The sequence below is a fragment of the Hirundo rustica genome, chromosome 5, assembly GCF_015227805.2.
Source record: "Hirundo rustica isolate bHirRus1 chromosome 5, bHirRus1.pri.v3, whole genome shotgun sequence".
In the NCBI taxonomy this organism is placed as follows: Eukaryota; Metazoa; Chordata; class Aves; order Passeriformes; family Hirundinidae; genus Hirundo; species Hirundo rustica.
Window position 1 is genome coordinate 71,516,694 of NC_053454.1, and position 101,638 is coordinate 71,618,331.

Below are 101,638 nucleotides of genomic sequence, written 5' to 3' on the forward strand. Positions count from 1 at the left end.
GCAAGGAGTTCTTATGAAACTGATGGTCTAGGACAAAATTAAGCCAAATGAGATGACATTGCATCTGAGAACCATTTACTGGTGACAAAAGGCGAGTTGCCCTACTGAACAAGAACAGAAAAGGAGGACAGAAGATGAAAATATCCCACTGCAGTCCATGGCTGAAGACCTTTTTCCATGTGACTGGTGAAACCTCTCTGGAGGATACAGCGTCCTTGGTGGTCTTCTGCTGACTGCCCATCCCATGACAGACATGAAATGGTTGCCAGGCAAAGTCTCCCCAGAGACAAGGCTTTCTCCCCTCTTCTTCTAGTTGCCTTCTGCAAGTGACACATGTGCAACCCCTCCCAAACCTGCCTCTGACAAAGAGTGTTGAGACAGATCAGAATTAAATCAGCTCCTCACACATATTCCAGAGGTTTTAAATTAAGGAAGAAGTGTTCAAGGTCACTCCAAGAAATTCATGGGAAGATATTTAAAATAACATAGCCATCCCTCCTGTGGAGAGCTGCCAAGAGGGGCACACACCAACAGCTGGGCAGCAGCCTTCTCACCCTCCTCAGCTCGGCAACACTTGGGGAAAGAGATAAAAGCCAACAACCTGGGTCTGCCCTGCCTTGCCAGTCAACTATGCAAACTGCGCAGAAATCTTAAAAAGGTTTTCATCTTGATCCAACACCCTTTCCACCAGCACCATGCAGGCAGACAAGCCAACCCAACCCATCTCCTGCATGCCTCTGCTAAGCCTTTGTTGTGCTTCCGACTGTGTTGCCTGTAGCCTCATGTTTTTACTTTGGAGACTTGCCTCTTAACCACCCTCTGACCAGTTTTAGGGCTTCATGAAAGGGTTTCTTCATCTTCAGTAGGTTCTTTTACAGACCCAAAATTGTATTTTTAAAAAACATATTCTGGGTTTTCAAACCAGCACAACGATGTGACGCCTCATCCTCGATACCTAGTGCAACTGAAGGACACAAAAGGTCTTCACACATTATCAGAGCACTATTCTCACTGCTTCTCTTTGTTTCTAAATCTATCTACTGCAAAAACCCTTATACTGTTACAATGTCAGCTGTTAAGTGATACGCCACCAAAAATCAAAGCCATGTTTGCCCCAAAATGTGGAAAATTTATATTCAGAAACATAAGGTCACATTGAGGAAAGCAAAGGCTCATGCATGGCAGGAGAAGCAGTAAAGGGCTGATCTCCGCGTTGGCAGTGAATTCTGCCCCGCTGTAGCGCCAGCCCAACCTTTCCCCTCCAGTCCCAGCTCCCACTCCCCATCCAAAATCTTGCAGTGTTTCTGCCTTTCCCAAGAGAAAGCCCCACAGCTAAGAGACTGCAGCCAGCTGCACCCCTCCTCACGCCTTGGCCACATACTTTGCCTCTCTTAAGTCTCCGCTGGGATTTGCTGATACACAAACTAGTGCAAAACCTTGGAAAACAGCCCCACCAAACGCAGACATTAATATCATAACTGAGTTTCCTGCGCTGTAAGAGACATCTATATCATACAGCTTCCTGTTCTGTAAAAGGCATCTTTGTAAAGGAAGTCTCCTTCTGAGCCTGAGCTGGTTTAGGCACTAGTAAATTCAGATGGAGAAATGGCACGGAGATGCAAAGGGAAATATTGGCAGCACTTTAGGATGCAGCAAAAGAAGCAAAACCTGACATTTTGAGCATGATTTGAGGAGGCTGCTATGGGGAGGAAAAATTTCTGTGTCTAAACTCTTTACATCCACGTTTGCCCAAGACTAAAGCAACCAACCCCAGGAACAAACCAGTGTGTTAATTCTAATCATCCCCTAACAGCCAACACAAGCACAAATGTGCTTATTCTTTTCCCCAAAGAGCCAGAGGTAGCTTCATCATGAAGGTCTAAGGACCCTGCTCAGACTGCCAGACACAGCATATCGCCACTCAGACCTTTCCCACCCATGTTACTTTTTTCCCCAAGGTACCTCATGTTATCCCAGACATGAAGCTGGGTGGAGAGCTTCATGCCAAAATCCTGTCCCCCTCCATCTCCAATTCTAGAGCAGTGCTAGAGGTGTCGTTTTGTCTTTGATCTGATACTCACATCTACTGCCTCACTGCAGCCCTGCAGCTGCCTCCTCTGAGATCCAGCACAAGGGAGATCCAACTTGCTGGTCCCCACATCTGCTAACTCAGCCTTACAGGATGAGCTGGAGTATAGTATTCAGAGAAGCACAGTTGTAAATACAAGCCATCAGTATGGCAAAAGGTTTGGGAGTCAAAAATACATACATCCTTTAGGTATGGCAAAACCATCTTTTTAATGAGAATGGAGTGTACTCTTCCCAAATATGAGGCAAAGAACCCACAAAAAGCAAGTTGCAAAGGGAAGCTTCTTCATGTGGGAGACAAGGCATATGTCACATTGGCTCCACAGTTTTTTCTTCCTGGCCAGCTTCCCAGGCATACACCCTAGGTCAAGAACCTCAAACTATAAAATTCCTTCTAGAACATACAAAACCCGAAGTCCCAAAAAGCCGGTATTTTGCAACCAAGGAGAATGCAGGAGCAGACTGTAGAGGGTCTGGGCCAATATAAAAGGATATTTTTGGCTTCCACCGAAAGAGGTAGAAGTCCCAATCGTGTACTTGAAAAACTAAAGCAGATATGGGCAACCTAAGCATACAGGTACTTTACCAGCAAGAAATTTCACTTCTGGTCACGGGAGATGCAGGGGGCATGAGAACAGAACACTCCCATAAGTAGAGGTCTGATGCCTTTCCTCAAAGTCACACTGGCACATTCGACCAAATTGCTTCAGTAAAAAGGGACATCAAGTCAGCAAAGTTATGCTGTAAGTAGGTTTGAGGCAAAATTATGCTCACTTCAAAAAGGAAAAAAAAAAAAAAAAAAAAAAAAAAAAAAAAAAAAAAAAAAAAAAAAAAAAAGTCAGACTATACTCCTGAAGCTATGTCACATAAAGGAACTAGATTTTATAGGCTTAGGATTTTCCACATCAAAGTAAGGCAGTTTTCAAAGATACAACTCAAATAAACAACTTTTTGATACGCAGGGCAATAGGAAGATACAGCAGTGAATGAAATTGCAGCAGCATTCTGTCACTCTGAACCACCCAAGAGATGAGAACAAGGACCTTCTGTGCAAAATGTGTCAGGACATAAACCAGTTCAAAGGAGACACATCCAGCAAATGCAAACACAGGAGGGTGCATTTTCTCATGTCCAGCACAGAAACCTATATCAACTAGTAAGCACTAGAGCAGATGAGAAAACATGGTCTCAGAGTGAGAGGTCTGATGTCCCAGAGACTCTCCACTCGTCCCGTGGCCTTCCAGGCTTCATTTAAACCATATATTTTACTAGAGCCCTGAGTGCTCAGTGGCCTGGAAAACTGCACAGTAAGTAAGATGTCTGCTGATGTCTACTTGTACAGAAACACTTCCTGTGGTGGCCAGAGGAATGAATAAAGCTTTCATTGGCTGCAGCGCTTCTATTTCCCTAATGCTGCTAAGGGTTGGTGGAAAGATCAGCCCTTGGTGAGATGTGAACAAGTACTTACAGGCCCACTTAGAAAAGCTTTTGTCCAGCTGCATTTCCTTTGTTTAAGCTCAGGGAGAACTGCAAGCCCCAAATCTGCCAATACACCTCTATTAATATTTGAAGAATCAGAAATTTTAAAATTGCTTTTTTATCAGCAAAAAAATACTGACAGTCAGAAAGAGATTTTCTGAGCTCAGAATAAAAATAGTTGAGAGCATTTATTCATCTGTAAGCCTATTTGCCTTGGATAGTTTTTCATTGATTTTACTGGGGCTCTTCCAGCTCTATCAGCTCAAAATCTTTGAACAAAGAAAGGTACTGCTTTGTCAGATGGGGTGCTTCCAAGGTTTAAAAGCAAGAAGCTCCCTTCAACTTTTGTGTCAAGCCAATAAACAAAAGGGATGATCAAGGAGGGCAGAATTCTACCCTTACCAGTCTAGATCTGTATAATCACACAGCCCCAGGGGGTGCAGGCTGCTCTTCTGTTGCCTTTTTGCCCACCTGGAAATGAAACTCGAGATAATTTCAGTAAGGAGGTAACATAAGAGTAGATCTTTATTTGAAGGCATTCAGGGGCAGTTATGGAAAGATGTCCACAAGAGCCCATCCCCTCCAGGGGTGAGTATATTTTTATAGGCTTTAGGAGATTAGCATAATTAATAAAAAACACCAATTAAGAGGACAAGTGGTGATGCAATTCCCCTCCAGGTCGAGCCCCTTCTCTTGAGCCCCCCTCAGCACTAGCTGTACTTTGTCCATGAAAATGTATCCGGAAAATCTATTCTCAGCCTCGGTTCCCAGGAGTAACCAAGATACACTGGGGCCTTGTACCCCTCCAGGGCTTGGAGCTCTGGAATATGTCTCTCTGCTTAAGGAAAGGCCGTGGAAAAGTACTGGGGAAACTAGCTACTCATACAATAGGCTATGGAGTTACAAACACACGTGCAAAGAATACAGAGAACACCTAAAAGAAAAAAAAGGCAGAAACCAAACGGCATCACTTCCTGTCACACCTGCAATGGCCAAACAAACACATGGAGAGCAGGACACAGGTCTGTGGCAGGTCTGCCACATACACACCAAACTGTGTCCTGGTCTCCCAGGCAAGCAGCACCACCCCAGATCAGCATAGGAAGGGACTTAGGAGATGGAAAATTACACAGATTTAGGCAGCATGCTGCTGGAACCTTACCCCCTTTTGCATTAGACCTTTTCTAAAGGGCTATACCAAAGCATTAATTTAATTTGTGCTGTAAAACATTCAAGAGGTCTTTTGGTTGATGGATTCCTAAGTAAAATGCAAATTCATCTGATGCAGCAGAAATCATAAATCAGTTGGCAGGAGAAGAGCTGGGGGAGATGGGTAAATGTGCTGAAAATCTCTCCTGAGCAGATACTTAGCAGATGGGAAATTCCACCCACAGAACAGCAGCACTGACCACTCTCAGCTATCAAAGGTCCTGCAGTGCCTTCTGGAGCGTTAAGACTGCTGTCTTAGGTAAATGCAGGTAGTCATACTTTCCTTTCCTCCGCTCCCTTTACAGTATCCATGACAGAAGTTATCCTCTTGCTTTTGCACCGTGCATGTTCCTGCTGGCAGCTGCTGAGTTCCCTCAGATGGGTCAGTAATCCACTGCAGGGGGAATCAGCCTTTATACACTGTATAGGCAATTCTTAGTGTCCTGGTTGGATCCTTTGGGGTATAGGGCATATCTTAGATGCCCCATGCACTCGTAAAAGTAGCTTAGCACAGAGTTTAATAAGCTCAAACCACTTTCAGAGCTTAAGAGACTACCTCTGCTCGTGATTTAATGCAGCTTGCTGTGTCTAATCACAAAATCTATGTCTCACAAGAGATCTTGTCATACTACACAAACAAAGGATTATCCAGTGAGTGTCAATGGAAATAAACTGGCTGCTTGAAGAAAATCTCTTTAAACACTCTTCTCTATTACCCATTTCCAAAACTAATTGGAGTGTACTGCATTACTCATATGAAGGATGTCACTGATTAAGGTCCCCATGGAGTCTTAACCTACTTCACCAAAAGTTTCAAGGCCAGAGTTCTGAACTATGACCACAAATATAAGTGCTGTCATTTCCAGGTAAGAACCTGAGGGCTTTCAAAGACAATTCCTTTTAAGAGTGTGCCAAATCTCTTGATTTTTGAGAATTGGTATTCAACGCCCAGCCTGTTGAAGTCAATGAAAAATATTTTGTTCCTTCTAGTCAGGGGACAATTTCACATGCCCACCTTCTAATTTTGTGACAGGAAGAGCAACTGAAAGCAGAATGAGCAGGCTGGATCTGGGGGAAAAAAAAAAACCAAAAACATCTAAATATAATTACTGGGTGCAGTTTGTTTCAATTTCATTCATAAAAAATTTAAGTGATCCTTTCAGAATGTATTCTGATCTCTCGTAATTGCCTTCTCTTCACCAAGTGTTGGATAAGGCATACAGGTTTCTCTAATGGTGTTTTATATAACCAAGTCTGTCTTGTGCTATCTCTAAATTAAATTCAGACTGACTTCTCAGTGACTATTATTAAAAGGGAAAGCACCTAAAAATGACTATCAAATATTATGTAATGCATACATAATATTCATTTGTCTTCACAGAGCAAGATAAAACATACATTAGTAATCATCAGCTGCAGTTTCACTTGTATTCCCAGTTTTTCATTTAAAATTTCATCTCATAGTACGGTCTTTTTATTTTCAGCTAGCCCTAATGTCTGTATTTCAGCATTTGGCTATGTGTCAGAAGCACGCTTTCAAAACAAGTTTCCCAGTTATCTTCCCTTTCATCAAAATTCAGATTTTGAAGAAGTGATAGTGTTTGTTTCTATTTTCTGCCTACTGCTTCACCTGTTCTTCCTTTGCCCCAGGGAATTCTCCCAGAAACATATCTTTTGCTGTTTGCATTGCAGCTGCTCAATGGATCCTCTTCATTTGGAGCCCTCATGCTCTGAAGAGCCATTCATCACTGCTATAATAATGCCTACCAAAACGTTTCCTGTCCGAAGATCCCACATGCAAAGGCTGCTCAAGCACAGAATGTGGACCACCCCTCTGTCATCTTAAGCATATCACAGGGACACAGAGCTCATCTCATTTCCTAAAATGAGATAAATTGAAAAGAAAAATTCTTCTTGAAGGGTTAGTTCTACCAAGGTACATAACCAGTGCATATAGTTTATAGGTGCAGGTTTTAGTACATTTGCAGTAACCTTATTCATCAAAGTTTCAAAAATATATAACCCCTTCTTACTTCTCTCTATTAGATTGAATTGGGTACTTTTAAAGTGTCTCAGAACTTACTGGAAAATGGTAATAGGCTTTTTCATTTTTTTGTTTATATGTATATGCACACATTTTTCATAAGTGTGCATGTTTAGAACCACACTGAGTTAGTTCAACCTCCAAGGAAAGCATAAAGCAAAAGCTCAATATAACCTTAAAGGAAGGGTGGGCTTTGATAGGTCCTGCTGTTGATTTCTGTCTATTTTAAACTTGTATCATAAACTAGGAGGGGAACATGCTTGTCACAGCCTAAAACAAAAATATACATTTTACCTTCTGTTTTTCCTAAGTTGTTTCTCTTATTGCTGTACACAATACATAACATTTATTACAGCTTTAAGCAGAAGCACATGGGCATTATTGGTCTCTGTGACTAATAAGCACATGAGGAGAAAGTGCGACTAAATTATTAGCTGATATAATTTTAACACTGCACTCATCTTTTGTTTTGATAGAACGGGTCAAACAGAGAGAAATCATTTAAAACAAGGATTTTGACTGACTGATAAGAGGGCTCAGCATACACATTTTCAGATCCCTTTAGTAGCTGTATTCTGCAATCAGAATAAACCGTACACTACAATATAATACATAATTTCTGATCAAAAGCAACGAGATTTATTGCTTATTGCAGGTAAATGTTTAAAACTGAAGCACAGAGCTAGAGTATCTGGTTCAGCCCCATCATCCAGTCTTGTAAGTCATGCTGAAAACAGCCAAAAGCAAAGCAAAGCTTGTCATCCAACAAATCCCTGAACTCGGCAAAGCCACAATGCACATCCTTGGAGGAACACTCCAGAAACTACCAGAAACTTGCTTCTTCACCATATTTTGGAAGACCTCATCCTCCATTTGACGGGCACAATTGCACCTCAACTCCAGGTTTATAATCACAAGCAATCAAAATCTAGATTTAGTAAAGATGATATGTAAATTTTCAGAGTTTAGAAGTTAATACATTGTGGTGGCTCTCCATCTCAGTGATGACCTGGGGGCAGAGCTCTGAGAGCATCCAGTGGGTTTAAGCACTTAACAGCTCCAGCAGCCTCACTCAAGAAAAATAACAACAATTATTTAAAAAAAAACTGAATGAAACAAACACCTAAACCTTTTCCTCACCAGGAAAACAAAGTGCTCCCAACTGAGTAATCTCTAGGTGATGGTGAGTTGGTGACGAAGTAGACCAGACTAAACCTTCTGATTCTCAACACATGGTGGGACAGGACTGACAGCCCTCTGAAACTGCAGACCTTTTACCTCCTGGTGCCAGCTTCTCTGCATCTCCTTACCAACAAGGCCATCCTTAAGAGAGGCTTTGACCACTCTGATCTACCTGGGACACCAAGTATGCTTTGAGCAAGAGGCTGGACAAGATAATTTCTAGAGATCTCTTCCAGTCTCTTCACCCCTCCCAGTCTCACAGGCTTTTCTTAGACTTTACAGAATAAGAGAGTCTCAACAACAGCTGTACTCACTTACCTTTTCACTACAGGCACCTGCAAAGCTAGAATTAAAAAAAATATATACTTTTTGCAGTCCTTAAATAGAGATAATGGTGTGAGTCCCCAGCCCAGCAAGCCTCAGGATTACATTTCAAAATACACTACCACTTTGAGAGGAACTGGATAGTGTACAAAAAGCAAGAATAAGAGCAAAAAGTGATGCTCAAGCAATTAAAGTCATTGTTTGGAGCAGAAAGAAATTAATGCCAGGTGAACGTTTCACTGAGGCAGGTCACAGATATTTCATATAGTGTGACAAAAAGGTACTGTGTAGATTTCTCAGCTACAAACAGTGTGTTTGAAGTGTTTTGTGAGACTAAAAAGAGTGCTAGACCTCATCTTGCTCCAATAATGCCATTGCAAACAACTGCGGGGCGAAAGCTCAAATGACCACTCTTTCTAGAGCAAAACTTATTTTCTCTCTCACTTTTTTCTTTTTTGATCAGAAGACATAGCTGAAGTCTTTCCAAACCACTCCATTCTACTGTTCACAGCTTCAATTTCATGCAATCAGTTGCAAAAAAGTGGAAAAAAAAAAAAAAGCCACCCTGCATGAAGCATTATTCTTAAATCTCTCCTCCATCTTATTTTCATCTGCCTCTTCAGAAAGGTTTCCACACTATCCACTAGGGTTTCATGACTTCTCTGATAATAAAACTGGCATATTCTGGGAAAGGGATCAGAGTTCTCCACCAGAGTATTAGTGTAAAGCTCTCTCAGTTGTTCCCTTTGAATTAGTTGTGATTCACCAACAAAATCATAAATCCCATCTCCATTCCCTCTTTCTTTTTGGAAGATTAGACCTTTAATCTGACACCTTCACAGATCTGGTACATCTCTCCATCCATCAAGTAAAGACAATATCATTCTGATGTAGGGCATTTGTGCCTAGGTTTAAACAGTTCATGATAAAGCCTGTCTTTCAGGGCCCCCTGTGTTTCATTTATTTTTTATTTTGAGTAGATGCAAACTAGCTGAAGGAAAAAGCTCATGCAACACTAGTGAGGGAGAGCCTTGTGTTACATTTGGTAGAAAGAAAACATAACCTAGCAACAAAAATATGACTGGAAACCCAGAGACTTGAATTATAAACTTAATTTCTCATCTGACTGGGCAAGCCACGTTAAAGCCTATGAGTTCCAAGGGAAAACATTTTCTCATTGCTCATCAGTGCTTACAGTCCTCCAAGTTTCCCATAAAAGACATTGTGCAAGCTACGAAGGTCACCCAGTCATATGTTTTTTTTTTTTCTTTTTCACTCTGCTGGCTTAACATGTGATAAATACTCACTGATTCTCCTATATGACATAACTGTGGGCAAAATAAACCTCCTGCACACTGCTGTGATGTGTTAACAGTTCTCCACACTCAACCTCTCACCTTCAAATTGGAGGTGAATTTACTTTTCCATTATACAACACACCAGGTATTTTCTGAGGCATACTTGGGATCAGTACTGCCTTGTTAAGCTTGCTCATTTCCTAAGTAGGCTCAATGCATACATCTTCTTGATTATGCAGCAGATTGAACCCAGACACAATGAAAGTCATGCAAAGGCAAGAGGAAGAGTCACGCACACAGCATGAGACACCCAGTGACTGACAATAAAATGCAGATCTCCATTCCCACTAACCCATGTTCTCCTAACTTCTCCAGCTGATGAAGAAAACCTGAGATGCTGGTGAGAGCCCTGGTGAAGGGTCTGGAGCACAAGTGCAGGTGGGATGCAGCTGAGAAAACAGAGGTTGTTTATTCTGGAAAAAGGAAACTCATAGGGGGACTAATGGCTCTCTACAGCTACTAAAGGAGGCTGTGGCCAGATGGAGGTCAGTCTCTTCTGCCAGATAACTAGCAATAGGACAAAAGGATGTTGCCACAAGTTGTGCCAGGGAAGGTTTAGATTGGCTATTAGGGAAAATTTCTTCACCAAAAGGTGTTCAAGCTGCTCACTGAAGCGGTGAAATCACATCATCCCCACAAGTGTCCAAAACACATGTGGATGTGGCATTTAGGGACATGGCTTAGAGATGGGCCTTGCAGTGCTGGGTTAATTGTTGCACTCAATGATCTTAGAGGTCTCTTCCTACATAAACGATTCTCCGACTCTGCTCAGCTATACATCGACAATATTTAAGATCTTCATTGATGACACAGACAAAGGACCAAGTGCACCCTCAGTGCATTTGCAGGTGACACCAAGCTGAGGGGTGCTGTTGACACACCTGAAGGACAGAACGTCATCCACAGGGAATTGGACAAGCTCCAAGAAATGGCTGCATGGGAATCTCGTGAGGTTTAACAAGATCAAGTGCTGATGCTGCACTTGGGTCATGGCAACCCCTGATGGCAATCCAGGCTGGGGATGAGCAGATGGAGAGCAGCCCTGTGAGAAGGACTCGGGGGTGCTGGTGGAGGAGAGACTGGGCATGCCCTGGCCATGTACCCTTGCAGCCCAAAAAGTCAAATGTGTCCTAGACTGCACCCAGAGCACCGTGGGCAGCTGGAAAAGGAGGGAGGGAGAGTATTCTGCCCCTCTGCTCTGCTGAGAGCCCACCTGCAGTGCTGCATCACCTCTGAGGTAGCAGCACAGGAGGGACGTGGAGCTGTCTTGGAGTGAGGCCACAGGAGGCCACCAAGTTGATTAGAGGGATGGAGCACCAATCCTTTGAGGAAAGGCTGAGAGAACTGTGTTTGTTCAGCCTGGGAAAAAAAAAAAAAAAAAAAAAAAAAGAAAAAGAAAGGACTAGTGTGGCCTGATTGCAGCCTTCAAGTACATGAAGGGAGCCTACAAGATGAAGAGAGACTGTTTACAATAACATGTAGTGACAGGACAAAGGGAATAGGCTTTAAACTGAAAGAGTAGCTTTAGGTTAGATAGTAGGTTTTTAATTTGATAAAGTTCTTTGCTGTGAGGGAGGTGAGGAACTGACACAGGTCACCCAGAGAAGCTGTGGATGCTCCATTCCTGGAAGTGTTCAAAGCCAGCTTGGATGGAGGTCTGAGTAAGCTGGTCTAGGGAAAGGTATCCCCCCCAACAGCAAGGAGTTGTGAGTAGATAATACCAAAGTAGTGACAAATTCTGTTTTCTGAAGACAAGAAAAAAGCAGGTGTTATAAATGTCTTCATTTTTTTCTCAGAAACCATTTCCCTTAATCTTCTCCAGTTTTTCTCAAACATTCATTTATGACTTGGTCAAACTCTGAGTGACTTTGCTAAGCTTTATGGATCTGATCACAATGAAAACCATGGACATTGAAAAATACCTCGGTATATATCTAAGCCCAGACAAACTTTAGGTCTAAATAAAAACATGCAACTACATTTCATCAAAACTATGTCCTTCATTCTTCTATAATGCTCATATTATGTTTTAGGGAGGAAAAAGTTGTCACAAGCTGCCATTTCCAGGGATGAAAAGGCAAACTGGTTTGAGTACATTCAATAATTAAGGACAGAGTCTCAAATAAAATGAAGAATTTGTACTTATTTGTACTTATCCCCACATATTACACCCTACCAGCTAGTTCTATTTTGTTCAGAAGAAAGAAAGCTACTTTTGGTACTACTTTAGAGCTTTAGAATTTAATTCTAATTAAAGTTTGAAAAATTAACTTCAATATATAGACTTGGAAGCTGATAAAGATAATTGGCACTTTATTCCCATGTGATCCCAATTCCAATCGCTTACAGCTGATTCATTCTCTTGATTTGCACTCTGCTTCACTAATCCTCTCAGCACGTCCTACCATGCATAGAAAAGACCAGCACGGGGTCCCAAGTTCTAAACTAAAATAAAAACTTAATAACAAACATTTAAATGCAACATATTAATATTTAAATCCCTTACCTTTAGGTCACTTATGTCCCTACAGATGGTTTCTTCACAGCCCTCTAAACTTTCATAATCCCCTCCCTTCACACATAAATCTTTCCACTCTGTTTGTCATGTAGACGCTCTAGGACAAAAGCTCTACAATTTTAGTTCATCTTTCTTCAGAACTGAGTGAACAAGGTTGGGCAATAAATGTCATATGAAAACAAAATGAGTTCTACAAAGTGACAGGATAACAGTCCTAGACTCACAGCCCACTTTGTGCAAGCCACAATCTTATTAAACCTTATTACTGCTGCTTGCTGGTCAAGGAATTTAAATAACATGTATTAACACAGCCTCAATCAGTTTCATCTTAGGCATGTAGGAACATATTTTAAATTCTGTGAATTGAAGCTGCAGACCATCCATCGCTTTATTCTTTGAAGAGCTGGCTGCATCATCAGAAAACAGTACAGTGCAGCAACAAAAGATGATGCTTTGCTTTGCGTGGCTCCAGAGCTACTGCAAACAACAAAAGGAGTTCATTTAACTCCTGATTGATCCTCCTCTGCTACCTGTAATTGTTCCATCTCCTTACAGCTTACTCCAGCGAAAATGCTTCTTATTTTATGCTTTTGAACACATTTTCAGGGGGGTAAGGAAAGGACAACATTGGGAAATTACAAGATCTTTGTTCTGCATGACAGAATTATGACAGCATGGATTTGCATATAGTTCACTTTTTTTCAGAGAAATTTAATTTCTGTGCAGAGGTTTATACGCCTTAGGAATTCAGAGACTGGATTTGTTTGGCTTCATGCAACACTCACCATCTGGCTTCTTGTGTCCCTTCCACAGGAAAGTTTACTTTCCTGTCAATTCTGTGTATTTGAGATGGTTTTAATCTTTCTTTTGAGATCCTAGAAATGGCTCCACAGAGTCTGGCTTGTAGCAGCATTTAGGGAACTTTGCTGAGTGAAAATTAGTCATTTATTGTGCTGTGTGCCAGCTGTACTTTTGCCTGTTGGGTCTGCTTTCCTCACTGCAGAGAGCCCGTTGAATTAAAGAACACAAGCATGAGAAAACCCTCTATTCACACAATCTGGGCTGTGTATGGACACCACCAGCATCTCCTTTTCTACTTTGTATTGAAAGGATGTCTTCAAAACACAGAGCTTCTAAGGTGCCATTGGCTTTTTGACCAGTATATCTACAAATACACCAAAAAAAACCCTCAAATTTGAAATACCTGCCTCCCTATGATGGCAACTACTTATCCAGCTTGGAGGCCATCCCATCATAGTGGGAAATACTTTTCCCCCATATGGCTGTTCACTCATTCCACATCAAAATCCAGAGTTTCCACCCAAAGGGGGGCATTTTCTGTTCTCTTTTTTTAAGCAAATCTCTCTTCCTACTTTTTCAATCTTTCTTGGAACACTCTTCCTCGCTGCCAATCTTACACTTTCTGCAAGTCCATGTGGAAATGGGAAATGTTCCTTTTACCTCAGGGCAAAAATAAAATAGGAAAAGGAAGAAGGAAGATAAAATATGAAAAAAAAAAAAAAAAAAAAGAAAAAGAAAAAAAAGAGAAGATTGTTAGAATTGCAACTATCTTAGGAGAGTCAAGATGTAGAGAAGTAAATGTCCTGAACCTACTCACAGGGGAAGGAAAGTGCAACACTGAGATGGGGCAGGTGTCCATATCTGTGTGGTACATTCAGCAGATGCAGGTCGCAGTTCTCCTCCACTGCCTTGCAAATTATGCTTTGTCTTCCACTGAAAAATTAAAGACATCTTGGCGGGGGAGGGGGATAAAATAAACACGAGCAAATAGACAAAACTGAATAGAAATAAGAAAAGGGGGCACAGAAATGCTGTAGAATGCTGACACTACCTACAATTTTTGGAGCATATTGCTCTGTAAATCAGAAGGAGTGTTACAATCACTTGCAGAGAGCTCTGCAGGCTCTCCGTTGCATAGGAGAGTGTAGCAGGAAAAGATGACAAAGTCCTGGCAGAGCCAAGTATCTTACAGAAATCTCTAAACAAGCTGTTTAACTGACCTGGCAAAGAATTTTCTGCTTAAACAGTTTTCTACTTTTCATTTAGATTTCAGACCTGAGTTTATATACCTTCTGTCTTAATAATACTTTGTCTTTATTAGACTGAGCGAAATCTGGCTCTGTACTTCTGTGGGTTCATTTCTTTGTTCCACTTCAGCGCTGTGAAAATGCATTGTCCCTGTGTTTGTCTGGAGAATCCAGGCAGTAAAACAATTCAAGTGCTGTACCCCTGAGTCAAAGACAACATGCTTGTGTGGACACTTCTATCCCTGCACCCCACATTAAACCCTTCTGGGGGCTGAGAAGGGTGTCTGTGGGCACCTGGACCTCAGACAACTCTTCTGTGTGTCAGATTTCTGCATTTAGTGGTGGACTTTGTAGTGTCAGGTTAATGGGCAGGCTTGATCTTTTCCAACCTGAATGAATCCGTGATTTTGCTCTGCTACTTAAACGACATCTTGGGAACAGCTTAATCTACTGACTAATGAGTTGTCTACTGAAATGGGAGGAAAAATACAAAATGTTTAAATAATCTTTTACATTTTTCAATCTAGTTTCCCAAGATTCTTAAGCTGGATTCACAAACACAGGAACAACTCCCCAGAGATGCACCAGTTTGCCCTTCTCAGTTCAGCCAGTCTCCCCACTGTTAATTCCAGCCCAGAATCTGACACCCAAAAGAGAAATGAGAAAAATTTATCCTTGCATCACCCATGCAGTTGGACTAGATGATTGTTGTATGCCCCTTCCAAATCAAACTATTCTACTCTATATCTGGATTTGCAGCTAAAATAGCAATATTTTCCTATACTACAGATCTTGGAAGAATAATAGTGTGAACTGTAATGGTCTGTGAGCACCTCAGCATACATTCCAGCTCAACATAGGCAGCAAATAACAATGAAATATTATTTAAAATCTTGGTTCTGGGTTCCCAAAAAAGAGCTTGATAATGTCTCTATCCAGGAACAGAGAACATGTATGCCAATGGCTGGGCATTCCAAATGTCTCCTTGTTTCTTTGAGCTGTGCATTTAAGGCAGAATAACATAGTTCTTTAATACTTTAACAGACCAGATTGAGGAGAGAAGGCAAAAGAGAGGTGAATTAGACTACAAGCACTTGAGTTAAACCTTGATATTTTAAACAACGTCTAATGTTAGACATTGTATGTATGTTTAATGTTATTAAATCTCCACACACATGTTTATTTTATGAGCAGAGAAAATATCTTTGATCTTTCTACACAGCCACAAAAGAAAAATAATAAAAAGGAACCATATCTGGTTTCCTCATTTCATATATATAAAACATAATGCAACATTATTAGTGTTTCAGTCTTGCAATATAAAACACATGAAAAACCCTAAGGAAAAAATATTTTAAATTATTAAAAAGCTTCCCCCCCCCCCCCTCCCCATGCTAAATGGCAATGTTCATTTCTATCATAAAATCTTCTTGAGGATTCCTAAGGAACTTTGAATATATCCTAATAGACAAGTTTGTACTAAAAAAACATGTAAGAAGCAGGAGAATATCATCTCAGTGTTCTCCAAAATACAGGATTTGCCCCAGGATGATGCTTAATGGAATGGACTCAAACTCCAGTATATAACTGGAGTTATATATATATATATATATATATATATATATATATATATATATATCAAACTCCAGCTATAACTACACAACCTAGTTAGGATACAGACCTATCTGTCAACTGCTCAAATTATCCTTGTAGTAAAGACTTTGTAATGATAAGGATAAATATAAGCATTCTTTGTAAATACATTGCATGTTTCACAGATGGGAAAAGAGCGTAACAAAACCATCAGAAGATACATAAATTCTTCCAGATACGAAGTCATCTCCATTTTTGCATTGCTCCTAATTCTACAGGATTCCACATTCAATAAATGGACTCTCAAAGCCAGCTGCAGTCGTACCACAAAGTTCTTCTTTAAAAGATATTAAAATTCTGCTATTAGTTCAAGGTTGGTAATAGCGGCTTACTATCCTTACATAAACATCCTCAGTTACTTCATTCCTTATTCAATGAGACACCAAAGAAGCCACCAGTGCAGTGAAGATGACTGTCAAATACAGCATAAAGGCATCTATAGTGCACAGAAGACATAAAACCCTGCTGCAGCTCTTCTGACACCCTCTGGAACAAGCCAGCAGATGAAAAGCGTAGAGGTCTCCTCCTTGCTGTGCCATTGCAAGTTCTCTAATCAGATTTTGTTCCCATTCTTTCTAGGACTGCTGAGTGGTGTCAGCAAGCGTTCAGAAAATGCTAAGATGCGGCATTCTGCAGTCAATTTGGTGTTCTCAATTTCACTACCTTTTGTAACCATGTAGCTTCTTCCAGAATGCACAAAAAAAGTCTTGAAAATAACCACTAACCTTGAAAATAAACTTGTTATGTTTCAAAAAACACCTAAGATTCCTTGAGGCTGGGAACAAGCATGCAATCTCTTAATTATTTGGGGCTTGCATATCTTTGAAGATGGACGTGGGTCAACATCTTGTTTATACGTTAAGGAACAACATATAAATGTAGATGTCTTTTAAACCAGGACACGTATAAAGAACATGCATCTGCCAAGGAAGGCAGGAACCTTCCTGGAATGGAAGGATGGCCCCCTCTATCCAAATTCCTATAACTTGGAAGGAAGGATGGAAGGAAGGTAATAGAAAAAAAGGGGGCAGAAAGAGTGACAGCAATTACGTAGAAACATATCACACTTCTGGGGATTCCAACATCTCGTTGTTCCCCTCCATCTGGTCGTCTTGGTGGTGAGGGTCCCCCACACCCAAAAGTGTACAATCCAGTGGATTAATATATTTGGTCAGGTGGGAATGCCCAGGTGCCTCCCTAATTGCTAGAGACATTTTACCTAGAAAGCTGCCCCTGCTGCTCCACATCACCGTGACAACAAATGTGAAGAAATTCCTTTGAGAAAACCTAACCTCCAACAATACATGAAAGTGGGGGAGAAAAATAAACACACAAGAGTACAGGGAAATTCCGGAAATTTTGATCTAAACATGACATGTAAAGCAAAACAAGAGAGGTAAAAAAGCCCTATGGGTTTCTCTTTCCAATTTGTGCTCTTTACAAACCCCATCTTCAGCCTTCTAAGATGGCAAACCATTAAAAGACAAAATAGAAAAAGTAGGAGAAAACCTATAGCAGCCAGTTTCCCATCCAACTGATGGTTGTTGCCTCATTAGGACATATAGAAATACATAAAATAACGCCTATTTTTTTATGAGAAAGTAGATTACATACTCTTTTAGAGAATTATAAATGTCAATGTCCCAATAATCCCCCACCTTACTTTTTTCTAAGGAATAGTTGCCCAGTCTCTGTCATTCTATTTTTCAGTTAACTAGTTAAGGGGAGCATCATTTCTCCTTTTATATTGCTTAGTCCTGAAAAAGTAAGAAAGGAAAAAAAATATTTTCCAGTGTATACTGCGAGAAAACACGTGTGAGAAACTGTCATTTTACATTTATGCTTTTCTTCCTCCCTTCTTGACATAGGAGGCTATTGATGTTGCATGTGGTTCACAACATCTGAAAGGTGCTAAAGGGTTTAAATGTTCTTATCAATATATGGGTTTGTCTCCAGCCCTTGGAGTTCTTACTACCTCCAGAATAATATTTTTAACAAGTAAACGCATGCATTATCATCTAAATCACAACAACATCAATGAACAAAAGGAAATGTCACTTCTGCCGTGAGGAAGAGCTAAAAACATTTCAGTAAAGTAAAAATCTCGTTTTACTCAAACTGAAAAAAACTTACAATAAATAAAGACAGGTTTCATTTACAAAAAAAAAAAAATCCTGGCACATAGCTTTCAAAAATCTCTTGAATACGTTGGTATAAACACAGAGAGTCTGTAGATTACTTTTCCCTGCTTTCTGCTGTTTTCTATAATGTTCAGACTGTGTGTGCTGAAACACAGACTTTTCAGCTGGCACCTCTATTTGGACATAATATGCAGCAGTGAGAATTCCCATACCATTCTCTCTTTTCCCCCCTCCTGACCTGGAACAGGCTTCTTACTCTCAAAATTATCATGAATATCTAGGATGGTTGATAATCTGCTGTCAAGCAACCTCTGGGAACTAGGTGATACTGGCAGGGAGGGGTAGATGTAAAGAACCGCTTGTCTTCCACACTCACTTTGATCCAGGCTGATTCCCCTCAGGAAATCACTGCTGCTGGACCATCTAATTGGAAAGTCTCTCCAAATATAAAATCGCATAATGCAATTTAATATACTGGTAGTGACTGGTGGCAAGTGAAATTAAGTGCTGCCCAAGTTGGCAGTCTGTGCCTGCCCCGTGAGCACCTCAATGCAGAGGAACACTTCTGGCTGCTTTGACAACGCCTGCCCCATGAGATGAGATTCAAGAGGTCTTGCACCGATTGAAAATGCCTGGACCTATAATCCAGGGCCCATTCCCAGCAGGGAGTAAGGAAAAGCAGTCCCAAAGAATAGGCAAGACATGTTAAAACACTTGGTGAAACCGAAGTCTTTTTGACTAGTCTACTGAAAGTAAAGAGCAAAACCAAATAACACTGAAATTAACCTATATTCATTGCAAAGCATAAAAGTAGCCTAATCTGTTTGGCATGAAGGTGGCATGGAAAAACTCCTCATCCATTCCTAGTAAAGGAATGGGTGATTTAAAATGATTCAAGGAAAATGAATAAAAAGTGTTGTAAAACCCTCACCAAGCCAATGCCATTGGTTAACTATGTCTCTACAGACGCTAGGAGATAAAATTATTCCAACATCAATCTCTTTTTCTACTTTCTTGCTGCAAAACACAGCAGTAAATTGCAGACAGTTCACTGCAAGGCTAAGATGTAATGCTGTAAAACCTTCAATAAAGCTTCAGGACCAAATTTAGTTCCTGTGATAGCCTGCATCACAAGGTCCTCCTGCAGTGGCAGAGATGGCTTTGCTGAACAGTAGCACCAAATCAATTAAAAGTTGCAGTAAATAGCACAGTCCTTGAAAGCTTTTGCAGTACAAGCATGGTAATGCTCAATGTTATATTTAGGAATGAGGTATAAATAAATTACAACTGCATTTACAATGCTTCAAACTTTGTTTAATGATATAACGTAACTATCTAGAAAGTTCCAGCACACTGCAATAGAAACCATTTTTTGTGTGTGTAGATCCATACAACACCAAGAGCAGAAGAGCCCCAAAACCAACTAGAGCCTTTGTGTACAGGTTATAGTAGACCTAAATACACACACACCCTTCTTAGGTGGCTTTTCTGTGACGGGAAATTAGGTTGTAGGCTCACCCATTTTAGATTAGCAGCTTCTCTTCAGGTCCTGTACGAACTACCAAGGATATTCTCCATGGCCCCCATGTTGAACATGATGTCACTTTAAAAGGATCTTAATGTGGAAGCTAATTTGTTATAATTGAGATCTCATACCTGGGTTTCTAAAACCCCTTCTCATCTAATGTCTATGTGTTAAAATTACGTTCTGGCCTCAACAAGCAGAAAATTAAAAATAGCAAAAATGGTAGAAAAGCAACATTGTGGTAGGATTGTAAACCATGAACTTTTTATTATTTTGCAAGAAACAGTTGTTACATTTTTGAATATTTTTCTGACCAAAACTCTACACAACAGTGACACACTGTTGTAAAGGCATCAGCTTTCTCATCCTAGGAAAGTATGTTAGACGTGCTCAACTCACATGACAATAGTTATGCCTGCCACTGTAAATTCCCCTGACACCCATACACATCCTCTTCCTCACAATGGTAGGAATTGTGCCTGTCGTTCCCTTCTTTGCTGCTCAGATTCACACTTGGCACCACTTCTCCAATAATAAAATAGAACCACCCCAACCTCCAGTTTCCCCTTCCCTTGTGAGCTTTGTCCCACAGGTTTTCAGAGCATCCAAAAGGCTCCCCCCCAAAGATCACAAATCACCCCTCACTTCAAGGCCAACAGAGGCCTCAAAATGAACCACAAGAAGAGGAAAATTACATCAGCACAAACAGCTCTCATGTCAGCCCCAAATGCCAAAATATTTTACAGCAAATAAAACTGTATCTGTCTTTAAATAAAGGCATTCCATAAACAGAAAAGGGCTGCATGCATTGCAGGTTGCTTTAAACTTCATTTCTTGTAGAAACAGACACCAAAGCCTTATAAAATACTAATTGAGCCAAAGTTATTAAATGTATCATCTGAGAACCTGAGTAGCCCTGTATTCTGTGTACACCCAAATTACATAAGACCCTATGCATTCATAGAATTTCTAAACATAATGATTAAATTCATCATGTTAATAGGTTATAATTCCCATGTTATCTAAACTATATCATGAAAGCACATTTCTATGCCTCAGTGCAAAATTATACAGGTAAATATTCCTTTTTTGCATTTCATTCTGGAAATAAATTGAGATTCTGCAATTAGGTGATTTAATGCAACAGACATTTTCACATCTTTCATGTCTCATATAGTTTAAAGAGATGTGCGTTCTAGAGATAAACCTATCATAGGCAGTAACAATTACTAGCTTATCATGTTTCAGGACCCTCAAATTCATACCTACCACAAACACTATGAAACAAAGTAAACCCCTTCTCCTTCCTTCACAACATCTAAAGCATGCTTCAAAAACATTTTGTTCTGCCTGGAAAAAAAAAACAAATCATCAAAGTAAATAAGTAGAAACGTCTAGGCCTTTCACTCGTATCAAAACTGAATTAGTTAGTTCAGTAAATTGTTGTGGCAGGACCTTTCACCCCCTGATACAGCAAGACCTAATCTCCCCACCACATATGGCTAAGATCAGACCAGAATGGTTTGTCATGTGATGAATTATCTCAGCTGAGAACCTCCTTAGCCAGCCATACACATCCTGACTTGAATGGTGAGAAAAGAAAACCTAAAATTAGTGACTACAGACACAACCATCTCAACAACTGTAAAAGACCACTATGGTTTTCATGAGATCAGAAACATCTTAGACACTCTGAGTGTGTAGAGAGCTCTCCTCAATGACAAAGACATTCACATCGAATTACTTCCCCAGGGGATCGAGAGAAATAAAGGAGATTCTCTGCACACAGCTATCATTCATTGGTGACATTGACTCCTAATCTATACTATTTCTTTGCTAGCTGTAACAGAAGGTAGATCTATAATCATGCTGTATATCTCTAATCTTTCATCTAAAACTGTACCTTTATCTACTAGTAGTGTTTCTTTTTGTTTCATTCCTGGGTAGTAAGGCTGTTTAAGTCATGTGTCTGTTTTCCTTGGTCTACTCACTAAATAATTAACACTGTAATAGGACTGAGAGTGGTTTTGGGGTGCTGGCCACCTCAATAAAGCTACTGTCTACTGCCAGAGACCTGGGCAGCGGCAAGGACTTGTCCAAGCTCTCCCCCTGCATGTTTAAGAATTGTCACAATTTGGATGTAAGTGCAGAAAATATCTTTAGTGTACAGTAAGAGGAATCCTGGAGTCTCCAACTGCCCACTTCTTGTTCTGGAACTACACAGTCAGCAGAAAGTTTCATGCTAAAACTCACATATTTTTATTTCTGTGGACAAATGAGGAGATAGCACAAATTCCATTAGACAAGGTTACTCTTCTTTCCATCCACACTTCCTAAAAAATCCATGATAAATTATATTTTCCATATTATCCTAAAAAGCTAAGATCACAAGTCATTTTTGTAGGCCTTTTAATCCAGATAAGCATACTGTTTGAAGTCTTAAGCATATGCCTGTTATCACGATCCCGCAACTCTAAAACATGACATCTATTTTGGTGCACTAACAGTTTTAGGACTGCAAGAAATGTGTGATGGCTTCACACTAATATGTCACGTTGACAGCTCTCCATATTTTGAGTCATTCATCTAAGGGCCACACAGTCCAGGTATCAAGTGTTTACTCTCAAAATACCCGGAGAGTCAAATGCTGACAGTCTGTTTTTTCTCACAGGAGAAAATTTTCTGAACAACTCTAAATTCAACTGCACTGAAGACAAATATTCAACCACACATCTATAAATACATAACTGTCAAATCCTCCTTTCCTTTGTTTTCTTTATCATCACCATGGCCCATCCAGCATTAATTTGATCTTCTTGAGAACAGTACCTCAGAAAAAAGGCTCCTGGAATCCACCTATACATTCTGGAGTAACCATGTATCTGCTTTTACTTCTGTTTTTCCCCTCTTCAGCTGCTCTGTGTAGTAGTATTTTACTACCTCTTGCTACCCTCAGCAGTGCTCAAAACCCATAAGCACCAATTCTGCAGCATGTAAATCGACTTTAGGCACCTTATCCCTTCAGTATTCTACAAGCAGCCAGAATTTCACAATTATTTGATGGCCTAGAGGTGAAATTTCCCATTATGATCTCCTTCATGAACCCAATTGAGATTTGGAGATCAGGTGTTGCAAAATTCAGCTTCTGTAGGGGAACTTGACTGCATCTATACACACCAACTGCATGGCACAGCTGCACAGCACCTGCACAACTGTTCAGACTTGTCAAAGGTGTGTGCCTTGCTCCCTGAAGAAAGATTGGAGCTGGAATACAGTGCTCTTCCTTTGCTCAAGATGTCCTGAGCTCCTAGAATTTGCTGTCCAAGATGACAAGTAACAGGCACCCGAAAACAAGAAAAAAAAAGAGGAAGTACACATTTGTTTTTAGAAAAAAAAAAAAAAAATCAGGAGACTTAAATATTTGTTCCAACAAGTGGCAATTTGCACGTTAGAAACACCATGATGCAGGTATTGAACCACAGTAAGAATGGGTGTTCAGAGCACTTATTTTATGACTGCCTTCTGATGGAGATCAATGCAATATGCACACACTGCACAAGTTTAATTGCACGCTCCATTTTGAGAGGTAAATGGTCAGTAGCAAATAATTTCTTCATTGACTGCATCTTGTCTTCACTTTTTCATTTATTAGGAAAAAAATAGGGTAGATATATGTTCCAGCCCCAGAGAATATTATGCTGCCAAGAAGATATAAAAACTGTCTATAAACAGCCTAAATCTTAGACTTCTAGGGCTTTCTGCTCAAGTCAAGAGAAACAAGCAAAATAAGACTAAACTGCAGTATCTGCTGCATGGCATATACAATGATTAAAGATTATCACTTCAGAACCCGATTTCTGTCAGCTTTATCTGAACTCTCCCATTATTTGCTTATACACTGGGTTCTATGTACAGTGCTTTAGAATTAAAATTGACTGCATTAAAATGATTTAATGTACAAGCATCATTAACAGTATCTGGAGGAAGTCAGTTTTGCTTTAAAAGACCAGTTAAACGTGTGTTAGACTCTTTAGGGAATTCTGATTTTAATCCAGCAGAGCATCTTAAGAGGTTTAAGTCTCTCATATGCTTAAAACCAAACGTTTGCTAAAATGTTTTGCCCAGCTGGAGCTTTTAATAGCTCCACATATGTTTATAATTAATAATCTGTGGATATTTTTCATTACTGGATTTTTGTAAAAGCTGCAGGAGGCTTTTTAGACTTATCACAGTCACTCAACAAAAAGTAAGGCAGCCCTTATTAGTGACGTTTAAGACTGTTTGGGTCTGGTAACAGCAAATGTATAATGCTGATTCAGCAGAACAACCCATAGTCCTGGTGTTGACTACAATATCCAACTACAGCTGGAGGGCCTCCTGGCTAAGGAGCCTGGTGCTGTCCAGAATTGAAACTTCCAGGGCAGTCACTGGAGGGATTTTTATCCCATCACCTTTTCTGTGAGTTTGACTTGAAGTGCTGCTAACAGGTGTCCTGGAACAGAAGCCCAGACAGAATCACAGAATCATTAAATGTGGAAAATACCTCTGAGATCATGGAGTCCCACCAAATCAGCACTGCCAAGTACACTACTGAACCATAGTTTTAGCCACCCTAAGGGCCATAGCCACATTTTTTTTTTTTTTGGACACTTCCAGGGATGGTGATTCCAACACTTCCCTACAGGACAAGTAGCACAGGCCCCTGTTTCCCTGAATGAGGAGGAGATGTCAGGGGCAGACAGATATTTTATTCTCCCACCTATCGGAAATAAATTTATACTTTTTTTCATTTTTTAAATATTTCAATTAAACAAGTATTAAGTTGACTGCTTTTTCTTTGAAAGCAAGAGCAGGATGTGTCAAACCACCACATTCAGAGGAGAAGAAATTCACAGTGGCTGCAAACATACATTCTGCAGCTGGAACTGGAACACCTGCCCTCTACTTAAGAGGAGGCAGGATCCCGAGAGATAGGAAGCAAATGATTTGGGCACGGCTATACAAATAAGGAGCATGCCCAGGAGTCCCCAGAACTCCTGGATATCACTTGCTGGTATCCAGGCCACCACACCTTTGCTGCAGGAGGGAGTTGAACCTGGTAAAACCAGTGACATTTTGCCTGTCACTGCCACAATACTTCTTCCAGATACACAGTAGGCACCCATTTGCAGTCCTGAGGAACATCCACCTTCTAAATCCCTGCAAGAACTCAAGAAAAACCTTGAGGTGGTGCTGGGAGCCTCCATGTGAAAACCAAAAAGAGAAGGCATTGGTCATATTAACACCAGAGGGGAAAGCTGTCCCCAAGGCCAGGACAGGCACATCCAGTCTGCTGAAGGCTTTTGTGTACACTAAGTTTCTTCCACAGTGTGATCACAGAATTGTTGATATATTCTGTTCACTAAAATTTAGGAGACAGAATAGAAAGAAGTCTTACTTCATACCTCCAAAGAGGAGCTGCTATATGCTAACATTAACATCCTTATGTAAGACTGTACAAAAACATATTTCCTCCAAAACTGGCGCATCAAATGATATTGTTTCATTATCTGTAGGTTAGCCTTAGTGAAGTCCATGTAAATCAGAGTTTCTACTCTTGGGCTTGCCTGTAACGCTCTACTCCCAGCTCAGGAACTCTGATCCCCTACAAATACCACAGAAGAAAACACACCAGTTCCAGCAGCTCAACACATCCCAAAAAAATATTTCGTTGGCCTATAACTTTGATTTCAGGTCATTACTTAAAACAACTTACAATGAGTGACTAAATTATAGAAAATAATGAACATGTCTATATTCACCTTACACATCTAAATAAAGATTAATGTTTTTTGAGCCACAATACGCAGGGGATGACCAAATGCAGTAAAAGGGAGGTGTGTCATTCTATACCTCACTCCCCAAAATTCACTCAAAATCAGAGGGAAATGCTGAGGTGATTATTTCACCCTAGAAAAATCGGCATCTATTGGGTCTGTGGGGTTTTCTTCTCCCAAGCACAAAAAAAGAGCCATTCAGTTTGTAAAACCAAGACAGAAGAAGTGCCAGGGTGTGATGGTGGGCATATTCCAGAGCAGTATGTTAATTTTCAAGTGTTCTAGATTATGTAAACATTCACAAATCCAAGAAAATAGTCATAACAAACTTCTCTGAATTAAAAACTCAACCAAAAACTTTGGATACGTGGGGAAAATAAATTTGACAGATAAAGACGATCTTAAGTTATGTAGTTGCAGAAACAGCTCCAAGGCTCTGTTTAACCTTTCAGATCTCACAGACCTTCTAGCAGAGGTCTAATCTCACATTGATATCAAATCTAATAACTTGTTAGAGGTCATTTTAAATGTTGTTTTAAAAACAGCTCCTTGGTGCCAACCCAGCAAAGCTGTCCAGCTCCCTAAAGGAAAAGATGCCACAAAAATCATTCAATTCTGGTCTCTCTCCTATTGACATGCAGAAAAAGAAACACTTGCTTTTAATAATAGGACTTCCTTTCATGCAGAGATAGTAAAAACTTTCAAAGGGTAAATAATTCATAGTCTTCCAACTCAGAGAATAAATTTGTTCTTTTCCTGTTTTACTTTTCTTTAAGATATGACATCTTAGGAAAGCAGGGAAAAGGAGACTACTCTTTGCTTCTAAGCATATAAACATGCACAGTGTTTCATTCTCCCACTGCAACAAAACTATAAGATCAATAGACAAGCACTGAAAACCTTTTCCCACCAGGCAGACTCTGCCATCTAAATAGTTTCTGAAAAGATAGAGCCTCAGTAGCAGCAAACCACAAAGAAACAGCCAGTGCACACCTAGGGACCAGGCTTGGAATAACCTCACATGGGGACAACTCCACAGTAAAGCAGCAAATTATTTAAGCTTGATCATATCAGTGACCGGTGAACTATGATTCTGTCTCCATTCTTTTATCTAAACTCTAAGGGGATGTGAGAATGGCATTGTACTTATTCTGCAGTTTCAGTAAACAAAGGCGGGGGGGGGGGGGGGGGGGGGGGGGGGGGGAGAGCAACCCTATACCAGGATGACTAAAAAAACCTGCAATATATTCTATTCTACCTGATAAGCTGGGCTGCATTTATATATGCCTAAAGCAGCAAAATACCTCAACAGAGCAAACAGGTTTCACAGTAACCAGTAACACCAGCAGGTTAAGCTTTTGTTCCCAAATCTCAGGGTGGGGGCGTGCTATCCTCATGCCTGGAAGTTTCTCAGTTCTCAGCCCAAATCTATTTGGCAAAGGACCCAAAAACCAGCTTGGAGATGATTCTCATGGCACCTGTTTGTAGCACAGTGGGAATCACCTTGTACTAGGTGCATTCATAATCAAAAAGATTAGATGCAAACACCTAAAATCTGCCATCTAGTCAGTTCAAATCCACCTCAGAAAAGCATTTCAGAATGAGGCAATAACTGGGGAGAGCCTCTGATCAGCATCTTAGTTTGAAAGACAGGTGTCTGCTAAGGAAGGCAGGAGCCTCTTTTGGAATGGAAATACCCTCTGAATTATCGTAATTTCGAAATCAAGGGGCTCTCAGGCAAAGATAAGAGAATAGGAATAACAGCCCTTTACTAGTATGTATAACAAGTCAAACAAGCAGCAGCAGCCCCAGTGCAGCCTTCTCTGGCCGTGGGGCGCTTTCCCCTTGGGTGCAGTTCCGGGCACGGCCGCCAGGGGCGCTGTTGGCTCCCGGCCGGTCAGGGCAGGTGTAATAATTTATACCTCAGCGCTGTGGATTAATTATTCCCAGCAATATTGACAAGAGAAGCCATGAAAATGAATTCACTACCAGAATTTTTTTTAAAATTACTATTATTGTAATCACTGCTAATTCAGTTAAGAGACTATTAAAATGATTACAGAAATGCTAGATAATGTTTCAAAAATACACCTGTGACCCAATTTTATACTTGAAGCTGAACTTCATTGAACAGTGTGCCGATAACCATGACACTGCAGCGTTTACAAACATGTTGTTATGAAAGAGGAGAAATAAACAAAAATCAAACTATTTATTGCAAATATTTTGCCTGGCAGCAGCTATCATGTTGCTGAAAGGTGGTGAAATTTGAAGAAAGAGGAGGAAAGACCATTTGCAGTGACAACATTTACTGCTGTGGATGTCATTTTTTCTGTAAGTTCTGGGAGCAGAGTCAGAGCCATTATTGAAACAGTATCAAAAATGTATTTGATGTTTCTCCTCACAGCAAGTACAGTTCCGAAATACGGAGGGTTTGCAAGTTTTCAGGACTTATTTTCACCATTTTTGCGTGAAGAAAGAAGAGATCTCTTTGAGTATTTTACTCACACCAGAGCAGCAAAGGTGAGGGAAGAACTCAGCAACTGAGCATTTTAGCTCAGCTCAGCCTATCCCATACATATCATTGATCTGGTAACATGTTGAAGTTCCTGGCATTCAGCACCATACACTTCATTAACCCCTGTGTAAACAGTACATAGACAGAGAAACACAAATTCCAGTGCTCCTTTTTTAATCCTCTCTTCATGCCCTGATCCAAAACAAACCTCACTATCACATGTGAGGCAAACTTATCTAAGAGAAAACATTTGGCCTATTTCAATGTCAGCCATAAAGAAATACTTAAAAATCTGCTATACAGTATGCCAGGAGGAAAAAGAACTGGTACAAACAACACTGCCCCAGCACACATTTTTTTTCTGCCTCAGCACAGTTATATCACAAGGAGAAAAGAGGCTGCCAGGGTCCAAAAGAGGCTGAGTCCCCAGTACACCACTGTTCCAGGGAGGAAGGGAAAGAAGGAGTGTGGGCCTTAGTCCTGTAAACCAGCAATGGAGTTGGTAAAAATCTCACCTTTGCCAAGTCTGCAGTGCTAGGACTAGAATGCAATGAGCACACAAACTATGATAAAATTTGTTCAGGCCATTTTAACCCTACAATATCCATCAAATTGTAAGGGTACTCCCTGCCTAAAAAACCATGGGTCTTCAATGCCCCACTGATACAGACAGCCTAACTCTATACATATTATGTATACATATTAATATTTCTTATCTAGTAGATGTTTTAAACCAGTTTTGCACATGCATTTAATTAAAATCCAAAGGAATTGCTTCAAAAAGAAATTTAATCCCGTTACCTCTCCTACCAGAAACAAACTGGCATAATTTCCCCTGAGTGCAGATTGCCCAGTGTAGGGCAGACCCTGCATCCTCGGGCTTCCCTAGCCACCTTCCCACGGTTCTAACGTAAGTACTAAAATAAGGGGAACAGGGGAGCTGGTGAATTCCTGGGCTGAAACCAGAAACTTCTCCTTAAATCCCAGCTACGTGACCAAATGAGCCACACTGCTGCACGCAGTGTTTTCCAGGCCGAGTCTTCTCTTCCCACTTTTGCTGGTGTATCCCTCCTAGTTAGAGAACTGCAGCCAGAAGGTCAATGTCAAGAGAGCTGCCAGATACAAGCTACAGGACAGACCTCAACAAAGTTCATTCGCTTTAGGGAAGGGTAGCAAGACAAGGAGACAGTAGCACAGTTATATCACACCCTCACCATGTCAAAATGCGCCACTATATGATGAGCGCTGTTATAGGTCTGACCTGAACAGAGAAGTGGAGCAATTAATGAGAATTAATTTCACCAGATGACTAGAAAGACCTCTCACTTTTCAAAGCAAGCACACTTCTTAGGTCACTGATCATCAGCTAATTAGAGCCATTTCTTGCTCTTCCAGAATTGTCCATATTAAAAGAAAGAGGTTAGAAAAATAAGATTTCATGCATATGTTAGCTTCAGTCTCTCACTGTAAATTTGTCCCACATTTAAATGGCTCTCTAAAAACCTGGGGAAGTATAGAATACTGGTAATGAATCTGCAGAGGCCTGCATAAGATATGGGTCTCAGCTCCTTGCCCTTCCCTAACTCCCAGCCCTCTCCAGATTGCCCCAGCTCAGCTCACACTGTGGACATAGCCACAGTCACTGATGGATATAGCCATGCTTTTACCATCCCTGAAAAGATGCTCTCATAGGACAAAAGAATGGTTTGGGTTGGAAGGCACCTTAAACATCCAGTTCCAAGCCCCTTCCATGGGTAAGGATGATTTCCCCCAGGCAAGGCTGCTAAAAGCCTTGTTTTCCTGTATTTGCGTCTTGGTATCATGGGATGTCTTCAGTTCCAACAGAAGTCTTCATCCTTTTTCTCTCTTTTGAGGATTTTATTAATGCAGTTTTGCCAAGTAAGACAGGGTGCTTTCCATCAAAAAACTAAGACATCCTTAGTATATCAGATTCCATAGTCCCAGTTTCAAATTTGATAATGCCCTTGCCCCTTGTATTTTGCCCAGGTTTTTCCAGCAATTCTTCTGTTTCTTCTGTTACCCAGTGATGACTCTCTCCAGATTCACACTCTACTACTTTTTGAGGTCTTTCAACTTCTCACCTAAGCAGCTTTTGCCCCAACCTCCAGCATGACCGTCAGAGCAAATTGGCTCTGACAGCACTGGATGTCTGGGTTCCAGCCCTGTTTTCTTCTCAGATGCATCCACACAGACAAATCCTTTCGAGTTATTGTCTGAAGAAGGAGGTTCTATTCAGGTCAATTCTACCAACCTTGGTTTAGTGTTTTGATCTCTAAAGCAGAAGTGTAGAAGTCAACGGTGGTGAAACTGTAAACTGTACATCCACTTCTGTTTGCTGCCTTATCACACTATCCATATCTTGCACAGATCCCTAAAAAAGTGAGCATATTTTCTTTGATTAATATAACTACTCTGCCTTCCTCACTGATAAACTGAGATGTTTTTCCATGGAAATGACTACTAGAACAAGTTTTAAGACAACAAGTGTCACTGCTCAGGGTGAAAAAATAAGCACACATGAAAAAGATTTCTCTGCAGGGTTCTAGCAACTGGGACTCCATAAGTTATTTAAACTCTTTGGGTTTTATGGATGGGAGTTTGGGCTATATCCAAATCCAGCCGAAGCCAGCCTGTCCTGCCAAAGACACTGTGCTGTCTTCAACTGATCACTTAATTTTTCCAAGATCAAATCAGGTCTGGAAAGCAGCTGATGCCTTGTGTGCTAGTGTAACTAAAGAATAATCAAGGATGTTCTGAACAGCACAGAGGGAGTTGGAGCCTTTTCCCCAAAACTACACTACATGTAATTCTGAAAATAAATAGACCAAAAAAAAAGTCTAGACCTTTTCTCAGAAACAACCTAAATTATACAAACTGAATTATTTAACTTTGATTTAATCAATTGGACAATGAATAATAAGATTTTCAACTAAGTATGATAGAATTATAGTGAATTTTTTTCCATTATTTTCAGATTTATTGTTTCCCTGTAAATTATCTGCTCTCAATTTTCATTAAAAATTTACTGGAACAGAACAGCAAAATTAAAATCTCTATACTCAGCTTTACTAGTTTTTATAGGGGTCTTTAAAAGTTTGAATTTAGTTAGCTCATAGGGCGCACAAGCAGATCTAAAAATAAGCATGTTTCAGAATCTTTCTTCATGTTCAGACCAATTCTTCAGCCTCTGTGAAAATATTGGATGTATGAGAAACTTACACTCAGTTCTCCCATGTATCTTCTTTACAAGGATCTGTAATTAAAGAGGAAGGGAAACAGCTTTACATGCTCACCTTTGAAACAAGACACTGCAACATTTAAGGGAGAACAGAGAAAAACCGTACCTCCGAGCAAAATTACAGACAAAGCAAGGATTATTATTTAATGGCTGGGGGTTATTTCAGTTTCCTTCTCAAAGAGGAATTTTGCATTGTGCTTGTGGCGTGGATGGCTGCACGTGGTCATTAGGTGTTACCGCAGGCTCCAGGCTGGCGTCCAAATTACACCTCATCTGGGTGAAAAGTGTATGCCTGATTTATCAGCTCTAAATCCAGCTGGAATGGAGGGAGCTGGGGTTTGATGATGTTCCTACAAGCAGGAGGTAAGGGTCACTCTCTAACCCCTGACACACTTGCAAAAGATGCTGTAAGGGCTTGTTGCACAACCCACAAAACAGGTACCTCACTCACATCAGGCACGGGAACAGTAAAGGTATGTCCTGCTGACGCTCTGCCCTCCAAAGAAACTAATTCCTACATGTTCTCTCTCCCTCCTGATTTGTTACTGCCACAGAGAATCCCCATTCCTCCCACAGCATCACGCTTTCAAAGCTATAGCTCTGATCTAAACAAGTTTCTATTCCCTCAGCTGAAGGCAAGGATGGCAAAAGAGGCCTCAAAGATTGTTTTCATCAGAGTTCAGGCAGAAGCAGCAACATTGTGAAGCCAAATTTCCCCAAGAGCTGCAAAACTGGTAATTTTAAAAGAAAATGAAGACGCATCTCTTTCAAGTTGTAATGTGTTAGTATGAAATTATTTCAATGGAAACATTTTCAGAAAGGTAGGGAACCTAAGGGAATGGAACAAGGTAAAGCAGTGAGAGAATTGCATAAAAGATATCAGATTGTTAAAAAATAGTCTGTTGGTAGTTGCAACTTTTAGATGATGGTTTCCATTCTTTTTTCCAAAAACAGCCATAAATCTGGATAAAACTTTACTACGTCATATTTGGAGCAGTCTCACTTATCACAAAAGAAAAAAAGGTCTGAAAACAAGAGATACTGTTCTATTTTGTGGATTCAAATACTGGGAAAACAGGATGAAGATAACATGAGGATTGATGTGTATTCAAAATAAATGTGTAATATCAAGAGTAAGTATAAATAAGATCCTTACATTGCTTTGAAGATCCTTATGCTGCTTTGAAGATCCTTACATTGCTTTCAGCAATGGTGAAATTCAGTCTTTCCAAGATGCACATTTGTGGTGCTGTTTAAACATATTCCCTCAAACCCCTGGAGTTTCCTACATACATCACAAATACAACTGCTTAGTGGCAGCTTGTATAAATGCCTTCTTTCTAGTGTCTGACTGCAGATTTTGTAAATTGAGTAAGCATTTCAAAGGTAACAAAATGAAGGGTGTTTAGTTTCCTCTTAAATAAGTATGTGCTGCCTACGAGAAGGACTTTGTGTAGTGCACAGCACCGAGCACGTTACATAAGAAGACACAGCTTTATAGCAATTACCAGAACGCAAACGAGATGCTTCTTAAAATGGAAAACACAGACAGGCTTACTTTAACTGAAGCTGGAATTGCTTGTCCAAAATCTCCCAATTTACAAACAATGCAGCACAATTGTAAGAGTGTGGACTTGGCTGGTGTACAGGTTTCAAAACAAGCTGTTAATTTATTTACTGAGATTATTGTGTTTTGATTATTAAATCATTTCCTACAAGGCTGAATCAATATTCTTAAGTCTAAACTTAAGGCCAAACTTAAGGCCCCCTGTTTCACAGGAAGATGAATCTTATAGGTTGGACTTATTAAAACCAGTTGTACCATCTATTAGGGATTAGTTAGGAAAGGATTTATACGCACAAATGAATTTCTCACATTTACTAAAAAAATCCATTGAATTAATGATAATTGCTTTCTAATGAAAATAAATAACAAATAAAACTGCACCTTCTTGAACTAGACAGGAAACTTTAATTCAAAGTAAGGGAAGAGACAGAAGTAGCATTTCAGAGCTCTAGTCAATTTTCACGTATGCCACATCAGGAAAATGTACTAAGGAAGATTTTTCTTGATGCTGATTAACTCGCCTTGCACTTGCCTAGTTAAATCCAAAACAGTTCCAGGTCCTTTTCACAGATCTTTCTAACTAATCAGACAACTCCAAATCCAACCATGACTGGTCAAACAATAGACATTTACATGTGCATAGAAATAAAATGATTGCTAGTTTTAAAAAAGCAGTCAGGGGAACAATTCAGAGAAATAGTGCTAAACACGAAATTTTGCTCAGTCTCTTAAAAAATGCAGATATCATTCAGACACAAAGGAGTATACTTGCACTTAAGTATATGTTAAGAAAATCAGGCTGTTTTTTCTAAAACAGCATTGAAAATTTTGCTTTACCATTTCTTGATGTATTTATGATTACTTACAACCTGTATCACATTAGCCACCACTGTCTACTCTTACACAGACCTATTTAAATCAGTTCAGAGACAAAGAGTTTTCTGAGAGCCACACAAAGAATCTTCTCCACTTCACATGAATTCACGTCCCAAATTCTGGTTTTCCACTAGCTTAATGTTAGGGCATTTTCTATACTGAAGAAAGAGTTGCTTAAACCTCATACTCCACACTACTTTAAAGACAAAAAAAAAAAAAAACCAATCTGTTTTTACTGCATTTTCCTCAGAGTTCAAGTTGTATATTCTGTTGAATGCCTGCCTGAGCGAGCGCTTGCCAGTTGCATGAGCACTGTCTGCTCCAGGTGTTCAAGGAGCTGAGCTGCAAGTAGGTAAGGAATTTGCTTTGCCTCACTGAAACTATTCACCTTCACTGGCTGGTATATGTTGGGCAGCAAATTTGGGCTGCAGGAACAACAGGTCTCAGACTAAAAAAAAAAAAAATTCCAAGCAGCTGTAATTTGGCCGTAAGGAAAACTGAAAGCCAGGAGCACTCTGTATGCACCCAGTGGGATAGTCAGGAAGGAGAAGAGCCAGAGGTAGGTCAAAGGGGAAGAACAGCAATAGGTTAATGTAAGAAGCAAAGCAAACAGAACACAATGCTCCTCTGTAGGAAGGGAAAGGGACGAAGCTGGTAATAATGAATTTTTTTATGTGCTTTAAGGCAAACTTTAATGGTGAAACGTGTAAAGAGCAATTCAGGCCTGCTGAGGAAGCATGAAGAGAAGTGCTGCCTTCTTGTCATCCTCAGAATAACCACCCTGAGCTCAGCCTCAGTGACCATTTACAGCAGAATCAGTAACAAGGTATAAATTGTCATTCTGTCCCAATACTGCCAGCACCTGAGTTAATGAAGATGTAAACAACAGAAGGTCCCTAAATGTCGCTAATGACAGCATGTATGTTCTGCTTTTCAAAGAGGTGATGTTCATTACTGCTGTTGACCTGAAGGTGGACTTGGAAAACACTGGACACTCACAAATGTGAGAAAAGTTGGGCAAGAAGAGGAAAAAAAATCATTTGCGACTGCCTAGATTTTATACTGGCTCTACCACCAGCACAGTTTAGGGCAACTTCAGTCATTCAATGTAATAGAGAGAAAAATCTTTTTTACTCCCAAGTGCAGGAAAAAAAACAGAAACAGGGCTCCATTTCATGTAAACAAGAAGATTTGCTCTTCTCCTTCTGTCCATGTATTTTATGTAGCAATCTGCTCTATTAACACTTAAATAATAATCAACCGCCAATTACCCCTCATCTCAAGAAACAGAACCAGAGAAGTCTGGTGCCAAATTAGTTTGTGTTATCTGGCCCTCACCCCTCTGTTTTCTACCATTTCCATACTCTTTTTAGCTCTCCCCCAACACTTCCATTGCAGTGAGTCCAGTTTGAAGCTGCCTGTGCACTGTCCAGGCTGTAAAAAGCCCTTTACAGTAATACCTAAAAATATTTACATATAGCACATCAGATTCAGATACCAGTGTGGACACGATTTGCTGTTTCTCAACAAAAACAATGGAAAGAGAATCTTATGAAAGCGTAAACAACACACATATTCTCAGCATCAGTGATATTAAATCAGGAATGATTCCTTGAGAAGGACAGAAAGAGCAAGGGGAAAAAAGTAAAGTCACAGCACAAAGTCTATCTTCTTAGAAATTAGACTGGAAAGACTTCAGCAAAGTCCCATCTCTGACACTCATCATAACCCAAGGTCAGGTTGGATGGGGCTCTGAGCAACCTGATCTTGTTGAAGACGCCCCTGCTTATTGCAGGGGGTTGGACTGGACAATCTTTATACGTCCCCTCCAACCCAAACTATTCTCTGATCTGGTTTCAATGATTCAAAAATCACTTTGATAGGCAACACAGGAAGTCTAAATCTTAGCAGTAGGAGAGTAAGAAAGTCATCAGTAATTTTTGTAATGAGATTTTAAATACTGATCACTCTGATCCTTCTGGTTAGCTCCCAGTGCCCTGTGAGATACAGAGTTTAACACACAGCTAATTAAAACAGTCTTCAAATAGCTTGATAATCAGTTGGAGGAAAAAAAAAGAACACTGGGGGTTTTTTTGTTAACAAGCTTAATTCCAGAATCAACCCAATGAAACCATTTACACAGGTCTTGTTTTGTGTACCCTATACAAAAAAAAAAAATCTCTGAGACTTAAAAATGTTTTAGGTATCAAATGTTCTTGTAAACACCCTGTGAGAAATCTAAAATCTTGCAGAGTCCTTCAAGAAATGAAACAGTGAGTCTCTGCTTTGCTGGGACTCACAGGCCTGCCTTAACAAAGGCAGGTATTTTGAAGTATTATTATATTATTCTCACCAAATATATCTGTCTATATATGCATCTTCCTCTTTTTCATTCAATTCTTCTGTTTCTGATTTAATGGAGAAAATCATTTCAGTCAGGTCCTGCTGTTCCATTCCAATCAATTTTCATTAGATTTTTTTTTTCCAGGAGTGGTAGAATATTAGTTTTGTTTTTAAAGGGAGTTTTATTTAAATATTTTAAAACTATTGGTTTGTTTGTGTCAATGAGAAGGAAATATATTGACTAGAAGCTGCAGCTAAATTATGCCTTTTATAAACCTCTCTGGCAAAGAACGCCTCTCCATAGATTTCAATATGACACAGAGCTCTAAAGCAAACACTCCTGTTCCAAAGAGTTTCAAAGGGATCTACCACTGCAATATCATGGGCTGAATAGTGGTATTTTAGTTTACCTTCCCCATCACTGAAGCTGAGCCATTGAGATGGCTCAAAATGCTTTAAATAGAAAATAGATCAATTTACTGAAATGCCAAAACCTCTAGATAAGCAAAATCACTATGCTGAAGTTTACAGGCACATTCATTAGGTGATAGCACAGCAGAGACAACATGTTTGGAGCCTGCTATTGGCTGATTGACCCTGACTTTCAAAATTCAGAGTGGAATCACACATACATGCACACGTGTTGCATGGGAACGTGTGCAGCGCTCTGGCTGCTGTGGCTGGGAAGTCTGCAAGCACACTTTCACCAGTACAAAAACAATATAAGTACCACATTGAAAATGCAAACATGAGGAAAAAATACATCAGTGTGACCCAGGCACTCTGAGCTGCATGGCAGGAGAAGCAAAGAAATAAATCAGTAGCAGTTAACAATTTATCTAATTTAATCTCTTGCTGATTTGTTCAGACTGAGTTACACGGGGTTCAGCCTTGTTTACACAAGTTCGACAATCACTTTGGGAATGACACTTTCTGAGTATACATTACAATTTATTCAACTATCACAGACTCATTAAAGCTGGAAGAGGCCTTTAAGGTCATCAAATACAACCACTAACATAACACTTTCATGTCCCCAACTAAACCACATCCCTAAACAACACTTCTGCACATTTTCTCAAGAACTCCAGGGATGGTGATTGGCTTATAAGTCATTGGGCGTCAAGACTTTCAAAAGAACCAGCAGAAACAAGTTAGAGAAAGTGCTTCCCTATGGCCAAGAATAGTCTCATTCACCACAAAAGGATTTTTTTACAGCAATCAAGATGGTATAATTTCAGTTTCCGTCGTCACTCAGGTGACAGAATACTGCTGATGCTCCTGGATCCAGTACATGCTGCCAGATGCAGTGCTACTGCTCACCAGGGCAAAACTACTCACTCAACAAGTTTTAAATCAAGCCATGATTGAGTGGTTAATTGATTTATTAACACATAATTAAGCAGCAATCAGTGCTAGTTCACACAATCCATTCCAGAATCAACACCCAAGAAAGAAAAACCACAGCGCTGAATTATTTCAAAATCTTAATATGTACAGGCAAGTTTCTAGCTACACTTCTACAGTTAAATCCTAAAACGTCCCAAACCCCACAAGCAGAGACATTGGAATCAGGTGAGCATGGCTCCCTGCCTCTGTAGGTCCTCCTGTCCCACACAGCAGTTTTGGGTTTCCTGCCACACACAATGGGTACACAGTCACGTACCCAATCCCATGTAGGCTCCACTCCATGATTCCTTTGGAAAAATTACCTCTAGCCCCTCTCCACCAGGCACTCTTCTCTGTGTCTAAAATATCCAGATTCACAAAGGAGCATTTTTGATGTCCAGCAACATGAGTTATTGAGCATCTTAAAGGCTCAGACAGGAAGGCCATTGCTTTACCACACGCAAGAACACTGTAAGAAGAGTTACACCCCAGGGAGCCTCCCCATGGACTGTGCAGCAGAGCACCAGCTCCAAAGGACTCATCACAAACTCCATACAGAACCAAAGCCTGGAACTGAGCTCTGATAGAAGTGTTAACACCAGGCACCTTCCAAGAGATACCGGAATATCATTTTGCAAAACAAACAAGAAATAGGATTTGGAAAACGCTGCATTCACTTTAAAAAGTACCAGGCAGTAAATCTGCAGTGGTCCTTTGTGCAGATTTCCCCCTGCTGTTGTTCCTACTCACACAAGCACCTACAAAACTACTGCAAATATACCTATTCCCTACCCACAAAAAATCCCACAATCTAATTAGTGATTTCTTTAATGGAGTTTATTCACAGTTCCACAAAAAATTATTCTGAGATCTCCAGGAGCAATTGTTTTGATTAAAAATTAATGTCATTTGGTAACTTGTATTCCCCAAAATCCTTTTGTACGCAATCTTCAAAATACAATTTTTAAACAGATCTTACCACCTCAGCGAGTGCTTCTATTTTCCATGCCAAAACCCCACAGAGGAAGCAAGGGAATAATAATTAAAATATATGCTTATCTGACTTTTTAATGATAGCACCCTCTGTTTGTTCCTTGTGGTTTACTGACAAATACTTCAAGCGTGTTCATCAAAAGGTTCAACAGAATTTTGTAACCTACATTACACACATCTGCCATTCCCAGAGGATACACCTCCCACCAGTCACACAGGATCCTGATCTCTGCGTCACCAATCATCTCCTTGTCTGCTGTTGAGCGGGCTGACACAGAGACAGGACCATGGATGCGACCGCTGCTCGACCTTAACAGCTGCGGGAGAAAGCACACACCAAAGGATCGTGGCCAAACCATAGATACTCGCCTGAGAGGGCTCCAGTTGGCCGCTCCAACGTGGGTTGCTGTGGGATGCGTAAGAGGGTTTGCAATAAGAGCGAGAAGCATCCTGCTCTGCCATTTAGCCTCCTGCTCAGCTGCATTGTAAACAGCAAAAACAAAAATATTCATGTGCATTTGATAAAGCGATTCTGTTGCATTGCAACAGTGTCCGTGATCCAGTCACTACAAGGACCGATGGGCCAATGCGAGAAAGTCGCAAAAAGTCAGAAAGCCCCTGGTTTCCTTCTAGAAAAATCTCCATAGTATCTGAGCTCAAAGTATAACACAGCAAAACCAACCCAGAAATCAAATAAGGTGTAGGTCCTGAAGCAGCATCCCACTTCAAAAAGGCCATGCCACTCCAGTATTAAGCTAGTTTCTGGTTAAAGTTTTCAGAAGAATGTCTGCTCAGTTGCTGGCCAGCCTCTGAAGAAGATAAAAATAAAACTTCATCCTCTGCTACAGGCTCTGGTTACCAGTTTCTGATTTATTATCCATTTGTTTGGAGCAGGGGAATTGCCTCTAGTCCTCTAATTCTCATCCCAGCTGCCTACCCTCTCTATATATGTGGATAGCAGAAATGGCTCTGTGTTCTTTCAGATGGGGAAATCTTTTTAACCTTGATGGGTTTAAGTGACAGGAGAAAAGTATCGATGCAGCAGAGAACCTTCTTTATTGCTTTCCAGAACTGTAAATCTACCAACGTCTAACCTAGTTTCCCCAGGTTCTATGTCACAGAAACCTCATCTTGTGCTTCAGATCACACTTTGGCCTGGCAAAAACAGAAACACACACTACTCCAAGGCAAACAATCCTACTTATCTCCACAAACAAAAACTCAGTTTTAATTAAGTGAAAAAATTAATTTTGTGTGGGCAGAACTATAAACCCCAATACAAGCTCTGCTTTTCCATCTGCAGTGCAAAATCTTTTAGTTCTTTGAAGCTGAGCGAGCAATAGTAAAATATTTCAATTAAGGAATTTTTTTTAAAGTAGAAAACAGAACTAATAAAGTAGAGAATAATCTCTAAACCACTGCAGCCCTAAAACACCAGTGTAGCTTCCAGTGCAATCACCTGCCTTGAGATAAAAGGGGTTAAAAAAAAGGCACGGTTTCCCCCTCAGAAAGGGAAAAGAGCCTGTCCAAGGTGTTTTTTGTCTACCTTTGGAGATGTGTCTCTCCATTAAAAAGGCATTAAGGCATTTAAGTTTGCACCCCTTGTTATACAGTACAAGAACAGCACTGTACTTTGTTTCCCCAAAGTGAGGCAATTTCCTCAGATTCTCCTGGGGGAAATCTGTTCCAAGCAGCTTTGCAAAAGCACACACCTAACCACAGGAGAAATGGAAGTGTGCTGCCACTTTGCAGAGACGGGAATATCGGAAGCCGAAGCTATCCACCAAGTGCCCTTTGCGCCCACCCCAGCATTGGAAGGAAAGCAGAAAAGCTCTCTCACTGGACAAAAATGAGTGCTTGCCCAGTTCAGGGTTCCTACTGGAGCTGCAGAAGACAGCTATGCAGTTGAGTGTGTCTGGAGAGCACCTGAGGGCTCGGAGACTCTCACACCGATAGAGACATCAATGCAACACCACCAAGCACAGGAGCATCCCTCGCCATAGCCAAGAAAAAGTTACCCTAGACAGCCGGAGGTGGACTTGCCAAATGCATATGGGACTTCACTATCAGCTGGTAACAAGCAGCAAGTGAAGCTAATCAGGCAAGTGACAGATACTTGGTACTTGGGGGAAAAAGCACAATATGGCCTTTTCTGCAGAGGACAGCACAAGGATCATACTGTGACCAAATTAATGATTTGTGTCCATTCATAGACCAGGAGTGAATTTCTGTTTACATGGTAATGCCATGTCAGTATCCCCAAAGTACACGTGGGCCCTGAGACATCCAACCCAGAGCAGCCCTGGAGTTAAAGGGAGAGGGTTAGGGAGTGTTATTTACCATTGCCAGTATAGCGCTGCTTTACTGCTGTTAACTCCAAGTGGCTTTCCCTCCATAAGAACATTTTGTTTGCCTTCCCATGGCATCAGTACCCCATGAGGAAAGAATATTTGCTTGGAGCTTTAACGGATTGGTATCGTGAACAAGGTGACCAGGCAAATGCCAAGCCAGCGTGCTTTGAGAGGAGTCCAAATCTTATTACTGCTTCCAGCACCACCCGATTGGAATTTTACCAAGTGTGACAGACTGATTATTGTCCCAGCAATCTGAATTCATACTGAGAGGAGTACTTCTCATACTTGAATGTGGGTACTGTATATTTTCACTGGCATTCACTGTAAAGGAATACATTTAGGTACTCGTTGCCAGTAGTTGGTCAATATCTCACTTCAGGAAATGCTGTATTCATTTGTAAAATGATTATGCCTTGCATACTGGGCTGAGATCCCAAGAAAATCTGCAATGTGTTGAAGGAATACACTAAATCCTGTCTTGAAGCACCTATTTTTGAAAGCTGAGGTCCCATTCTTTCAATAAGCATTGCCATTTAGCTAAAAATGCCATTTCTCTGGAAGTTAGATAAAATGCAATCAATAAGATTGCTGCGACAGTAATATCCCCTTGTGCTGATGAAATGAGAAAGTTTGCTTTAAAGGCAAGTTGTAAATAGAAAACAAAATATTAAGCAGAGGAACAAAATTTTGGCTTGTTAGACTCATACATCCCAGGAACTATCAACATCCAGTGCAAGCTTGATGAATGGGCAATGCTACATGAGTCAAGGTGCAATAAATATTACTAATAAGGTGTCACAGAAATTGAATTGCTCCACTCTCTTCTGGTTCCTGACTCTAACAAACTGCCAGCAAATCTCTAGTTCACTTCTGTCTAAGTTTTGAAGCACCTAAAGAACCAATAAACTGCACGTACAGCACTACCGATATTTCCCAAGATGGTGGGGGACAGCATCCAAAGTTCAAAGCCTGTGCCATAAAAACAGTCAGGAAAATGGAAAACAGCTTGAGTTAGATGTGATCAGCTAGGAGGCACAACCTCAGGACAACTGGCAGACAGACAACTACTCTATTATAAATTGGTTCCTACACCAACATTTTGAAACATGGGTGTCACAGTTTGACGCTGGCCAAATGCCAGTGAACCCTTGAAAAATCATTCACTCATTCTCCTCTGCTATAGTTGAGCAGAGGAGGGGGAGGGAAATAGAAATTAAAAGGTTCATGGGGTGAGATGAGGATTGGGAGAAAACACTCTAAGGGCAAAACAGGCTCAAAATTTTGAAAGGAAAAAAACTAAGCAGTCAAAGGAGGAAAACATCCATCAAAGAAATGAAGAGACACTGAAACAGAAATCCAGGAAGCATTTGTGTAGAGTTCTTAGAAACCCATTAATCCCATTCCAAAGCTTCTAGACTCTTCTGGAATTTGAGTAAATAAACAATAACAACTGCCAGAGCTCTCAATAAGCCACAACACTCCATCAATCGTAATGAGCGCAATCCATCAGCTAAAAAGTGACACAAGACATACAAAAGGCACAAGGAAAAAGCATCATGCCAAGAAATAACTGTTAATCCCTCTTCCTATTCAGAGAGCGGGAGGGTTAAGTACAAGAAATCACATGGATTAAACGCAGGAGGGTAGGAAAGGGTAACAGAATCACTACATTCCTGGCCTCAACAGCTAAGGACAGTACTGTGATTAAATAATTAAACCTCGTTCAGTCAAGCTAAATTTCAACAGAAGCAATTAATCTTCATATGGTCTTTTATAGCCTGCCCAATCAGTACTTTCGGCCAAAGCAAATTTTTTCCTCTGCTGCCTCTTTCTTTCCAAAATTTCCTGCATATATGAGGAAAGAATCTCTTCCCATTTAAATTAAATCAGTGCCATTGACAAGGTTGCTATTCAATGTAAAGGCTCATCCTTGCGAAAATTTTCACACATTTGTAGAACTGAATGCAGGGTGAGAATTATTTACTTTTCCTGAGAAAGCGTTGGAAATTTCAAAAAATTTTGAGTATTATGTCAGGACAAGTCAACCTCTGGATTTCTTTTTTTTTTTTTCCATAAACAAGTGAAAGCAATCACAAAGCCTGAGACTGTTAACAGTCCTGGTCTCACCTGAAATGCAAGATACCAGATGCAAGTCTTGCTGAATTGGCTTGACCATAGCCTCCAACCTTGATCTCATCAGCCAAGACATTTTCTTTCTTTCCCTTAAGTTACTTCCAGCCTAATAATCTTGTCCCAAACTAAGTTACTCGAGGGAAAAGAAAAAAAAAAAGTGGGTCTTTCTAGACTTACAAAGTCTATTCAGGAAAAGAAACAGTTTCCTTTACCAAGTTCCTGTGTGACTCTGGTTAAGCTAACAGAACTGATATCCATGAAGACAACATTCTGGATGACATAACCATCACACATCCCAGGAGCTCATTCCACTGCCATTTCCACAGCACCATCGTTGCAATCCTGAATTGCACTTAAACATTCTTAGGAGTCAGGCAAAGAGGATATTGACATGAAATGGCCTGAGGCAAACCAAAATCAGATATGATATGAGTGAAGGGTGTCACATGGGAAGGGAACTGTACTGAATTTCAGTTGCAATTACAGGGCAGGGTTTAAGCAAAAATTAGTTTTGAGCATCCATACTCAGACCTGCCTCCGGACTGTGATCACTTTGATTACCTCTTTAAGATGTGCCACAGCTTCATGTGACATAAGCCCATTTACAGGAAGTTTGAGAACATCCTTTGGACCATTGTTACACCCCAGCCACTCAAACCTAGAGCTAAACCAAATTTTTTTTTTACTCTGGGTGGGCACAAAGGAGAAAATTCCAATAAGTATTCTCAAGAGGCAAAAAATAGCCAAAAGTTTACTGGCAAGCTATAGAAAACTAAGGAACATGGGCAAAAGAGTAAATGCAGCACAACTTCACTTATCCCAGCATACGCTTCGACCTTATAATCCGTTCAATGTTACACTCTGTGAGGAGGGAGTTAGGAGAAGAAAGGGAGAAAAACAGAAAAAATGTGGGAAAACAGGCATAGCTACCAACTCCTGGATTCCAGCGGTGCAAAGCTTCAAATGAAGGCAGGGTAAAAGGACAACACGCTTACCTCGTGGCCAGGCTTCTTAAAGCCTGCTTCCCAGCTGGGACTTCCAGCATCTTGGCCACTCAGGGGCTGGGTCAGGCAACACTGGGGGGCTGCCTCCATGCCATGATCAACAGGCACTGTGGAGCTGAAGGGTGTCGAGGGCAGCACTCCACCTCACCAGAGCAGGGCCTGATCAATTCCCTGCCACACATTCCAAGCTCCCAAGATGTCTTGGAAGGGATCACCTTTTCCAGCGTCTGACAGCCATGGCTGGCACTAACAGGAAGTTATTCAGGGAGAACCTGTAGGAAAAGGCTGCACACCTGCATTTCACCAGTCAGCAGCAGCCTGGTGGAACCGAGGGTGAATCGCTGCAAGCCACCGGGCTCTCACACACCTGACCTGGCACTGAGGGTGCACGCTTACTTTCCCTGGCAGAAGGTACAATTCAGGTTTGAAACAGATAAGGACAACTAAGACTGGCAGCCACAAAAATAGATGAGGTGGAAGAAAAACAAACAAAAAAAAAAGGAAATAAAAGAGAGGAGAAAGGAGGGGAGAACAAGAAGGGAAGGGGAAAGGAGAGGGCTTTCAACCTCCTCCTCCTCCCTGCTGCCCTGGGCCATTGCTAATACAGCTCTCACGAGGCATTGCAGGACTTAAAGGGTGCTTATACAGCTTGTTTTAAGAGGCTACCTGCAGGCAAAGCAGGCTTCCAATTTAATCTTTTAATAGCTGTGGCTTAAAATGAATATTCCAGGTGGCTGTACAGAAACATACAAGGAGAGAAGATGGATAGGCAAAAATTAATAGATCATCACAGAGAAGTTAAGATGATAGTAATTTTCCATTTCAAGAGGAATAGTATAGCATGTCCAGGAAGATCTAAACTCTTTGTTACTATACACACTCTGAAGGAATGTGTAAGGAACAGACAGCACAAACCCCAAAACCAATACACCTTCCTCCCCTCCCCCACCCCTGTATTCTGGGTTAGTGTTTCTTTTACTTTTTTATTTGGTTCATTTCTCTCTCATTTTGTTCCTGTACCCCTTCCCACACACATGTAGCTTTTAAAAAAAAAATATTTTATTCACTTTTTCATTTTTTTTCCATTAATGAAGGAGCTAAGAGCAGGCCTTCTGTCATCTGAAGTGTAATGCTGCCCTCCAGAGCTGTCAGGAAGAAAAATTTCTTCAGGAAACTAAAACATCTCCAAGCAAACCGCAGCCTTTCAGATGGAATTTCTGAATCTATCTCATTTATTCTGTGGGTGGAAAACCAGTCTGTACAGAAACCTTATCTGGCTTTGCCTGGTTTAGTGACAGTCATCGTGACGACTCATCCCATACACAACTTGTGTGTCAGCTCCAAAGCAAAGTAGGGACTTTTCTCCTGTGTAAAATAGCAAAAAAAATCCCAACTAATAAATTAACCCATGTCTTCTCACTCACAGAAGGAATGGTCCGATAAATTTTCAAATCCTGATTGGAAGCCACATTCAGAAGGTGTTTACTGAGAAACCAGGCTCCAGAAGAAGCAGTGTTCAGGACTAACAGAAATTCAGTTACCCAAAGGTAAGTATTTGATTTTAGGTTTTTCTTTAACCTGAGTCCTGGGTGCTGCTGCTGTATCATAACATAGCAGACACCTGTTTTCTAAAAAAGATTAAAAATTAAATATTATTTGTGAATAAAATTACTCCAACAATTCATAAAAAATAAATGGCCCAACTTGAACTGTGAGAGTTCTGCCTGGAAGGTCTACAACCTTGTTTATCACCTGCAAAGCCAAAATGCAAAACTTGTGAAGAGCTTTCATTTTCTCTAGCACCAGGTTCCAAGTCAGCAATTTTCACTAACTTGAAAGGTACATCCCCACGAAAAGGAGACCTCCCTTCCATTTTCATTAATATCACTTACTAACAGCTTCCAGGAGGTAAAAAAGGAACAGCAACAACCAATAATGTGATTTCTAAACTGTTTTCTCTCATCTCTGAAGCCAGATGAAAAAAGCCTTGAGAGGGGCTTAGATGTTAATGAACAGAGGTGGATTTCAACCCTCTAAAGAAAAGCCACCTTAAAAGGCTACACCAAAATTCACTGTTGGGATCTAGACGAACTCCTATAATGCTCAGGACTATAGCAGTGCAGGAAGACAAGAGGAAGGGTGGTTCAGGGTTCTCTCAGTTTAGACGTGGGTTTAGGATAAAACACTTCGGAACATGTGTCTCCTCTAACAAAAAATGGGGTTCCAACAATCCCTTTCTGACTCTGAGAAAATGAATACTAGTGGATGAAAGTGAAAAAAAACCCAACTTTTTATTGACAAACCGCACAACATGGAAAAAATTTAATAAATACTAGATATTGAATTGTCAGAACCTTATACCACACTACACACATGGCAGAACCAAAAAAATAAAACAAACAAACAAACAAAACAAACAAAAAAAAACATTAAAAATCCCTACCAAAACGCAAGGGAAAGGGAAAAAAATTGGCCAACCATGTGGCAGGGAGGAACAAAATGGTACCCAGCCTTTGTCTCAGGGAGTAAAGAAACAAGAAGTTCACACAGCAGCTTGGGCAAAAACAGATGGGAACCTGGTGAATCTCTGTTCTCCTCTTCACTGCAGATGAAGCTGGGTCAGCTTTTCTGAGGCCTGGCCAAGGTGGAGCAGCCCCACCAGTGCTGGCTGATCATCTCCCATCAACTGCATGATCTCAAACCAAAACCAAGCTGAACAGCTCAAGAACAAAACAAAAGCTGCTGAAGCATTGCAGTCTCCAAGGCCAGGGAAAGGGGGGAAAAAAAAACCTTTCCTAAGATAACAAAAAGCCAAGTTAGCTAAGCAACAAACTAATGGCTGGTCCACACTGCCCTTCTGAAAAGACCTGCAGATCCACCTTAAAGTTACAGCAACCATTTCTGGGCACAGAGCAGACGATTAGGGAAGAGGGGATCACCATAAAAATCACCCCAACACAAGGGCCACCACACAGGGAAAAAAAAGATGCAAGCAAACCCTAACAACTCCACACAGTTTGTTCATATTTATTTTTCATTCTGATGGAATGGGTTAAAATAGCTGCGCTCCTCCTCGTGACACCAACCCCAGAGCTCGTTGTTTCATTGTCTCATCAATACGCAGGTAGATTTTCTTAGTTCCTCTGCACCCAAGGTGCAGTGGGTGAAACCCTCGCTAGTATAGATCAGCTCATTTCAGCAAAGTCGTACCAGGGTATGACAGAAGGGAATACGGTCCCCACGCCTTTTTCCAAGGAAAGCTGCAGAGCAAGCACAACTCCCTCGTGTTTTGAACTAGGTCATTTTCACCATCTCCAGCAAAAGTGTTCTGTGCTCTCAAACTCACTGCTCTTCAGAGACAGGGCCCAGAGAGGCAGGCAAATAAGCCTCAGAGGCCAGACCATGGCACAAGGATTGTGTGTCACTGCACAAAAACCCTGAGGGGTGATTCAGCTTCCCTGAAGCAGATGCCTTAGAAACAATCCCAAGGCCAGATTTACAGGTTGAGCTCAGAAAACGCATTTTTTGATTCACACATTTACTGCTGAATTTAAATGCTGAGCAGACCAAGCAGGAAGCCTGAGAAGTGCCCCAGTTCATGAGGTGGAGGAAGAGGAGGAGAGACCTTCCTCCATCTAGGAGCACGACAGGGGACTTAATGTGGCACTGGCAGCACTCCCCTTAATGTGACAACTGCTGCACTACCTGGTGACCAAGGGTTAGCTGATCTGCACTTTGCAGCTCTGTTTTCCAATCTTCAAAAGTTCAGCAAAGCGCTTATTAATGCTTACGCAGCCTCTGTAATGTGCTGATATGATCTCTGAAAGAAACCCATTCAGTGGAGACACAAAAGAAAGAACAGTAGAATGTGTCTTATTTGTTGATTATCTATTGAAGGTGTTTCTGCTAAATTTTGATTCAGATGGCAATTTGCCAAGATCTAAGGTGGGCCACACCATCATTTACCTGTCTCAGGCAGGTAAATGCCCCTTGCATCAGATTAGGTATTTCATCTCTGCATACTCTGAGTGCTATAACCAATTATGATCCAGAAGTACACATGCCATCAATTTTAATAGAGATATTTTAAATTAACTTTACAGGAATATATTTTACCCAATGCTTTGGTCAACAGGCTTATGGCTCTATGAGTATATCTCTAGAAGAGTAACACTGAAGATTTGACATACCCAATGTTTGCCCCATCACACTTTTTTCGTTTTTAATTACTTTAGATTTCTCTTTTTTTGCTTAGTTAGTTCAATTTCTTTTTTCTCTCCTTCGCCATTTCAGGCATTTCTTTTAGTTATAAAAATCTTGAAAGGAAAACTGTGTGGCTAAATTTTCTTGCTGCAAAACCACAAATCATAAACATACACCAAAGGTATCATACTTGGTGTAGAGGAACAAGAATTCAATAAAAGTATTTGCCTTATTCCAACCTTAGACTGCACTGAGAACTGCAGAGTTAAAAAAAATAGATGACAGCTTTAAAATGGATAATAATACTTTAAAAAGACCAATTTTCCAGATTGTCTCCAGATGGTAGAATTTTAAAGCCAATTTACCTATTTCCTTCACTGAGAGTTCTGCAGTGATTTTCACAAGAAAGCTCTAGCATTTGTAAAATTGCAAGCTGCTTCCAATGGGAATAGTGAAGAAAGAAATACTTGTTTATTTAAATTGGTATTATGTTAGATAATTATGGCCTAATCTTGTAACTGTTTCTGAATTAATGAATCCTGAAGTGTTGCTAGTAGTTCCTGGTCCTCATCCATTTTTTGTGGCACTTTGTTTCACATAAAATATTAGCAGTGATTTTCTCAACCTTTTTGGAATTTATGGGGATTTTTTCTATTATTAAATAAAATAAACATCACTGTTTCATATAAAGTTTCAGTAGTACCCTGATGCCAACTAGGGACAGAATAACTATGTGCCAAGGCCAGATTTCGAAAATAAAGCTGTGGCCATTATTTAAAATCATCTCTTCTATGAGACACATCCAGATTTTCATGAAAACACTGAGTTGTACCTTGTGGTCCCCTCAGCTGATAATAAAAATCAGAATATAATAAGAACACAAATAGGTGAAGATCTGGGGATATATTGTTAGAAAATGTAAGTTGTCTGGAGGATAGAATCATCAGGGTCAGAAGAGACCTTTAAGATCATCCAGCCCAACCATCCACCCAGCACTGCCGCTGTAACCCCTAAACCCCAAACCATAGCACTATATCCAGATGCCTCTTACACACCTCCAGGCATGGTGACTCCATTGCCTCCCTGGGAAACCTGTTCCAATGCCTGACTAGTCAAACACAGAAAGGCTTTTTTTAATACCTAATCTGAGTTTTCCCTGTCTCAGTTTAAGGCTGTTTTTCTGGTCCTTTCACTAAAGGCACAGCAGAAGAGATGGGCCCCCACAATTCACTGCAACTTCCTTTCAGGGAGTTTTAGGGAGTATTGGGGTCCCCCCTGAGCCTCCTCAAGACTAAGCAAACCCGGTTCCCTCAGCTGTCTCCCATATGACATGCCTTCTAAACCCTTCACCAGCCTTGTTGTCCTTGCTGGACACACTCCAATACCTCAGTGACCTTTGAAGTGAGGGGCCCAAGGCTGAGCACAGCACTTCCTGAGGTGCATTTGGCTGGTACATTTGCCTTAAGGCAGGTACAGAACGGTTCCAACAGTCGATCTCTTCCACAGATCCCTACTGCTTAACCCTTCCGTCTCCTCTTTGAGCTGTACCAGCCAGCAGAGCAGATCATTGACCTGCTCTCACCTCACACAGGTGTTATCTATTACCCTCTGACCCCTGAATGTTTCCACAGCAGATCCATTTGTATTGCCACATCCTCTGTGAGTGTTCAGCAGCCTGCTCTGTGGAAACCACTCCTGAACACTCCACTTGCACTGATGGGAAGGATTCCACACCTTCCTGCTGTGCCCACACCATTTGCTCACTCAGTTTGATGCATTCCGAGTTGTTCATGCTCCCTGGAGCTGTTTAAATCTTGTGTGATGCTCCTTTCTCCACTCTCTCCTCACCTGGCTGGCTGACACAAAATCCCAGGTTTGGACAGGGCTCTGGGCTGTTGCTGATGAGTCTCTGAGCACGGGAACCCCTCTGCACAGCCTGATCTAAAACTCACCCCCCAGACTTCGGTCAGTCACCACCTCCTTCCTCACATCTAATCTAAATCTCTCCTCTTTTAGTTTGAATGGTCCTACCACTATCTGCCCATGTAAAAAGCAGCACTCTCTCTCTTTTTCATAAGCATCCTTTATGTACTGTATGGCTGCAATCTACATTTGCACCAGAGCTTTCCGGAACCTTCTAGAAAATTCAAAAGCATAGCATACACATGATCAGGAGGACAGGAGAATATTCTTTCAGAGGATATTTACAGGAAGAGAGCAGGGTTGTCAGCAGCAAAACAAGGCATGGCCCCAACAAGAGCAATGTGACACCCTGCAGTAAAGCATAATCCTTCTTTTGCCCAGGCACTTCCCACTGGAAAAATCAAAGCAAACTGAAATACCTTTGCTTTGGAAGGCACCATCTTATCTTTTCCCTGATGAAATCCTGCCAAGGCACAAACAACCTTTTGATCAGAAACACACAAAATGCTTCTGAGAATTAAAGGAGCCTACTTGGAAACCCTCTCATCTAAATGAACTTCAGACATCATTTGTGGCATTTTAATACTATTCTAACCAGGGGAGAAGCTTCTGCTGAAGCAGGTCTGTAAGGATGGGTGCAAGGAAGAAAATGTGCCTGGGTGAGAGAGCAAAATGAATAGGAGGCAAACCTACAAACAGTTCATCCATCTTTTTGGCTCTGTTCTGCCAGCAGTGATAATGCAATGCAAAAGCCATATGTCCTGTACAACCTGCCAAGTACAAAATCATCACAGCACATCCTCTCTGCCACCAAGATGCAAGAAAAGATAAATTTCTTGAACCTATCTAAACAATAACTAGAGGCTGTAGGGTCAGTCCCATTAGAATAAGAATAGAACCAGGGTCGTATCTTATGAGCCACCAATGCCAAATGTGGTGGGGAGGGTATCACATTTTTTCTCTTTAAAAATAAAGTGCATCCTTCATGAACATGAAAGAAAGGGGGAAAAAAAAAGTATGTCCTATACGAAAGACCTGGTGGTCATTAATAACCTGAGGCCAGCCCAAATCTGCTGGCCTCGGGAATAGATGGTTTAGCAGACCCTTTCCTGGTCTGAGCTGAGTACCAAGACACCAGTGTTTGAGATTAAAAAAAAAAAAAAAGACTGTCTCTGTGGAAGATGAGAAACACTAACTCAGAGACAGAAAGCCATCACAGAGAAGTTAGAAATTTATAGAAAGAAAAAAACAGATTAGAAGAAAAACTCTGCACTACATTAGCTTTTCTGTCCCCCGAGAGCATAAAAGGGAATATTCTCTACCACATTTGAGGATGCAACAGCTTAAATATGTCTTCTAAAATGGTATCCCAAAACTGGATCATCATTTCCTGAAGTACACTGCATGCTGTATAATGCATTCCCCAGTGCTGTAGCTGGCATCACTGCAAAGCTCTGAACTTCTGTCTTTCCACCTTTTTCCTTGACAAAGACCATTATGGGTTGTTTTTAACATTAATTTAAAGAGAAAATAGCCTCCCCCCCCACACCCCCCCAGTCATTTCCCCTGTATGGAGAAAAACTTCAAACCTGGGGAAGACAAATTTTTTTAGAAGTTATAAATATTGTCACCCCTATCAGCCGAGGGAAAGCCATAAGGAATTTCAATTAGTGAGTGTGGCTTCACTGCTGGCAGGAGCTCCATATAGCAGAAAGATAATTATGTAAATTCTGCTAAAGCACCCTCCTTTGTAGAACAAATTGCCTATGATCGAAGTAAATTGCCCAAGATTCGAGAGAATCCCACCACATGTGGCACAGAGCTTGTGGCAGCTGCTGGTACCAGCAGAGTCAACACACATGTGACAAACATCTGTAACTCCAGGCATCTGGCATCCATCGTCCCCGTGCAGGAGGAGAGCACAGGGAGAAGCACAAGACCTGAATTCCTGCCCTCCAGCTTGGCTACACAGCACCAGGAGCTGGGGGTTTGCAGGCACAGAGAAACAAAGATCTTCATCCACAACGCTCCAGGTCTACGTAGGTCTCTTCACCTACCCTATCGCAACTTATTTTGAGAGGGTAAGCAACATTTGGGTTTGTTTCAGCTCTTTTAAACTGAACCAGATGCAGTCATGTTTTTTCTTTTCTTTTTTTCTTGAAGGCTTGAGCCAAAGCCAGTTGAAGTCAATTGAAAGACAACCAAAAACTTCAATAAGTTCTGGCTCCAGCCCTAAGTCCACACCACATGACAGACACGATGACTGATTCTATATCTGTCTCTGTGGAAGCACTTAGAAATTGAAATTCAAAGAGAGAAGAGAGTGAGTCTGTGTATATCACACTGGATGTTCGACCGGCTTTAATAAATTTCAGAAGCAGCACACATGCCAGGAGATGTTTTCAATCAATAAATAACACAGAGGTTGAATTGTTCACCTGCCACCCTCTTTACTTCCCCTCCCCCTTATCTTTTAGCCTCAAGGCTACTTGCAAACTAAAAGTTAAATTTACAGAAACATCTATTTGCCAGCCTTTTTTTTTTCCCTTTATTTCCGTTACAGGCAGTAGCAGTGTTTAACACCCACAAGGACCCTTGTCAGCAGGACATTATATATCACTCCATGGAAATACATAAATGACAAATTATCCCTGATAGCACTGTGTCTCTGCTGACCTGCTCAAGGTTTAAAGGCAGCTGGCAATTAAATGTCATGGCTACTGACCTGTTAAAGGCTTAACCACAGTTGAATTTATAAGCAGCAAAGGAAATTGTATGTAATGGTATTTTATGGATGTCTTTCTCAAATGAATTTGAGCAGTATTCATTTTTTCACTTCTGATTAAAATTATGTTCCAATCTCTCACGTATTATTACTTAAAAGCTGAATTCTGTCTTGCCTGCTCTAAAACAAGGATGTCGTTTCCCTTCCACATTTCCTGCCACAAAGCATTTTGCCAGAGACTGAGAAAGTAGGAAGATGCCACTTGCCCTGAGTCTACAAAAACTAAAGATTTGCTAGCAAAACTTTCAACTTTTACCTTTTTATCCTTTTTTCTTTCTTTTCAGTACAGGCATTTAACTATTGAATTATTAAGTGCAATAGCATTGCCTTCTCCTGGGAGCACACAGATAGCCTAGCCTGTCTTCAGTAGTCCTAGGCTCAGGATTTAAAACCATCTCACACTTAACTCTCAAGAAATGAAAGATCAATGCTCAGATTAGACATGCCACAAAGCTTCCTTCTCCTTGCCTTCCACAAAAGCCCTCAATCTAAACCAATCTCTCCTTGCTTCAGCTGTTCAACTATAGCAAAACAACTCAATGAGAACAATTAGGCCTGTAGAAATAATAAAACTTTCGAGTTTTCCAGAATTATCAGGCTCAGGTGGCAATTCCCATCTCAAAGTGAGGATGAATTACGGTTCAGACCCAGGACAGAACAGCCTGATGTAGCTGTAACTCTGTATTGCACACATCATTAGTAAGCCTTGGCCATTAATAACTTTATGATTTGCTGTAAACCCAAAACCATAAAGATGTGTTTAACCTCCATCCACCTGGAAGAAAGCTCGTTCTACATCAGACAAGATCACACAACCATATTCACAGCCCTTAGCCTTCCTATACTCTTCCCTTAACCCCCAAGAGACACGAGCAATGGCGCTTTCAAACCGACTTAGCGCCAGAAAAACATCTGTCGCAATCCCAATTAAAAGGAATTTTCCAACTGATTTCCAAAGTAGAAAAAAAACCAAAATTTTGTGCACTTTGAAAGGAAAAAAATCTAGTTACATATATGTAAGGGTGTTTTGTTGTTTTGGGCTTGGAGGTTTTTTTGGTTTCCTTTTCAATGCCAAATATACATACTTGGAATTATGACGTGCAACAAATTTTTAAAAAGAACATAATCCATATGCCACATAATTCCTTAACACAATTCACAGGGATCTCAGGGGCTACAGCCAGATGTTTTCTACAGCCGTATTCCTACCAGGCTTATTAAATAAATACCGTGATAGAATTCACCAGTCAGGTTTTCACATCGTGGATGTGGAAAAACTCGCACAGAATCACAAGGTTGGGAGAGACCTTTAAGATCATCGAGTCCAACCCATGCCCTTAAACCACGGCAACGAATGCCACACACAGTCTTTTCTTAAACTCACCCAGGGATGGCAACTCCACCACCTCCCTGGGCAGACCATTCCGGTACTTTATCACTCTTTCAGTAAAAAGGTTTTTCCTAACATCCAACCTACATTTCCCCTTGATGCAGCTTAAGGCTGTTTCAATTTGTCCTGTCAGTGATTGCCTGGAGGAGGAGACACTGACCCTCACCTGACCACAGCCACGTTTCAGGAAGTTGTAGAGAGTGATAAGGTCACCTCTGAGCCTCTTTTTCTCCAGGCTGAACACCACCAGCTCCCTCAAGTCGTTCCTCACAGGGTTTGTGTTCCCAGCCCCTCACCAGCCTCATTGCCTCTTCTGGACGTGCTCAAACATCTCAGTGTCCATCCTAAACTGAGGGGACAGAACTGGACACAGCACTCAAATGCCCATCCTGAACTTTGCAGACCCCTCCTACCAACAGATTGACACACACTCCCAGCTTAGTGTCATCTGTAAATTTACTAATGATGGACTCAGTACCCACATCTATGTCATCAATAAAAAAGATACTGAACAGAACTGCCCTAGCATAGATCCCGCTAGTGACTGGCCACCAAAGGTATTTGATCATGTAAAATAAAATATCATTATTAGGCAGGTTTATTGAACCACTTACTATAACCAGCTCAGGGACAAGCTAGGTCTTCCTCCTATATGTAGCCCCAACCAAAAGATTTACATCCAATGAGGAAATGGAATTAGAACCAATGTGCCTTAAAAGACTGGGAAAGAGATTGAGTAATTTAGGATGATTGGGACAAAGACACAGATTTGGGCAGAATGTGAAAATGGGAAGAAAAAAATCAAGTAGACCAAGGAACCTTTTCTGACTAGTGCACAAAGTGTCTACAAAAAGAAAATAGAAATTCAAACACCAAAATCACCTAAGCCTTTACAAAATGTCACTGTTTCATTTTAGAATTATTTCTGTGACCCAAAGGCTTTTTTGACATGGTTTGACACTGGCCCAATGCCAGGCACCCACAAGAGTCACTCACTCTCCCCTGCCACAGCTGGGCAGAGGAGGGAAAAAAAATAACAAACATTTCATGAGTGAGATAAGGACTGGGAGAAATATTTCAAGGGCAAAGCAAGCTCAACTTAAATTCCAAAGAGAATTTTATGCCTAACAGGATCACAGGAGGATAATGAGATGTAAAATAAGCCCTTAAAACACCATTTCCCCCACCACCACCCCCCAACCCCTCTCTCCTTCCCACTGACAGCGCAGGGAGACAGGGCATGGGGGTTTTGGTCAGTTCATCACTGAGATTTTCTTCCACTGCTCTGGGAGAGAAGCCCTTACCCTGTGAGGCCATGGGGTCTCTCCCACAGGAGACAGCTCTCTGAACTCCAGTGTGGGTCCAACTCCCATGAACAGCAGCCATGCCTCACCTGCTGCAGCATGAACTGCTGCTTTTCAGTCCGTTTCAAACAAGAAAATGTATCTGTTAACATAGAATATTACAGCAAAGTTTTACTGTGTGTATATATATATATTCTCCCCCCCAAATAAAAGAATGTGTGTGCACACATGCGGATACAGAATTTGTGCTACTGCCCTAAAAGACACAATGCAAAAGCAAGGGACACTAGCAGAAGAAAACAACATCACAGGCGCACCACTTTACCCCTTGTTATTTATTATCACACAAGGAGATGCCTTTCTTGCTGCTGTTTTTCAAGGACATTACATTTCATTCACACCATTCCCAGTTTTATTCACACCATTCCCAGTTTCCACACCAACTGTTCAGCAATTAAAAGCAAAGGGTTTTACTGTACATCACGACTGGTACTCCAGTATCAAAATGTCTCTTAACCAAACCTAGAGGTATTTCTCTCTCTCAAATCTTATTCTATCTGTAAGATAAGTGGGTGGGATTTCTCTCTTCCATAGAAGAATGTTCAGTGTTTTTAACTGCTTTTTCATTAGAAAAAGGAATGTCAAAGTCACGTGCTCTCTCTCAAAGACTACTGTGTATGTGCAAAGTACACATCTTATACTGGCCATTAGCTGTGAGTATTGCACTTGCAGTTATAATAGTCTGCTTTTTCCTTCTTCCATGGGTAATGGTGCATGGAATGAGTGTCTCAATCTTGAAATGGAACAACAGACTACTGATCTTTTAAAAAGTTTCCAGAAAAAAAAAAAAAAAAAAAAAAAAAAGGCACAGGGAGAGAAACAGTTTGTAGTGTTTTCCTCGTGGGGGAGAAGCCATCAGCTGAGTTTCAGAGCAAGCCAAAAGACTCAAGTTACAGCTTTAAAATGAAAAACAACTCCAAAGGAGCAGGGAGGGAGGAAAGGGGGAACACATAAAAAAAGCACCATCACACAGAAACAAGGCAAAATGCAAAGAGCACATCCCTTTATCAGAGAAAACTTCTATGGACAATTTCTTCTGTTTATTATGTTGCTGATTCTTAGTACAGGACAGAGTGGCCTAGCTGACTGATTACAGTCCTGCACTTATATTGACATTGTATTCAATCTACAATTTAATTGTTTTCCCCACTTCCAAGGGAGAAGGGACTGTTCTGTCCCTCTCTCTGCTGAGGGTTTGTTTTTTTTTCTGTACACTAGCAAAAATGCCAAATATTTCCTGGGAGCCTTCTTCCAGTTTCAGTCCACACTGCTGCAAACTGAAAAAAAGAATAAGACCAAGACTGGGAATTAACTACATCTGCAATTTTCACTACCATAGAGCATCCTGCTGTTATTTGACTTTTACAGTGTTAACATCCAAGATGTATTACATTTGCATTAATTCTAGATGCTTTTCTAGATTAATCTTATTCTCTTTGATGCAATATTAAATCCCTGAACAGGCTCCTGTCAAAGTGGCATGTCTCACACCAAGCAGAAATATTACAAATGAAGATGATTACAAGACAAGACTGAACCGTAATGAGCTCAAGCACTAGGCAATAAGAGTAGAGTGCTAGAAAAGGGAATTGGAGTGCAAGCAGCTCTCTGAAACAACATTTTCCCCTTCCCTATTCCTATTGTTTAATATGGTTTTAAGAAGGGATTAAGAGCACCTTCTTAATAAACAAAGCTTTATTTCCTCAGAGTATACAAACAACCTACACAGAGAAGTCATGACTCACCCACGACCTTTGTCCTGGATGCCTAGAAATGGTACAGCAACTTCTCATCAGTGCACTCCATTCAGTCACCCCTCCCTCCCACCCTAAAGGTGGCAGCTACCTCCTGCAGCCCAGCCACCTACTCACAAACAAGCTGGGAACCTGCTGCTTGGGAAAGCCTCTGAAAAGCAGCACTTTAACATCAAATAGTGATGGATCTTCCCCTAGAGTTAAAAGTATGGCCAGCTGACCATTCAAGTGACCAGCATGCAAAGAATAAGATAAACCCAAGGCAAGGGCCAGCAGAACAATTAGCAAACTCTCCTAGCATCCTACCAAGGTGTGACACTCGTCCCCTCCTGAAGATCCTTCTCAAACACGAAGGCACAAGCTTTTCACTGGGACTGCCAGCAGACCGCAACTGATGTGGTCCCAAGGTTATTAAGCTCAGTCTATCAGCTCAGTCCTGCATACCATAACAGAGAGCCCAAGTTATATTACAGGGCATAATTATTCTGAAAAACTACTTTTTTCCCACAGATTTTTTTTTCAGTTAAAGACATCTGTTGCCCTCGTCCTTGAAAGGTGGGCCTTAACCACCAGGAATCTGCACAACTCCACACAGCCCAAATCTTAGCAAAGTGTTTTAGCTCTGTGATTCTTCTTTTCAGAAGGACAGAAAGTCACATTTTTCTGTAGGAAAGCGTCCTTTTCGGAAGCTGGGGCAAAGCCATATGCTGCTTTATAGCGTGGTGGAGCAGGAAATGGTGCTGATCATACAAACAAGTTGCTCAGCCAGGAAATGGCACCTGCCAGAGCCCACAGAAAATTAGCCAAGTGAAGTGAAATTGCAGGCTCTGCTTGCAATTTTATGGGTGAGTATCTTTTGTATTTATTGCACTGGACCAAGTGCAGCTTCTACAAGATGAATGTGACAGATTTCATCTGACAGCCAAGTCTAATCGTATTTTCTGTACAAAATGACCAAAGACAAAAGTGCACATGTCTAGGTAGTCCAGTGATGTGCCATATGGAGGTCTAGATAAAGTGTTTTTTCCTGTTGTTAGAGCTCTCCACAATAACCAGGCATGGTCTGCATCCTGAATAACTGGAGCAGAGAGAACAGATCTGGGGGTTTTTCTGGAATGGTGAATTAAGATAATGTCCCTTTCATTGCTTGGACCACCAACTGTAGTGGAAAAAGTAGTTAATTGATCAGACATGAGCACTCCTGGTAGATACATCTGTGCCTATAACCAACAATAAACACTTCAATGGTAAAATTCAGTTCCTTACTGAAGTTCTCTGAATTTCTCTCCTCTAGCACTTACTGGTGATGCGACTTAAAAGTACTCTTATATATCTGAGCAAAGAGTATTTGTGTAGCGATGCAGCAATTAGTTCTCAATACAAAATGATCACTCCTGGAGTCCACACAATCAGATTTCTACTAACCTTCAAGACATTATTGTAGTAATCTTTTTAGATGCATCGATTACTTTGACTTTTTTGCTGAAACAGAAGCAAAACAAACAAACAAAGAGAAAAGCTTTGACACAAGTATTTGAAAGCTGCTGATTTTTCCAACTAATGAAAAACCAAGCTTCTTTCTACAAGCCCTTCCTTGCTTCAGACCACAGCTGCGAGAGCACTGTATGTACTTTATTACAGATCTGTACAGCAGCCAAAAGTAATTCACTAATCTCAGAATTACTATACCCTGCAGTACTCTGAGTGCAGCTTTGATTACTACAAAACTATGGAACACGACAATGTACACAATGAAACAGTATGTCCAGTAAGCCCGTAAGAACGCCAGAAAACCAAAAACACCTCACACATGCATGCTCAATGGTCTGCTTGTAACTACAGGTAGCTGCCAGGTGAGCTCTGGTACCACCTTATGCTGCAATTAGTTATGTACAGGTTATGGAGCACAACAAATTACTGTTCGGATACATCCTGCAAATAATGGCTAGGCTATTCTGGAAGAACACAGAAGGAAATCCCTCAAGGCTGGCACATAAGGCAGATCCTCAGGTTGAGGAGGTCCATCATCATGGAGCATAAACTGAACTCTCCATCTTAAATCTGAAGGTAACACCTCGAATCTTTAAAAAACTTCTGAGGACAGTATTCAAAGAAGTAAGAGCCTATTTAAAACAAACAAAGGCCTGAAGAGTTTAGGATTGTTTGAATTAAAAATAAAGTTCATTTTTAGAAGCCAATAATTTGTTGCAAATGCACCTATGTCTTTTTTGCAGTGAGGAAACTTTTGGTTTCTGCACAAGTATTCACAAAGAAATAATTTCAAAAACATTCAGCACTTGTTTTACCAATCACAAACTCAGATGCTCTGTTACACTAAAACTGGACTCACTGTTTCTCTCAGCAGAGAAAGTCCATGAACTCTCCATAATTTTAATTACCAAAGTAACACCTACCTCCTTCAGATTAAACTCCTGGTAAAAAAAAAAAAGGAGCAAGCCAGCTCTGTTGTTTGGGCAGAAATTTACTTTTTACACGGGCATCCAGAGAATGACTCAGCCTGACTGAAGCTAACCCCAAAATACCCCGCTAGTGACAGGTTTTACAAAAGCACTCTACTTCCCTTTGGTTTCCATTCCTCTTTGTTTGGAATTTGGATGGCAGGAAAAGGAGACCTATTTCTATCAGCAGCACACAGTGTGTGTTTTCCAGAGACTGCGCACAAATCCCGAGAGACAGCTATAAAAACGGGCTCCAAGTACCTTGGATGAGTTTTCAAAACACATGCAGGATTTTTAGCTGCATGATTCCCGTCTATCTTAACTGCTTCACTGCTGCTTTCTAGAAGAGGCACACCGTGTCAAATGTGTCCTCTGAGCTTTGCCAGCATTCACATCACCACATGCCATCATTTTTCAATCATACCTCTGCATTCAGCCACTTAGGATGTGTGGAACAATCTAATTACTACAAGAACCAGCTAAAGCTTGAAACTGCACTTCACCTTCTCCCACCAGCCTTCCTCATGCTGAGTGGTATTTTGCTTCATTAATACTGCAACTGATTTCTGCAAAGTTATCACTCCACATGAGCGAGATGAGCAGCTTCATCACTTTTCATGGAAACGTAATCAGCCTAGAAAGAGCTGGATTCATTGCACCCAGGAATGAGGGGGGAGAGTACACTGCTCCTTTCCAAGTGTTTTGTTAAAATTGTGATTGAATAGAAATTAGGAACAAAAAAAAAAAAAAACACATCAATTTGCTTCAAAGATATAGAACACTGATATATTTCATTTTAAAAGGAAAAGGTAAATATGATTAAGTAACAGTCCAAGAGAACAAAGAAATTCATGGGAATACACATGCACCCACAAGATAATGGTCTTGCCTAGACAGATCCAAGCTCTACAAGTGTTTGTTGCAAAACCTGCAATAAAACCACCTGAAACTGAGGTGGTGAGGAGCACCAGCACCCATCTCCCCTCCCAGAGGCAAAGGCAGGCACAAACACATCGCTGTGTGCATGGAAGAGCATCCTGTCCACTCTGGCTCCAGAACAGTAACAACAAAACAACAAACCCACCCTCCCTCAAAACAGGAAGGATAAAAGTAATATGGAGCTTGCTAAATGCTAGCACGCAAAAATGTATGTAATGTGAGATTACTTCAAACACTGAGACTCCTTCAAAGATCTAGCACTTGACTGGTGGAACACAGAAAATCTCCCCACCTTGTTAACAGGAAACTGAGTTTGAAGCTGCAGGAAGCTCTCGTGTTGCACCATGCACCTTGCTGGGAGCACTTCTACGGAAAAATCAATTTCTGCAAATCAATTTAATTTTTAAAAAAGGGAAAAAGCCATCTAGCATCCATAAACACTTGATAGAGTTATGCTTAATATAACCTTTATTTTATTCCAAGGCAAACTCACAAAGAAATCTGCTGTCCAACTCTCCCCTTTCAGGACTCACAGCAAAGCTTTCACTTCTTCGGTGAAAGGTGTTGGGATCCCCCTCAGAGCTCTTTCAAAATGGTCTCTAAACAAGGCAGAAAGGTCAACCCAGAAAACCACAAAGCTCTCCTTTATCCTCAACTCCATGCATGATACATTGCCAGCAATTTTGTGACTGAGTAAATTTTGTTTTTGCTGGTAAGGATAATAGGACAGATTGGCTGCTTCAGCGCTTTTATGAGTATAATCTCTTTTCAAATAGCAAAAAAAGTGGCCTACTATAAACCACAAAAAAAAAACTGCTGAATCTTTCACTTGAATTTGGTTTAGTCCTTCATCCAGCAATAAAAATTAATCTGCTAATTTCATTTGTGAGTAGTAACAATCTCAGGCTTGTCTCTAGGGAACAACATCCCTATTGGTGAAAAAGTCAAACCACTCTCCAAGAGCCTTCCTGGCTATCCCAGCAGAGGCCATCAAAGGCAAAGAGCCCTAATAACTTGTCATCCAGATTAAACAGATGGTTAAATCAAGTGTATCCAAAAAACATACCTCAGTTGTGGTCACTGCAGGAATTTCCCTTCACAGTAAATTCATTTCAAGTAAAACAAAGATACCAGAAATTAATTACAGCTATGAATTCAGTGATGACTTGTTTAATAGAGGAAAAAAATCTTGGCAAACTTTGGAAATTCTTGGATAATCGTAGTGTGCAGATTCCCAAATAATTTATTTAATTAAAAAGATAATTCATTTAATTAAAAAGATATTTCATTCCACACTGGAGATATGATACTGGAACAGGAAGCATCACATCATGAAGGATAATAAACCCTCACCAACAGGAACACCAAAAATGCATTGCTTCCCTAAGAAACGCTTCCTATTTTCCTGATCTTTGGTTGACACCTGTAGTAGGTTTACCCACACGAAACAGAACCTATAGACACCCTTATTGCTGGGGCCAAGGCACCCTTAGATCAGCCCACAACATTATTTTCACTGCCTATAGTCAAAATTTTATTCCCCATTTTTAATAGCAGCTAATATTTTTCCTTTCCATTTAGTCACCACAGACAATTCCCTCCAGCAATGGAGATTTGCTTTCATCACTGTGCTGGCCAGTCCTGCCACAAGAATGAAATATTTTTAAAGGGTATTTTTTCTCAGGAGAGAATAAGATATACTTATCTCTGTACTAATTTCTAATTCTTACTCTTAAGATTAAGGAATTAAGAGGCAGATACATCTGCTGTCCTTATCAAATTAATTAGTACAAATTGGCAGTCAGAAAAAAATCCACTTCCAGGGAGCACCTAGCTCCCTGCTTCAAATACCAAGCAAAGAGCATATTGAATATATCACTGTAGGGTAATGCTCAGCAAACAAAGGATGTTACACAAAGCAATTGCTCTCCATGCTGCTATTCTCAGGCTGTCCACACTCCAGTTGCAATGCACTTGATGCTTGATTTCCAACTGGCACAAATTGCCTCCAATTCCAGGCGAAACAGTGAAATGTAAATAACAAGTTATGCTTTTTATGATACATGTGAAAAATACGAAAGCGCCGAAACAATCAAAAATACAGAAATTTGCTGCAGACTATGGAATTTGGGCAAGGAATTATGCCTTTTCTTCCTAAATAGGATTGCTCTTCACAAATGTAGGAAAGTCAAAATTTACAGGCAATGCTAATATTTATCACAACATTGTGATAGCACGACAGAAACCCTCTATTTTTGCTTTAGTAAGGCAAGAATCAACAGTGTTCATCTTACAAATGCTTTTATATGCTTGCTCAGTAACAATGTTTTCTGAGAGTTCAACACAAAAGAAATACACTAAAATATTTTGAATCATTTAAATGCAATTTTGGGTTAGTTCAACATAGTCATTGAAATATTTTGAGTGCTCATATGTTACAAATGGAAGAGGGAGACTTGAAATGGTCCCTGCCTTTGCCCAGGTTTCTGGCAGCAGGCAGCAGTTTCATTGAAGGGGCCAGGACCCCAAAATCCACTCTCGCTCACAAGTTCATAATAATTACTGAGCAAGTCTATTACAACATGAATTATTTATTGAACAGACATGAGGAAAAGCAGATGTAAGGCTCTAAAAGGCTTCTCTCTACACAGGATCAACAAAAGAAACACTACTAAGCAGGTTCATAGGACAGTGCAGGATAATAAAGGTACCTACATTATAGCTAGTAATGGCATAGTATAAAATAGTATAAATTAGGAGCCAGTGTCACGTACCAATGAATGATGGTGGTGTGCAAAGAGCCTCCTTTCTCTCAGTTCAGGAAAGTTACTTGAGGCTGACATCTCAGCTTTTCAGGAGAACCCGTCACATACGCAGAGAATGTATAAGAGATTTCTGATTATGTGAAAGTCATAATGGTCTTCTGCAGTTTGTGAAAGTGCTGTGGCCATCAGAAAAGAATTTTAGCTTATCCTTCCCCATGCATTCAAGGCAGGATGTTTATTGCTGGCTAAGGGTGTTTTCAGCTGAGATAATTCACCATGAGGCAAGCTTACTCTGGCCTGACCTAGCCATGGGGGAGGCATTTAGGCTTCTGCTGTGTCAGAGGTGAGAGGTCCTGTCCCATCATATCAATAGCTCCTAAAAAGCTGTCCTGGTCCTCTGATGATGATATCAACAGGAAGATGCTGAAGTGCTTTAACAGCATTAGAAGTGCTAAAAACCTACAAATACTTTTCCTCCTGCTTATGAGGTACACAAGTGCATGTTCATCCCTGATGCACAGGAGAACAGAAGTTTCTTAGCAGGATCAGTAATGGAAGGCCCAAAAGAGAACCTCAGTGCTTTGACATGTGCATTGGCAGTGAAGAATATTTAATATCATGAATAATAAAGGACCCCCTAGTTCATACTTCCATGTATGCTAAAACAAATGGGAAAAAATCTTTTTTTTTAATTCAGTGTTTTCCAGGCACAAAATTTTGAAATTAAATTTTTAAATGCCAGTCTAGAAGCCAAATTACAACACAAAGTGAATATGGTTTTTAGAAGAGGTACACTTTGTGGAACTTCATGTAAACCAACCAAAAACAAAATCACTGTAGAAAAGTCAGAAGGGGTTCTTCTGGAACTACTACTGAAGTGCTTGAGAAACACACAGACTTCAACTTTGACTTGAATAGCATCTTTTTCTGGCAAACAAGAGGTACGGCAGAGTTTCAAACTTTTGAAGTTCAAATTATTGGAATAACACACCAGAAGAATTTGGCTAAGGAAGAACATATTATTCAGAAACCACAATATTTGAAATAGCTAAAATGCTACCATTAACATCTGTAGCTAGGACTACTTCCAATTAGGAAAGAAAAAAATCTTAGAAGAAAGGCAGCAGGAATATCAAACATTTGTTTAAGAGGTAGATTCAAGTCAACCAAACAAAGGCAAGTAAAAATTGTGATTTTCATTTGATGTCTGCATAGGAACCTCCTGTATGCTAATCAATAGGATTGAAACACAAAACATCCTCCACCTACAGAATTACCAGATAAAGACATTTCGTTCAGACAAATTATACTCATGCACTCAGTGATTGTGTTGGGTTTCCATGCTATTATCTGCCATTTACCCCCACTCTATGTCCTCTCCTGGTAGGTCCTGCACAGGTCACAGCTGGCCTTGCCAAAACCAAGATGTGAGTAGAAAGATAACTTCTCAATGAGACCTACTGCAAGCTCTGATGTAGAAGAGAAATGCTGTTCTCTTTGTGACCTTTTGTCTCCTGCAGCCTGAAAGAAGGATTCTTTCACAGTGACCGTCCCAAAATTGAACCAGCAGAGGTACTTTTGACAGTACAAGCCATTGTCAGCTCTCATTTCAAAAACTGAATTTCAAGAAAGACGGATTTGGCTTTTATGAGAGCTGTCATTCTATTGAAACTAAATTTATTTTCAGAGGCTCCATAAACTGCCCGAGTGAGATCTTAACTGCATTAACTTTTTAAGATATATTTGAAAAACTGTATTTCATGGGACTACTGCAGAACTCAGACTTAGTGCTTATAAATCACCTCCTGAAAAGGAATCCATTCTGACATGTTTTATTGAACATAACTTAATAATAAACCCAGACTGTACATGGGATGCCCAGCTGTATTTGTGCAGGATTCCCAATGTACTATCAGATTAGGGTCTGGCATGACAGATTCAATTGGCTGCCTGTGGAGATTAGGAGACTGCAGGTCTTATTTTTTGTAAAACTATTAAGAGTTTAGCCTACTCTTTCCAGTGAGTAGCACCAAAGACATTCTCCACTGTCATTAGCTAAACGGAAGACCCTGTCATATAAATCACTTCACGCTTTAAAAAGTTTAAATATAGCATCTTATTCTCCAAGGTACAGAAATTTGTTATCCTACCCACATATTATGGGGGAGCAGCAGCCTTGAGATGTTCTTCAGTGACCCTTATTTTTCTAAGCCCAGAGAATTTCCCAAGTATCAGCCAACGGCACAAAAAAAGTTACATCTGAATGTCAATCACAGCCAATGTGCTTTTTCTAACTCAGGCATCTCAACTCTAAAGTGATTGGTCTTTTCCCTCTGGAGTCAGGCTGACTGATACAGCAGCTCTCTCAGTTGTGATATTAACATTTCAAGTCAAGACTCAATTCACATCTCCATCTGAGAGACAAGACACGAGACCCTTAGGCCTGCAAGCACCGCAGGGCAGTTTAGTTTGATTCTCAAAATCCCTAGTGCTCCACACACTGAAAGTAAACTGAGAGGCTGCAAGTTAAAATTCCTCCTACAGAACGCAGAAATACGCTGTTGAGGTTTCAAATCAACACAGCTACTCCGGGGAAGAATGCTGGAACCCTGCTGCTCTTTGGGAGAACCCTGGCAAGCACATTCCAATGGCATGTCCCAAACCTGACCAGGCACAAATCCACGCCTCCCACATCCCTGTGACAGCCGCTTGCCCCTGCAGCTCTCACATTCCCCCACAGAGAGATGAGGCTGTGTGTACTGACTAGCCATGGGTCAAGCACTCCACTGGGAGTTTTTTTTCCTGTTTTCCTGAGGGGCTGCAGCAAAAATCCCCAGAGGTTTGGGTCACTTTCCTTGGTAACCCTCCTAGCTGATGGTGGCAGCTGCAAGATGCTGCTCAGCTGAGCGGGTCAGAGTTTTGCCATGGAACAAGTCAAAAGATTTTTGGGCTACTCTCTTCCACAGGCCACTCAAATCTATTTTTTAGCATGACTTCAAGGAGGCATCACTTACATTGTTTCAAAAGGAAATTTTCACCTTGAACGGGCTCCCAAAAACAGGCACATTCCAGAAACAGCTAAACCATCTTTAAAGTATTGCTACTTTCTCAGGATATAGAAAGCATCAGAAAGAAGAGTTCTGTTTGTGGAAACACACAGATTGATCTTCTGCAGGTTCACCTTTCACTCTGGGTTTTTAAATGCCTTTCAATACTGAGGAAGCTATTCAGTAGAATCCAAGAGAAAGAAAAAATCAAAATACTTTTCCACTAATCTCTGCAAATTTGAGGAGTTTTGAAAAGTTAAAGGTGGTTAGAAATTTAAGAAACAAAAACTAAGAACACTTATCATTTTCTCTATTTTTCTTAGGAAAGAGAAGGAATGACATTTAGATTCTCACCCCTCTCTTTTCTACCAAATACAATTTTAAACTTCCAAGTATTCAAGTGGTAGGGTCAAAGATGTAAAACCAATTGTCTCAAAAATCTCACATTAAAAAACCTGGGAAAAAAATACTCTATATAACATTTGACAGGTCAAAAAAGTATCTTTCTATTTTAAATCATGTGAAATAGAGACAACTGACATAGTTGACAGAGTCACAGATCTGTAGTTATTTACAGTGTTCTTTGAACCAGAAAAACAACACGGCCATTCTCAGTGATAGTTGTGAAGGACTGGAAAAAAAAGTAGTTATGACTAAACTGGTTGTGTCAGTGCAGTGCTATGGGAACATGGAAGAAAAACAGCAGGACAAACCATTCTGAAAATCTCTAGTACTGACACTGAGGTTCCAATAATTAATATTATTATTGCTACAGCACTCCAAAGCTATAGCAACTTGGCATTCAAATTTCATTTTACCAGTAGTTTGACATTATCAAAAATTAAGCCCCTAGTTAGAAGCCTAACATTTAAATTCCACATTTTTAAAGAAACTCATTGAAGAAACAAATAGGTACAAGAAAATAAAATACTTAAAATAGATGGCAATCTTTTGGTAACAGATGGCAATGCCATTCTACCTTAACTCGCTGTAAAAAGGATATGGTAACAACTCATCTAGATAGGGCTTTTATGATTTTATTTCTGCACACCTTTTATACATGTACATATAGGAAGGAAAACTTCCTCATCAAGTCTTCTGTGGGACAGGAAAACTCTTAAAGAGAGGAAAGGTAAAAACAAACACCTCTTTCCTTCTTTTCACACTCATCCTAGCACCTGGAAGTCTGGATTAACATCCCATTACACAGCCAGGAAAAATACATAAGTAAAAATAAAACCATGCAGTGTTGGCAGGACACAGATTCACCTGGGTTTGAACTCTGTCACCCAATGTCAAACAAATTAGACAGATTTTTTTCTTCCCTGTAGTCAGTGTAAGTGTTCCCATGAACGTCAAAAGGGGTAAGATTATTTTAATATGATTTGCTACAAACACTGATGCCTACAGAGGTAAAGAGAAACTATTCTATAATATTATTCTCTAAAATACAACCATAGGTGTGGCTTCTTACATAGATTCTGAATAGAAGAACTAGCTTCAAATATAATCCACACTCTTATTTATATCTTAATGAAAATAATTTGCTTTTGGAGCTAAAATGTTCCACACTTGCCCTCAGCTGCACTCTAGGGTTTTTTCTGCAATTCTGACACATAGATATCAAAGCATTGCAAATAATAGAAAGAGACAAGGAGAAAATAGTCTTTAAAATACAAGTGTATGAGGATATTATAAGAGTGACGTGAACCTGCTTATAACAGATAAAGGAACAGAAAAATATTATTGACTCATGTCTTATTCCTCAGATCCCCAAGCTATTGTATCGCATCCTGAGATCAGCACAAAGCAAATAGATAGACACTTTAAAACTATGATTTCTTTTTCTCAACACAAGCAAATCTTGAAGACAAAATTAACCATAAAAATGCCAAGTTTGAAAAACCAAAAAAAAAGCAAATTGGAAGGAGGGCTGTACCTTAGTCGACTCTGCCTGTAATTCCAGTGCCTAGTCTCAGGGTCAAAAAAAAAGGGTTCTCCACTTGACACCACCAGCCTAATGCCAAACGCCAGCAGCAGCCCAACATTCTTCCATCCCATGGACATAATTCTGCCTTCCTGTTCTGCCAAGACCACCCAAACACATCTGAGCTTATGACAGGGCTAGGATAGGATACACACAGGATAGGAACAATTAACAAGTATTGCAGACATGGTTCCTGTGCAAGGTCAACCTCCCAGACCTCTGGGAATCATCCAGATCCTCAACCACGGGAAGAAGGAAGGGAGATCACGGGGGGCCAGCATCGCCCAGCACTGCTCATGTTCTGCACACCCAAATGAGTTCATCCTAACCCCATCAGTGGGGGTGGTGCTCTGGCCATTCCCCACACTTGGGCACCCCCAGAATTTGCCCTTTTTCCACTCTCCTCCCTCTGGTAAGTACCAGGTGTCACTTGCTCATCCCAGGTCACCAGGCCTGGTAAGGTTTTCACATCCTTTCACATCCAGGCCTTAAAGACCAGAGAAGGTCTTTATAAATGTTTTATGCACGCTGTGGCAGGTAAATAGCTGTGCAGATATGGTTTGACTGCATCATTAAATCAACCTATTTGATCTCCTAAAAGACCTGACAGTGTCCCCTTCTTTCACTTTGGAAGCAGGAATAAAGTCACCTCTAGCAGCCTGTTACATCCTCCTTGAGCCCAGCATGCTGTACATGAGCTTCACAACATCACCCACCCGTGCTTTCCAAAAAAAGGGAAATTAGAGTAGAATTGGGCTATAGTGCACGTGGGGGTTTTTTGTCATGTTTTTGGACTGCACCACAACCTGTGCAGCTGTGTCACGAAGAGGAAAAACTAAATGCAGAAATCTATATTCCCTGTCCCTGCAAAACTCTATTTGAAACCCTAATCAAGACAAATACTTCATCTACAATACATCTCCTATTCATAAAGAGAATGACAGTGGTAGAAAAATTAGCTGACAAATACAAACAGCACTATCATCTGTCCTTACCTTCTAATAGTAAACATCGAGTTTTTCCAAAAAAAAAAAGTAGACATTTAAATTAGAAATCATTTAAATTGAATTTTAAATGAAGAAAGCCCAGAAGCCAGCCTGTTTATGATAAACCTCGGGGTTTCTACATGGCTGGATTCACATTAGCAGAGGAATGGTAGCCTCATGTATTCACTGATCTATTACCTTCAAATTAGAAATGGAATATTGCATTAGCAAGCAGAAGGACACAACCCAGCACTACAGGGGAAACCAGTATTTCTGTCGTAAGCGCTGGAGAATCACAGTGCACATCTGTATAAATAATGAGGTAAAGGAAAAAACTGAGCTTGCACTGTTCTGAGGCTCATTTGCCTTGATTAGAATACTGACACTCATTTCAACATGACATCTGCTCTGAACAGCCAACCTAACGCCAGTGTTCAACACTCTTCTGAGAGGAGCCTCTCCTTCATCCTCTCTCATTTCCCTGAAAAAAGTAAGAAAGTAATGCTCAAATATGCTGAAATCTTTCATCCATTGATGACTTCCAAGACTCAGATAAAAATCAAAGTGTTTACTGCAGCTCTCAGTTTTAGATACACAAATTACTCAGAGTTGTTCCAGTCTAATTTGCAGTTCAGCAGTGACTATTGTATTCTGACCTGAACTACCTGAAGCTTTTCTTCTGAAGAGCAGGGAGGAAAAAAAAAAAAAAAATCAACCAGCTCTTGAGACCTGTATCTTTCCTCTAGGAAATGCTCTGAGAGGTGTTAGCAGCAGGTGGTCTGGCATGCCACTTGTCACCTGACAAGGCAAGCTGTGTACCTACCTCTTCTCATCGTCTTTAACAGAAATGAGCCAAGCTATGACTCACATTCCAGGCCCCAAAAATCCCAGAGTCAACTCTACAGTCAACTCTTGTCTCAAGCTGATCTTCAGCAGTTCTGCTTTGAAGGACTGTGTTCTTTATTCTCAGATAATATTACCAAAGATGCCGATTCCTGCAACATACATGTTCTTTACAGTGAAGTCTTTCATTCCCCTCTGGTAAACTCATATTTTCCAAAAGTGCATGTAGAAATATTCATGGATTTCCTGGCTTTTCTGCCTTTGGAGACCAAAGCTCTGCTGGCTTGGGCTGGACCCTTGAAGACTGTACAGGAGGCAATAGGGTATACTGAAGGGCAACTTTTCAACCACATGTATCCTGCCCCAAAAAAGTTCAGAATTAAGGCAAATAAGACTACTGATTAACACCAAATCTGGCAAATTATTTCAGCTGAAAACATGTTTTGTGTTTAAAACCTTCTGTTTTGACATCATTGAAGTACTTGGAACCATTTAACTCCTAAACACACTGAAGCCTAAACACTCCAAAGCAAAAACAGTTCTGAAATGTAAGAGTTCTCAAAGACTAGCTTTGTTCAAAAACAACACCATCTCTTCCCCCTCAGCTATTTGATTTTTTTTCAGCAAAAAAGCTAATTTTTCACTGGCCCCCTTGGGAATCTGAAGGAGAATTTGGAGAAAATGAGAGAGGGGAGACGGGGAAAAACCCTCAGGCCACAAGGTAACTGGATTGCTCTGCCCCATGTCAATGAAGGCAGAGCGGAAAAGACCAAATAATGAGCTAGCCAGAATTGCAGCACCTCAAGCAAGAGAAACTGAAGAGTACATGGGTCCCAAGACACAGGACCTAAATAAACATCCTGCTGACTGTCCAAGCAGAAAATCCGCTTTGCTGTTAGGTTCCAGGAACTTCACATCCTCCTTGTTTCCAGGATCACTCACTCCTCCTTTCAAGTAAATGTCACAAAAGCAGAGATCCTCAACCCATCAGCTAATATACATATGACAGCATACGATACAGACTCTCATAACCCTAAATATTCAGCCTAACAAGCAAATCCCAGAGAGGCAAGCAAACAGGAGATTCCTTGTTCAGAAGCCACTTAACCAGCTGCCAGGAGGTATGGCAGCACCTCAGGTTGGTGCAACCCACTGACTGAAGGCAAAACGCTCACAGATTTACATTATAGCAACCACTCTTTTATTAGTGATTTTCAGTCTGAAGCACTTTCAAACAGCATCGTTTGAAGGGCTTAGAACCAAGCAGAAATCATTCCATTTTCCCTTACTTGAATACATGGGAGCTTAGGTACATTCAGTCTTGCCTGAAGGAGAAAGATATTAGCATAGCAAAAATCAGAGATTTTAACAAATCTATAGATTAGACGTATATTATTTTAGGAGATATTTGCCCTCGTGCACATGTGGTTAGGCTGGAATACAATTGTTCAAAAAAAGCAATCTTCTAGTATCACTCTGCTGGAATAATGCGTACAGCATTCGCATTCAAATAGACAATCTGTGAGAGCCTGTTCAGCAAGAAGGTCTTTTTATAATGAACATCTCTATTCCAGTATTGGCAGAAAGGAAAGGGAATTGAATAACATCAGACATTTTAAATCCCAGTTCTCCAATCTACTTGAATTTCTTCTGCCTTATCACTTCTCAAAACCAGGGTACCCGTTTTCTCTAAAAACTTTGCAAGACTTAAGTTCCAATTGCCATCTCCACTGCTGGCTATTAAACTGTGCATACCCTACAGGGGTGTAATTAAAGGAGCATTAAGATTCTTTCACCAAAGGACAGTTCATTTGTTGCTGCCTGCACTCTTTTTTCAGGAGGTTAACTTCTTGGCAGCCCTTGCATGTCCTAGAGTCAATTTGCATCCCAAGGATGGAGGCGAGTGGGCAGGACTGAGCAGTTTATCTTCTCACCTCTCACTTACTACCACATCACTTGGCAGTGCCGCTGACCTTCCTCACCCTGGAAACAGGGACCACACACTATTGGGACTGTGGGAACAGAGACAAAATCCCTTTGAAATAATATACCTAATGACAAAAATATTACCAGCATGATGACACCCTAAAAGTCCCAATGTTAAAAAGCAGGCTGTTACTTCATCTACTCTCCCATTTGCCTTCTTGTCTCCCACTAAAAGGTTAAAAGTACTAGTAATTGTGCAGCCAGACAGAATTATTTGTAGGTACAAACAAAATATTACACTTTGTCTTCCGCTCAGAGGGGCAGTCACTACAGGAGGAAGTGCTGTCACACTCTGTCCTGAAAAGAGGGCAATCACAGTTCAGAATCCACCTGTGTGGCATCAAGGCATCATGCTGACCATCTAGACACCTCTGCCATGGTCCTGAAGCAGAAACAGGATGCCTTTAGAAGGAGGAGGCAATTAAAGAACTGGATGCTGAAACATTTGGAACTGCAGCCAGTAGGGAATGTGTGATGGAAGTGACAGAATTCACTGCAGAATAGCCTGAAGTGACAGAATTCACTGCAGAAGCTCCTTAAGGGGTCTTCAACCCCCTTGTGTACCCAGAGAGAGACTTGCTGCCATCACCAGTGCTGGCTGTGCGTGGCTGAAAGAATCAGCATTAATAAAACCACCAGGCAGCACCAGCAGCCTCATAAATGGCAGCAAGAGAAGCTGGACAACATCAGGGCAGGCATGAGGGAGAGCAGCAAAAACTCATCTGCAACACTGTAATTTCCCTGACTCTTCCCATTTGGGTTTTGGGATGGGATACAAAACCTGCCGTGCTTCCTGCTCTTCTCCCTGTGCACCCAAACTCCACCTCCTCCATTTTTCACCGCATGACAGCAAACTACTCACATTCCCTTTGAGGGAAGCACGTGTACCCCCACTTCCCGGGCTCACACACGGCCCAACCCACCTGCAGGGCAGCCTCTTGGAAACAGCTGCACGGCAGATGTGGCACAGAATAATCCAGTAAAGGATGGAGCTCTACGAACAAGTTGCTATTTAAAGTCCTTCTACTTTAACAATGAGATAAACCCTGAGCGGGAGAACGAACTTCTCAAGCAAGTTTAAACGCGCCAAGATCCACGATTGATGGGTATGAGAGACTGTTTCATACTCTACAGTGACCTTATTCATGTTTTCTCCTCTGACAACAACTCCGTAATAAATTGCCCAGACTGATAAAGGCATCATAAAAAGTACTCTGAAAACCCATTCACTAAACCATGCCCCCACGACTGTGCAGCAGCTAAATTAACAGGCAAGTCAGTCTAGAAATAGTTTTCCCAAATTGGCTGTTAATTTTTATTTTAGAGACACAATGGTTGTGATGCATAGTGATGAATCCATTTTGATTTTAATGTGTCTATCACCTGAAAAATTACTTTCAAAAATGCCTTGAAAATTAACCCTTCCCTCATTTTCATTCAATGAACAAACACCTGAGAAGAACAGAGGGCAGAAGGTGATTTAAGAAAAAAAAAGGCAGCACTAATGTCACTACAGAAGATGAAATTTAATGTTGTTTCTTTAGCCCTTTTCTCACCTGTAGTTAGATCAAGTGAAAACCCCATGTGTAGCATGCCCCAAAAAGCAGTTTTGAGAACTCGACAAATCATGCCAACTGAGTTGAAAGGAAATGGAAGGAGCAGATAGAGAAAGAAAATATCACAAGCCTGAAGTGTGAGTTGTTCTTTTCAATTAAGAACTGGTTTCACAATTCCAACTCACTTCCTTCTACTTCTTAACTTAGCAGGAATAAGAGTTATCTTAGGAACCCTTGCAGCAAATTGGCTGAGTGCTCAGAAAACAGGAGACTGCCTCTAGACACAGCCTTCTTTGCTAGAGTGGCTTTACAGAGTATCAAAACATTTTTTAAAACAAGAGAACAACCTGATTTTTTATCCACAGGTAGGCAGCTAAGAACCAGTCCTACTGAGCAAAAGGAATATCTGCACATATCCGCTGTTACTTCCTCAATGGCATTTTAAAGGAATTTCAAAGTTATAAAATGTGCCAGATTGAAGGTGAACACAGTGGGTCACCACCCCCAGCCTGTAACAGATAAAGAACTTCTCTGCTTTTGATGAATTGAGTTTCTATGTAGCAGACAGACATTATGAATGGATATTTACAGAGTCCTTTATCAAGCCATTACTAGCCTTAGATGATACAACCATCAAGTGAAAAGAAACAGCTCCACCAGCTGTTATTTATCTTTTTTACTCAAAATTGTGTGTACAATTTACTCCCAGGAGCATGAAAGCCTTTAATTTAAGGTGTACTAATAATGAATAAAATTCCCTGTATTTCCTTAGATTGGCATCCTAGAAGAGATGCCTATTAGGGTCTAGCCTTTTGGCTCTGGATCTTAGGAAACTTAATTCATTACTGTGAGAAACTGCAGAAACATGTTATTTCTATGGAAATTCTCCTTTATATGCAGATAAACTTTATTGGGTTTGTTTGGGGGTTGGTGGGGTTTATTTGTTTTGGTTTTTTTTCCTTGCTGCATCATAAATGCTGAAACTGTGTGAAACGCTGTAAAGCACCAAGCAGGATACAATTTGTTTGCCAAATTTCACTCCCTATGGACTGACCACATAAGCACAGCAAGGAAGGAAAGGAGAGTGCTGATATGGCATGAATAATATATGATACAACCTCAGTTCTGTAATCTCACTGTTTGTTTTCCCTTTTACCAAAGAAAGAAAGTGAGAAAAGATTGTAGGATTTAGCAAGTGTATATTTTGCTTCATATGAAGGAACATTAAGACTTATTAACTGTATTTTTTAGATGACATAGTTGCCTCAAGTTACTTCAGGTTTTGGCAACGCTACAGAATTACACAGACAAGTGGGCAGTTCCCAAGTAGCCAGGGGTTTCACCACATGGATACAGAGCAATGAGAACAGAATTTAAGTACACCCCTTTCTTCATTGGAAGACTACTGTAGTGAGATAAGTAGCATTATGTTGCTCCTAGTTCTCTTTTCTCTCATCCTTGCAGCTGAGAGTCCCTTCTTTCTCAACAGGGAGAAAGTCTTGTGACCAATGTAAACCAAGTCCTCTCTAGGGGGCTGGGAAATCAAAAAAGTTATAAACCCCAAATAAAACCAAATACTCTTTTGTTGCAGCAGCCCTCTTGTTAGAGGGTAGAAGTGAGCCAAGACGCAGACTCCTTGTTTATCACAGCATGAAAAGGGCCTTGGTTTATTCCTCTTTACAGCTCAGCCATCCTGACTCCAACCATTCACTGACTCTGGCTGTAGCAGCGCCTGCTGCAGGTTTCCCTGGCAGCCTCTGACTGCTGGGTATCTCCTGCTAAACTCTGACTGCAGCTTTCACCCAGCCAGACTGTGACTGCAGGTTCCAACCCCAGGCTCTAAGTGCACACCCACACTGACCTCACAGCAGTGATTCTCTCTCCCTGGGCTCCTGCTTCATCCTCTCCTGTCCATGATCCTTCTCTTACCAGCTGCCCCACTCCCTTTTATCACACTGATCTTTATTGGATGTAGCTGTGACTCATCAGGGGAGAGGCTGTACTGGGTAATTAACACAGCTGTTACTAATCAGGAATGAGGTCACCTATATTCCCTTCTCCTACAGTTCTCCACCTTAAACAACCCATTCACATATGTGATCCTAGATCCCTGCAAAAATCATATATCAGATCTGCCCTGAAGAGCTGGGATAAAGAGAGAGACTGAGCCTTTAAAGAGAAAATATCACAAGGATTATTTCCTTAGGGAAAAAAAAATTTCAAAACCATTTTGTCTGCTTTTTCACTTCATAAACAACAAACAAGAAAAAAACCTCACAGCATGAAAATTCCTCCAAATAAACAAATAAAACACACACACAAAAAAAGGCTGGAAGAAATCACCCAGCATGGAAAATTAACTAAAATGCTGGAAAATTATCAAATGGAACAGAAAATAGTCTTATAATGGGAAATGTCAGGCAACCCTAGTAAAACTGAAGCTTCCATTCCCACCTGTAATCACCACCACTGAACTCTTAATAGAGAATCTACAATTAGACACAGATGGTGATGAAGATGGTGCAATGTTCTGTGGATGCTTGTGGTTATACATTTTGTTAAACAAAGTGCTCAGTCAAATTAAGCACACTCCTGGAGATTTTCTCCTTTAGCTCTCTAAGATCACTTCTCAAATCAGAGGGCAAGACTTAACAGACAAAACAGTGTAAAAACAAGCACTTAATACAGATAATCTGGATTATTTTAGAATTTTGCATTTCCTATTGTTCTAGTAAATTCTAAGTGATGAGAGAAAGTCCATTCTACATAAGTCTCTTTTCCAACAAATGGGTGTACTAAGAACTCTGTTTTGGACAAAACACAAAGAAAACAGCAAAATCATCTTATGCAAAGTGCATGCTGAAAGGTAAAAGCAGAATTCTATTACTGGAAAAGAATTTAGAAGGATATTTGAGAAAAACCCTTTTCTGTTTTTAAAATAAATTGCATTGTGTTCAGAATGTTTCAAGGCGGTGTTTGGGTTGAAATCCATACTTCAACAGGGTTGATACATAAATATGAAGTTAAACCAACTTGCTTTACTCCCCATAAAATTCCACTAAAAAAATCTTTCCCAATCATTTTTTAAGTTCTCCTTTTAGTATCAAAGAACATTAAAATACACAAAGAACTTCTTTAATACAGCTACACTGTTTTCTGTTTAATCAAGAAAATATTGATTTGCTTCTTAGATATTTAAAGGCGTCTTAAGTTCTTGAAGACCAATTTGCAAATAGTTTTTTCTGTTCGTGAGGAGAGAAAACTAATAAGGCAGATGCACAAAGGCTCTCAAGGAAGGAATATGTGAGCAGTATGTTTTGAAATCTCAAGCAAAGATATGTCTTCTGTCTTAAATAATTATCCAGGAAAGGAAAAAACATATTTCCCAGAGTAAGCAAGCAAATGGACTGTGCACATCCTTCACCTTACCAATTCCTTTTGTGGTCTTTCTGCAAGCAAACCACTAATTACCATATTCAGAACACAGAGTCCAAAACCTGAGCTGAGCCACTTTGAATTCAATTCTGTTCCTTCACCATCACCAGCAAAATGAAGTTATCTTGAGCAGAGGCAAATAATTATAACTGATATTTAAAAAAAAACATATTAAAATGCCATACAGTTTAAGATAATAACAGCTTCTCCTGACAAAAACCATTAAGATTATACTGCATTTTCCAAGAAATGAGAAAAACCCACATGATGAAGAGACAAATTTAAAGAAAATTTATTATTACTAGGAGTGGCTAATTTACTAGTCTTAAAACTGACCTCAGAATAGAGAAACCTCTATAGAGTTACTGAATCTTCAATCTCATAGAACTTGGTTAAGATCAGTCCCTTTTATCCCTTCCATCATACATGTTGCACAAAACCCCTTTTATGGACTTTGCACAATATGTGACAGAATGTCTTTAGTCTCAAAACTGTGTTGACAATTTAGAATCAGTTTAATTAAGTAATATAAGGCATAAAAGTCCACAATCAGTTGCAGCAATATTTTGCCCCCTCGGAAGTCAAACCATACTCAGAATGACCACCTTTGAAATCCACGTACTAACTACAGCTGGGTTTGGGCTTATGGCTTTCACTTAAATTGTAATGCTTTCCTTCTTCCCAAAGACACGGCAAAATACCCTGGCAACAAGTATCTTGTCTTACAAGCCAGATCTATAAGACCTGCAAAAAAAAAAAAAAAAAAAAAGGCTCTCAGACTTTCAACCTGACAGTGTTTGCTAAACAAAACCCCTGAGGCAGAGCTGCAATAGCATCAATCTGGGTACTTCGAAGCTGTGGCAATCCTGAAAAAAGTTAATTCAGGCAGAAAACAGGCACCCGCTCACAGATTATCATGTGGCTTTAAGGATATTCAAGTACATATGTATATTTTATACCTATACATTTGAGGGGTTTGTCTTATTTCCATTGTGATGTGGTACACCGATCTGGTTGTTGCAGCCAAAATCGCCTTTCTGACATACATTTTCATATCGAAAGGAAAATAATTGGCTTCATGCAGCTTAGACTTTAATGAGGCACCCTCTAGGACTTCTTCTGATCCAAAATGAAATGCCTTCCAGGCAGCCCCAAGCATTCACATACTGAAAAGCCCTGTCAGCTGTGAAGAGCAATCAGCCTCAGCCATAAGGAAAAACATTGTGCAGAAACGCCCAGGCTGTACAAGAGTCATCATGATCTAAGTGCAAAAAAAAAAGGTGAGGAGAATGCTCCAACTAATTACTGAATGAGAGACCTGAGTAGGCAAAAAGAAATGAAAGCGCCCATTCTCCACTCTCCTGGGACACGCACAGACTTAGTCATCACATGACATCAACCATCTCCATGCCAGATTTCTTCAGATTATTATGCAGAATGAAGGGAGCAAAGGAAATTCAGACCCAAGTTTCAAAAAGAAAGTCTTCTGCAAGGATTACATCTGCAATGATATTTTAACTGTGGTTAAAGAGGACTATGCACTCACCGCAGATCAATTTTCTGGCTGAGAATTTGCTAATGATATTTTTTTGAGAGGACTATCAAAGTGCTGAATCCCATCACCAGAGTATTAATCCACCTGTTACACTCCCTCCTGGAGATCCATTCCCAAGACCTCTTATAGCCATAGTTCAGGTCCCCCAGTGTCAGAGAGGTTTTGGATTCATTATCCATCTTTATAAAAAAGGCAGGGAGGCCGGCAGGATCTGCATGAGAAAGACGAAGCATGACCCCTCATCCCAGGGATACTGGCTGAACTGAAAAAAGTGACCTCTTGGAAAAAGCAGGCACTAGGGAATCATGGCAATGCAACAGATTTTAAAAAAGAAAGAGAAACTTATTCTAGATTTTCTTTTTAATGGAGACTCCACCCACACAACACCAGAAATCTCCGCTGATAGGGAACCAGATAATTTTAGTCTGGGTTTCAAACTAGGGGTGAACCCACATCTCATTTATGCATCTTTTCTTTAGCTTGTTCTTCAAATGTAGGGACTGCTAATTGGAGATTTCATGGAAGAAAACTCCTTGATGTCTTTCCCAGGAGTCACACAGAATGAAGCAGAACAGTGGCTGCTCTAGCAGCAAGAGAGAAAACTCCTCTCAAAGAACAAACATGCTTTCCCCTCATTCAAAACAGCATATCACTATCACAGTTACAAATTATCATATACAGTTCAATACTGGCCAACCTTCACAGTGGCATTGTAGAATGAAAAGGATTAAATTAGCTGAATATACTTGGAATAAGGAAAATCCAAATAGAGAAAAGTTGACCTACAAAGACGATTCATGCAAAATTCACTGATGTTGATGGAGACAGAAAGAACATTATGAAGAGGGTGGCAGAGCACTGGAACAGGGAGGTCCTGGGGTCTCCCCCTCTGGAGACATTCCAAATCCACCTGGGTGTGTTCCGGTGTCACCTGCTTGAGGTGAGCCTGCCTTGGCAGGGGGGTTGGATGAGCTGCAGAGGTCCCTTCCAACCCTACCCATTTTGTGATTCTGTGATAGTAACAGGATTCTTTCATCTTAAGGGAAGTCTCTCTGACTCTCAAAGTCCAGAGAGCGTGCAGCACAGTGCAGGGTGTGCCTGAACCTCGGCAGCCAAGGCATGGCCCTTTCTGGGCTGATCACATGGCATGAAGGGAGCCCAAATGCCCAGACAAGGACTGAAGAGAGGCTGTCTGACTGAACAAGCCATCACAGATGAAACTGCAGCTGCTGTTTTGCACCTGGAAGGTGGGAAAAGATCAGGCTGTGGCCCCCAGCAGTCACAGTAGATAAGTATTATCAGGAAGTTGCTTGGGGTGACACTTGTAGCTATAATTTCTCCAGAAAGTTTGCAAACCAGATTTGATAGCTCTATTGGTAATGTAGAGCACAGACTCCCAAACACCCATGTGGCCCTGTGAGCCTTGATTACCTCTTTGCTGCTAGATCTTCCTTGGAGAACTCTGAAATGAAAGTGATGAATGAGCTCCTGTCAGGTGCCATTCCCCGGGTGGCCTTGAATCCACCCAGTTATCTGTAACACTGCCAGCCCTGACAATGATGAACACGAGGCAGGTAGCTGACAACACTCTAACAATTACAAAATTTTAAACATTTAAAAAAAAAAAGATAGATGGGAGAAGGTATGATTGCCACCATTCAATGCTCCTCTCGCCCACACTGCCTTCAGAGGAGCTGCCTGGGGAGGGAGTTACAAAGCCTGTTTATACAATTACACGGAACAGGATGTCCAACATCCCTGAGCTCCATTCACTAAAGCTGAGCATGAGGCTGCCCAGGTGCACTGCCTTTCTTGTGTCCCTTTAACTGTCTGTGGTTCACATTTGTTGCTGACAGGGATCCCGATGGGTTTGTCACACAAGCAATGACCACAGAACAGTCTGACGACACTTCTGTTTTCATGTGCTATGGATGGATCTCTGCTAGTCAAGGAAGAGTCTCCCAAAAGGATGAAAGCGAGGAAGGACTGCTAGCCTAAATTGTTGCATTTATAGCAGACCACAAAGCAGCCTGGTTTTCTCCTTAATCTGAACATGTAAGGAAAGGCTCTTACTCAAAAAATGCTCTTCTGGGGATTCTCTTTTGGTTTTTTTGCCCCCATCTGTCACACATGCCTGGATTTAAACCCTAAAACAAACTGCACACCACTGAACTTCCATTCCAGAGTCACAAGAGCCTCACCCAAAAAACTTCTGTTTAAGCCACTGTGAAGGAAAACCAGGGAGTTTTCTTTTAAACTAAAATCTTTTTCTGTGGCATCTTTTCATTTTCCCCCTCTAAAACATATAAAATCCAAAATTTAGAAGCTTCCCTCCCCACATGTCACCCTCAGTGTTTTATTTTTAAAAAGCCAATATGATTATTTCCTGTCCTCATCTGGACTCACGCTCTCTCACATTTTGCAGCACAGAAAAATTGTATAGTGCTGGAGAATAAGGAGCTACAAAACAACTCTAGAACAAATACCTTTCCAAACAAACATTTACACTTGAGTTTTGCTCAGAACTCACTGTTTTCGTAAAAAGTTGAATTAAATCTTTTTCTTTTCATTTTCCCAGAAGGGACAGCTTCCATAATGTTGGGTTTATCCAATTGATACTAACACTTTAAACAAAGGCATTTACTTTTAATCAGCCAGTTGAGTGCTGCCCAGAGCCACTGAAAAGAAACATCTCAAAAAAAATTCATCTTAGATACAACTTCATCTTGGAAACCTGCCTTTAGATGGACAGATCCGTCAAGGTGCTTCTCTCTTGTCATTTACTATTGAAGGAGTGAAGGCATCTGCTGTGGATGAGATATCAAAGACTACTTAATAACAAGTGAGATACCAACATAATGGGTAATATAGTGCAGAGGCCTTTCCTTTGTTTTCTCACAGGTAGCAAAACTAGAGTGAACTAAAAAAAGTAATAATTTATTTCAGGAAACAACTGCCCCTTCATTAAAAATATTATTACAGCTCTCAAAAATTCTGTCTTAAAACAGAATGCACTGAAAGTAACAACTCTGCTTCCCCTGCTCATGTAGGACAGCACTTCAGGCACTGAAAGAAGCACAATGCAGAAAGTGCTGTTGGTAAAAAAATTTTGCAGAGGAAATGCAAAAGATCCAGTGGCAAAATGACCTGTGCATTTGCAGCTTTAATTTCATTTAATTATTATGTCCGTTTAATACAGCAATATATACTGGTTTATATGCAAGATTTTGTCATCCTTGTGGTCTCAAGTTCAGCCCTCAAGGCTTAGTAAAATGTTTCAACACCCTGTAAGGAAGGTTTGTGTTTCCAGTGGGCAGCTCCCGAGCTGTGCAAGCCTGGGACAGACTGATCCCACAAATCACATTATTCTCTCCCACGCCCACAGCAGACACTCAATTTTCTGCACAGATATAAAATCATCTCTTGTTTAAAGTGAGGAGCAAGGGAAAAAAGCAGCAATCCACCAGATGGGTGCTGCTGAGAATATAGCACAGAGGATGTTCACCACTGGATAAATATCTGGCAGACATTGCTCCAGAGAGGATACTGAGTAAAGCCTCTTTATGGCAGAGGTAATCGTGGTGCTCAGACTGTAAGTGAAAGCAGTAAATAGAAAGACTGTAAATAGAAATGCTAAGTCTTTTTTTTCCAGTTGGAAGGCACAAAATAGCTTTAACTTTAATAGAAGGAGAAATAGCTTTAACTGCTGATAAGTTACAGGATACAGTAGAATTAGAGAACCAAGTGAATTCTGTTCTTTCAGACTAAAAAAAAAATAAGACAACCAATCAATATTTACATCTGTATAACCTGAAGAAAAAGAACACTATAAAAAAAGTGTTACATTTAAAACATCTAAATCTTTAACTACTCGAGGCAATATACTGCAAGCAGTTACTGGACTCGCCTGATCAGTAATAAGCAAACAGCAAAAATACAGGAAAAGGGAAAAAATGAATTTTTAATGTGGGGTTTTTGAAATGCCAGAACCATAAATAAATGTTAGGTGCTAACGACCTCAAAACTCACATCCAATCCTGGCATCTTGAAAATGAGTAATGGCTCTTAGGAAGTCCTCCCCCAGGGCTAAGTGTACAGACATCTCAATTTCTCCTGCCTAATTCCTGGGCAAAAACATATCAGCAGATGCTGACAGGAGCAGAGAGCTGCAATTACCTCAGGAAATTACACCTGCCTCAGACTGGTGGCACAGAGAAGCAGAGGAACACATCCCAGACTTCGCCTTGCCCATGAGCCTGCCCAGCCTTCTCCCAAGATCCATCCAATGGAGGGCTCCTCTCTCCCTGTGCTGCTCCCCCCAGCTGGGTCTGGAAACATTTCCTAGAGCCCTCTGACACGGAAGAGCTCATGAAACACAAAAACAGTATTTACCAGTGGTTTACCATCATTATCTTTGAAAAAGCTTTCCAAATATTTCATCCAAATTTCAGGTTTGAAAGGAAGCCAGGACAAAACCTACTCCTCTGCTCATTTTGTTATCAAACCAAAGTAAGGCAGTGTTTCGCACACAGCACAACACTGATGGGTTTTTGACACGCCCACAGCACAGCCATGTGCTCTGAAGGACTGCTCTGGCAAGCAGACTGGAGGAACCCACATAAACTTCCCAACAACAAAACTACGTAGTCTGGCATTTCTGCAAGTGCAAAACCTTACAGCTTCTGGAAAGAGAAGTTCCTTTTTGGCTCTTAGGGAAGATTTTGTGCTCTGACAATCCACTGAGAGTGCTTCCCCCTAAACTTGGGGCTAACTGAAACCTTCGTGTAATTCCCAGAGACAAATTAATGTTTGATGTAAATACAGGACATAGGGATGAATGGCTGTTTCATCAGCATTTAAAAAAGAAATCAGATTTCTTACTTCACACCTCAGTTAAGAGCTAGCTCTTAACTTCGTATCTTTTCCCAAAAATAGCCACAGAAGTTTGAATAATCCACACCTCTTTCCATCACCTTTCTACCCAATAGCAACAAACTTCTTCATTTGAAAGTTTTCTGTAAAGCATAGAGCTGATACAAAAGGAAAAAAACAACTGCCAGTGTCAATGCTGGAGACAAGAATTCATCAGTGCCCATAAGACCCAGGCTTAAACTCAGAGTCTGACCCAAATGCTTCCAGAGCTTCCCAAAAATTATCCTGATCAGTGGACCAGATTAATTAAAGAATGGAGAAAGATGCCCAGCTTGCTGCTAAATTACAAGAATGATTCACTTCTAAGAGTACAAGCATTTAAAAATGGAATGAATCCCAGCAAAGAAAGGAGAAAAACCAAAGCTCTAGGAAGAGCCCTGCCAGGGCAGAAGAAGGGTAAGGACAAGAGTTGTTTTTACTCATTTCCAACTCCCACTCCATAAAAGCTGAGTGCAATTCCATCAGAGGGGGAAGTGTTTCAATGAGAACCCAGGCTTGCAGCACCTCCTGACAGGAGGGTGTGGGGCTCACTGCAGCACCCTACAGCATCAGCCATCCCACCACCCCTAATGCACGGGCAGCCAGAGCCACCAGCACTCCCATGCCAGAAGCTGAGCCCCTGGAAACTACAGCCTGGGCTGTACAGAGCTCCTTGCACTCTTTTTTCCCTTTTGAAGATTATATATTAGGCTTGAGAACCTGTTCCATTAGCCAGGCAAAGGTCTGCCCTTGTTTGTGAACACATTGGGCCCTCAAAGCTCAGTGTTCCTTAAAAACTGCTCAGCAAAGTAAGACTTGGAGACTAAAAGGAAACTCTAAACTAGTTTGTTGTTGAGGATTTTGGGGGGGTTGTCATGCTTTTATCTCCTCCCTGCTTCCATGAAGCTCTTCTCTCAGGGATTGCATGTGTCTGATTGCCACTTATGCACACAGAGGTCTAACTAGTGTGCTCCTGCTAAGGAAAATCCCTGCATTAAAAAAAGAATAAAAAAGGTAGAGCCAGAACAAAGCTCTTGTTTAACTCAATGCCCTAAGTGCCCTTTTCTCACACTGTATGTGCTGCTGTTGGCCTCTAGCAGAGGAACAGAGATTTCAGGAATCACTTCAGAGTTAGTTCCACAATGACTGAAGACCAGTCAAAAAGAAAAATCCAGAAAGTAATAAGCTGTAAAAAGGGAAATGCACTGAGCTTGGTTCAGGATTTCTTCCTTTCAAATTTCTTTCATCAGTTCTCTGGCTGGAAGCATGGCAGGGTGAGAACAGGAGAAGACTTTGTGCAATATTTGGAGGTGGTGATGTATAATCCATATTGCCATCAGTACTAACCCAAGGATAAAAGATTCAAAGAAAAGGCAACATGGACTCAGGTGTGTGGGGTGTGAAAGGAAAAAAAAAAAAAGAAAAAACAGTGAGATTTTTATGTAAACCCCCGGGAGTGCACTAGAAATTTCTGTGATGAAAAATTGACATCGCTCTGAGTGAGACTTTATTGAAGAAAAAAAGTCAGTGTTGTGTGAAGGAAGAAAGGTTAGCTGGGTCACTTACCAGCCTGTCCTGATTTCCCCTGTTCTTTCCCTGAAAGCGTGTGCGCTGCCCTACGAGTCTCCAAATCCTGCTCTGAAGTGAGCTACCATATGGATGGGAAAACTTTTTGGAATTTGATTAACTTCTGCTGCTGTTAGTGTCTAAACCTAAGGCAGCATACCTATGCAAGGAGGAGAGGGAAAGAGACCCCAGCACAGAAGAGACTTAGCTTACATGGAAGCATTTAGACAAATGTGCCTCACTACAAGAGGCTGTGCTGTTAGTTCAATACTGATACTTGCAGAAACAAGACTCAGCCCAACACCAGCCCAGCAGATGCACGATGCCTCCTTTATATTCCTTCCATCAGTTCAATAAAGGCAGGTTTTATTCCCAGGCTTCATCCTGATTTGGGTGTAGTAGAAACATTTATCACTGTGGAAGATGCAGAATTGAGTTCTGACCAGATATTCCTGCCACCGAGGGTACAGAAAAGCAGGAAAACAGCATCACAAGTTATAAAAGTGATAATGGAACTTTGATACCAAAAGCCAAGCATGTCTGAATTTAGTTACTTAACACATACATCCCCAGGACTCTCTTGTCTTCTGGTGTGTGTTTCATGCAGAGCACATGCTTAATGTATTATATTTTCTCACTGCAGATCACTTTTGTGGTCACAAGAGGAAGGCACAGAGTGCACTGGTCCTTTCCCCTTTATGCTAGAAATTGTTGGAGATTTGTGTTAAAAGACACCACAACCTTTAGTGTGACTCACTCTCAGCAATTTCAATGCTCTTCTGCTGTTTACACACCCACTTCCTGAGATAGCATGAAAGCATTTCATATCAAACAATGTCAAAACCAGAAAAACCTATAACCACTATCAAAACCTTCAAAAAAACTGGCACTTGAAAGCAATTTGATCCCTTTGCTGCACTACTTGCCATTACTGAGCTCATCCAAAGAGAATCAATTTAGTTTCCACCCTGCCTAAACTACTGAATCTTCTGGCCATGAATACTTTGCAAAAGACAGCACAGTTTATGCCATGTCACTCTGTGACAAGCATAAATCCCCTTGTATGCAAGTCAGCATGAGCTAGTTTTTCCCCATGTATAGCTGGGACTGCTTATCATCTTCATTATTTGGCCTGAATTCATACAATGTTTAAAAAAAAAAAAGAAAAACATTCCTTGCCCTGGCTGGCAGAATAACACTGAGAGGAAGTTTATTTCATCTTTGGTTTTTTTGGCAATGTCTTCTGACAGATCAGGACATTGTCTCCCTCTTGTTTGCTAGCAGTGTCTCCATCAAGCAGCATCTAAAAACTATGGTCACAATTTCCCAGGTGCTCTCTGCAAGACGCATTAAATACAATAAATTTACATTTTCATCTGACTTACTGCACAAAAAAATACATATTTAAGAGTTCCTGTTTGCAGTAATTTATCTGATGCACCTCCAGCAATGTCAGGTGTGATATAACAACGCTTTTAAACAGGTCCCAGTCATCGGTGTAATTCCGGGACAGTAGAAGGAAATCGAATCCTTTTACACCAGCTTCAGTGGATTTGGCCTCTCACTCTTGTGAGAGCTGGGTTTTGCAAAAAGCTTGGCCACCTGTGTGACCCCATGGAACATGAACCCCACAGCCAGGCGACGCAGGAGCCAAATTAGGATTTACCCACTTGTGCAGGATACTTGCTTTCTAATAAGACAACTTTGAAGGCAAATACAGGTTGCTCTGAGGTACAATGCTGCCCTTCTGAAGCACACCAAGAGGTATTTATGGCAGAGTAAAGCCTGTGTGGCAATTGGGTGGGTACGTCTCTCCCAGCAAAGCCTTCATTCATTCCAGGTTTTGAAACACTCGTACCCAGGAGAAGAGCCGAAAAACAGCGATCAGTCATGGTATCACGTAAAGAGAAACCAAAGGATAGCTTACCACAGATGTAAAATAAAAATTCTGCTTTAGGGAGTCTTTTGTTTTTCCTTTTTTGCAAGTTGTAGTTATCAAACACCAATTTACACAAAGAGGCATCTCTGCCTTACTGGGAAAAGGCTGATTAGCACTGGGATAAAAGAGGTTGGCTCAAAATCCCAACAACATTCTCGTGGGGGGCTCTAGGACTTCAAGGAAGGTTTGGAGATTAGAATGAGAAGAGGCTGGAAGAACACTTTGAAGCCCCAGAACAGCATGTTAAAAAAGCCACAAATGGTTAGAAATTCCTAGAACATAGACTGTAACACTTGTGCTCTCTCTGTGACACAGGAGTCTGGCTGCCGCGTGTGAGGCAGGGCAAAAAACGTATTAGCAACACATCAACATTTGGGAGGGCTCCTTATATTTCCAACTTGTGTTAATACATCACTCTCCCTTAGTTCACACAGCTCTTTCACAGAGGGATATCATTAGCTCTTCAAGAGACACAAAATAGAGGGTATCCCTTGAACTTGAATCAGTTCAGCAATAAGGCATCATCCATTTCCCCATTATTGACAGTAATAATCCATTTTTTTCTAAAATCTCAAAGAATCCCACTTGCTGCTCAGCAGGCAATAACAGGCAACTCTTACAACTTAAGAACTTCTTAAGTGCATTTTCCATACCCTACATGACTCTCTAACGAGTTCAATTCTGTTTTAAAAGCTGAAGCTTTCCAATTACTGGCGAATTTTGATTACACCAGCTAATGCCACTAAAGAAACTTCTACCAAGGAAAACACAGACTACTGAAGGAAGCCTACAAGATCTCCTGAAGTACAATTCCAGGTCGTGCTCTGGAATCACATCACCAGCTCCTGCCAACAAACCTAGCAGCCAACAGGTACAATTCCATGTTTTCCAACTCAAACCTCCCTGTAAGGGGCTCAGGGGCCACCCAAGCAATGCACTGACTAGGCACAAACGAATTTAAGTCACTGGATGTGGTCCTTCAGTCTGCTATTTCTTTTGTTGCAGAGGATGAGGCGCTGAAAGAAAAGCTCCTAGTGTTTCTCCCAGCAAGCGGAGAGCCTTCAGCTGTGGGAGGCATTAACACCCTGCCATCCAAGGCAATAAAGCATTAACAATTTACAGAGCTCTGCCCACAGGCCTGGGCTTCCTGCAGGGTTATGGCCCAGACCTTTTTTTTTTTTAAACTGTTTTACCTATATGCCCTTCTTTTTATAATCCTACAGCAATGAGTACAATTCTGCATGCGACCTCTATTTTTTTGCAAGGCCTAAAGAAGTATAAATAGAAAGGCAGAAAAAAAGGGAATGATTATCTTCACGCCAGCTCAACCAGAAGAGACAGATTTTTGACTGAAAGCCAAAATGCTACGCTACAGTGCAGTCCTGGAACTGAGCCCAAGGCACAATTGCACTGCTTCCATAATATCATAGCTACACATCAACATCACACTCCTGCTAGAGGAAAAGGGTAATGATAATGCAACTTTCTTCCTAATTTATTCCGGAGATGCGGTCATTAGAGAAAGGGGATGCTGCTCTCTGGGTGGCTGGGACAGACAAGGACTCTTGGCATTATGCTGTGGGAATGTGGGTCATTTGCATTATCTGAAGTGCCCGTAGTTTACACTTCTCAATTAGGAGGTAATAAGGATGTCATTACGAGTATAAATTGTTGGAATGACCTTTGGACTGGTTTTTGTCTCGCAAATCCCCTGAGGCTGCTTGACTGAAGGCGCGAAAGGAGAATGAGCTGAGGTAGGCTCGTGATAAATAGGAACAATTATCACACTTATTATCTGATAAATAATGTATTATGATTTGCCATTAATCCATGGCAAAACACCTACTCCAGGTAAAAGCCTGCAGCGTGACTTCCTTTTATGCTTCCCTGCTTATCGCCGGGTATTTGCACTAAAGGAACATAAAAGGAGTGTTTACTTGGAAGCAGAGAGTTGCCTCAGCGTCCTTGATCTTTTCAATAAGGGAGGATGAATTATGCCCCTCACAGGAGCAACAAATTGATTCTTCAGACTCGCTGCCGCATATTTAAGTATCAGAGCTCCATTAGAAGAAAAGGCATTAAACAGTCTGTCTCGCTCAGAAAAGACTTCAAAGCACTTCACATATTACAGAGATTATTCTCCTTTTCATGGGTAAGTGCTCTAAGATACAGGGCAGGTGGACCGATTTTTTCCCCTAAATTCAGCGCCTGAGCAGCAGAATCCAGGCTCACAAGCAGGACAGCCTACCCTGGGCTTTCTCCAGTGACTCCCAAGTTTGCTGCTGCCTGACTCAGAGGTGAGCATGCATGGCACAGATATTATATCACACAGAGCTGCACTGATGACCATTTTCCTTCGGGCACATCAGCTGCACAATCAGCTCACCTGTAATTGATGCAGGGATGAGGGGCACCGGGCTGTTCCTACCTAATTTTATTTTGTCTGCATGTGTGAAGTGAAGCTGTTTGCTTTCTAGAACCCGAGATGGATCCCTGCTTAAAGTGTTCAGACTCTCCAGCTCAGGATCACCATTCACATCAGATTGCCAATCTCAAGGGAAGCAGCTGGACCAATGCCAAACACGTCAGTAGCAAAGCCAGCACGGAAGCAGACTCCAAAGTCCTGTCCCTGTCACGGTGCTCTGGCACACACAATTTTTACAATGACATCTGCTTGAATGGAGTCAGCGTTTTGAGCCTAAGCCCAGAGTAAGAATTTGGTGAAAGTGAGGCCATTTTGCCCTGTGCTGGCTACTGAAGGAAGATAGTTAGGAAGCTGAAGGCAGACAACCTTGCAAAAGCAGCTGGACCTGTCCTGGTTGACAAAGACATTTCACCTGTTGGTCCTTGCTTGTAGATTATTCTCATATTACAATCCAGGTGGGGAAAATACTGAAGCAGAATGAAACAGACATTGCTAAAAGACAAAATGGGGAGGCAAGGAGGCCTGGAAAGACAGAAACCTGATCTGGTAGATCACTAAAACATGAGCAGTTCCTACCTGGGGCACTCTCTGTCTCCAGGGGAGTTCTGCGCCTCACAGCTCCCTCATTGATGGGGCTCAGCTGTAGCTGGGAATCTGTCAGTGCACAGCATCTCCTGAGAAATTTCCATCACCCAAATAGTCAAGCTGGGAAGTAAAGAGCACGGAGAGCCTCTGTTTCTGATGTTGCACACAGAGGAAGCATAACAACACAGAAATTAGAGGCTAAAGATGACTTTCATGTTAAAATGATTGAGACAAATAAAGTGCATAAAATTATGAAGCAGGTGTTAGTCCTGCCAAACTGAGCCCTAGGATCACACAGTTTTTAGAGACACAGTAGAAGGAATAGCAAGTGGAAATAACTTCCTAGAACTCTTTGAGAACAGCCCCCATCTTGAAGAACTGCAGTGAAGGAAATAAACTCTCCACCTTTAGGTAGGAAAACTTTATAACTGAGGAGACCAGAAAACAGAAACTCCCATTCCAGTCATTAACAGCTGTGTGGCTGCAGCAGCTTTGAATTATGTTGGGCAAAACCAGGAATAAAAATCTGGACAGAAAAAACATATGAGCAGCATTGCTTAGTAGGGGTTGGGAGGTCCCCAAACCCTTTTACCATGCCATCAGGATTCCATCAGATGCATTACCAAGAATATCCTCCACAATTCATTATGGCAGAAAATATTAAGACACCAAAATTAAAAATTATAGAACTCTTTATCTTTCTACCTATCCTGTATACACCATTGAAAACCTTGGGATTATTTAAGTACTTTGATATCAATTTCCAAAGTTGGATCAGGCCACAGCACCTCCAATTTTATCCTCCTCAAAATTAAGGATACAGGACAGTTGATAATGCTGTCACCACGTGCTCAGCTAGCAAAGAGGCTGCAACATGCCCTCAGATACCTTGGTGTTAATTTGAAGTTTAATTCTAAAGAGAATATTACCAGCAAAAGAAAACAGAAAGAAATTTGGATTAGATAAACCTACAAAGTTATAGATAAAACTAGACTGCATAATATACTTTCCTACAATGGAATGAAAATGAGAAGAAATCTAAAATTGCAACCTCTTTTGTAAGACTGGTGCCTGCAGCAGCTCCCTGCTTCAGTATGCAGTTCTAAAAGGGGAGACACACCACTTGTTTCAATCACAATATTGTGCTGGAGGAAACATGGCCAGATGCCAGCAGCTGGGCAATGGTAGGTGTTCCCTAGCTCAGCTGGGAGCCCTCAAGACTGCAAACACTGAAGGAAAAAACAGGGTTTGGTCGGATATGCCAACATCCACCCGGTATTCCTGACATCACCTGCTCAGCAACCCCATCAGCACAAGCTCTCCCAGCACCTTCAGGCTGAACTCCTTATTGCTCTTTTACTCTAGCTTGGACAGTACTAAATGAAAAACACCTACACAGCTCTAGAAGCACCGCAGGTGACAATTTTGCAGCCAATTGCACTTTTTGCTTCGCTGCCTTTCTCTTTCCCTGTGGTCTTTTAACCCGCTTGTCAGCCAGTTCGGTCTGCTTTTAGCACAATGTGCAGAACAGGACTTTGAAAAACTTCTGTCCAAGCACGGCAGCTCTCAAATAATGAAGGAGTGTGAAACTTGCAAGCATTATTTAATAAGCCTCTCTATTATTTTAACTAATACTTTAGGCCAAACAGAATAGATGTCGAGCGTGAGGCACCGTATATTTGTGGGTTTCTCACAGACTGCTGATGCAACCCCCCCAGTTTACACACTCCTAGTTTTCTAATGCAGCTGCACTCACAGATATGGTTTTCACGACACTCTTTTTAACATAAACAGAAGTGATGGATCACAGAAAAACCAGTCCCAGACAAGTGCAGCTCCTAAATGGGGAGAAAGTACCATGGACTTCTCTTTACTGACAAAAGTGATCAGAAAAAGTAAATGGAGAAGGGGGCAGCATCTGCTTCTCATGTTGAAGACAACTGAAAGAAGCCTGATTAATCCTGTTAAAATGTTAAACACTTGAGGACATGAAAAAACTCTGTTTTCTGACAGGATACAGCAATAAACACAGCATTTATAATGTCCTATGTAGGTATATGCAGGTTGTCATCCTTAACCCTCCAGGACAACAGCGTATAAAAGCCTAACTACACATATATAACCTCCCAGACAGAAATCATGGATTAAGTCTGGGACTAGATTTAGATAGTCACACCCAGAGTCTCCTCTGAGAAGGAGTTTGGAAAGCAAGGCAAGCCTTTGCTGAGCCTCATTGTAGCAGCAGCCCTCTTGTCAGAGAGTAGAAATGAGCAAAGACACAGACCTCTTGTTTATCACAGCATGAAAAGGGTCCTGGTTTGCTTCTCTTTGCATCTCAGCCATCCTGACTCCAACCATCCACTGACACTGGCTGCAGAAGCACCTACTGCAGGTTTCCCTGGCAGCCTCTGACCTGCTAAACTCTGACTGCAGCTTTTACCCAGCCAGACTGTGACCGCAGGTTCCAACAACAGGCTCTGACTGCACACCCACACTGACCTCACAGAAGTGATTTCACAGAAGTGATTTCACAGAAGTGATTTCACAGAAGTGATTTCACAGAAGTGATTTCACAGAAGTGATTTCACAGAAGTGATTTCACAGAAGTGATTTCACAGAAGTGATTTCACAGAAGTGATTTCACAGAAGTGATTTCACAGAAGTGATTTCACAGAAGTGATTTCACAGAAGTGATTTCACAGAAGTGATTTCACAGAAGTGATTTCACAGAAGTGATTTCACAGAAGTGATTTCACAGAAGTGATTTCACAGAAGTGATTTCACAGAAGTGATTTCACAGAAGTGATTTCACAGAAGTGATTCTCCAGGATCCTTCTTCTTTGCACTCCTCTCATCCCCTCTTCCTTAAGGTTCCTCCTCCTTCACGATCCCCCTGACTAGCTAACCCATCATCTTTTATCTCACTTCCCTTTATTGGACACAGCTGTGACTCATCAGGGCCAGGCTGTACGGGGTAATTAACACAGCTGTTAATTATCAGGGGTAGGTTACTTGTGTTCCCTTCCCCTACACCTCATGAATCAGAGGGATGATCTCCTTGATAAACCTTGTCCAAAGGTTCCATTCTGGCCATGATACCATGCAGAGACTGCCCTGACGTCTTCTGCTTTGGTCTTCTAGCGACACTATCATCACATTAGCTCTAATTGCCACTTCCCATTAACTACGTGTCTCCCATTAACTGCTGTGTTTTACAGACTAATTTAAGTGTTATGTCTACACTGTTAACACCTAGAATCTGACAGAAGTATAGGCCAATCTTCACTGGAAACCTAAAAGCCATTATTCTATTATCTCTCCGGTTTTAACAAGGCTTTACAGCGTAAGCACACACTCCCCCTCCCTAAGTGTATTGAATAATGTAGAAAAGCTGTCTCCTTTTGAGTATGACTGTAAATAAATGCATGGGATTTTATTTACAGAGTCGTTGTTGTCGGGTTCATTGTTCATACTGCTCTCTGCACGTTTGTTATTGAAAACAAACTGCCGAAGCAGAGCAGCAGCTGGGTCACAAACTGTGGAAAGCCTCTCACGTGGGGTTTGGTGTGCTGCACCCCATATCTCCAGGATTCCAATTAAGCACCTTCCTTTGATTCATGCAGGTTGTTCTTTTTTTGGAACTTTGTTATGGACTTTGGAAAATTAAGGATCAAACATGCAATTCATACAGGCTTTCATTTAAGAGTTTTTATGATACGGTTTTCATTTAAGAGTTTGCATGATTCTATGTACATATTACATCCCAAAATATATGCAGAGTTCTGTGAACAAACTCAATTGCTTCTGTATGTTTAGAGAACACCTTACTAATGCACGGGGGTACTTCAACTGTACCCACACAACCTAACACCAGGATTTGGAAGCCCTGCTTGCAAGCAGACTCAGCAGTCTGACCAAAAATTGTTTGACTGGCAGAACTGTGAGTTACTGCAGCACAAATTAGTAGTCCCAGAGCTCCCTGTTACTGCAGACAGCCTGTTTTCAGCATCTGAGCTACCCAAGGGTGATGTGTTTACACCACAGGAAGGAGAAGTCTTGCTCTCAGGTGTGCCCCCAGTGCTTTGTAGTAAGGGCCTTTCATTGCCACCTCACACTGTCTTCTGTGGCCAGTAAGGAAAGGAGGCTTTTCTCCTGAATCCTCTTACGTATTTCACACATTTACTGAGGAAGAAAGGCACCCAGCGTATTTGGATCAATTCCCCATAGGCACTGCTTCCCACCGCCGGTCTGTGGCTCAAAGCATAGAGTTTAAAGGTTATGCCCATCCCATTTATTTTCTTCAAGAATGAAATCCCCACTTTTATTGCTCTTTTTTTTTTTTTTTTTTCTTTTTCCTGAGAAGAAAAAAGACCTTTGATTGTGGAAAAAATATCTTTGTGGCACCATTGCTGCTGAGGAGTCAAGTCCTCACTGCTTTGAAGGTCTGTGGGAGCAGCCAGCCTCCTCTTGCTGCTGGAAAGCTGGAATGCCTCGTTTTCTGCTGCTTACACTTGCTGCTTGCAGCCGCTCCTGATGCTTCTGGCGCATATGCCAGCTAATGCACATTATAATATTTCCTTTTATTTAAGAGAAAGATGTCTTTCCACCCAGAAGCCATTTAATATCCTGCACCAAGGAATGCCACAACTCTATATGTACCTGTAGCTCTAGCTGTCCAGGAAAAAAATCTTTAAAAACATATAGCATGCCCTCTTTATTAAAGTAGTTAATGACCTCTTTTATGATACTTGATTTAATTGATGTAGTTCATTATTACTTTTGTGGCTCTGCTCAGAGATGTTCTTCCTACTCCAGATACATAAGATGTTTGGTCAATTAAGTGTTTTGAATGGCCAAGTATTCTTTAACGTCTGTTCACATACTTGCATGTCTTTATTCACAAAAGAAACCCCCAACTATACAGGGGTGTGTGGGAATACTGTGTTTCTATATTTCTTGTCTGCACTTGACAAAAAGTGGACACTTTGGAGTGATGAATACGCCTGTATGTTGCGATAACAGGTTGTAAAAAGAATATAATTGTATGCCGTAGGGATGTACAGGCCGTGTTTGGCTTTGGTTTAATGATTAAAATTTTGAATAAACTTTTAAAGGTAACCCAGAGTATAGAGAGCACTCCACAAACACTCATAGCCAGGACATTAATGGCAGGTGTTAATCCTTCAATCCATCTGCTTTATGAAGACGGGTGTCTGCATCAAACCAGACACCTGGAGAAACCCATGGACTGCTGGAGTGTGTCAGGACTGGAGGCTCCTCCAGAGTGGAGTTACCCACTGCTGTCATACATCTGCTAAACCCTCAGTAACAGCAGGGGTTTTAAAAGAAATTTAAAGCCCGAGGTCAAGATATTTTTATCGTCTGCTACGCAAAAATCTCTCTTTATTCTGCTCCCTCTCCCTGTCCTGTATTATTGCAACACCAATGAAAAGGGCCTCTCCTCCAACCTGGATTCATGAAAGTGACAGTTCTCCAACTTGGACTCATAAAAGCGACAGTTCTCCTCAACTATTTTTCTAGCTACTGTAACTCACATCAAATTTAAAATCGTTTTTCAGTCAAGTTGACCTTAAAAATCCTACCAGACTTCTCTGAATGTCCCTGCACGGATATTTATGTATTCTGCTTTTCACGACAATATGATTTATTTTATACTTCATTTCCTTTTTTTACTATTTCTCTCTTCTGTAATCTGGCTGGCAATTCCATACAGCCAGCAAAGAGTAAAGAAGAAAAGTCCACTAGCCACAGAACGTGAAATAATATCTAAATATCTCCATTCAAAAAGAATTTTCCTCTATATGTCCTTGAAGGTGTGGATTCCGGAGAGCCTGACCTATTATTAGCTTACAGTTTAAAAGGAGACTTTTCTTGCCAGTTGCTGGACGGTCAAGAGTTCGAAAGGTATTGACCAGTGAGGAGGGCAATGGCACAAAACAGTTGCAGGTCCCATGACCCCGTTTCAACAAAGTGGATTCTTTTTGAGAAGCCCTAAGGATAATGAATTATATAGCAAAACAGACTCATTAAAACCCTGTGGCTGAAAGGAAAGGACCAGAAAGCGCTGTAATGACGATAGGTCATCTTTTTACTGTGTAATGAGCGCAGGTCAGGCAGCGGTGTCTAATTTAATTGGAAGGCACTTTTCTGCGCATTCAGAACTCAGTTTCTCCACCGGGCTAAATCCATGACTCCAAAACCTCCTGACCACTTAACCCAAGTGAAGTCCCATCACACCAATTACAATTAATTTGGGGACAGGGTCAGGAAAATAAACACACAAACAAAAATCAAGCAGGCACTACGGCAGCTTTTATGTGGTCTCTCTCGAAGAGGAAGGAGGAACAAAAGGGAAGCGCTACTAAGGGACTAACAAAGCAGAGCAACCTTAAATTTTTTAGGAATTTTCCTATGAAGCTTATATAAAGAAGGAGAAACTGCTGACAGACAGCACAACAAAGGAGTTTCTTGCTTTCCAGTATCAATGCTTGAGCACTAGTGCATAAGCAGAATGGGATGCATTTGTTCCTCAGAGCCAGGGCAGCTGGAAAAAAGGGTAAAGGCTGCAGTGGCTCTGCAGAGAGGGAACAGTTTGTGGTGGCCTCACACAACACTTTTCCAGGCATCAATCAACGTACAAAATGCAATTTCCTAATCCTTACAGTAGCCTGATTAACACTGCAAAGCTTTCCAGGTTAGACTGGGGAAGAAAAGCAGAAAGACTTCATAACCTGCTATCCCAGGGTGAGAGTTTATATGAAAGGGCTTTTGGCAGGCAGAAAAGCATGGCCAAACTTTTCCCAGAAGGAGCCAAGTTCATTTCTCAGACTTTGAAGCAGGTCCAGGAGAGAGACGGTCCAAGAGAGCCTAAAAAAAGAATAAAAACAAAGAAAAACCACTCAAGGTTCTGTTGGGAAAAAGCCATGGCCTTTTTCATTTCTTCAAACCTAAGAAGTCTGAAATGTTTCTCATTCCCTCTCTTCATGCAGCTCAGGGTGACTGGATCTTAGTCACAACCCCTGAAACAGGCCCCTGCAGTTCTTTTCCTGTTCACAGGATTTTCTTTTCCTGTGGATGAACAGAAGATCCCTTCAAGGGGCAACAAGTCCCATGGACCCTTTGAGTTTGTTGACATAAATTCAATCTGCATCCGTAACACCAGGCAAGCGCATGAGAACCCTAAAATCCAGTTACTTCGCACAATAAAAGGAAAAAAAAAATAAAATAAAGATTATTAGTTTAATTGTAGCTTTCCAGGTGAAGGCACATGAAATGCCAGACTAAAGAGTTTTATATTGACAGCGACAGCAGGATAGTAGTCCCTAAGGCTGGGTGTAGGAGTTTGGCAGCTCAAGACATTCAGACAGATGTCTCCTGCCTCCTGCCTTCAGTCATCCAAGTATCTCTGTTAGTTTGCTATTCCTGCCACCTGTCTGTTTTACTGATACGACAAGGCTTGCAAAAACGAGGCAACTTAAAATGTGCTTCATCCATTTTCTCCAGGACTGGTTTCGTTCTAATAAATAAAAAGAAAGTTTGATTTATTAAATCGGGGCGGGGGGGGGGGGGGGGGGGGGCGGGGGGGGAGATAAGACTAGACATCAGGGAAAATACAGGGAAGACAACTTCCACATCCTGTGCATGACAGAACAAACAATATATCCCGAAGTGCAGCGAAGCATTAACCTGAAATTTCAGAACTCGAAGGCGCGTTTGGATTTAACCTTCAGCCCACGGACCTCCGTAAGGTCACTAAAGCGAGCGTCTCTACGGAAAATGCCTCTCCTGCAGCTCTTCTGCATGCAGGTGACATATGTCTTTTTGACAGGGCATGTTTTCTCTCGTTATTATGAACAGCACCAGGACCCCCTGTTCCTTGCTCGGCAGCTGTAGCTCAGGTGATTTCAGCGCAGACAGAGCACATAACCATGGTAACGAGCCCAGAGCTGCCTGTTACTTTTCTTGGCTTCATCCTGTCTGTATAGACATAAGAAGCAATGAATCTGTCATCAGTGTTTACTCATCCCCCTCATGGTCACACCTCAATACCTCATAATCTTTAATGCACTTGCCCTCACTCTCTCTGAGGCGGTTTTGATGGATCCGTCTCAGAGGTGTGAACTCGAGGAGAGGGATGTGCACGGGCTCCGTCTGCCTCTCATTACCTCTCTTTACCATTTGTAAGGCGGAGGAAAATGTCACTTCAGACACCTGTAGCAGGTCAGGAAATCAAACCCAATTCCCTGTCCCTGAAGCCAGGGCTGTCCCCAGGCGCCACGTGCAAGTCCCACGGCGGGAGGCTCCCCTAGACCATGGCCGGGCACAAGGATGGGGTTCTGAGTTTTCCTGAAGGGGGGAACCAGGATTCCCACCACGTCTCCACCTTATTAATTCCCACAGACCACCAGATGCTGTGCAAAGGGAGCGGCTGTCAAAAGGAAGCTGGCATCACACAGATCACCAATATGTTCCTCCTCCTTTAGCACACTTTTCTCTTACTTCTTGGCCTTTTCAGACAAAATTCTCTAAAGCTCCGCATGGAAAGTAAACAAGCAGCCCCAGCTCATCCCGCCTCCTAACGAAAGCTGTAAATACCACATTCCCAGCCGTGTGTATTCTCTGACTTGAACTTTGTGCCGAAGGGGTTTATGTGCCGCAGCACTGCATCTCTAAGGCGGACCACGTGTAGTAATTAATACTTCTCTATTGACCACCTGGGCTGAGCAACCATTACACCCCCTGCAAGCAGCTCAGTGGTTACCCGTAATGATCCCACTACCAGCAAGTTTTTCCAGTTTTAGACTTTGGACTTCAATTTTTCTTAAAGGAAAAAAAAAAGTATACAAAGGCAATTATAAACACCGCTACCTCGATCAAACTCTGCTGCAGGCCAGCATAAATAGAGAAAAGGAAAAAGGATTATCCTCCACATACCTAAGCTGTCTTATCTGGCTTCACTGTCTCAGTCTGTCCCTAAGATTGGCAGCAAACGTGATAGCCAAGTGATGGGGTGAAGTTTCCACCCGAGTGGTCCAAATGCAGCACCGTTCCCGCAGAGGACGTTCTGCCAAGGCTTTCCAACCATTTCCATGCACGTACTTCTCATCTCCTTCCTCTTCTGTCCTCAGTTTCACCCCGAGTTCTTTTATGGATAAATTTAAACTCTCATCACCGATTCTGCACGAGGCAACCAAACTGAGTCGAGGGAGGCACGCTGAAAACCCTCGGAGGACGTGAATTCCTCTCCTGCACCTGCAAGGTCATTTCCTCCACTCCGAGATCATGGTGATTGATTCTATTTATCTGCTGAACCAAGAGCATTGCTTTGGATTTCCCCTGAGTGAGTGATATCCCCACAGGATCCACTGGCACTCGACCACCTCAGTGATATAATTTATTTCAGTAGCTAAGCTAATGTCACGTTTGCATGCTCTCCACAAAATTCCCACGTGAAAGCAGGCCTCCTCTTGCTCTTCTCTTTTGCTCTGGAGCCCGTGACGAAGGCTGCAGCAGGAGGAGCTGGCAGTGTGAAACAGATTCGCTCTGATGTCGCAGGTAGCAGTGAGAATAAGGCAGGGGACTCATCAGGTCTTTTCATGACAGTCTCAGGATTGGAATTGCACAGTCTTACCCAGAGACAGGAACCACCACATCCATCACCCCCAACCAGCAACACCTATTCATTGGCAGAGTGGAAAGTATTAGTGCTGTGCTCCCAGCGCCTTGGCAGTAAAAATAAAGTACAGCCCACTGCTGAACACAAATCTCAAAATATTTCTTACCTACTACATTCATCAAAAGCCATTTATTTTAGAAATAATCTCAGAGAAAATGAATGCCTCACCTGCAGCCCCAGACAGATGTTCTTTTACTGTAAGGACGCTTTGTAGATTTCTACTCAAGCAGATAATGGCGTATATGAAGCGGTACACACTAGCATATTTATCTAATCTGGGGGATTCTTGGCTTGTTTATCTCCTTAGGACCCCTTTAGAACTTCAATCGGGAAATCATGAGTAACCCAAATCGATTTTGGCTTCCTCCACATTCAGTTTCTAAGTTCTTGATTTTCCTTGCACTCCTGGTAAGCCAAAAAGCCAGGCTTGGTTACCCCCTGAGCTGGCTAGAAGCAGGCACCAAAAGGAAATGAAGAAATGTTCATAGTTTATTTATGCATATCACGGGGGAAGAAAGGAAAAAAGTAACATAAATCAACTGGCTATTGTGAAAAACTGACAAAAATTAGGTGAGAAATGGTAAAATGGCAGCCAGGAGAAAAGTACATGTAGAAATCATTCCCTGACCTACTGCAGCAAATGCAGATACATTCTTGTGCCCTCAGCTTAGAGACAGGCATCTCCTGGCACAATTTCTCTTGTTACTTTCAGCTAACTAAGTTATCTGCCAAACCAAAAGCATCATCCCTATCCCTTATTATCTCAGCATTTTCATTACAACAGCTGAACATCCCAGGCAGAACTGAAAGTCTTAAACGTGACTCAGGGAATCTTAGAAAATTTGATTACAGAATCTCCTCGTTCTATCCAAATGCCGTAAATTTTATGGCGTCTTTGTGAAAGGATGTGAGGAGCTGCCTCCACGGTCCTTCAACAGCACCAGGGCTGGTCATGAGCCCCCCACACTGATGTGGAAAAAGCACAGCGACAGCACCAAAGGGGAGGCAGAGCAGGGTTGTTGGACAGGTATTCCTGTTTCATCAGGCTAATGCCATAACACAGGCTGGAATTAGAGTGACAGTGGCTGAAGAGCGTGTGCTGGTACTGGGCAAGTCAGACTTGCATTTTCAGCTCTGCTGTACACTCACATCATCGTGTTGCTTTGTGTTTAATTATTTGTTCATAGAGAAATGGCTGCATAATTTCCCTGGGAAGTAAGACCGGGATGTCAGTATATATGGCCACGTTTCTGTTTATTTCTGTCGGGTGCTAATGCACTGAAACAACACAATAATCACAGCTTTCCCTCAGCAGTTGTTCTCCGGCTTTACACGGGAAAGGGCTGGAGATTGTGCAAAGACTGTACAAACCTTACAAACCGTACTTCTGTTTACAGTAAGGTCACATTCCGCAAAAAGAAGTCACAAACACTCTGATCAGAGTAAATGCAATCACCAGCAAATGGCACCACCGGTGGAATCTAGTGCAATGAAATTAATAATAATAATAATAATAATAATAATAATAATAATAGTAATAATAATAATAATATAATGTCCTGCTCACTGTAACCCACAATTCATTTTATTCGCTCATGCATTTATTTTTTTTTTTTTTTTCCTTTCAGGCATAGATTTCTTTTCAGCTGCGATCAAGAGCTGGAAGAGGGAAACTAAGTGTTTTCATCTCTCATTGGAGATGTGGTAATAGAGTTCG

At 41.1% G+C, this 101,638-nt stretch overlaps 1 long non-coding RNA gene across 2 annotated transcripts; it reads right to left on the bottom strand.

Moving 5' to 3' along the window:
• Positions 1-12,600: 12,600 nt before the first annotated feature.
• LOC131378566 (uncharacterized) lies at positions 12,601-75,718 on the bottom strand. 2 transcript variants are annotated; one of them, XR_009207888.1, is made up of 5 exons: positions 75,670-75,718; positions 31,144-31,177; positions 30,176-30,295; positions 13,821-13,936; positions 12,601-13,663 (listed from the first exon to the last, which is right to left on the bottom strand). It is a non-coding gene; the product is annotated as an uncharacterized LOC131378566 (long non-coding RNA). The 2 variants fall into 2 exon arrangements; XR_009207887.1 differs by lacking the exons at positions 12,601-13,663; positions 13,821-13,936 and having other exon boundaries at positions 29,664-30,295.
• Between the last annotated feature and the right edge of the window lie 25,920 nt (positions 75,719-101,638).